Source organism: Punica granatum, chromosome 8, assembly GCF_007655135.1.
Source record: "Punica granatum isolate Tunisia-2019 chromosome 8, ASM765513v2, whole genome shotgun sequence".
Taxonomy (NCBI): Eukaryota; Viridiplantae; Streptophyta; class Magnoliopsida; order Myrtales; family Lythraceae; genus Punica; species Punica granatum.
Window position 1 is genome coordinate 9,824,735 of NC_045134.1, and position 139,129 is coordinate 9,963,863.

Genomic DNA, 139,129 nt, shown 5'->3' on the forward strand with positions numbered 1-139,129 from the left:
CAGTAGTTACCATCGTCATGCAGCCAACGGCCCTTTCCCTCTATCTCAGTTCTTAAACTCTTTTACCTTTTTTTCTAAAAAAAATTAATTTTGAATTTATGTTTATCTAAAAAGTTTCAAAAATATTAAACTATCGGGCATATAGGCTATTTTCCTTATTTATTCCAATTCCAAGTCATGGAATAAATCAAACATTTTATTAGGATATTGAATATTTATAGGATTTACATCCAACCCTATTCATATCCCCTAGTCCGATGATCAAACATAACCTTGAGCTTACCACACAAAGGCTCAAATTATTTAGTAAATTCTTTTAATTCGTTCTTGAATCTAAGTTGTTAAGGTGGAACTTTTAGTGTAAAATATATAGACTAGGACAATGCTCGCGGCAACGCCACGGGTCATTGTTTGGCAAATAGAAATGACATGTTTGATCCAATTTTTAGAAATCTATTACAATATCCAAGATCCAATGTGATTAACTCATGAATTTCAAGCAATTATTAAATTAATGAATTTTAATTAAAAGCATGATCTATAATGATAGAGATCTAATACAATTAGCATATATTTATATATTTATAAATAGTTTATTTCTAAAACCGTGGTACATATTAAAACTTGTATAACATTAGAGTACACCAAAATTGCTGGATTAGTCGGAACTCATTAGACCTTTGGATATCGTGCTCCAAAACCCAAAAAGAAATAGAAAATGTAAATGACATATAATACTATTTAATACATAAAAGTAAAAAAAAAATTGAGGTAAATTCAAGTTTGTGTGTAAAGAAAATTAACGATTGAGAGAGTTTTGCCATTTAGTAGGTCTAATACGGGTTGGATTACTCAAAACTCATTGGACTTCCATAAATTATGCAAATAGACAAATAATACTATCTTAATAGATAAAAGCAACAAAAAAAAAATGCAAATTCGAGTCTTGTGTGCGAAAAAAATTAATTAGCAATTGGGAGAGTTTTTGCACTTAGTAGGCCTAGCACGACTGGATTACTCGAAATTCATTAGATTTTTGTACAAATCTGAAAAATATAGAACACGTAAATAAAAAAAATAATATTTTAATATGCAAAATACCAAAAAAAGAAAAAAAGAAACAAAATATAGTACTCGCTCTATAGGGGATGGACCTGTTTTAATTGTTTTATAAATAAATAAATATTACATTAAATTCGTTTCCTATGTAGATTTATATGTTTTTAATAGTAGATTATGGAAATTCTATTTGCACACTTGCACCTTTTTCTTTAGATTTCACCGAGAGAGGCGGGGAAGGGAAATTTACTTTCCATTATTTAAATAAAACTAATTAGAGAGCGGAAGAAAGCGAAATAATATTTTATTTAAATCAATTGATTCACAATTATTGTAAATTAAAAGAAGATAAAATATTATTTTCAAAATTTTAATTTGTTCTTTTTCTTTCAAATCCCCCCATCTGGATATATGTATCTAAAAATATATATAACTCCAAAAGAAAAATTAAAGGATTTTAATTTCCATTTTCCTGCCCATCTAAATTTTGCAAAATCAACCAAAGAATTTGGGAGCCCTCTTCAGTTCTATCCTTCCCTCCATTTCATCTCAGTCAAATGAAGCATTAATGACGAAGTTTATGTCAAAAAACAACATTTAACGAATGCAATTGAACTTCTGTTTTCCCATTAAATAGTATCAATTCGAAAAATATATATATATATATATATTATGCATAATTGATATGTTAATTTTTTATTTTTGCCAATATAATTTCTTTTGTATAACGGTCTAATAAAAATACTTTACACTTGTTAGAAACCTAAAATTATAAAAGGTTGCAATTTGAGAGGAACTTGCATATTAGTCTCAAAGTGATTTTAAGTTATATAATACCTGTAAAAGAATTTTGATGTAATTGAAGTAGAAAGTGATAAAAATGTTAGGGTTAATAACCAAAAAAAGCACAAAATTTTCACATTTTAAAAAATTTAGCACGAACTATTTTTTTTAGCCTAAAAATTCATAAACTTTCAATTTGATAATAATTTTAGAAAGGCATTAAATTTTTTCATAAATTTAGATGAAAATTGCTGAAGTGTAGGTCGATATGGGACCTACCATTTTTTAAAAGGGAAAATGACACCGTGCATCATAATTTGAAAACAATTTTCACAATGTATCATATTTCGAAAAATTAACATGGTACATTAAGAAAATTTTGAAATTTTCCATCGTGCATCATATCGTTACTCTTCCGTCAAAAATTGGATTGAATGGTGATGTTACTACATTTTCAGGAACATGATTGCATAAAAGAAAACTTGAGAGATTTAAACGAAATAAAATGAAAAATGTAAAAAAGAAGAAGGTAAAACGAGGGGCTGATCGAGGAGCCTCGTCGGCCACCCGACACCCCCCTGATAATCGACCCCCCGATTAGGGTGGCCGGCCTGGTCTGAGTCGACTGGCGACCCCAATCGGGGGGTCGACTCCCAACGAGGGCGCCCCCGACCCCCCAATTTGGGGGATCCCAGCCGCGACCCCAATCGGGGGGTCAATTACTGGTGAGGCTCCCCTATCAGCCCCTCATTTTCCCCTCTTTTTTTTTCTACATTTTTCATTTTATTTCATTTAAATTCCTCAAATTTTCTTTTGTGCAATCATGTCCCTGAAAATGTAGTAACATCACCATTCAATCCAATTTTGGACGGAAGAGTAATGATATGATGCATGGAGAAAATTTTCAAAATTTTCTTGATGCACTGTGAAAATTATTTTTAAATTGTGATTTGTGTTGGCATTTTTCTCTCTTTTAATAATAAAATTATTTCATAAAAAAAATATAAAAATAATTTTTTTAAAAAAAGCAAAATCGGGGAGGAGGGGCCATGGCCGACGGTAGGGGCCTTGTTGTAGGCCACCACCCCCCCTCTTGGGGTTGCCGCGCTCATCTTCCTTGCTTGGGTGAGGATAGACTAACACGAGCCGCTTTTTGGTTGCCCTCGGACATACTGGGCTTGACGTGGTGTTGGCGCTGATACTCGTAACCTGGATTCTGATATCATATTGAATTTCTATGGGCTTATAAGGACATGAGCTCATATCCACTTAAAAATTATAGCTGATAAGTGACAGTACCCAACCCTCATATAAACCAATGAATATTCATTAATCTTTTTCATGTTTTCTCACACGAAAAAATTGAGAAAGAAACCATAAACTTATCTAAGACTTGGGTCCAACAACCTATCAGCTTGGATTACAGATGGCTCAAGTCCTTGTATGTCTCAGTGAGAATTTTACATGGCATCAGAGCGGATTATGTTTTAGCGCGCATGGGCCCACACCACACCAGATTCGGTTTCGAGGCAGCCAAGAATGTGCCTTATGTTACTCAAGCGCAAGAGTGGCCCGGTCCAATTCTGAGGTAGCTAAAAGGTGCACCTCTAGGTAGGCCCGAGTGTGAAGCTCGAGGCTAGTTTGGTGTTTGTCCCTTCTCGCTTGAGGACGGAAGAGAATGCCCGGCTCATGATCAGTTATTGATGGCGGGTGTTTAAAGGCACGTGGCACATTCTGGACTACTTGATACCACGTGAGGGTAGATGTTGAGATATGTTGTCTTACAAGGAAAAATTAAGAAAGAAATTACAAGCTTTTATATAAGGTTTGTGTCTAGCAATCTACCAGTTTAAGTTTTCGATTTCAAATAGACTTAAATCTGTATAGGTCCAATTGAAAATTTTACAATTTTATTAAGATTTTAAAATTGATTTTCTATTTTCCGGTATAAATGGGATAACTTGTATTATAATGGTTTTTATCTAGAAACCAAGCACAGGAGACAAATCGATAATACCGAAGCTGATTAAATAAAATATCTAAAGAATTAGTGTTGTCGGAATATAAAACGGACTATATATGTGTGTGTGTGTGGACTTTGAGAAATGAAGACTGTTTTCTTAACGCGTTTTCATAGGGAGTTCATGACTTCAATACCTTCTTCCAATAACATGATAATAAGTAGAACGTCCTAATTGATTTAGGTAAAAGAATGAATCGTTGAAAGGAAAAATTTTCAGTACGGTATCAACGGCCTCTCAGGTCTTGCCCCATGGAGAGGGAAGATATCGATACCTTGGCAAGGGTTGACGAAGGATAAGTCACCCCGGACTTACTGTGAAAATGAACTTTTCTTTTTTTTCATCATATCACCAATATTGCTCATGGTCGATCCTGACTAGTGATATTTCTATGGAGGATATATTTTCTTTTTTATGGTCGGAAATGATGTCACTACACTAACATGAAGATATATACCACGCCAGTGGAAAAAAACTACAAAGGGGTTATCGGATTTTATTTCGAAATGAAAGCAAAAAAATCTAAAAAATTCATCCGGTCTATCGACTGAAGTGCAAGACCAATTTATCAAATCAGTGCCATAAAATTAGCATCAAACATGTTCCATCTATTTTTTTAAAAAAATTGAGCAGGGACTTACGCAAGATTTAGATTGAGAAGGGGTGAGTTCCTTGGAGGGACAATAGGAACATAAATTTTTTAACTTAGAGATGATAAATAGTAATAATTTCATGAAAATTTAAGGACGATATATAAAATTTTCTAGAAAATCAGAATTTTGAGGGCAACTCAACACCCTTTGTCCATTTCTGTTTTGGAAAATATACATAGGATGTGCAGATAATAAGATCTTCTTGCAAATTAAAAATTGTTAAGGCTTGAGAAAAAAGATATAATGTAATAGTGCATACTTAACAGGATCTTACATGTTCGATTCTCGTGATAACATTATCCGTAATTCTTTATAAATTATTAAAATTTTTGATTATATTTAACTTATGAGTCTTCTTCGTAAAATAAAAATAAAAATAAAAATAAAAATAAAAATTGTGAAGGCTCAGTCGTGCTGAGGGAGCACTCTGTTGGGTGCAGTCAAGGGCACTCAGGGCCAGCGATTGGGACGTACGGTTGTCGAATTCCACTCACACAAAGCCTACGGTCCTAAAAACTTCAAAGAGCAACCCATCATCAATCGAGACTTTGCTTTATAGCAATTAGAAACGTGTGAAAGGTGACAATCCGAACCTCATACGTAAAATGGACAATTTATCTTCGGAAACCCCACAGTTCGAATGGCACCCCGTATGTTCAACAAGGGTGGCCCATCCTTGAAACCAATAGCTCTCGCGGCGGAAGGCTTTCTTTAGAAATTGCAGAATTTTCCGCATCATTTTTGGAAGTGCATTTTTTTTATGATAAATGAATTTTCAGCACTCTGATATTCGAAAATTCTACGCATTCGATTAATTCACTTCGATTTCAATCAACCAATTAAGAGGTGAAGCTCTGACATTATGTTATCTACCTATAATACTTATACTGGAGAGAACCTCAGTAGTGTAACATTCACTTACTAGAATTGTCCACGACAAAATAAAACTGTAAAATAAGGGCTACTAAATAGAATGGTCAATTAATCAATTTACTTAATTTTTGTAACTGTCAACGACATTTTTCCTACTTTTTCTCCATTTTTTCTTTCTTCTCTCCTATCTTTTTTTTCCTTTAATTACAAGACACTTCAATGGGCCTAATATAATAAAATAAAAATACTAAATATTTAATAAAAGAGTATAAATAAATTCATCTAGATATCAAACTTAAAACCTTTTAATTATCAGGTGAGAGCGTGCGCTTCAACGCTATACCCTTTTTAATTCTCTCTTTTCTTTTTTGCTAGCCGAAACTCTCTCTCCACCACCTTTTCTCTTCCATATCAATTAATTTTCTTTTTTAATAATTTAGTGAATATTACTCTTAATTATTATTATAAAAAATCATATATTACCAAATCATGAAAATATAGTTATACGTTTTAGCGATTTTAAATAAACAATAAAGAAAGTTACATCAAACTGTGCAGAGAACATGTAATGTCTGGTAAGACTTAAATCCGAAATTTTATTGAAAAAAAACAAGTATTACACTGCTAGCTATAATCAATCTATGGTGATAGTTCTCGATAATTTAGTTATGACTCTTTCATGACCGCCAACTGTCATGGAATGAAATGCCCCTCACGCCATTCTTTGGTAGAATGTATTTTCATTTTTATTTCTCCCTCTCTCTCGCTGGAAAGAATATTCTTTTTCTGTCAAACGAGTAATATATATGATTTGGTCGTCCATGGAATCCAATCGGCCGTCCATATAGCAACGCAATTAGGAATTTGTTTTTTAGAAGAATTATTTCCCATTATAAGAGAAATTTATCGGTGCAGTATAATAATAAAAAAGTCATGCTAAAAAGGCATGAAAAATTTTATTGATAAGGATTAAATATCGAGGAAATATTCAATGATTATTACCCATCCACTTTGAATGAGTAAGAACCAATCAATATTTGCTCTCGAATATCCTGGACTTTTTTTACTTTGAGTGTATGACTTGTGCTGCCGCATTAAACCTCTTCCTCTACGTGCTAGGAATTTTACTTAATTGAAAGTATTGGTCGTGTGCTTTTATAAATGACATATATATATATTTATTTATTTTTTCGAATAATTTTAATAACCTATTTATTTTTAGGAAACAACATATGTATAGCCCCAGCAATAGACTAAATGTAACGTCATGTTATCTCAACGAACGCAGTTGGGTCTTGTGAGCATCGATAATCTAGTATGAACTTGGCAATATATTTCCTCGTTAAGATTTTGGTTGGACATTTGATATGCTAGAATAATGTTTGTCCTTGGAATATCAATCATCGGACGTTCGATTAAAAATATCCTCTACTAGCTAGAAAATGCCACCAAAAGCTTTTTCTTTTGGAAATTCCTCAGCTTATGGGATGAAAAAAAAAATCGCATGAAGGGAGACTACTATCTCTCAATACCCCTCTTCACGGGGCAATATGTGAGTTAAAATTTTTTTACACGTGTCATGTGAATTTCAAAAACCACCCTAAAAAATTGATTACCAGCCATGCTTCCACTTCTGTGCTCAATGGCTTCCTCTTCCACAATGGGATAGTGGATAATTGACTACGGATGAGTTTATTCTGACTCTCGAAACTTTGGCTGTCCTCAACAGATAGACATTAGACATGATAGTGTAGTGTGGTCCTACATGAGCATGTGATTTGCTTTAATATTATGTAAAATTTCAGTTAAATTTACAAGTGATTGGACATATGTCAATCTTAAAAGTATAAGTTGATAGGATACTGATGAACAAAAACATCTTATATACCGAAATTTTATTTATATTTTTTTAAGGTGGGACAATAACTCCAAATAAGAGTATTCTCATTTTTAATTAACATAAACTTCCGCCCGTGACAAATCATAAATAGTTTACTGTAATTAGTTTGCCAGCCAATGATCATCATGATTGCATGCATTATAGCTAATTATTACGAGCCAATTGATTACTTAGCCAAAAAATTATTAATCCAATCCTGATCGAATATCTTTCAATGAAGAATTCGAATATTTGTAATTTAATTTAAAAAATCAATTAAATGGAGTGTTGAGAAATTATTTGTCCACCGCCAGTTTGGAACCCACGCCACGGACACATGCAAACCCTGAAAATCCACACCAATTTTCAGAATATTCCACCAGAGTCTTCTTTCATCAAACTGACGAAATGATATGGGGACACTTGGGTCCAATGACTTATTTTATATATATCAAGGGAAAAAATTATAACTTAACACATAAATGACAAATATTTTAGATACGACCACCCAATGTAATAGTTTTAAATACTTAAAATAATTTATCTGTTGGCCTGTAAAAATTAAAATAAGTCAAGTGGCGTGATTAATCAAATGTCAACATCTTCATCCACGTCTACTTTATCAATTATAATAATCGGTTCATTATTCCCGATCCACGAAAGACAATGTATATTAATTACTTGCATGTGCATTTCAAGCCAAACCCAATTTAATATCATGCGACAAACTTGTTTTTCCATGACATTTTTTTTTTCATAAATAAAGAAAGAAAAAGAAAAAGAAAAAGAAAAATCTGTATATGATGGGAGGCTCTGGGGGATCTTCTCTGGCAATTGGTCAAGAAAAATGCTAACCAGTTGTTTTGGAGGTTCCACTCGTAAAATTCACGGGACTATAAGCGATTGAGCCCATCTCCAACCCAAAAACTCGAGCCGATAGATTGTAGTACCCAATCTCTTATAAACCCATTAGATTTTTCTTAATTTTTTTCATGTGAAATTTTTTACACTCAACACCCGCTCTCACGTGACAAAGTTTGGCTTTGACATTCACCTACACGTGCCACGTGGACTAGAACAACCCGCCCTCAAGAACTAATTACGAGCCGGGACTAGACTTCCATGCTCGGGAGGAGGGGGAACGACAATTGACAATAAGACCACGCTTGGGCCGGATTAAGATATGGCGGATTTTTCTCCGCACTCAGATTTCAAAGAGAGCACGAGCTCCACACTCGGGCTAAACATAGGTGCACTTCGGCTGCCCATCGACAAAAAGACATTTCAAATGGCCAGATGTGAACCCACACACATGCGCGCGGAAGTATTGCCTGCTCTGATACCATGTAAAATTCTACTGGGCCTATAAGCGATTGGGCTCATCTCCAACTCAAAAGCTCGAGCCGATAGATTGTAGTACCCAATCTCTTGTAAACCCATTATATTTTTCTTAGTTTTTTTTTGTGTGGAATTTTTTACGCTCAAGACCACCGGTCCTATCAATATCTAGCTAAGACAAAAAAAAAATTAAATAAATAAATAAGATAAGAAATGAAAACGAAAGTGAAATAAAATAAATACGGACTATGACCCAATTGATCTCCACAAACGATGCAAGTTACCATAGAAACTGGGAGAATTTGATTTCGATTTTCAGTGAAAACACTAAATGATACTTAAAAAAAAGAAAAGAAAAAAAGATAGGTAATCAGTATAACAGCCAGCATTTCCCGAGTGATCTCCTATCCTTCATGTGCCTGAAAACACAAATGGAAGTCAAATCAGTGATTGAAGACCGGTTCGCCCCTCCGATAGTTATAACATCGCCAGCCTCGACTAAACAGTTAAAAATTGATGAAAGTTATCAGAGGGATGAAGGCCGTACATCTACTTGGACGACATCAATGTTGCCAGTCCTTCTATGCTTATGTGATCTAAAGGCCCATACAAGCGGATGGTTTGTGCCGTTATGAATAGTCTAGCTAATCCTTTGAATTATTAGGCAAATGATCTTTTTTACTATTCGAGGTATATTTCTTTATCAGGACATCTTATGAATTTTATCTACATCATATCCGCAATGTCCACATTCGATCTATCGTCTTAAATATCAGTGACCCTGATGACATGTCTCGTCGTCTCGACATGACGAGAGAATGAGAACGATTTTCAACAGAAGATAGTCTTGGCTAAATTTGGCATATATCCCTGCAAGTAATTGACCATTAATGCTTTCAATTGTGTGAAAATTGTACTTCAAGTAGGGATACCTTGGCTTGTAATAATTAGCTAGCTTGCTAGTAATTAGAACTATCAACCTTTCTGCGTCAAAAAATGGTCCAGAGCGAAACTCAGGCTCTGTTCTCCTACTAATTATTAGGCTCTATTCCGTTTGGGACAAACGATTTTGACATCCCCATGATGTTTACAATAAGAGCAGGTAGGTAAATTTGAGCCCAAAAAAAAAAAATAGTACAGGTAAAACTTCAATATAGATGGATATATCTTTTATCAACTATATATTTTCTATAAATTATGTAACTTTTTGAATAGTTCATAATTTATTTTTCGAAAATGACTAGACAGACGGATGGGGCCGGGGGCCTATGGGGAGCAACCGCACATCCTAAAATCTTGATTTTCAACGTAAATTTATATATTATTTTTCAATTCTCGATTAAATTACATACACTTGCTCCTAATTCGGAAACTTTGTACTCTTATTTATGCCTTAAGGATGACCCCATCCCCTTGATTCAAAATCCTGCAATGCAACCGTATTCACCAAAATAATAATAATAAAATCCTGCATCCATCCCTGACCAGACCTGTAGAATAGTAGCCAAGAAGCAGCTCCTGATGGTGGCGGCACTGCTTGAGGGACAATCATAATGTAAGTCCATTGCTTAAAATGCACCTAGAAGGCCACAAAGAATAACCATCCTCGATCTTTCTGTATATTGTTCGTTAGACATGGATGGAAAGGAGTAGAATAAATACCCACCTATCAACTATGAATTAGATGTATGGCGCGTAATGCACCAGAACATGGCTCATGATGCTTTCTACCCTTTTGGAATGAGAGGTATAGAACAGAAGCAAAAAGGAGTACGTTAAATCGCATATATATATATACGGCGCAAAGATTGGAAAATTGATGAGAAAAATCACGAGAATATACAAATACACATAATTATATATATATATATATGTGTGTGTGTGAAATTTCTCTCTGAAAAATCCGAACTTTCTCTCGGTCCTTCTCTGCAATTTGCAGAGAATATATGGCGTAAGCTACAATTGTCTGCCATGGATAGGAATTTGTATCGTGTATATATATATATATATATGTATGTATGGGATTGAGACAATCACACATGCAGTAGCCCATCCGCTCTCTCCGTTAGTTGGTCGAGAGGGGAGAACATGTGCACCTGGCTTCCCCTTTGCAGGACCTCATCACTGCGACAACATAAAGACAATTTTTGTGACAGCCCTGCCTTCTCAAAGCCTCACGTACGCATACATGCAGTTTAATAATTACTGCCTTCCCATTGATTCTCGAGACATAACATCAACAGAACAACAATTTCTTGATATGAGTCGTAACGGTGAACATCGTCGTGTCACTAGATAATGAGAGGGGACACGTTTTGCTTTAATAACCTGTGTACTATAGGGCAATTGTTCAAATTTAGTTAAGATAATTATTGATCATCACCTTCATGATTTATATTATACTCGATCGTATACTACATAGACAATGAAGCAATAACGAGGCAGGATGTTTGGAGTTGTTTGCACAAGTCGTTTTATTTATTGACATGTCTTTGCCAAGTGGGCCTCCATGTTTCCCACATAGTTAGAGAGTGCTAGAGATAGAGACAGGGTTGGGGAGCAAAGCTAGACATAGCTGGTTTAATTTCATTTTGCATGGGATATTGGAACTTAATTAGTTGTTTTAATAATGTAGCTAGTGCAGCTTAATGATCACAGTCTAATGTCGAAATATCCTATAAACCACTGATCAAGGAGTAGAACGCAGCTCGATGATACTACAGTTAATGTTTCGCGTCGTTCAGAAGAAGAATTCAAATCGTAGTTCATAATAAGTTCAAAGCATTTTGGATTAGCAAATAATGATTTTAGGCTAGGTAGAAGGGTGTGCCACATGGCCTCTATATGGTGAGGTTGCGCGTATATGCCTGGCCTCTAATAGGGGATGTCAGAAGGAAGTAAATGAAGGGACAGAGGAAGTTTTATTAATGATTATGTATAATTAATTTTGGAACCTTTTAGTTTCAGGTTGAGAGTATCTATTCTTATAGTAATTCAACATCCATTTCTCTAACTGCGATTTCTACTCCAAAACCCTAGACATAAATGAAAGGTTTAAATTCACATGCTTCATCTTCCATTCCATCTCCATCCCCTTCCCAAATCCAGTCCAATCATACTACTATTGCCTAAGATCATGGCCCTAGTGTTATAGTTTGGCTTCGCTTCGACCACAAACATGTATAATACCTTGTCTCGAGATGGACTATTAATAAATGTGAAAATTAGATAAAAATTGATCGGATGCGATTATTTCAGCCGACACGAAAAGAGGGAATTTGAAGGGTGGCCCATCAAGGGTTCACCTCTTTTCATCTGCTCCACTAGGATATCAAAGTCGGGAGAAGATAAAATTGAGTGGATTGCCATCAATAAAGCAGGTCTCCATCTCCATCTCTTTGTTTCACTGTGGAATACATTTATATAGGGCTTCTTTTGCATCTACCATAGCCTAGAAAGGGCATGAAACAAAATAAGGGTAGGTATGGAATCCTTTTCTTCAACTTCAAGATCACAATTTCTAGCTTTTGCTATACACATTGACCTTGATTAATACATAATTCATCTTAGCTTAGTTAATTTCGGTTCCCGCTTTTATGGATAGAGTGCATTTTAATAAATGGTGAAGATTACAAAGAAAGTCGCTCGTCCATTAATCACGTAACCGATGCTGATTTAAAATAGACCAAATGACAAAATAACGATAGGTATTACATCCAATCAAATCAAAAGACAACCCATGATGAGTTAGTCTTGGAGATAATCGAGGGTATGGTCTTATTAATGTTAATCTTATGAATAATATCGTACGCCAGAGTCCAGCATAATTTGATATTTTTCTATTTCTTTCACCTTTCTGAGTTGGATGGAAATGTACTCAGGACATCTTGGAAGAGCAAATATTTCTAAGCTCTTCTATATGCGCTTCGAATTGCTTGACTATAACCTTTAATAATCACGAGCGTATTTCATGTGGATCATTTTTTACATCTCAAATTGGTTGGTTCCTTTTTATCATGACAAGTCCCTGTTGATTGAGTTGTCTCAAACAAAGCCAAAATCTCATATATTTTCGTTTGTGGATTGGCATAGGCTTTCAAGATAAATCCAAACCAACATTTAATGCAATATGGCTTTGCCCTCGACGCGTTTTTGTTTTCCCTTCGAACCCCACAAAGGCCAATCTCACTCAATTCATTTGCAATTAGCCAATTACACATCAAATACCAAATTTCCCATCTTGACAAGACTCACAATTTGCCCCCCACCTAATTATTTGCTAATTCCAATGCCTCCTCTCTTTTGATTAACTCCGATCATCAGGTCTTTCTAAGTAACCAAGTCGCTCATCTAAGTATTGTGCAAAGTGCAAACAACACATTTGGATGCGTTTAAGCACGAGTTTTGGTGCTCCGGAGTGTTCATGATTGGGTCGTATCGATACTTTCGACCCCAGCCTTTGTTGGGAATGCAAGAGAATTTACCTCACCAATATAATCACATGACATGTATATGATAAGTAAAATTTGACCCATAATTTTCTTTTCCCATTTCATGATAAATCACAATCTCAGATAGTTATGATCCCAACCCTTATCTCATATTATCATTTAATTGGCCCTTTTGTCGTATTGAATGCTCAGAAAAGCGGGCAGGATCCCATGTGGAATGTTCATGTCGGGTCATCATCTCAAGGTTTCAATGCAAATTAATTTTCCATGTTGTGCTAGGGTATGCAAGATCAGCTAGCAATGAGATCAATGATGGGAAATGATATGCATTGGCATGTGTTAGATGACATTTGATTCCCTTTTTTTTTTGTGAAAAGAATTGTTCATATTATATACTATTATATATCCAGGATTTATATGATTCCTCTCCGAATTCCACTTTTCCACTTTTTGCAATTACGGGATTATCAATATCGTTTGGGACCAAGATTTTCTGTGAGGGCGACTGCTGTTTGGTCTCAGTGCTTTCATAGAATATAAGGAATCACGAAAAAGTCAATTGATTAATAATAACAAATTATAATAATCATAATTAAGAACAAATTAACTTAGAAGAGGATTGGAATGAGAAAACAAAAAAAACAATCCTTACTTTCCAGCACATATGTCATAACATAACATTATTACTTAAGTAATAGTTAAGTATGGCCCTGCCTTGGTATCTGAAGAGTTTATATAGTAACCAAGTCGGGTTTAAAAGCAGTGGATTCGTTCTGAAATGATGTTGTCCCATTTTTATGATAGAATGCTGTCGAAAACAAGTGACTATCGTGGAGGTGCGCTGACTGGGAAAGAGCAAAGCACTCGAGATAATTTAGTGAAAGCATCGGATGAATTCCTTATCTAGCTTCTATTATGACAATTATGTGTCTATTCGAAAAGAAAGCACGACCGACGATAGATTATGCTTCTATAGTAAGGTAAGATGAGCTTCGCTTTATGGGCCGAGCAGAAAGATGTAGGAATTATTTACTCGTTCTTCCACCATATCTTTTTGTCGACTTTCTATCATATAATTCGCGATGAAGGAAAATAAAGTTATAGGTATATACAAACATATAGGTCCCGACATATTCTCAACAAAGAGGACATTTAATTTTTTTTCTTTTGACATGCATCGCTTGAAAAAAAAAATATGAATGGATCCCAATTAATTAAGATTCAAATCGAATCTTCTGAACATAAATTTTCTTTATCAATAAAATTTAAATTCAAAACTTTTAATAAAACCAATAAATGTCGAACCGAGTAAATCAAATTCACTTCCGTAAGAAGCAATGTATTTTCATCCTACCATCTTAGGGAATGATTGATGTAGAGCCGCAGCAGCATTTGGTTGGTGCACGTCACCATGGAGATAGGCCAGGCAGCATTAATTGCACTACAAAACACAATCCTCCAATAATACGCTTGCACCATAAAATGACAATTTTGTCCTTTGCTCTTGAGACCAATTACTGACCTTGGGCCTTCAGCTTCATCAATTAAATCTTGGAATGGAATGGATTGGATTGCATGGGGGATAAATAAAATCTCATTCTCCATCCTCAGGACTCAGGAGGCTCATAAATGGTCCAGCCATACACCATGGCTCACATGAATTAAATGCGGGTTCTTGTCGGCCACTTAAAATTATCATTGGCATGTCTGCATCTTCAGTGGTCACAAATATAAGCACGGGACAAGGCGGAATCCATAAACTGCCCTACCGATGGCGGCTTTAATTGAAATCTACAGGTTAACAACTCATCTGAAAGTATTTTGTGGTCAGGACAAGTCAATATGGAAACATGTATAAATGAACCATATATAACAAAAATGAAGAAAAAGGAATTCGTGCCCATCAAGGATAATAATATGATAACTTCATATATGAGTATGATATGAGCTTTCGCAAGTTTTGGCTCTAGTGATGGATCTCGGAATGGTCAAGATGAGTACACATCCTTTGATTTTCAGCATGATCTTGGGAATCAAATTGCCACAAAAGGCGTCCTCATGAGTTTTTCTTATAGTTGAAAAAGAAAATAAGAAATGGTTTAAGCGATTGAGTTCACGGCCCAATGTCTAGAGTGAGGAAATGACGTGAGAGGCTTATAGATCAAATCAGTACCCTTTATTTCATTTCCCACTTCCCTTTATTAGGTACATGATTGCCCTTATAATCGAAAACAAAAGTCTTTTTTTTTTCTGATGCAACACAAATGCAACCCAAACAGCCATTTTCCTTCTTCTCCAACATCCAAAAAGGGGTTTGCTAGACTTCATCATTGGCCCAGCCCTTTTTTTTTTTTTGTTGCTAATCCGGGATATTTAGGGCGCGTTTGATTTCTTAATTTGATTTTAGAATCATGATTTTGATTTTAACTCTACCCACTACACAACAAAAACATACGTTTCTTAAGTCGAATTTATAATATCATCTCATTTGTCATTTTCCACAATCAAAATCAAAATTACTTTAACTCTAAAACCAAACGCACTCTTAAGTTTCGTCTGACTAATCCCTAGGGTTTCGTGAAGCCCCGGCGACGCACGGAACGGGTAATCACACCAAAGATGCTCCGATGGCCTTAAGAAGTTTCGAACTCGGGATTGGGTGGATACATCAGCTTTTCCTTAATCACTAGGCCAAATCCCTTGAAGTTATTGGCCCAGTCCAATAGACAAATCAAAATGGGCCTAAGTGGGGGCATATTAGTGGGCTCTCTGGCCCTGTTCCATCTTCCGAGGCTGCTATGATGTTTACTCCAAAATGATCTCCGTTCTGAATATGACCTCAAGAGGTATTTCATGAATTAGTTATATTAGCATACCTTTTCCCCAGAGAATAAAAGCCGTACCAGATCCGAATAGATTGGGGACATTTTATGTTCCAAGAGTAGGAGGCTCGGAATCCTCGGTTTTATCCAACATGGTCATTTAGTGGTTGGTGCAAAGAAATTTGAGAAAATCCTGTGGCCTCCCAGTGAAATTTCTTGCATTTGCTTCTCCAAAGATGAGTTGAACAGTCAAATTGTGATTGCAAAAGAAGGAAAACGAAGAACTTAAAACAACAAATCCCCCAAAACGTCAGATTGCTCTCGATGAATAGATCAGTCGAGTTCAATCACACTAATAATGACAAACTTTGTGCTGCTGGTTCGTGAATGCCCAGAATGCTGTTTCTTCGAGCCAGGACTCTGGGATGAATGAATGTGCTCATATACAGCACCGGTATGTGTTGTATGTTTTGGCAGTTTCGCTCTCCCTTGTGATCTGCACAACTTGTCCCCGCCTCAGCCCGTAATACCTTGCAACTGGATCAGTTACTAGAATTCGAGGCAGCTGTCATTCAAGCCAGAGAACAGTCAGCAGCAATAGAGAACTCTGAAATCATTCGAAAATGGAAGACCACGAAGGACTATACTCCACAGTAATCTGGTTGCAGATGGTGCCAAAAATAAATAAATAAAGAACCAACAAGAACTGCTGAACGAATCGTATCAGCATGGCAAGCATAACCCAGAAAAAGAAAAGGAAAAACATCCCAAAAGATCAATTAACATGTAAATATAGGAGCGAGTTCAACAAACCTGAGTCTCCTTTACTGTATACTTTGCAAGCAATGCCTTCTTCTCCTCATCAGAAAGCACTTTATGCTGAGGAACAAAGGCGTGTTCTGTAATGTTGACCAATAACTCTGCCTCCTGTACCCATCAATAGTAGATGCAAGTTTAGCCACTACCCATCTTTTAATGAAACAACGTCATTTTTCCCTAACTCATATCAATCAAAAGAGACATGATCTGAATATGAAATAAATTTTATTCGTTAATTTAGTTCTCCATGATGTAAGGAGCTTATATAGAAAGTAGCATATCGTCGCATGTGAATGCTCAGTGAGGGGATACTTAACAGGGTCGTGGGATTGCAATGGCCAACAAATCAGAAAAGGAAAGTCTGAAGAGGTTAATAGCTCATAATTTGTAGGAAGATCAGCACTAGTACTAGCATCGGAAAGGGCAGGATTATGACCTTCGTAACGACTTCAAAGATCATGCTGCACTCATGCATTGCAATGAGTTCACATGAGCTCGTCATCTTTTCCGAACTATGCGTGCTTTTGCGTGAGTTTGCTAATAGTTTTACCGGGAAAAGAGCAGATAATCATTGCAAGTTTTTCAACATAGTATCATAAAGTGTGATGTTTTACCTCGAAAACATCCATACGGAAGAGTCTACCGTATTCAGACACAGCCTCTTTGCCAGCCGGAGTCAGGCCCTTTTGAAGAACTAAGATTGCACTCCACACCTTGTCCGCTTTCATACGAGTGATATAAGACTTTACCACGGACACACCAGATTTTTCTCCCTCCGGGAAGAACACGTAAATCTGATCAAACAAGAACCGGAGTTAAGAACAGGCTGGAAGAATTCTACAGGGCAACCTCAAGTCCTATACATGATCGACCGGAAAAACCAACAATGACGATATTAAGAAAGCGGAATTTAACTAACGGAGTGCTCAGATATCGATAAGATATACCCGATCGGAGGGATTATCTGCTTTGTCTTTGAGGACAAGAAGATCCTCCCTTTTCAAGTTGCTTCCAAACTTGTCAATGAAATCTCTTCTCGTCATCTCTAGCTCCGATTTCTCGACGGCGTAGCCCCTGTCCTGGAGCATTTGCAGGACTGTTCTCCGAGCTCTAAACAGCCTGGTGATCTCTTCTTCCGGTAGAGACATTGTTTCCCCGCTACAAAAATAATAATTCCCCCAAATAAAAAAAAACAAGATTTCATCTTAATGGACATTCAGATTGATTTAATGATCAAAATAGCAGAAAAAATTGGTGGTTCCCTGCAGCTGAGAAATGATCATGTACGAGATTTACATACATCAAATACGTGCATTATTTACAATTCATTGAGAATGTCCATCTCCAGATGGGATTCTAATCGAACAAAATGAACATCGATCCGATGAAGGAGATCGCTTACGGTACTCACCTTCAAAAAATTTTGATTTTGATTTTGATTTTTTTTTTTTTGGGGTGGCGGGGGGTAGGAACAGAGTTTTTCGTGTAGACAGAAGGCGTCGGTCGGTCGGTTCAAAGCACAGACAAAGCGACGAAGGTTTAGGGTTTTAGCAGCGAAGACGAAGGGGGGAGGGAGGGTTTGACTTTGGTCAGAGAGAGAGTGGGGCCCGAATTGCATGGGATGGGCCACCCGCTCCGTCGTCTTCTTTCCTTCTTCTATGTAATTACCGGAAACCCCCCGGGGCATGGGGGGCTCGAGCAATCTTGTCTAGCCCTGAAATTGTGCACATCATTCAATTATCCATCGACAGTCGACATGGTACATGCTACCACCTTGTCTAGTGATGACAATGCGGAGAAAAAAAAAAAAACCGTATCTGTGAATAACTGCATGACTTTTTGCATGATATAACCGCTTCAAATGGATATGGTGTGCATATGATTTTCAACTTTAAAAATCATTTGAGTGTAGTGTAGATTCTAATGAAAAACATCGTGAATGAAAATTGCCCTGCCACCTTTGTATCGACATACTTATTGTTCAGGCTCGTTATTCTGTCTCATTGTTCCAGCCCATTTTAATTTCAGGTCCCCTTGATTTCTTATCTCATTCAATAAAAACTAATAAAATTGGGGAAATATAATCATAATTAAAAATAAATTTTATTGATAGATTTCTACTCAATTATTAATTTAATCTATCATATTTTTATATGTTTTATTTAATTTAACTTCGCAATGCAATGCGGTGGGATAAATACGATTTTTTAGTGGTACACAGGTTATCACTTTCCATAATCGTTGACAATATAATGCGATCATGATTCTCGCAATGAATATACCATATCCGCACTATTGTCATCCCTAGCCATATCTCTGGTCTTCAATGGCCCCGATATTGGTGGTCATATTCTAGAAGATATGTGGTATTTTTCGGACCAAGTGTGATTTCAATGAGGTCTCTTAAGATTATTTAATCAAATTTAGGGGGCTCAAACCTATTTTCGATAGGACTAGTAACTCAATAAATCATGAAATCCAGTCACTTTTTAATTATAGCGCGAACTCTTTTTTTTCAATATAAATTCATGAATTATCATTTTTTTACTATATCTTACATCCATTAATATTTCCGTCAATCTTACTAACGTGGCTTAATAAATTTCAAGGGGCGACTGAGTGATAACCCATCACAAAGAAATTACAAAATAAACAAAAAAGGTAAAGGCTTGTTTGGTTTCAAAGTAGGATTTTAAAATCCTACTTTAACTTAATTCTACTTACAACAAAACAAAATAACTTATACAAAGTTAAAGGGTGGACTCCATTTATACCATTTTTTTTTCACAACAAAACAAAATAACTCATACAAAATCAAAGGGTGAACCTCATTTATACTACTCTTTTTTTAAATCAAAATCTGATTTTGAAATCATACTTTGAAACCAAACGCAGCATAAATGACCCAAATAATTCTGAAATTTGCACATTTTTTTCATATTTAATTTTAACTACATTTTCATATTTAACATTAACAATATTTTGACAAAAAAATTCATGAACTATCATTTTTCGCCACATCTAATCAGAAATTGAAATTTCAATCCTAAGGTGAGGGCTAGCCGGCAACTACCATCCCTACCACTTAGGATGAGGTTGTTATCACCTCTTCATGATTGCAACAAACTCACCCAGGATGGTGACCACAGGCAAGGCCTCCACCCCCGAGATCAAGCCCGTGTGAAGCGCATAATTGAAATTCACTTTCGAGGTTCAACTTGGGGGTTGAAGGTCTCGTTGTTGGCCACCATCTTTTGAGATGACATTGTTAGCAACATCAAGAAGGAGCAACGAGACTTCTCCCCCGGGGGTGATGACCGTGGGAAAGCTTTCCGGATAAATCAATTTGAAATTGAAGGGCAAGGCCTTCAGCACCAAGATCGAGCCCAAGATTAAAGGGCAAGACCCCATAACATGGTCGAACATACAATTATAAATCAATTTCGAGCTCCGGTGATTGGGCCCCTCATTCGCCGCCACTGCTCCCAAGATGAGGTGGGCCAGTAAGACCCCCATATTCGAGGTTGATTGGAGTTCAATTTTGGACTCGATCTTAGTGACATGGGTCTCATCGATGGTCACAATTCCTTGGAATGAGGTCGTTGAGAGATAATAACAACCTCATCAAAGATAAAGTGCCAATGACCTCACTCTAAAGGTGGTGGCTGCCGACGAGGTCCACACCCTTGAGATCGACTCCAAAATTAAACTCCAATTACATGATCAATCTTGGGCGCAGGGGGTATGCAAGGCGATTAGCATCCACGGGGATGAGGTCGGCATAACCTCAAGAGGCACCCACGACCTCATTGTGGGAGCCGGGAGGTGGTGGTTGCGGGTGAAGGCACCATTACCAAGATCGAGCCTGAAAATTAAAGCGAGGGTCCCATCCTCGGAGCCTAAAACTGAATTCTAACTTGAGTCAAGTATGGTTTTGGTCCTGAAAGATACCAGCGCCAAGGGTTTGGTCTCTCAAAAATTTTTGCCTCGGTTTTAGTCCCTCAATCACCATTCCGTAGAATGTTTTAGTCCTACCGTCTTCTTGCGCGTGCTAACCGTGACGGAAATCTCACGTGGCGGCTAAGCTGGACCTAACTCCGTTAATGACCCCCCAAATTGCCAAAAACGACGTCGTTACCTAACTCCGTTAATGACTAAAACTGAGGCAAGCACACAAAGATAAAACCCCATCGCTCCCTTCTTCTTCCAAGAGTGGGAATTGATCGAGATATGAGAGTCCCCGTCATGACCTCTCAACAACAGCAGAACAATGATTCCTCGAGCTTGGGGGAGAGGTCTACAACAATTGGGGTTTTGCCTTTGTTTTCCTCGAGGAGCTTATTCAAGTCGCGGACTGCGTCGACTCAGGCGAGTTACAGCCCGCTCAGGTGATATTGGCGCGGCTCAATCATCGTCTCCGCTCCCCCGTCGGGAAGCCACTCCACCGAGCTGGTTTCTTCTTCAAGGAGGCTCTCCAGTCCCTCCTCGTCTCAGGCTCGAACTGTTCTCCCCCTCAGCTCTCGACGTGGCCGGACATCGTCCAGAAACTTGGTGACGGTGTCCGACGACCGCCGCGGTGGAGGCCATGTCTGTAATGCTATGCTGAATCTCGAGATTCAAACTGTCAGGCTCTTGCTGAGGATTCTTGCATACATACAGTATGAGGGATTTCGAGTAACAAGCCTTGAAGGAGGGCTTTGAAGTATCGTTTTTGTTGTTGAGTATGAGGGAGAACGACGTCGTTTAGGGCGAGCAGGCATCAAGGAAGGCAACGACGTTGTTTTTGGTAATTTGGGGGTCATTAACGGAGTTAAGTCCAGCTCAGCCGCGAAGTGAGATTTCCGTCACGGTTGGCACGCGCAAGAAAACGGCAGGACTAAAACATCCGACGGAATGGTGATTGAGGGTCTAAAACCGAGGCAAAAATTTTTGAGGGACTAAACCCTTGGCGCTGGTATCTTTCAGGGACCAAAATCATACCTGACTCTTCTAATTTTGCATTCAATTTCAGAAGTGGGACCTTGATCACCTGTCAATTTTGGGGCTCGATCTAGGGTGAATGCTTTTCGCCTTTCAATTTATTAGGCTAAATCTCGGGGGTGGAGGGCGCCTTGCCTGCAGTCATCATTCCCTGGATGCGGTTGCTACCTTTCTTGATATCGTCGATTTGAGGGATGATGGCAACTGAGCATGGCCCCACACCACGAATAAGGTCGTCTGTCATCTCTCATCCGGATCAGATGTAGCCTCAATCAGGAGATTGAGTTTCAATTTCAAGTTAGATGTGGTAAAATATATATATATATATATAGTACCGAGACGGAATCAGTCCAGAATAACACAGTCGAATGAAAATATAACATAGTCGAATATGTTTATTTTGTAGTCGACTATGTTATCTTGAATATGTTCCGCCTCTAGACCGGATAAGCTTCCAAAAAAATTGATAATTCCTAAATTCATTTGTAATAAAAAGGACAAAAATCGTTACTTGTGTTATCTATCATTTTCTTTATTATCTTTAAAGTTTTTAATATATATATATATATATATTTAATGATGTGTTAGGCAGCATAAAACCTAGTTCCGGCGTTAAGCGAGTTAGATTATGAATCTTTTTGGCATGACAACCATTGACACAACCTGAGGGTGTTTCTAAAATTCCCCCTTCTTTTCATCTTTTTTTTTTTGACTGAAAATTGGAGAGAAGGGAGATCATTGTACCTCAGTGGAAGTTTAATGATAGTTTACGGTGCTCTCACGCGATGCTGCAGGTCAAAAATTCTTTCATCAATCTCTTGATTTATCATATTAGTTCACGTGACAATCAACATAAAACTAATAATAAAATCACTATTGTGTATAAGTTATGAATTCTTGACCGATAGTAAATGATTCAAATTTTCTAAAAAATTATACTAATTAATACATAATATGCTATTAAACTTATATTTTACGTGCCGATATTATTTTAAATTTTCAAACTTTATAATTAGAAAAACGTTATTATAATATAATAGGCTTTAAGTGCCCGTTAATAAAGTAATGAACTTTACTTGAAGTATAGAGTTCGAAATTTGTTAAAAACATCAGATGTTCTCATACAAATCATAGGCTATTACTATATTTCTTGTGTTTCACTGAAAAAAAAGGACATTTCCAATTATTAAAATTTGTGTTAAAATGAAACATATTAATATTTTTATTCTAAATGGCGGCAGACGCTAATCACAATATAATAGATTTTAAATGGTCAGCTACTGTGATGTAACGAATTTTACTTGAAGTGTTAATTTGAAATTCATTACAAGTATCACATAGTCAAAGCACAAATTTTACTTGAAATATAGGTTCGAAATTCATTAAAAGCACCACATAATTCCGGCAAAATCATAGACTAATATTGTATCTTGCGTTTAACCAGGAACAAATTTAAGACATTTCACTCAAAATATTTTTAAAAAATTTTAATATAATTTTGTTTTTGAATTTTTTTTGAGAAAATGTTGAAGGCTGAGGGTGGGAAAAATCGACCCACTCGCCCCCATAACATAAGACCACGGACCTGTAATCACTGTCTAGAGATGTTGCCCCGTTTGGATTCAGAGTTCGTTAATTTTAATTTTAACTTTAACTTTAACTCAACACACTACACAACAAAAATACACATTTCCCAATTCAAAAAATTTAACTTTAACTTTAACTCAACACACTACACAACAAAAATACACGTTTCCCAAGTCAAATTTATAATCACATCTCATTTGTCATTTTCCACAATCAAAATTAAAATCAAAATTAAAGTAACTTTAATTCTGAATCCAAACGGCCCCTCGAAGATTGTTACAAAATAAACTGGATGATTAATCAAATGGTCTAAAATGCCAATCTCCTACGCTTATGCTACTCCAAAAAGCCAAATCCGCACCAAGACCTATATTCCTTAAGTTCGGAGTATTTCTTGCCCAGCCTTAAAGTTAAGAAGGCAACCAAGACAACATTAATCTTTTACAAAATGGGTTTAGAACAAAAAATTTGCAGATCAGCATAATCATAGCTGATGACTATTGTGAATCCAGTTATCACCTCTCCCAAACTTTGGAAAGTCCCGGGCAACCCTCAAGTACAAATCAAGGTGTTGCAGCATTGGATGCTAGCCGAAGCAAACCATTTGAGTTCAGATCAGCAGCATTTTCAAGGTGTTCAAAGCCATCGTGCTTCTTTGTAGTCTAGCTGGGCTTAACTGATGGCACTTTGCAGCAAGCATCTTTTGTTAACAGACATGTAATATGTCATAAAACCCCTCATTGGAGCTTCAGGTCCTTCTCTGACTTACTCGGCTTTACAAGCCTACCTTGAGAGAAGACTGATCGTTAGACAGAGAGATCAGTCTCCACTACCGAATTGCTCTCGTATGTCCTTGAAGGATATGGTGGCAGATCCTCTTCTTTTGGCCTTTGGCTGTGAAGCATGTTCCTTCCACCCCGTCATATATATTACCTATAGAAGAGTGAAACCAAGTGTCATAAATTTATTCGTGAAACAGAAGATAAATGACCCCTTCTGTTGCAAGCAAGACCAGAACTAGTTCAATGGATTTCACAAATCCTAGGAACCTTTTTCTGCAATCTTCTGCTGGTATCCTCATGTAGCTATTTAAGAGGACCGTTTTCAAATTTTGTCCCAATTTCTTAAGAAGTAGAATAGAATCAAAAGGCTAAATTATGCTTTTTTACCTGGAAAGTGGCGGGAATGGTGCCGTCCTCTGCTGCAAACATTGACTCATATATTGCTGCAGTTGCTAGAGCTGTCTCTCTTTTCAGGATCTGATTTCATAGATGAATATGAAGAAGTTTAGATAACATCACTCGGAGTGGACGAGGTATATTGCCTTTTATATAAGTATTCTAATCCTCTCTCTTTTCAGGATCTGATTTCATAGATGAATATGGTGAAGTTTAGATAACATCACTCGGAGTGGACAAGGTATATTGCCTTTTATATGAGTATTCTAATTATCTATCTATTCTTATAGAAAGAAAAACTGGTGTCTCCAAGCAGTTATTCCCTACTCATATCCAAATTAAACCTATCATCTCTAACTATGGTAAATGATGATAATCTTTAACTATGGTAAACGATGATAAAGTAACACCTTAGGGGGCTGCAAAACTGTTCTCCACCAAGATAACTCCCATAATCTGTCCTCCCCAACTCTCCTCGAGTCCCAATTTTTACTCCCTTCCTTCCCTCTCTTTGGCAGTTTCAGATGCCCAATTCTTCTCCCTTCCCATTTTTCAACCATATAAATTTCATTTTTTTTTTCAATTTATTCCAATTATTCAAGAAAAAACTAAATGGTACATGCGGGTCTTGCGTCCAGTGATAACATAGTGCAACCAGAAATGTTCTCGATATCTTACCGCACTCCTTTGTAGAAGAGCATTTGTTTCTCCCATTGCACGGAGATGTTCTATCAGCTCAAAAGCTGCATAACAAAGCAGAAAGGAAACGAAAAATCAGAATATAAACAACACCCTCGAGTTTGAGATCAGAAGACTTGAGTCAAGATGCAATGAACATGAGGATTAAGGACAAGGCAGGATAATCCAATTCAAATAGAAACAGTTTTCTAGAAGCAGAAAGAGTGACAAACTTGAGTTTAATAAATTTCTCTTTCAAGTCCCGCCATCTTTAAGCAGAAGTATACTTCCACAATTGTCACAATTAAAGTCGTCATTTTTTCTGACTCAAATGGAATAATTTGATATTATTTTGCTGAAATTAGAAATATAAGCCCAAGCTTGAACATATATATTTTTAAGTCGAAGCCTGATCCTTAAATTCTTCACTATATCTTGCTATTTGCCTCTCTTCTCTCTGAGGTTCCCCCCTTTTTTCTGTTCAACCTCTCTGTTTTAGCTATATGGTGAGCCCACTCTATAACTTCAGAATCTCCATTAAATCGAACTTTAGGCCTCATAATTATATAGCAGAGAGCTATTTAGAATTCAGCAGGGTCAAGAAAAGAGTCAATCAGCAAGAAGCGTACTTCTAGATGTCATTGCTTACCACTCTTATATCTAACAGTGTATTCATCAACATCAACACCTGGGAGGGAAAATCCTGCCCTGGTCAAGAGATTACCAGCATCTCGAACCTTCAACCAAACAGAAAAATGATTAAGTATTAATGTATTCTGACTGCATTAATCCACAACAGAGAGCAAATTAACACTTTTGATCCACTTCAGAAAATCAGCCCAGAAGGTAAAATCTTATAAGGCTGCAAAAGTGGTCAACTTATCAACGAGTCATGAGAAAAGTCTTCCAGGTAAGCCTTATTAATACTGAAGGTCATCCATATTAAGCAAGCAAACCAAACCCTGCTAATCAACTTTATCATCCTCAGGCAAAAACTTCCTCTTCTTAAGTCTTCATCCTCTAAAATAGTAATTTAATAGGAAAACTATCTCAAAATAATGGGGAGTAGAATAAGTACTTGTGCTAAAGGTGATACTCGTGGACTAATCCCTCCTTCACGCTCCATTTGTGCTATAGTGCATGCTATTCTGAGTTCCCTATACATACAAAATACAGTATAGAGAAATTTGTCAGGCATATTACTCCTCAAAATAACATCTATCTCACAGAGGCAAGTGGGCATAAACAACTTTAATGTTTCTCCACCCAAAATAGCGGCTAGGAAAAGGCCATCAGGCTTCAAACCCAGTTTACACTGCCACAGAACCAGACAAGAAAGTTGTGATCAATCACATAGATATTTCTTAGTATTACTATGCTCATGATAACTGTCAACCTTATTAATCTGGAAGAGAACTTGCGAGTTACTTAGTTCTGATAAATATTAAGGCACTTATCAATGTCATGCAGATGACTAATTTATCAGTCCTTCAATTACTTAGGCAGAAATTGTAGGTCAGGGCATGCACTTTTTCTTGGATGCATTGTATTGATATATATTGCTTGAAGGCCAACCCTGGGGAATCAAAACATCGGTGCTGATGAAACTTTTTATGTGATTTGATACTTAAAAAGTTTTCTGAATTCATAATACAAATTTATCCTTCAGGAAGATGATAAAGAAAAATAATTGCAATTAATCATGTATATTAACCCTGCCACGTCCCAACTCCCAATGAAACATAAGTGCCACTACCATTAAACGCACTGCAGCACTAGTCAAGAAGTATTAGCTTGATCCCAAAAGTCTATATCCCTTGGTCTCCTTATGTTCCATTCTTCACCAATTTATGGCCAATATGACAAAACAGGAATATCCCAACACAAAAAAGTAAAGCCTGAAGCGTCATGCATGACATACTTACTTGTATCATTGCTCCAGGAAGATCATTTGTCCAATGTAGGCCCAGACAACTAATTACCAGATCTAGAGAGCTTCAAACCCACAAACACAACCTCTTAGAAGAATTTCACAATCATTCTCATTTATTTAGGAAAACAGACAAAACCTTTATTAAGGTCGAACCTTTCCTGGATAGGCAGAAACTCTTCATCAGCCACCACAAAGGATGTCTCGATGTTCTCATTGCCCATCTTCGGCTCAGACTCTTTACACAGTTTTATCATGTCATATGATGTATCCATCATAATGAGCTTTTCAATTGCACCTTGAATCAGAAAAAAGAAAACCGTAATCTCATATCAACAATCACTGAAGCTATCCTGGTCCCCACTGCAACATCAAAAAAATAAATAACAGAATATCCCACAGAAATGCATAAAGATGGGCAGAATTTGGCAAAGAAACCAACTATTTGCTATCTGTCAAGCTCATTTATAGGCCATCTGTAAAAGGTGCCGAATCTAAAATTAAGATACTAAACCAGTACAACACTAAAATAAAGGGCACCAGATGACTGCTAACACCCGAATTCCGATTATACCATGACCCAATTAATAAATTTTCAAAAACACGGTAAAAGATCAAACTTTTATAGAACTTCTACAACGAGCTCTCACCGCGGCCGCGAAGCAAACGCCTGACCGCTGCCAAGGAGCCGCCCAGACACAATGCCGTTGGAAATGTTTTCTTGCAGTCCTAAAAGAGGTAACAGCACGATTAAAATAGTGAAATTAAACCACAAAATAGAGAAGAAACACAGCGTCCGCGATCGAACCATCACTGAAAGCTCGCTACCAGTCTTACCTCCAAGCGGTCCAGGAGATTTTCAGCAACCGTGTCAGTGAGGGAATCCTGGGGACGCATCAACCACGCCGCTCGATCGCGCTGCCAACAATTGAGCGAAGCTCAGCAGCTTAGTAACAGATGTAACGACAGAATTGACGACAAGGAGAGGCAAATTTCAGTTCGTGTGGGCTTTACGTGCTTGCGCTTGAGGTCGCGGTCGAAGATCTTCACCCGCGAGCTTCCCTCGCTGTCGGTGGAGAAGCAGAACCGATCTTTTGGTAGTGTAGTGCCTGAGCTCCGCAGTAAGCGAGAAGAGGCAGAAGCAGAGCCATTGATCCTCCGGAGACGGAAGAGGAAGCCTCTCATTGTTGGTAGATCACCCAATAACTTCTCCAAGTTGAGAAGTTTGAGAATGGAAAGACGAATGTGAGCGGCCGCAGGCACAGAGAGAGAGAGAGAGAGAGAGAGAGAGATGGGCCAGTCGGGCCATTACCAGCCTACTGGGCCAAGGATGATGATATTCGGGGTATAATCGGGTATCCGAAAATCTAACGGGTTCCGAGTAATTCAATTCGAGTCCAATCGGCTCACTAAGTAAGTAAAGCTCTTATAGCATGAATTTTTTTTTCTTTCACAAGGTGTCGAACTCGAGACTTGAGAAATAAACGCCGAATCACTTGAACCAATTAATATTCGTAAAATACATAGATTTTCATTTTTGAGCAATTTCGACTTCTTCCCTCACTTTGAGTTCGAATCTGAATATGCTTCAGCAAAGAAAGGAGAAACCACCGAAAAAAAGAAAACCAAAGAAAATAAAAAAAAAATCATTACAAATATTTAAGAAAATTTTCGCTTGTAACTTTTTTTTTTCCTTTTTGTTTCACCTTACTATGCACTCTCGTTTATCCAATTTGATCCTAATACTGATAGAACCGTCAGCCAAAAACATATACTAGTTATCTCTAAATTCAATCATTTCACAAGGTGAAAAATGATATATGCAAACTCCATATTTTCTTCTAAGATTTAACCAATCCATGAAAAGGGGAAGAAAGAAAAAATATTTCAAGTGGTGGTGCAAATTCTACTTATAAGTTTATCCGTAATAGCCTCTTATTATAGCAAAGACTGTGAAAAATGAGATATAATGCAATGGTAGACATTTTTACCTGAAGGCATTCTTGTCTAAAATCAATAAGGTTTAAATTTGATCCTTGTTGAATGATATTTCTTGTGCTTTCTTATTTGGTTTTTATTTTTTCATTTTATTGTATTAAATTCATATACCTCCTTTATAATCGGAAAAATTTGCCGAGGGTTTAGTGATGCTTAGGAGAATCAGATAGAGCCATGGCCAGAATATAATCCACATACCCTTAAAAAAAATCCTTAAAAAAGGGGGAAAAAGGGGGGCATTGAGGTATTTTTAGGCTTTAGCAGTTACTCAATGTAATACCCCTAATACTGGCCTGTGTCAGCATACTGTACCGACATTTTATGAATGCATTTGCAAGCTTTATCACTTGATAAAATATACGGCCTCTTCAGATCAGAAAATTCTTCTTTTTTTTTTTTTGTCGGTTACAAGCGAAGCTCGTGAGCTTAGTATAATGAAATAAAAATTTTAATAGCTAATAAAAGGGCACGAATAGTTTTACTGAATATAGAATCTCAAATTTAATTATCAAACGAGAGCACGTGTCACTGCGTTATATTCTCTTTTTAATAAGATCAGAAAATTCTGGATCCTGTTTAATTTAATTTGAGAAAAGTTTCTAACTTTTGGATAATTTTCATAAAAAATGAAACGTCATAAGATATATATTTATAAAATTTAAAGAGATTTAGAAATAAAGAAGAAGAGATTTTTCTGACTCTCCAAAATCAAAGCAATATAGATTTCAGAGAAGTATTTTTAATAGTTTTCAATTGTCTTCTCTTAATTGGAATGTTTTATTATCGATTATGTTTTTCTTTTTAAATCATTTCAATTCTCCCCCTTTAATTGGAAAGATTCCGATAGGTAGGCACTGAATATAAGTTTGAAAATCCTCGGTTTTGACTTTTGTAAACATGAATTTAAGCTGGCGCCGGGCAGTAATATAAAAAGATTGGGAAAGACCATGGGGGTTGACAAACCAGTGCTGTTGGGGAAGCTTCTCATCGAACTTTCTATTTTTCTTTGGAGAAATAATTTAGAAAATAAGAAGAAAAAAAAGTTGAAAATGAAAATAAAGAAGATTTTTTTAAACAAAAAGAAGCAAACAGGCCCTGATTTCTACTTTCTTGATCAGGAATTGATTCCCATATTTCTTAACTATTGCATCAAGTTCGTATAGTGTATATGCGACCAAAAAAAAATTATAAAAGGAAAATCACTCGCCGGTCTGTGTCTGTCAGTTTCATCCCTTAGACAGATCTCTAATAAGAAGGCAATGCGATCAGGAAATTCTCAACTACTGCAATCGACGGAATTGACATCGCAATTCCATCACATGGCATGGACGCGTTAATTTGTCAATTACACCTCCCAAACAATTAAAAAGAATCGTAACATTTTTAAAAAAATAACGTTGACTTAGAGCCTTCGACTGCACGAAGAAAACATTCAAGTTGATCACTACAACTCTGGCATAATTTTATCCATTAAAAGAAAAAATCGTGTTTAAAAATGAAATTCTAGAATGGAGCCCTTTTTTAAAAACAAATCCTACGGTGGATATGACCGAGGTGATAGCCCAATGGAACGGGTTGTCTCTTCCAAATGAGAGGTCAATGGATCAAATATCGACTTGAATACGAACGGTGCGTTTGGTTTCAGAGTTAAAAGTAACTTTGATTTTGATTGTAGAGAATGACAAATGATTTTGTAGTGTATTGAGTTAAAGTTAAAGTTAAAATTTTTGACTTGAGAAATACGTATTTTTATCGTGTAGTGTATTTTTTTTTATTGTGGAGTGTGTTGAGTTAAAATTAAAGTTAAAATTTTTTGTGATTTTAACTGCGAAACCAAACGGAGCAGAAAGCGCTTGCGTTAGTAAACCATTATCATCTATTATATAGGAGCTGTTCTGATTCATTATGCGCTCTGGTGGGATTATGATTACTTAAGTGGGGGTGATGTCCCACCGAACCTTTTACTCAATCGGACGAATGAAATATTTCATGACGACTGTGGAGTTTGATCTTTCCATAAGGGATTATGCTGGTCTCCCCTCCCGGCCTTTCATCCAGCAAAAAGTAAAAATAAAAATCCTATGATGGATTTGGTAGATCTTTATGAAGAGATCTAATTGGTCACGGCCCCCATTGATGGAACATTTCAAAACGCAATGTCCGCAATGTGAATGCACACGAGATCTCAACGATGGAGGCACCGAGTGTGAACGGAACCGAGCGGATTCGTTCTTTTATTCCCGTGAGATCATAAAAGATTCATTCAGTTTATGATAATCCTTGTTCTTACGAGTGTCAGCCCACCACCTTCCCAACTGAACCGCCAGCTCCAAAATGACCGCCGAACTCCCGCCAGAAATCCTGACCGAAATCCTCGCACGGCTGCCGGCGAAATCCCTCCTCCGCTTCCGGTCGGTGTCGAGGTCGTGGAACTCCCTCATCAGGTCCCCGCCGTTCATCGCCCTCCACCTGAGCCGCTCAATCGCTACCGGCGACTCCTCCTCCTCTATCCTCCTTAGGCACTACTCCCTCAACCGCCGGCGGGAGCTCAACACCGTCTTCCACGACGGCCCGGGCTCGCTCGTCGTAGAGCAGGAGCTAGACTTCCCGATCAGGACCCACGACAGTTACTACTACGTCGGCGCCTGTAACGGTCTCCTCTGTCTCTCCGATTACCTCATCAATTACCTCGGGATTGTCCTGTGGAACCCCTCCATCAGGACCTGCTTTCAGGTGCCCGTCCCGAGGTTTGTCGACACCGACGCGACGCACACCGATGTTGTCGGGTTCGGTTTCGACTGCCGAACCAACCAGTACAAGGTCCTGAGGCTGATCTACGTCATTGGCAGGAACCATCAGCGCGAGATCCCGCCTGAAGTGGAGGTCTTCGTGCTTGGGACGGAGAGGTGGAGGAGGATCGATGCGGATGTTCCCTATGTGGTACCGGAGTCTTCCTCTCAAGCCATCCTTCACGGTGCCATCCATTGGATGGGATACAGGCCAAAGGTCTCGGTGGTCCTTGTTGTCGTATTCGATTTGCACGAGGAGGTGTTTCGAGAAATCGAAATCCCAAGCAGCATAAATTATCCGAGCGTGAATCGCTTGTCAGTGGCCGTCTATGGAGAGTCACTCTGTCTCTTTGAGCATGATCCATGGGTAAACAATAAGAAACAATCAGATGCATTTTGCGTTTGGGTTATGAAGCGGTATGGTGTGAAGGAATCTTGGACTAAGCAGTTCAGCGTCGATATGCGGGACAGGGGAGGGCTCAAGAGGGTGTTGGGGTTCAGAAAGCACGGCGAGATCTTGGTCGTGAATGGCAGTGACGAGCTGGTCTCCTATGACCCCGAGAGTCGGAGCATCGAGCAGCTCGGGCTACATGGAATAGTCAGATCTTTTGAAGCCACACCTCACATGGAATGTCTGGTTTTACTGAAAGAGCAGATGGATCCAGCTGGAAAGGCGAGCTCTTCCCGTTTGATGGTATAGCTAGTTAGTCGAACGCTAGTCATCGGATGGATTCATTTTATTCGTGCGCTTCTGTGTTTCAGGTGTACTTTTCCGGGCCTCGTAGATTATTCGAGTTGTTCATTACTTGTTAGTTAAGAAATTAAAAATTGGAACTTTACTTGATATCTCTTCTTATCAAAATTGACAGTATGATGAGCAGCTCAGCTATACGAACCTTATAAAACAAGAATCATCTGCCTGGTCTCTGTCCTCTTTACAAGAAAAAAGAAAAAGAAAAAGCTTCGATCACTAAAATTTTACTCGGGAAGACATTATCTGAACTCGAAAAGCTTTGTGTGCAGTCTTGCTAAAACAATCAACAGCACAATGAGAGAAGCCAAACCCCAAGGGAACCCGCTCTTCGATTGGCCACCACTGCACCGCCTCGGATTCGAATGGTCTCGCTTCGATGATAGCCATTGGATGGTGATCACGAGAGCTATTGGAATTGCAGAAATAACCCAACCCATCTTTCTTCTTGCCATATCAAAGAAAAAGGTCCAAGAGCAGTTCCTCGGAATGGCGATGTGGAATGACAGCAGCACAATCATTAGAAGAACTGGGTACGGTGAAGGCTTCTCCGTGAGCATCTCGAAGAAGGACATATTTCTTCTACCGTGACTTTTGTCTCGGAAATTCATAGACAGCAATTACGATATATCTTCCCCAACCATATGGTAAGTTCATTATCTTAGGATCTCGCATTCATGTTCTTCATCTTGTATTTGCTGTTTCTTGTACAATTTACTAATTTGTCAATGACTGAGGTTGTTAATGGTAGAGATTGATTTGTTATCATCGATCTTTCTACGATTCTATCGGATTCTAGTTTGTTTCTTTTTACTATTATTGGGATCTAGTCCAACTGATCCCCTGAAATTCAGCCTGCAGGAAGTTGTTTACTATAAATCTTCGTAGCTGTTCATGAAAGTTATGTACAGTCGACCGAATCCGAACGAGCAATACTCCGATCCTGTTTAAGTCATTTATAGTAAATGAAGAAAAAGGAAAGAAGCTCTGGAATCTCGTCCTCTATTGAAATTCTATTTGAGAAAATGCTTTTTCATCAAAGATATATTTTTGATGGAATTCCCTTTGAACTTTGGTCTCGACCCTGAGCCAGGCAATTTGCAGTCGAATGGGTCGGAACTTGTGGATATTATTCTGCAGCAGCTCCTGGATGGACTCTTCGTTTTTTGCCGCTTGCATCATATCCAGTTTCTCGATGAGAGTTGAAGTGTTTCTACGGCTACTTTAGAGTGGTTAGTTTCAGTAAGATGAAGCTAGATTTCAGCTGATGGATCTGGTACGAGGAGATCTAATTGGCCTCTCTGATGGAATAATTCCGGGATAAACGTTTGTGCACACAAGATTTCTCCATTGGAAACGAACGCAGAAGTTCGGTCCACAAATAATGAAGAGAAGGAAACAGAATAAAATCGACGACATATGCGGTTTGAGACGACCGGCGTGCCATTCGGGCGTTCACGAAACAAAAGAAAAGGCGCTCGCCTGTCTTCATCACCAATAAGCAACAATCAGATTGTGTAACATTTTAGAAACAAAAGGCGTAACACCTATACAAGTTCTCTCGCCCTTCGTTATCTCTCTCACACAAAATACATACACAAAATAACAAGGAGGATCGGAATCGGATTTAAATACATCAAGTCGGTCCAAGCCATTCACTTTACCCACAAGTTTCACAGAAAAAATACACGAAATCGTATTTTTTAGTACATTTGATTAGGTCGGACTTTTCGGTCGAATCGAAAACATAAAAGTTCAACCGCAGCGGCAGTCATGGTGTGAGCAACGAAGGAGGCAGTTCCTCCTCATCAGAAAGGTCCCATTCTCATCAGTATCAGCACAATTCCGATTCCCCACTCAAACCGACCCGACAGTTAAAAAAAACCGATCCGGCAGCTTCAAAATGCTCCCGCCAGAAATGCTGACCGAAATCCTCGCAAGGCTGCGGGCGAAATCCCTCCTCCGCTTCCGGTCGGTGTCGAGGTCGTGGGACTCCCTCCTCACATCCCCGCTGTTCATCGCCCTCCACCTGAGCCGCTCGATCGCTACCCGCAGCTCCTCCTTCATCCTCCTGAGGCACTACTGCCTCAACCGCCGGCGGGACATCAAACACTGTCTACCGCGACGGCCACGGATGTCTCGCCAAGAGCAGGATCTAGACTTCCCGATCAGAACCTACGACTTTTACTACTACATCAGCGCCTGTAATGGTCTCCTCTGTCTCACCGACTACCGCATCAAGCACCCCAAGATTGTCCTGTGGAACCCGTCGGACCAGAACCTGCTTTCAGGTGCCCATCTCAGCTCCGAGGACGCCCACCGACGTTTACGCGTTTGGGTTTGATTGCCGAACCAGTGAGTACAGGGTCCTGAGGCAGGCTGATCTACACCATCGGTAGGAACGATCAAAGACCAGATCCCACCCCGTAGTTGAAGTATTCGTGCTGGGAACGGACCGGTGGAGGGAAGTCGATATAGATGTCCCATACGTGGTGCCGGAAACATCTCTGGCCGTCATTCACGGCACTATCCATTGGATCGGATACAGGCTTGACAACAACTCAGTGATCATCACCGTATTCGATGTGCACGAAGAGGTGTTTCGAGAAATCAAAATACCAAGCAGCATAATATACCCGAGCATGGATTGACTATCCGTGGCTGTCTGTGGAGAGTCCATCTGTCTGTTGGAGCATGATCCATGGATAGACGATTAGCAAAACCTGGGGTTGTTTATCATTTGGATCATGAAGCGGTATGATGTGGAGGAGTATTGAACTAAGCAGATCACAGTCAATATGCAGGACCGGGTAGGGCTCAAGAGGGTGTTGGGCTTCAGAAAGCACCGTGAGATCTTGGTCATGAATGGCAATGACGAGTTGGTCTCCTACTAACCAAAGAGTGGGAGCATCGATCAGCTCGGGCTGCAGGAATAGATGTATCTTTTGAAGCCATTCCACACATAGATAGTCTGGTTTTATTGAAGAGAGCAGATCGGTTCGCGGGATAGATGGGTTCTTTCCGTTCGATGAGTTTATCAGGATCTATCAGCAAAGAGAACCAGTGGGAGTAAAATAAGTCGAGTGCTAGTGGTCATATGGGATTGTTCTATTCAGTGTTCTCGTGTGTATAAAGGGGTATTTTTGGGGGCTTTGTAGATTATTCGGTTAGAAAGACTACTGCTTGTTGCAGCTGCTGCACTTTTCGTGTTAGTTAAGAAATCGTTCGAACTTCGCTTTAATCTCTTCTGATCCAAATTGACAGTATGCATGGATAGCTGAGCCATACGAATCTTATAAAAGATGAATCGTCTGCTCGGTTTCTGTTCACTTGACCTGATCCAATGAAGCTGACAATCGATAAAATTTACTCACAACCACATTATCTGAACTCGAAAAGTTCTTGTTGGCCGTCATGCTAGGATGACCAACAGCACGATAAGAGAAGCCAAACCCCTCTGGAACCCGCTCTTGGACTGGCCACCCCTATACTGCCTCGGATTCGAATGATCTCGCTTCGGTGATGGCCAATGGATGGTGATCAGGAGCGCCATTGGTATCGCAGAAAGAACTCAACGCATCTTTCTTCTCGTCATATCTAAGAGCGCAAGAGAAGTGCATCGAAATGGCTATGTGGAATGATAGCAGCACGATTATTAGAAGAACTGGGTATGCTAAAGGCCTTTCCGCAAGCATCTCGAAGAAAGATAGGTTTCTCCCGCTGCGACTTTCATCTTAAAACCCATTGACAGCAATTATGATATCGATATTTTCACCAATCATATGGTAAGTTCATTATCTTAGGATCTCGCATTCACGTTACTCATCTCATATTTGCTGTTTCTTGTAAAATTTACTAATTTGTCGATGAATGAGGTTGTTAATAGTAAAGATTGATTTGTTAACATCAATCTTTTTACGATCCAATGGATTCTGGTTTTTTTTGTTCTTTTTACTATCATTTGGGGTCTAATCCAAATGATTCCTCTTTCTAATTAATTTGGATGTCTATGGAATGCCCAGTTCAGTCTCTGGTCTGTTTCCCAAACATTATACCTTTTTCTTTGGTGGATCCAGTGCAGGTCGCATGTGCACTAGACGGCGTGATTGATTCAGCACGTCATCGTTGATGTGTGCACTGACGTTACGAACACTTATCCTACGTTTGATTTCAAAGTAAGATTTTAAAATCATATTTTGATTTTGAAAAAGAGTGGTATAAATGAAACTCACTATTTGACTTTCTATGAATTATTTTGTTTTGTTATGGAAAAAGAGTGGTATATATAGGGCTCACCTTTTGACTTTGTATAAGTTATTTTGTTTTGTTGTGGGTAAAATTAAGTTAAAGTAGGATTTTAATGTTGCGTTTGGTTTCAAAGTATGATTTTAAAATTAGATTTTGAAAAAGAGTGGTATAAATGAAATCCACCATTTGACTTTGAATGAATTATTTTGTTTTGTTGTGAAAAAAGAGTGGTATAAATGGGATCCACCCTTTGACTTTGAATAAGTTATTTTATTTTGTTGTGGATAGAATTAAAGTTAAAGTAGAATTTTAAAATCCTATTATGAAACCAAACAAGCCATTAAAATTCTACTTTGAAACCAAATAAGCCATTATATCCTTCGGCATTCACTAGTCCACATTGACAAAATCGCGGATGCAGCCCTCGTTTGCAGCCAGATTGAGTGCATCTGATATGAGAGTCAACAGATGAGCGTATGGGATTCTTGAGTTATCATCGATGAACGAGTCTGTGACCGGATTCCCTAACACGTACCCCTGAAATCACCGAATCTTTATTATGAAGTAAAGAAGAGTAATTTTGTAAATTGCGTTGGCTAAAGATAAAAGGATTAAGCTGTGAAGACAGAAACAGATCACGGTGGGTTCAGTTCCGTTCTGGTTTCCTGCAGCACCGGGAAGCTATACTTTGAAGGTAGATTAACAGACTAGTTTTATTACCTTCTACTATAGTTAGAATGATCAATGGAACCGGAATTCCCGAGTAGGAGTCGCACCCGACATAGAGCTGGCTCTCCAAGAATCGAGAGTATCAGTTAACCACTAATAATAGAGTAGGAGGCCCAATATGTCCAACTGAAGAGAGTCGAACTTAAGACCTATTAATAGTTACAAATTGAGGACTTGGTTTCAATATGTAGTGCAAAAGATACTGTTGAAATGTAACATGTTGAGTTTACTTCTTGATTATAGCCATGGGACCGATGGATCTTGACGAAATACAAAAGGGACTTAACCCGCTGTTGGACCTAATGGAATATAAATAGGTGCGTTATCGACCACTAACCAGTCAAGATATAAATAGAGCATTGATCGTTGCTTCCATCAATTGGGTTTAATTGCAGTAAGTTATTCGATTATCGGTCGATGTCCAGAGTTTCAACAAAGTTACACATTTTGTTACAATAATCATCATAATGATATTCACCTCCGTGATGGAATTTAGGCTTTCCTTGCTGCATCAACCAAGTTTTAGGTGATTGTGAGCCTTCAACGATCTCGAGTTTGTTTGAAAAATGTGACATACTGATAGATAGGGCAAAACTTGGCTTTTCCAACAAGAGCAGAGATAGTCTTACACGTCGAAATCCAAAAACTTCTGACCAAAATTGCGGAGGCACAGAACATCATGAACACAACTTTCAAATATTACCTCCCTCCCCAGTAACTACCTCTAGATGATAAGAATAAACAAAAACAAGTTCAGAAGACGCGGTACGGCTTCCCCATGGTGCTTTTCAAGTGGAGACACTTGACCTGATACAACAATCAGAGAATTCTTTCAGCAAGTTAACGAGAAGAGCAATTTATTTTGAGCATGAAAGACGGTAGATGATATTCAAGGTCGAAAAAGGAAGATCAACTAAAAGAAGGGTCTGTATGGAATAGGACCAACTTACGTTTTGCCAGTTCTTCTTCAGCAAAGAGACCAAGAAGTTCACGCTCATCTGAAAGTTCTGGAAGATTTGCTTCTCTTCCATGCTGACATTGCCGACAGCAACGCCCATGCATAGCACCTTCTTCAACTGGAACTTGACCATGGCCTTCGTCTCGTTCACTTTGGCCTCGAGGGATTCCTGGTGAGTAACAAGAGTGGGGAACTTGCCTGCAGTATCAATGTCAGGATTAGGAAGAGATGGCACAGAAATTGCAGAATTTCTATAACAAATTAGCCACAGAGCATGTACAAAAGTTGAGTGGAACACACGCATCCTCTTTCATTTTGGCGTAATTCAACCATTGGCTAGCCACAATGATCAGAGAGAACCACTTGCCTGCCTTATTCAAACCAGGGCCAAGGAGACGAGGGATCTGCTTAATCACAGCTTCTGAAGCCAAAAAGGCGTGGTACTTTTTAGCAAGCTTCTTAACCAACTTCTTGTTCTTGTTCAGCTTCTTCAGCCCTTCGACATCCATATAGTCGAGCCCAATCTTCTCAGCCTGAGAGATAATAAGACAATACAACCACGTAGATGAAACGAATGATTGAATTACATCTGATACAACAAGTGCGCTCATTGAGTTGAAATCGTAGACTTGTGGAGATCAAAACAAAGGCCATAAATTACAAGCAAGGCCATTCCACGCATCGCACCTCTTCAACGTGTTGAGCATCACCGAGCATGCAGACCTTCATCTTAGGGCGAGGGATGTGTGGTAACTTAACGGAACCGCTGAAACGCTTGTCCTTTTGGGGATCGTAGTTCTTCAACCCGATTTGAAGCTCAATGGTTTCAACAAACTTTCTCTTCTTTTCATTGGAGTCATTCTTGATCCCAGAGATAGCTTCTCTAAGCGCATCGCTCTGAAGCTTACTGGATTATAACAAGACAAGTATTAATTCATGAGTCAGGGAAAGCGTATTACAAACAATCTCACACCCCGACACCTGCATATAATAAGTATTATGTACTATGGTCCTTAAAATGCCACGCAACATAAAGTCAGTTCGAACTAGCAGCGATTAAGTTGTTTCATTCCTATTGATAGCATGCAGGACCTCATTCGTTTATCAACTTCAAGACCAAGCTGCTTTGATAGGTTAGCATCTAACCTTCATCCCACCACTAATCACAAACCCGATAACCCACTAGACGTCCATAGCTAATCAGTTTAGTCGCATCTTATTAATTACCAAGCAAGCCCTACTACTCACACTTAAAAAGCTGCAATCTCTATCATACTAATCAGCTCAAAATGAAATATGCAAAGCATAATTGGGTCGACAGCAAACATATCGCCGAGAAAGAATATCGGATCAAATAATACAGCTAGAAGAAGGCTCCCGTACCTCATTTTGAACCTCTCAGAGAGCTTCTAAATCCCTGAGATTCAAAAGAAACAAAAAATCTTTAATCAGTTTGATTTGCGAGCAATGAAATCAACACCACCTCCTCGAGCGAGCTCAAAGTTCCATTTTTCTTATCTCGTTGTTTACAATTCTCGGTCTACTACAAGTAGCTAAACGAGAATCTAAGGTGAACCAATGCAGTAAAAGAAGACCGTTCACGCCGAGAAGGATGGGATTCATGCTGGATTAGGGTGGAGAACAGTACCTGAGACGACGACGAGAGGACCGCGGAGGGTTGTCGGCTGCTGATTCTTGTGTTGGAAGATAAAAATCTAGCATAAAACCGTACGTGGGGCGCGGCCTTCTTGTTTCCAGGCCTCGTCCCATTATATTCACTTAATGGGCTTTTGTGGCCTCCAGCTTACGCGTGCAGGTGAAGTGCCAAAACACCCGTTGCTACATTATGGCAAGTAATGAGAGATATTATTTCACCTAGAAAAATTCGAGAGTAAACTTAAAGAGATTGGATAACACAGTCCAAAAATGATCTCAATAACTAATAAGTCTAGTACAAATTTTACAAGAATCGACAATGTCTCAGGACTACATTGCCTAACAAAAGCTACACTTGTCACAGGGAGGTATGGCCGTGGATCTCGGCGAGATATGGTGGAAGAGATCCGAATGCGAAGGGCATCAGGCTACTGATCGCAGAGGAGGGGCGGACTAGTCGAAGAAAGAGAAGCCGCCATTGAGGGGGGAGAAGGACGAGACACTGCCAGAGAGAGGGACGAGCGAGCACGATTACTCGTTAAAAGCTACCGACACGGCGGTGGAGGGAAAAGGGCACTCACAAGTAAGTAGGACAACGAGAGCCTCTCATTGAGAGCAACAACAGGCGACTGATGATATTTGTCTATAGTCCTATATCATTTTGATGTTTGCCTTTCTAACCCTTCTATTCTTAATATTTTCTTCATACATTCCCTTTGAAACCTATATTATTTTGACGTTTACCGTTCTAATCCTATTTAATACATTGTGGGTAGTTTAACTCCAAAGGTCATCTATTGGTTCCAAATTTACTCCCTTGTGCAGTTTGGTAACTCCCATGATCCAAGTTCAAATCATTGCTATGCATTTGTGTCAAAAGCATTTGTTAGAAGTGTGTTCTTTAGTTTGGCCTTGTGAGACACCAGTTTTTCTGCGAACTACACTAGGTCTTTAGTGTTGTTACACTAACATAGCCAAAGCCTGAGTTATAGGTTGTATGATATTTTCGCGTTTGAACACAAAAGTCCTAACATTGTATATCATGGAAATGACAATATTGTCATTACTGTTGCTTACCTTTTTATCCAACCAAAAAATAAAAAATAAAAAACATTGTAGACAATTTCATACATACATATATATATATATATATGTATATGTATATATATGGATTTTTACAGTTTGAGCAAAATCGTTTGTTTCATTATCGTTTGAAGGACGCGACCTTGCATCTCTTCTTCATCACTTTCATCTCAAGCTCTGACCCAATTTGAATAAACTTATCGAGTCAACCTAATCGAAAACTAATTTAAAATATTTGACTAGCTCATTGTAAGACCTAATTTATTCCATTCCACTTCTCTCTTGAATAGTCAAATTCTTTTTCTTAATTTCACTTCTAGCCTGGTTGTCAATTTACTATTCTGCAATTAAAGAAAATCTATACTAAAAAAATTGTTCAATTTCAGCTCTTATGATTCTTGGTTTTTTGTCTTAATAATTCGATTTGCAATTTTTTTTCTAGGGATTATATATATTCAAGTCCGTTTTTGAAAAATTTTCAACTTTTTATTATAACTTATTTCTCTAGAATTATTTCGATACTGAGATTGATTCAAGTCTCTAGATGCTATGCATAAATTAATTGTTCGAGTAAATTGCAATGAAATAAGTAAGGATAAATACTACTATATATCCCAACCTTCACACTTTTTTTTTCAGTTTTATCCCAACATCAATTTTTTTCTTGAAAATTGGAGGTTGGGATAAAATTAAGAAAATGATAGAACGTTTGAATATATAGTACTATTTTTCCCAATAAGTATAATAGGAAGGAGGAGAAAGGGTTTAGCAAAGGAGCAAAAGAATTTGCTTGGGAGACCCAGCTACAAAAGAAATGAGGATTTGTCTCTTGGAGTTGGCTGATATATATATATATATATATATACTCGATTACAAGAGATGCTTATGGATCTAGTATGAAGAAATAAAAATTTTAATACTAATATAGAAGCACGGATAATTTCATAATGAATATCAAACATAAACCTCTTGATTATCAATCAAATACGTGCTCTACTGCGCTTTATCTTCTTTGATAGTTTGATGATATATTCACCCCCTACCCGTTGATTCACATTAGCAATTTCAGTTAATAAAAAGGTTGATGTGTAGGCCTGCATGTTAGCAGATAGAGGGGGACTGAATTTCCTATTTTTAAATGTGGAGTGCATGCAGCTTTATACTAAAGGCGAAATTTACCTTGTAAAAATTTCTTCCACATGTTAATGATCCATCCTTGAAATTGCGAGAGCAATATCTCGTACATTTTTTTACTTATCCAAAAATTTTCTTGCACATGAAGTAGTTTTTCAGATAGTGAAAAATCTCTCAATGATAAGTTGAAGGTTCATCAATTTTTCATATTTGGTCAAGTCAGTTCACCCCCACACTATATCTTGCCATTATATATATATGTATAGACTAGTTGACAACTCGTGTAGTAGTTTTTCAGATAGCGAAAAATCTCTCAATGATGAGTTGAAGGTTCATTGATTTTTCATATTTGGTCAACTCAGTTCATCCCTACACTACATCTTGCCATTATATATATATATATATATATACTAGTTGATAACTCGTATATGCACTGAGTAAATTTATTAAATATTATGGAAGTGAATTGAGTAAATTTATTAAATATTATGGAAGTGAATTGAACAAATTTATGTTGACATTAGGGAAAATAACACAAAAATCTTTTATAGAAATAACACTTCGGTATTTGGTCAAAAAGTATTATGGAAACTAAAATGTTAACAATTTTATGCATAACTTTTCAATTTTCATACAATATTGGACAAACTATTATTTCTGAGTTAACGTTGTCAAATTTTGATGTGACTCCTGTGTGACTGTTGATATGCCAAGTTTTGAGAATGTGACTTCTACCAAGCGATGGTGGTTGGCATGGGCCCCACTCTCTTCTCCGATCACCCTATTCTCTCCCTTTTAATTCCTTTTTTTTATTTTTTATTTTTCATTTGAATATTTGAATAATTTTTAATTTCTAATATATTAATATATTATATTTTTAATATTTTATTTAAACTTATTTTATTTTATATTAAATTTTGAAATAATTTTTATATTTTATTTTATTTATGTAATTCTTCTATTTAATATTAGGATAAAATACACAAACCTCCATTGAGGTTTGTCATATAGTTACCCCATTTTTCAATCAAAATAACACTTAGCCCCTTTGACTGGGTTGATTAACCAAAAAAAAAAGAAAAAGAAAATATAGGATATTCTAACAAAATATTCATTCCATGTAATTTTGATAATGTCTATTAAACGAAAAAAAATCTAAAATTAAAGTTAAAAATAGAGAGAAGTGGGAGAAAGAAGACTGTGAAGGTGGAGGGGCCTTGCCGCCAAGCTTGAGGTTGATTCCCCCCTCGAGTGGACTGGGGGCAATGCCTCGCCATCACTATGTTAGATATTTTCAGTCCGAAACCATAACTGAAAGTGAATGCCGTTAAATCGGTCCACGTGACACCTCTTGATAGGCTGATTAAAGTTTTTATTTATTTAAATTTTTAAAAATCTAAAAAAAAAGGGAGGTGGGGGAGGTCCCGCCGAAGGGGGCTCCCCCATAGGCAACTTTATTATTGGGCCTGAAGTTGGGCCTTCATCATGGAGGCCGAGGCTAGGAAGCGAGAAGGCCGCGCATTCTGCTAGGTTTTTATCTTCCAACACGTTATAAAGGTTTTTCGGCCGCCGACAACCGGAGCTGTCCACTCCTCTCATCGTCTCAGGTACTATTCGTCACCATAGTCCATCATCAATCCCATCCTTCTCTGCATGAATTGTGCATTGCTTCACCTTAGATCCGCGTTTAGCTACTCGTAGATCGAGAATTGTAAGCAACGAGATACGAAGAATTGGAGCTTTGAGCTCGCTCGAGAAGATGGTCTTCATTTCATTGCTCGCAAATCAAACTGATTTTTTTTTTTTTGAATCTCAGGGATTTAGAAGCTCTCTGAGAGGTTCAAAATGAGGTACGTGAGCCTTCTTCTGCCTGTTCAGAACAGAACTGCTGTTGCTGTTTTGCTTTTGCTAATCGGAATTCGTGCTGTATGATATGATCTGATATTCTTTCTCGGCGATCTGTTTGCTGTCGACTCAATTACGCTTTGCATATTTTATTTCGAGCTGATTAGTATGATAGAGATTGCAGCTTTTTAAGTGTGAGTAGTAGGGCTTGCTTGGTAATTACTAAGACGCGGCTTAACTGATTAGCTATGGACGTCTAGTGGGTTATCGGGTTTGTGATCAGTGGTGGGATGAAGGTTAGATGCTAACCTATCAAAGCAGCTTGGTCTTGAAGTTGATTTACGAACGAGGTCCTGCATGCTATCAATAGGAATGAAACAACTCAATCGCTGCTAGTTCGAACTGACTTTATGTTGCATGGCATTTTAAGGACCATAGTACGTAATCCTTATTATATGCAGGTGTCGGGGTGTTAGATTGTTTGTAATACGACTTTCCCTGACTCGTGAATTAATACTTTTGTGTTGTTATAATCCAGTAAGCTTCAGAGCGATGCGCTTAGAGAAGCTATCTCTGGGATCAAGAATGACTCCAATGAAAAGAAGAGAAAGTTTGTTGAAACCATCGAGCTTCAAATCGGGTTGAAGAACTACGATCCCCAGAAGGACAAGCGTTTCAGCGGTTCTGTTAAGTTACCACACATCCCTCGCCCTAAGATGAAGGTCTGCATGCTCGGTGATGCTCAACACGTTGAAGAGGTGCGATGTGTGGAATGGCCTTGCTTGTAATTTATGGCCTTTGTTTTGATCTTCACAAGTCTATGATTTCAACTCAATGAGCGCACCTGTTGTATCAGATGTGATTCAATCATTGGTTTCATCTACGTGGTTGTATTGTCTTATTATCTCTCAGGCTGAGAAGATTGGGCTCGACTATATGGATGTCGAAGGGCTGAAGAAGCTGAACAAGAACAAGAAGTTGGTTAAGAAGCTTGCTAAAAAGTACCATGCCTTTTTGGCTTCAGAAGCTGTGATTAAGCAGATCCCTCGTCTCCTTGGCCCTGGTTTGAATAAGGCAGGCAAGTGGTTCTCTCTGATCATTGTGGCTAGCCGATGGTTGAATTACGCCAAAATGAAAGAGGATGCGTGTGTTCCACTCAACTTTTGTACATGCTCTGTGGCTAATTTGTTATAGAAATTCTGCAATTTCTGTGCCATCTCTGCCTATTCCTGACATTGATACTGCAGGGAAGTTCCCCACTCTTGTTACTCACCAGGAATCCCTCGAGGCCAAAGTGAACGAGACGAAGGCCATGGTCAAGTTCCAGCTGAAGAAGGTGCTCTGCATGGGCGTTGCTGTCGGTAACGTCAGCATGGAAGAGAAGCAGATCTTCCAGAACGTTCAGATGAGCGTGAACTTCTTGGTCTCTTTGCTGAAAAAGAACTGGCAAAACGTAAGTTGGTCCTATTCCATACGGACCCTTCTTTTAGTTGATCTTACTTTTTCGACCTCGAATATCATCTACCGTCTTTCGTGCTCAAAATAAATTGCTCTTCTAGTTAACTTGCTGAAAGAATTCTCTGATTGTTGTATCAGGTCAAGTGCCTCCACTTGAAAAGCACCATGGGGAAGCCGTACCGCGTCTTCTGAGCTTGTTTTTGTTTATTCTTATCATCTAGAGGTAGTATACTTGAAAAGTTGAGTTCATGAATTTCAATATCTCTGCCATTTTGGTCAGGAGCTTTTGGATTCGACCGGACTATGTAGTGTAAGACTATCTATCTCTGTTCTTGTTGGAAAGGCCACGTTTTACCCTAATTGTCAGCATGTCTGATTTTTTGAACAAACTCGAGATTAATGAAGGCTTACGATCACTTAAAAGGCTAAAACTTGGTCGGTGCAGCAAGCAAAGCCTGACTTCTCTCATGGAGGGGTAACATCGTTATGGTGATGATTATTGAAACAAAATGTGTAATTATGTTGAAACTTTGAACATGGACAATTTTTTTTATTCATCATAATCGAATTACTTGCTACAATCCATCGATCATTGATTCCTGCAAGACCCAAATGGTGGAAGCTATGATCAATTCTCTATTTTATATTTTGCCGGGTCTTCAGTCGATCAGGCTCCTATTTATGTTGTCTTTGTTTAATGGCATATTAAGCTCTGACGGCATATTTGGCTCTTGTTGTTCTTCGTCCCGTTCCAACAATCCCATGGTTATAATCAACAAGCAATATCAACACTGCTTTTTTTTTTTTGCCTGAATATGCTCTATTTCAGCCGTAGCTTTTACCCGTGACATAAGAAATTTTTTTTACATTACGTGTCAAAACCAAATCCTCAATTTCTAACCTATCACAACATCCGCCTCAAGTTCATCCATATATTATGAGGGAAAAGAGCACCCTTAGCATAGAATTATGCCATTTTCACCTTCAACTGGCATGGCGAAGCACAAATTACCATTAGCAAGTCAAATTTAGTACACCGTTTAAATTTCATTAAAAAGACTAATGGTGAACTGAGTTGGCCTTCAAGATGGACCTCCCTGAACACATGGACATGGAAAATGAAAAATATAACATTAAAAAAATTTAAAAAGAACAAAAGAAAAAGAAGAGGGAGTGATTAGGGGTTGCTGATTGGAGGAGAGGGCCATTCTTCACCGCTGCTGATACGAGGGTTCTGAGGCTATCTTGCGGTCCCACTATAACTCTGCTTTATAATAATTTAATATTAATATTTATATGATTAGATATTGATTTTTGCTCTTAAACAAAAATTCAAGATTATTAAGTATTAAATAGATAATAAAAATTTGCATTAAATTATCGAAAGAAACGAACTCTATACTTTCTTCTTCTTCTTCTTCTTCTTCTTCTTTTTTAATTTTTAGCATGATCTTTTTTTCGTTTACAAGGAGATGTACCGACAATCAAAATTTAGTAATATATTTCGCATGCCGTTATGTTTTCCGTTGATTTTATCCGAATATGCTGAGGTGGCACTTAACGTTGCCATGTTGCACATGAAGATTGACCGAATGGGCTCTTCAAAATTTTTTGTTAAAAATTGTTCTAAAAAATTTAAAAACTTAAATGAAAAGAAAAAAAATAAAAATCATGAAGGAGGAATGCGGGGAAGGAGACTGAGATTGGGGGTATCGCCGAGGGCCACCACCCCCTGGTCAAGGCCCCACCACTAGGCGCCTTTCCTCCTCTTCTTCCTTAAGGTTTCGGGCAGGGTTTCTTTTTTTGCATTTTGTTTTTGTTAAATTTCAAAATATTTTTGTCAAAAGCCCGAGTTACACTCGATCAATCTCCATGAGCCACGTGGGACCATCAGTGTCACCTCAGCGTATTCGATTAAAATTGACAAGATAGAGGATGAAACTCTAGCGAAGTTGTACCGACCTTGGCTATCACGCCCAAGCAAGATCATGGTGAATGCCAACTCATGCTCATACTGCCCTTCTCTTATCCTTTCCCACCGTTATTGTTTATGTTTTTTTTTAATTATAGTTTTTTTATCTCATTTTATAAGTTTTCTAAAAATAATTAAAAAATTATAGAAATATGGACGGAAAAATGAAAACTTAATGAAGAAAACAAAAACCATAATGGAAAACATACATTTGTTATTAAAAAATAATTTCAAAAGAACATACTTAAATTTTTAACAACTTTCGTAATTAATTATTCTAGGGAATAGCTTGTGCGATGCCGTGGAGATAGAAAATTTTAGTTGTTAGATATGTATAAAATTAATGTAAATTGCATAACTATTTTATATCATCTTTAAATAAAAATTAGTCGTTATAAATTAAATATCTTATATTTTCTATTTTTCAAATTAATATGCATTTCTAAATACTTTTTATGGACTTGAAAATATTCCACATATTAGTTTTATATCAAATTTAAAGTTATGATTAACAATGAACAATAAATAAAAATATTAGTATATATAACTTAGTGGGTTGGTTCAAGTGGTTTAATACTTGTTTCCCTTAATCAAGGTCTTGGAGATCGAGTCTTGTGAATTGAGAAAATCCATGTTATAATAGCTTTATGTCTTAGTGGATTGACTCAGCTAGAATTGGATTAGTTGAGCCCAATTGAAATTCTGGATATTAGGGTTCACATCGAAAAAAATATTAGTTATATATAATAATTATGAAATGATGGAATATATTCTTAAGAGGAAGGTTCTTATAAGTAGAAGGAAAGGATTTTGCATATATAACAGTAGACAAACTCACATATTAGAAATATGCAAAAATTTTCTCTCTTATTTAATTATATTTGGGATGTTAAAATAAGAAATGGAAAGAAGAAAATTGAGTGATACAGATTAAATTTTTTTTATTTGTGTAATGTATATAATTAATTGCAATTTCTAATTTAATGGTCTTTCTACATTGTACTCATATGAAATATCGATTTGTTAAGACATGTTCCAATATTTCGTTTTGGGACAATCTCGACCAATGACTATGCATCGAGAGGAACCTTAAGCATCAGCTTATTAGCAATTAAGGAAAAGATAAAAAGAGAAATTATTAAAACTCGAAAAGAAACGACTCAATCTTCGATTTGACTATTTTCTCTATTATTTTAATAAATTATAAGGAATTTTAGGATTATTTAAATTAAATTTAGACTCATCAATAAAGTCATCTATTACAATTTGCATTTGAATTTGAGAACAATAGTTACATGACTATCGGTCTATAGATTATGAAAAATATATCATAACTAATAAATAAGGTTGAGACTTGGCATCTGAATATTGAAAATTTTAATTTTAAAGAATTGCTTCTATACAAGATCAATTTATAATATGAATCTAAATTTGGAGAAAATGGTAAAATTTCTGGGGATAATTGTTTGGGTCATAAAGATCAGGCCGCTTGAGCGAAGGAGAATTGGATTATCGCTGCATTGTCCCTGTTGGTTTAAAAACAGGCAACAAAAGGAAGAAATTATTTTTTAAAAGATGGAAATTAAAAATAATTACTAAAGGGGAATCCCTGAGAGTGGGGAAATTTTCCCACTCTTCCCATGGTCCAAATAGGGACGGCAAATCACATCTTTATATAATAAAATTTGGTAAAGAGGGTAATAATTTTTTAAAAAAAGTAACCAAGAAGATAAATAAGGTCGCATTTGGTAATGACATAATGTTTAACTTTACTTCGCTCCAAATATTTATATATATATATATATATTTAAGTGGGATAATAATAATGATTAAAAAAATATGGAATAATTTATTATTAAATTAAAAAAAAGATAAAAATTAATGATTGTTTTGTTGAATTGTAGGGAAAGTAATAAATAATTCAGAAAATTTAGTATTAAAAAATCAATTGTTATAGTAATTAAGAAAAAGTACGTGAGAAAATTTATTATTATATTAAATAAAACAATAAAAATATATGATTGTATTGTTGAATTTAAAAAATAAAAATAAAATGAAGTTAAAGCGAAATAAATTATACTCCATAAACAAACTTAGCTATGGAAGGTAGCCTATTTTTTTCCTTGTCTGCCTTGGAATCTTCCCTGTAACTTTCAGAATGGCCAACCACACCCAATCTCTTCAGAAATCCCTAACAATTATTTCTCTAATTGTTAAAAACGGAGCATTCAATTACGTATTTACTTCTGGTAAAAAAAAAAAGAATTTAGTTCACTAAATTCCCATAATTGTCCTCAGATCATCCTAGTTATTCATAACGTACAACATGAAATGTAATTTTATCAAGATTCAAGAGTTTATTAATGTATGCGAGTATTATGCTGATTATTAGATGCACTTTTCTAGGAGATTAAGAATGTGTTTAGTATTAAAGTTGAGTTGAGTTGAGTTTTGGTTTTAATTGATTTGTAATGATTGTGTTGTTAAATTATAAGAAAAAATATGAAAAAGTAATGAATAGTTAAGATAAGTAATGATTGTATTGTTAAATTGTGAAAAAAAGTAATGAATAGTTGAAATAAAGTAATAATTGTGTTGAATTGTGGAAATTTAGTATTAAAAATTAAATTGAATGGTTAAATTTTTTTTTAAAAAAAGTAATAATTATATTTTAAAAATAAATAAAATTGAATTGAGTTAAAAAAAATTTTAAATACAAACACACCAAAATATTTGCTCTTCTTTTCATCGTTTTCCTTTCGCAAAGTCAACGGGAAGGAGAGTTGCTTGTTGTGAAAGGAACATGGAGGGAAAGAGAAGAGATAGCCAGATAGGGAGAATCAAGAATCAGAGATCACAAAGAAGAGAATTAAAGAGGAGAATTAAAAACTGACTGAGAATTCTTCATTTCTTAAATTATTATCGCTCAAGTTCTATCGATCCTTTTAGTTGATCAATTCCGATCTTCTGTAATCATCAGATTAATTTCTGTGACGACGTTCTATTGGAAAGTGTTAATATGTTGGAAGAGCTTTTTCTGTTCCATAGGGTATGTTCATCAATTTCAACAGAAAAGAACATCCATCTCTATATAAGATAGAAGACATTTTTCTCTACCTGATCAACACATAATGCATGGGATCATTATAATTAATGTTTGCCACATCGCAAAGTATCTTCCATTGTTCAATTATTGCTCCAATAATGCCAGCCTTCCCCTGACATCTCAAATGGACAAATCTCATTTGACTTTTATATTTGCAATAAATATCCCATTGGAAATATCTATTATTTTTCTCTTCCTTGGTGGCCCTTATAAATTCACGGATGGATTTAACGAGGCTCCTTTCGACTCGGAAAAAAAAAATATAAAACCTTATTAGATTTTATCGAATTCATCATTTTTCAGTGAAATTATCATATTGTGTTCTCCTTAACTTTACGGTATAAAGTTTCTTTAACTTCTTCCCTTGAATAAAATTTCTAAATCCGTCTCTACATATATTATATAATCCAATCACATCTGTTATATGCATTTTATATGCATGTGTTTGTCTGTGTGAATTATATATATAAATATTCTTTTTTCTGGAAATACAAGGTAATGTTCCTCATCTTGATTCTTGATCCACCTGATTGCAAGGAAGTTCGACTGAATTTAAAAAATTGCATTTAAAAAAAAATGGGTAAATGCCTGCTCACATATCCCACGATTTATCTAATTAACTAATTCCATCAGGTGATCAGTCTTGTCATACTGTTGCTTCTTTGGGGGCTTACCCTTTTTTAAAATTGTAAAATACCATTAAAATAATTGCTTTTTTTTAAAAAAGGTAAATGCTTGCTCACATGTCCCACGATTTATCTAATTAACTAATTCCATGTTATTACTCTTGTCATCCTTTTGCTTCTTTGGGGGTTACCCTTTTTTTTTAAAAAAAAATTGTAAAATACCTACAGGATCTATAAGCGATTAGACTCATCTTCAACGAAAAAATTCAACCTGATAGATTGTGCGCGAAAGCATTACCTGTTCTGATACCATGTAAAATATCCACTTGCCCTATAAGCGATTGAGCCCATCTCAAATCTAAAAGGTCGAGCTGATAAATTGTAATACTCAATCTTTTATAAATCTATTAAATTCTACATAGTTTTTCCGTGGGGTTTTGTACGCTCATCTAAATTATAATGCCAGTTTCATTGGAGGCAGTTCATTTATGGATGATAATTAATCATAGACTATTATTGCATTTCACCTTCATTATATATGAGCAAAATTTTCTCTTTCCAACAGATAAGATTGATCCTTCGCTATACTGCTCTGAGTTTGGAATGAAATTGGTAGTGTCGGGCCAAAATGATTTGTTTCTGAACCATATCCATAAACTAATTATAATAACGAGTGTAAATACCATTTGCCATACTTCGCGACTTGAACAACGATGTTCTTCTATTATATTTGCATGCACAACGAACTTAATCAACATCAAGACATGGTTGGTCTGGGAGATTCAGGGGATCGACAAGAGAGATGGGGAGCACCATGAACCTTGTTTCTTTGGAAAAAAAGATTGAGGGTGAAACTGAAAATATGAAGAAAGATTGAGGACTAAATAAAGATACTTACTTTCTTTTACAGCGACGTTGGGCGTCCGACAGGGACATATAGGTAGGGGTTTAAATGAGACCAGATTATTTGCAAAATGTTCAGGCTCGGCTCGATGAAAGCTCGAGTTCGGCTCGGACTCGAGCTTGTCAATTAAATGAGCCAAGTGGAGTTTAATAGTATTCGGTTCGCGATGCTCGCGAACCTAAACAACCTTTTATCATCATCATCATCAAATGTAGAATTTCAATTAAACTCCATGTGATTCGAATTTAAGTACTATAAAGTTGTAATTGGTATTTTTTAATTATACTTTTCATGATATTGTTATTTTATAATTTAGTTTAGTCTTCTACTTCTTCTTCTTCTTCTTCTTCTTCTTCTTTCCGAGCCTAAATGAGTCCGAACTCAAGCCTAAACCCGAACCGAGCCCGACTTTTCTACTGAACTTGGCCCATTGGCCGAGCTGCACATAAGCCAAGCTCAAACCTTTGATTTGTATGACGAGCCGAGTTCAAGCTTAGACTTTTAGGCTCGATCAAGCTCAAGCCAAAGCTTGAGTCAAGGAAAAGTTCTAAACATATTATAAGTTCATCTACTTCACTCTTAGCATTTCTTATATTATGTTTCTGAGAAGATTATGTTTCATATTTGCATATTTAAATAATATTGAAAGAATAAAATGATTGATGATGATAACTTATATGCCCCGGCCCAATCGTCTAGTTATATTATAAAAAACATGATTTTGGATCCCTTTTTGGGATCAGCTAGCTAGTTCACTCGCGATTTTTTTTTAATTTCAAATTTTAAATTTATTAATATTTTTAAATTCAACCCAATAAAGTGATAGTGTAATTCGATCGATCTATCGGGACAGACGGTCTCATCGTTATGGTCCGATTAGTGCCTCACGATTGCTTCATTTTTCTATGATTCCCATTTTTTATTTTCACATTTTTTACCCGTATTTTTACTATTTTAAATCCGATCCAAACAAGGTGGTAGATTATTTGGTCGACCTATCAGGATAAACGATCTAATCGTTATGATTAGATGAATTACTTCCAAAAAAAATATTTTTCACTCAACTTTTGTTTAGAAAAATTAGAAAACTTTCGTATTGAAAAACTAGAAATATAAATTAATATATATGCACCCTTTTTGTTTTTTCCAAAATTTAGGTTGTCAATGGGAAACCTTTTCCTAATCTTGGAAGTTTATTCTTCACGAACCCATGAATACTTCAAACGCATTATATTAAGATCTTATCATCCTTATCGTCTTTAATAAATAAGAGGGTATAAGAGATGATAATTTCTTGATAGTACGTATATCTAATATATCATTTGAGGCGATTTTTGAACCCACAACGAAGCCTTGACATAATGCCTAGTTTTAGATAAATGCTAAAGAGAATTTTTTTAAAAAAAATTTACTCAATTAATAAAAGTTACCCAATCGAATAGTACTCATTTTGGGAACGTTCAATATCGAAGTCACTACAGACATTTTTTCCATACGTCAACCTGAAACTCCTCAGTGAATCGATGGCCATAATATCGTGTGGCTAGCTGTCATATGAAACAAGGTGAGCATCGCCCCTAGATGCCAGTTGATGGGTGAGCTGGCCCTGGCCTAGGGTTAGTCGATCGTAGCCTCATTAATTCTCGGACTTTTTCATGGTAAGGAAAAAAATGAATAAATAAACAAAATATTGTCGAGCACCAAATGAAAAACAAAATTTTCAAATCATTGAAGTTTCATTTTTTAAATAAATACTTGGGCGTCAATTAAGTTCAACCAATAGAAAAGATGAAAAAATAATCCTAATAAAATTGTAGAATTATTTAAAAAAAATATTCACTACTCTTGCAATGTAGGTTTCTCTCCTCTTTATATCAAGGATATATTCGGTTAATGTTATTCATCCACTCTGAATGAGTAACAATCAATCAAAATATTTATAACTCTATAACTGTATAAATGAGTATTTGTATGAATACTTTAATTTTAATTTATCACTTACATGTATTTTTATTGGATGTTATTCAACCAAGTGACTGAGTAATACTCATGAATATTTGGTCATTTATTCCTCCACCAATCAATTGACAAGCAAAACAAATTTAGGGTTGGCCAACCATTCCCTCCATGGACCGCACAAGGATAGCATGCACGCCATGAAGATTTCTCCTACCCTAGGTTCCCATTTTTCATTCTTTTTTTCTAATTTTTTTTTTAAAATTTTGAAGGATTGAATGGCATTGAACCCTATCCGGCCAAGCCTGCATTCCTTCATAAATTCTGGTCAATTTTTAGGATTGGTTATTGTGTAACCGGCCAAATGTCAGGTTCATCGGATGATCTAATTACCTTTTTTTCATAAATTGAATGGAATTGTTAATAGACAGTCTTAGATCTTTGCTCTTTACTTAAGTTATTAGAAACTTATATTTCAAATTAAGGTTTTCTTAATTACTATTTCTAGATCTTCCCCGGCTCTACTAAAACTTCCGCATTAGTGGTTCTCTTTGAAGATGGGAAAATTTGCATTGCCCTCGGGTTAATACAGGTTAGATCGCCTTAGGAAAAAGAAAGCGAGAGAGAACGATCAATAATCTAACATGCCAAGGCAGATCTACAATGTATGGTGCGGCCGACACCCCCGAATGTCTATCAAGCGTTCCAAAAACCATATGAACCGTAGAAATGTCACACACAATCTTGCAATCTAGAACTCTGCCTCGATGAAAGCTACAGCAGGAACTCGCCCCAATGAAGCCTGCTCTACCCTTAGTCTTAGACATTGGCCATTCTCAAGGCCGATCCGCTCACATGCGGTGGCCAAATGGGATAAAGAAGGTCGATGCATCGCTTAAGCCAGTTACTGAAATCTATAGGGTACTCGCCCTGCTCGGCATCAACCTATTCTACAAAGCCAAAGTTTCTTTACTGATTATACACACTTTTGGTTTCGAGCTTTCGGTCGAACTTTGATTTAGCCCCAACAGGTGCATCTTGATTTTCTCCCAAGTCAAAAGGTGCTGTCGGGGAATATAGTCACCCTTTATGGGCTAGAGGGGTCATTTTGAAAGTATAGGACATGATATGTCAAAAAGTAAAAGTTGAGGGCGTAAAAATGATATATCCGTATATTATATAATATCCCACAAATTCCTCGCTTGGTCCGTTGCCAATAACTGCTCTTTACTTTCTCTCCTCCTCACTCACTGTCGCTGTCTCTCTCTAAGCCCAAATGAAATACCAGCAGAATTCAGGAGCCCCATCGCCGTCGTCGCCGGCGGCGGAGTTCATCTCCGGCAACGCCGACCTCCTGGAGGAGATCCTCCTCCGTCTGCCGCCGAAATCTTTGATAAAGTTCAAATGCGTCTCCAAGCTCTGGCTCTTCACCGTCTCCAGCCCCCAATTCTGCCACCGTCACGCCCGCCTCCACTCCTCCCGTCGCCGGCCGTCCGGCGTCCTCCTCCGCACCAATCCCAATTCCATCCATTCCCAGTATCAATTCCTCCCCCTGGACACTGATTCCCCTTCTGGGTCGAGCCTCAATTACGTCCCCCACCCTGCGGGCATCAAGGTCTTGCAGTCTTGCAATGGGCTCCTCCTCTGCTGCGGCGTCAAAGAAATCGGGCATTCTCGTAATTACTACGTCTTCAACCCAACAACGAACCAGCATACTCTGATTCCTCAATTGGGTAATGTATCACGGTCCATTACTGTGTTTGGGGCAGGTTTAGCTTTTGATCCTTCTAGGTCCCCCCATTACAAGGTTGTGTGCGTCAGAAGCACTGAAACATCGGTTTACCATTACCAAATCGAGTTATATTCTTCGGAAGATCGGACTTGGAGGCTCTCTGGGCATCCATTTGTGGCCCCTTTCGATATGGTCTTCGATAACGGAGTGTTCTGGAATCGGGCGGTTCATTGGATCAGCCCGTCAAGGTCCTCCCTTTACTTTGATGTCGACAAGGAACAACTCAGGGCGATGCCAAGAATTCCCATTTCACGGAATTGTGGAACCAGGAGGTTCAGGTACTTTGGACAGTCTAACGGGAACCTGCACTTCTTCGAAATCTATGGCTCCCAGACGACCCGATTTAAGGTGTTCGAGATGGAAAGGGATTACTCCCAGTGGTTTATGAAGTACGAGGTCGAGCTTGACTCTATTGTAAAAGAATTCCCTGAGATTGTTCAGCATTACGTTGATCCGGGGGAGATGAAATACTATTACGCCTTTGTCATGCTTCTTCTTGTGAGGGAAGGAGACGATAAGGACTCTTCAATGTTGATTCACGTTCCTGGTAAGATCTTATCTCATAATGTTGCCGATAAGAGCTTTAAGAAGCTCTATGAGATTCCAACGAACCACAACAAAGGTCACGGATCTTTACAGTATGGATGGCTCGATGCGTATGAGTTCATCGAGAGCTTGGCACCCATTTGATGACATATATACATATATAAATCTGGTCTTTCTGTTTATATCTATGGCAGGGACTAATGGCTTCAAGCATGTATGTTGTGCATCTTGGTTTTTACCTTCTTGTATGTTATCGGTTGTGTGCGTTGTCGAGTTTGGTGGTGAGTCGTTTTTGTGAATCTGCCACTGTAAATCGATGCGATATCCATCCCCTTATATTTGTGAGGATGGGTATCTGTATTTCCGAGATCGGGTATGGGATGATGATCTCGATGTTCCTATGTTATTATGGAACATTTATGGCTTCGAATATAATATATGATGCTCATATTTGATAATCCTGTTGATGGTCCCTCTTGTACTTATAAATTGCATTCATAACTTCGTTCCTAACTACTGGTCCGGTTCTTTGTCGAATCGCGGTATCATCCAAAGTGGAAAGCAGAGCTGATTTATCGAATCAGTAAGTTATCCGCAATGGCATTTGTGTAGACTACAAACTCTGTCCATTCATCAAAGGGACATGTCTGTGTTTCCTGCAGATCTGTGGCGGGACCTGGTAAGCTTCGACGCTGCAAGTGGAACATTTTCTACGTCTTTGCTGATTAGCTCTGGATATTTCGTTTTTTATTCTGTCCTTTTCTAGTAGAACCTGCTCGGGGAAGATGGTTCCGAAGGACCTTCCCAGGAGCCCATCGAGTGTTTTGATACTTCTTTCGTGAGACGAGTCAAATGCCATCCATAGCTCTGGTTTTCCGTGTCTAGCTAATCAAGTCTTGCCGATTGAAACAGAGACCAACATGGAAGCAGAATCTGTAGCATCATATTCTGCAGATATATACGTATATATGTCTACATCAGTTTGTTCCAATGTGAAATTGCTGACCGACAATGTCCGTCACTGAAGCTGTCAAATGCTTTTCATGCACTCTTCCATGTTCTTTTAAATAAACCGAGCAGACTGGTAGGAATCTTTTCTTCTTTCTTTTTTTGTCCTCATGGGCTGGTAGGAATCCAAATAATAAATATATACATATATTATCATGTCAGCTTCTCAAGTCTCCATCGGTGATTTAATGAATTTTATAATTTGAAAATAGGTAACTTTAATGATTAACAATCATACATGTGACCCCTATTTATTATATATGTGGAAGCCTCGTGTATGGATTGGTTGGCGCCTATATTAGACGAAAGTCTTCAGTGCAACGATGATAGTTTTTATCGATAAAAGTTTGATTTTTGATGCCTGTGGCCCAATTACACTGATAGCATCAATCGAGCAAATCGTAGAGATCGTTCCTTTTTTATTCCGCTGGAGAGAAGCATACATTTTTGCAGAGGGACATGGCGCACTCGTTATCTTTCAGAATAATCGGTGTTCCTTAACGATTGAAACTTTAGATGGTTCCGATATCTAGAGGTCGTGGTAGTGGATCCATCGACGAAACATTGCTGAGCACTCCATCACCTTGTATTCTGCCGCGAACTGACCTGCTCCCCATGTGAATGTACACATAATTTCACCATTGAGAGAAAAGATGAAGGGTGAGTGGGAGGTCTTGTCTTGCCTTCACTGTTGCAAATGTCAAGCTGAACTTATCTTGGATGTACCTCTGTGTGCATCCGCACCAAGGAATTTTAAAAAAAAAAAGGAATAAATATAAATAAAAGAAGTGATTCCATAATTATTTTTCATAAAAATAGAAATTGATTGCAGCAAAATTTAAATTATTTGGGTTGGGGGGAGTTGAGAAGGAAGAAAACAAAGGCCCACCCAGCAGTTTGGTTATCGACAGACCCCAAGGTCTCCATTTCTCATCCACTGTCGTGTTTACCAAATCTATCCGTCTCTGGTGTGTGCCCATGTGAGGAATGGACATGTCGTTCCCCACTGCATAATTAGCAAGCAAATGATGAGAACCAAAAATAGATTTCGGTTATTTATGGTCTTAAAACACGAAGTATATAAGGTTCCAATTGATGTCACGCGTTAGGGTGAGAATCACGTCTTTTCTGTATAGTCAGTCTTCAAACCGGAGTAAGCCTTCCGATCGGATTTATTTGCCGGACCAGTGGACGGGACTCGGAAAAACCAAAGGCAAGGGGAGAAGCCGTCGAACCGGACGGTCCTAGTGAGAACTGGTTGGTTGATGCCAGTTTTCTAGTGAAGAAAGAAGTTGTATTTGTAGGATCTCTTATTTTCATCTAACTCTAATCCAAGACCACCAGGTTGAACTCTCTTCCGGTACATTATCCAGTCCGCTCCCAAAATTGTACCTTCTCTTTGGTCGGTAAACTGCAGGTTCCATATGCATTAATTAATTAGAGCCTGCAATGGGATAGGCTCGTATCGAATATGGAATACCTATAGATGAGAGATCTTAGGTCTGTCTTAGTAAGATTCGTATGGTAAGCTACGACACGAGACATCCTCTGTATAAGCTAATGAACTGTTGCAATACTGCTACACTCCCTTTGTATCCTGCCACAGCATTCAAAGACAGTTCCTGTAAACATATCGAGGATGTTTTGCATAGATCGCTGATCGAAGACAAGGACACACGTACCTCTCTCACTTGAAGCGCAGCTCGAACATCCTTGCGGTTTGCTAAGTTAGTGCACAGCATGTGATTGTAATTCGGTTTCAGGAAATTATAAGATCGCATCATCGACATCTTCTGTTCTCGTTCTTAAGCGAATGATTCGTGGAATTTCAGATTGTCAACAACCAGCCCAGCATGGCCGTTCAAATTTTTTTACAGTGGAAGTTTGGATTAAAATATATAATCAAGATTGGGATTATTATGTTGCTTAGGGGGAAAAAAGTCACTTTTAGTCCTTAACCTTTTATAAAGCGATAAATTTTGATCGTGTCTGATATTAATAGCAAACATATGCAGAGGAGATCTAATACCGTACCTGACACCAGAGCGCCGGACCTTTGGCACGGGATCTAATCGATGCTTTGAACTTCTACTGTCCAAGTGATCTCCGAGCAGAAACAGAATCTCCAGAGCCAGGCATTGCCATCGCGCTCTTGCAATTCGGTTCCAGAACGTGCACCGAGGGGATTTGCTGAGTGAGCTGCGAGATCACATAAGTTACTGACCGTTACATCATATTTGTGAAGAGGAATGTATAATAGAATGTCCACAGGCGGAAAACCGACTGTATCTGCAGATATTACCTCGTCGGTAGCATCAATGTCTGCGACACAGGCAGTATTGGTGGAGTCCACATTGACAAAGTCGCGGCTGCAGCTCTTTTTTGCCGCCTCATAGAGTGCATCTGATACGAGAGTTAACCGATCAGCAAAAGGGATTCTGGAGTTATCATCAGTGAACGTGTCCGTGACTAGGTTCCCCAGCACTTATCCCTGAATTCACGGAGTCATTTATTTACCGAAGTTATAATGCTTAGCAATTGCGTCCGCTAATGACGAAAGGATTAAGCTGTGAAAGACAGATCATGAGCCTTCACTTTCAGGGAGGGCTCGTTGCCGTTTCGGTTTCCAGCAGCACCGGGAACCAATTCAGGATGCTATTTCGGGGACCTCGAAACTGGGAAAGTGTACTTCAGCAGTACAACTAATTTGTTAGTTGTTTCTTAGATGTTACCTTCAAGCCAAAATAAGAGGTCGGATTCCGAAACCGAACAGGTATAGTTACTTTCATTTGAAGTGGAAATGTGTCATCTGTTATATATATATATATAGAGAGAGAGAGAGAGAGAGTAAATATGATAAGATTTGTACTTCTTATGGAACGATGTTCTAGCTCCTTGGCCAATTCTTCTAAGAGAGAGGACTATTCAGAGAGGTTATCATGAGAACACAATAAATTGGATGCCATTTTTCTCTCATGTACTTTGGTTGTTTTCTTAAAGAGTATGATATATAATATTGATTTTTGTATGTAATATATCTAATTTAAATTCTTGAATACTATGTAAATTGAGATTATAATAACTTAAAATATTATCTAACTAAATGAAAAAAATAAGTTGAAAAGTGTGAAAAATAAGCACAACTGTGTATATCTATTATTAAAAGAAAAAGAAATACAAAGTCATTGCACAAATGTATTTCTAAAAACAAATAATTGGCACTGAAACAAACAAAAGTCAAAATTAATTTAATCTTTTAAAAATTTATACATCTTTTTATTAATTTAGGTTATATTGTTTCTATTTTCTCATGAAATCATTTCGTTTGGATGAGATTTGGTTCTTTTTTTACTTTTCTTGCATCCGAGATCTGTAAATGAGAACAGTAAGCAAATGAAATTTGGGTTTCTAGAGTAAGATGAAGGGCATCTTTTACTTTTGAAAAATAAATTATCCATTTTCATCTCTTTGCTTATTTTCTAAATTTATTTCTCCATAAAAATATAGAAATATTATTTACTCATATTATGTTTGAAATTTTACTGCTGTTAGAAAAATTGAGAAATATTCTTAACAAGTAATAATTTATATTTGATAAATTTTTTAATTTAAATAATGTATATGATAATTTCAATTTTATCATTTGAAATAAAGCATCATACATGTATAATAAGCTGCTCTTATAGTTATTAATACATGAGTTCTTATTTGCAACAACAAATCAATGAAATATTTAGACGAGTTTGACGATGATGATAAACTAATAAAAAATAAAGTATATGAGAACCATACATATAAAAAAAAGGCTAGGGAAAGAAGACTAAAAATTTTCGACAACTTAAGAGTAAAATATATGAGATAATCATCATTAAAAGAAATTTTAAATTCAATCTATAAATAAAGAAAAGTCATAAATTATAGGATAAATTACACTGGTGGTACAAACTTTATTGGAAATGTAATACTCTAGTGCAAAATTTAAAAATTGTAACAATCAAGAGCAATTTTTTTTTTTTCATTTTGTAACAATATTGTGCGGTTCGTCAACTTGAGGTTAATAATGTCAATAGTTGTTGATGTGGCTTCATGCGTGATTGTTGACTTGTCAAACATCGTTTATGTGGCTCAAGAATGGCATTGACATAAATAAAATAAAGCCTAGATGAAACCAAAATATAAATATGGAAAACTAAAAAATATATTAAAATAAAGAAAAAATATAAACAAATTTTTAAAATTTATAATAAATAAATAAAATTAGAATATCAAAATAGAAAATTTAAAACTAAAACTGAATTTAAAATATAATACAACTGAATAAAAATAAAGAAATTAAAAAGTGAGATTAATATTAAAATTAAAATCAAAGAAAATTTTGTATCTTTCTTATCCAAATTTTTTTTTTAAAAAGCCCAAATTAAAAAGAGAGAGATAAAAAATTTCTTTTATAAAGTGAAACTAGCAGCAACAACAGTAGCAGTAGTAGTGACATCAGAACAACAGGAGTAGCAACAACAGTAGTTACAGCAGTAGTAGCAAAAGCAGTAGTAGAAACAGTAGAAGTAGTAGTAGCAGCAATAACAGTAGTAGTACCAGTAATATTATTTTTTTACTTTAAAAAATGATAATATTTATTTCGATGTGAACCATCTGATACGGAAACCTTATTCCTAACTAATTATATTCGAGTTGGTCGATCCACAAAAGAGTGAAAAACACTTATAATTGTGAAGATTCATAAAACTCAAATTCGAAAAGATTGCTTTCTTTTAAAAAAATGATAATTGATAATTTTTAGATAACAAAATTAATAGAAAACAACTTGCACCGTGTTGTAACTATACAACAAGGTTAGTCAATTTACAGCGTAGAAATGTGTTATATCTGAATACTTTTGAATGTACACATTAATGCTTTGGTGAAATCATGAGTAATAATAAATTATGGTGGTAAATCGTTATCACGCATAAGTAAGGTTATTCCCATTTACGACCCAAATATGGAGATCATATTGCATGCAACAACTTGCACCGCGTCGTAACTATATGAAATTACCTCACAAATTCTAGGTATATACCAGGGAATAGATTGTACACGTGAGAATGTACAAATATAAGCTCGGATTTTTTATATTGTGACCTTTTCCGCTGTCGAATATACTAACTTTTTGTTGTAATTGTAATACTTCACTTTGGAATGTTACATACTAAACGTACTTTGTTAATGAATGAAATAAAACCTTAACGAGTTCCGACAGGACGTGAGTTATCTCGGTTGTCGATTCTGTGCATTCGTTGTTCGTGACTAAGATATCTACTTAGTACCATTGACACTTTGCTAATATTACAATCTATATAGCAGCTATAATGTCAAATAATACATTACCACTGAAACTATATACCGCTAATTTAAAGGACATATCGCAAGTCCCCTAGAGCACATCTTTAACCTTCAACCTTACACATTCGCGGAATAATGATTATTTTTATTAATCCTTTCCCGTACTGAGGAAGGATTATCAAAGAATTTCTGAATTTCTGAATGTTAAATACTTTCATGAATCATATTAGGGGGTAAAAAAAAAAAAGGCAGTGGGAAAGCAGTGGGGTGCCGATCCATTACCATGAAAAAGGAACTTATCATATCATCGATGCATGCCACCACAAAAAGGGCACTATCAGACACTCCCCTATGGATAACAGTACTTCAACAAGGAAGCTAACAAGTCGATTTCCGGATTCATCCATTCACGCTTCTCCCGGGAGAACACCAAAGCTCTCCAAGTCTGTTCGTTTACCATCTAGCAAACAGACCCTACTTGACACCGCCGCTGCATCTCTCTTGATGCTTCATAGTTGATAGTAATGTTTAGGTAAACAAAAATGATCAGCACAATGACGTAACATCATCCAAAACTGGGAAATCACTTCGCGGTGATTTTCACCACTTCAAAGAAACCGAGAGCAAGTTGTAAAAGCAATGACTCATTTTCAATGTAGAAAATAACATATGAGGTCAGCATACCGTTGGAAGGTTTCGATTCTCAGGAAACCCTGGATAGAGCTACAAACAATAACATATTGAAAAAATAGGCATCTCTAATCAGAGGGTCATAGACCAGTCCCTTCTTCCTACCGAGTAAATGTATGAGCAAGCAACCGCCCTGCATCTCTACCAATAAAAGGGCTGTAGATGAGATGGGTCAACGAGGAGGCGGCATCAGGATACAAGGGTCCCAATCTCAACTACCCAATAATGATGATCTGTTAGGGAAAGCTAATCTCCGCTGACATACTTCTTCTCAGCATAATATTTCTTCTCACTTTTGGTCTTCTTGGCATTGCGTTTCTACAAGACAGGTAGAAACAAAGACCCATGAACACCATAATAGAATATGCAGTGGCAGAAACCAAAACGACAACCGATATCTTTCCCACAAAATTATATATGGTCTTACGATAAACTTTTCAATCAGTATTATAATAGATCAGTAAGGCAATTAAAGAAACAAAAATAGCCCATACCGTGTAGGCCTCATGATTGGCTACGATCCTTTGAGCTATTGACGTGGTGGTTATATCTTTCGGGCTCTCAAGTAATCGGAAGATTCCCATGCTCTTAGGTACTGCATACGGATCAGCTCCAACCTACATAATGAATAACAGAAACTAAAAAAGGGTTAATAAATGACATAATTATATTAACAAGAATAAAAGAGGCTGGTAGTATTGTATTCTATAATTCAAAATAAATATACTTATTCAATTACTTATGTATGTGAGGGAAGATCATTTATAATAATACTGAAAAAAAGGGGTAAAGAGACTCTTTAATTATCTACACGGAGCAAATCTCACCAATCCTATCCGAGAGTAGGGGGATTACCCCAACCGTGTCTGAGCATTATGGACAATTGCTTCTATCAGAAATGCATGAAATAGATGAAGTCGTCATGACTTAGGTGTAACTCTGTGATTCAATAATCTATGAATTGCTTCGTCTCAATGCAATCATGTTTTTCTTTACTTAATTCAAACAATGGAAATGGACAGGACACGAAGATCCCAGACATTATAATAGATGCGGTCCATGTGAGCATGTGACACTTGCATTTTAGCTATCAAGTGGTAATGGTATTGCTGCATTGGTACTATCTTTCCTGTCATTCATTACAACCATTTTCGAGATCCAGATGACTCCAAATTATTGCTCTGCCTAAAAAGGGTAAAGACAAGGGAACATCAATTTACAATTAGGTTCCAACGAAAGTAATGACTACAGATGACTTACCATCGCTGAAGCATTGCTCTCCGCAACGGTGCCATGCACGACCAGCGATATGTTAAATGTTATTATCTGCTCAAAGATAAGCAACGGATACAACTATTAGACAAAAGCCCAAGAGGACACTGATTTCATAGTCACAAGACAACCAATGCATGACCAGGTAATTCTAGTACAACAAAGCAATACTCATTAAGATTCCTTGGCCATGGGCATTTATATCCAGAACACAATTAATAATTCAAATCCTCCTATTTTTAGCATCCATCTATTTCAGCAATATATAGCAAATGCCTGTAATATTATATCTGAAAAAAAGTAATAATTCAGTTCGAAAAAGTGACTTTATCTAAACAACGAGATGAATTAGTGCGAAGTGACAAATATGAAAGGGTAATCTACAGACCATGTCTTTTGTGATCTCCGAAGGTGCACCAATGATCACTTCATCAACATATCGACAAGCCAACACACTAAGGCTGCGTTCATGTAGATGCATGATAGGGTGGTTATTTCCTCTGCATTCTCTGCAACCAAGAAAGATCTCTTTGGCTTAATTCCAGATCACTCTACAAAACCTTAACTCACATTTATAAATAGAACTTTCAGAAAAATCAATAGAAGTTGCAAAAGAAACTGCTCAGAGTTCGACAGCAAACAACTTTACCTTACAGTATGGTCAGGGTAGATGCCAACTAACAGAAAATCTCCCAGTTGTCTTGCACTTTTCAGAATCTAAGCAAAGTAAGAAATACAAAACCCAGTTAATAATTGCATCATAGTCTGCCAAAACTGTTACAGCTGTAGCAGAGAAGAAAAAAATTAAGAGGAATCTCTCAGGAAGACCTAGATAACTGACAAGCATAAAAGCAGGATCAAGACCATAAACAAGATATTCAAGAAAAGCTATTTAATTTGTCAAGTCAAAAGAAGTTGGAGAGCATATTCTTATGTAAGAAATGAAAAGGTCAGTTTTACCTCAACATGTCCAGCATGAAAGAGATCAAATGCCCCATCGATGTAAACAACTCGAGCATTTGGACCAGGACCCTGAAATTCAAAAATCAAAATTTGATGAAATCATAAAGGTTGATCCATATAAACTTTATAAATTTCATCTTGGATACTTTAGATGATGAGATATGCAACAGACTTGCTTTATTTAGATTAATAAGCTTTTTAGCCATCTGTCTCATTTCTTAATTGCATGCTCTAGAGAGAAAGAAGAAAATGCTGGCAGGAAGGAAAGCAGAACATCATCTGCGTGTCTAGGTTACTGACAACCTCTTTCCAAATGACTTACATATCTACAAACAGGAAAAATAATAAAAAATAAAATTAGAAAGATTCTGCACAAGAAATTAATTTCAATTTCTGTGTGAGGTAGCCACGTCATTGTGCAAGGACAACTCTGACAGATTTAAGTAGTATGACCAGTGCAGAGTCGCAAAGCTATACTTGATATTGCTGACATGCTAAAATATGGTAAACAGAACAAAAGCATATGAAAAATTATACCTTTCCATTGGAAAATTGTACGATCCGTCGAGATGTAGGCAGAAATTGAGAAATATGGGATCCCTCACATTGCTTATGATTAAGAGATGATTCATCACCTTTTTCGCTGACTAGTGTATGCTCAGCAGAGGAAAGTATCCTTCCTATAGTGACATAATTAACAAGATACAATAAAATACAAATGAGAGCCAGCAGTTAGACGGGTCTCACAGTAGTGCATTAGTTCAGATGTAGATTTATGCACAGGAGAAACATTGCACGTGCCGCAGCACGAGGGTCTCAAAAAGTACCTAATAGGAACTCAATCGTTTTTCTGCTTCTTCTTTTTTTTTCATTTGCAAAAACAAGTCTCAAGAAGTCTTTTACAGAACATCCCTACTCTGGTTCAAACTGCATTATTATCTTGATCCATTTATTACTTGACATTAACATGCTTTTTTCCGTAAAGATCAATCATTTATGACAATAGAAATTTCTTGAAGTAGATCAAGATTATAAGAATGTACAACCTACAATATCTGTGCTGGAGACACCTTCAGTACGCTTGATTTGCTTGTAGCGACCGGCTTTTTTGGCTAGAGCATAAGCATCTGTTCCATCCGGAAGCAGGCAAGGATCATCCCCGTGTATAATGTAATCAATCTTATGCTCATTAAAGAGACTCCTCATGAATTGCTCATTAATCGCATATGGAGCATTCGGTATCACTTCATCGACCCACTTCAACCCACTGACAAGTGCCAGCCTAAAAAGAACTCCAAATTAGGCTGCAAGAAGCAATATATTTACTGGTAACAGGCAACAGCTTAAAATGTGGAGAAATTAGAACCTTGTGAACATTATGCAAAGGAGCTCCCAAAATTCATAGAACCAGAGAAGTTGGTGGAGAGTGACAATTAAAGACTAAAAATGTACGCCTTTTGACTGAGTCAGTTAGCACATAACTATTACTATTGCTTCTAGAGAACTTCAATATGCTTTCTGCTCAAACAAACCATCAGTTTTTTGACATTTCACCACATAAAATATACTCCTTCCTCTTCCCCCACAATAGTCAGTTGGACAAAAAGACAAATTTTTGAACTTCTTCAGAAAACATTCAGATGACCTGAACAAAACAATCGGCATTCTTTCTTTTTTTATTCCTCCCCCTAACAAAACAATCGGCATTATCTGACTAGCAGGCTTCTAAAGTTTGTACCTAACATGGTCGAGGACCTCAACGATATGGAGGAGAAAGTCCAATATGGAAGGACCAAAGAATCCATGATGAAACATCTCATACAAAGGAGAAGTAACAAAAAATTATCCAGTATAAAGGAACCGAGTCTTACCTTTCCTCCATGGACAAAACTGGGGGGCCCTTATTGGCTACAATCTCCTCATCACTCACAACCCCCACAACCAATTCATCTCCCAACGCCTTGGCCTGCCTCAAGGCATTGGCATGGCCATAGTGCATGAGATCGAAGCAACCATCCATGTAAACGCGGATCCGCTTCTTCTCTCTCGTCTTCTTGTGAAAGAGGCCCTGACTGTACCAAGAATAGGGCAGTGACGGGACCGCAATGCCCGCAAAGTAGCTCGTGGACAAGCCCAGCAATGCAGCAGTAAGCATTAGGCCACCGAATAGATGCGGGTGGTAGTAAACTCCATCCCATATCCAGCTGTTAATGCTCTCATGCTCCATTTCTATCGTAATTTCAACAAATTAACCCCCTTTTTTTTCTTTATATATATATATATATATATATATACCTTCTTTTTTTTTTCCCTAGATCAGAGGAGACACAAACCCTGCAATGAAACAGAATCAACACAAGCAAATCAAACATCCGAGACGGTAATTCGCAACTAAAGTTGACAAGCCCGTTAAAACACAAAACTCAGACACCGAGAGGATCATAGTTTTATCGGGTCCAAGTCGTCCGATTTGATTACTACTTGTTTCGAGCACTCATTCACATCGACATAGACCCAACGAAAGGACCTATCCTTGGATTCCTAAATGATTTTTCAGAAATAACAATAAAAGCTGAGACATTTACTGCTCCGGCTGAATGCAATAGTACGAACAACACCGAAACCGTGTGTGGTCAAAGGCATGCAGATAGGAATAGGAGGATGAGCTGAAACTTAAGAGCGGATCGACAACGGCAACTTCCACCCAACAACCGAAATCAAGAATCCGAAGAAATAAGGAGCAGGGCACAGATCGGTTCGCGACAATTCACCTCGAGCATGGATCTAGGGGCACGAGGAACGGCATCAAGCCCGATCAGAACAACTTAATCTTCAGGGATGAGAAGGAAATGCAAGAGACGAGGGGAAGTTGGGTGAGGAAAGATGAAATTCGTGAGCAGGGTGTTGACATTAAAGGCTCGGGGGATCGGGATCCGCGCAGAAATCGGATGTTGCTTTCGTTCGGTTTGAGGTGAATCTTTAACTTTTTTACCTTTGAAATGGTTCTTTCTCTCTTCCACCACCGCCAACGGGCCCGGTGTCTCGTCCTGCGGTGGAGCTCGGTTTGCGTCTGTGCCTCCTCCTCCTCTCTCTCTTCTCTCTGGGCCTTGTTTCTTCAGCCGTCACGCGGAAGGAACCACAACAGAAGGGAGGTAGGAAGGGAGGGAGGGAGGGAGGAGGAAGGAGGAGGTCCTCGAAGGGAAGAAGAAGACAACAAGGGGAGAATTTTTTTATGTTTTTTTCCCCCTCGTTGGGCTTGGGGAGATGATGATGACGTCAGCCGTTGGAGTCGTACCGGTAAAAGGAAATTTGTTCGTTGCAGTGTCACCTCTCGCAAGATTTTTCTCCTTTTGTTTTCTTCCGTGCGTAATTGGATATCATGAAATTCAATTGGTCCCGATCTATTCAAATTTCAATTGAACATTGAGGGCAAATTCTCTCAAATGTAATTTTTTTTTATTTATAAAACTCGAATTCGAAAAATCTTACCCGAGAAATAACATGCATCGAATCACGTGAATTAATCTGTAAGCGGTGTTTTTATGGGGACCCGTGACCCACGTTGGTAGGGAGATATTCTTCTCATAGTCCGTTGAAGTGGGTGCCGTAATGGACATTAGGGGAAATGAGAAAGGTGCCCACTATCTTTGACTTATTCACTAATAAGCCCCATATATTGCCGAATTATTCGGTGGCTCTACCATTACTCGTTTTCTTTACATTATATATCAAATAAATGAATACGGGTAATTTCAGCTCTAATATTACTTAAATATAAATATAAATGTATGAAAGGAAAACTCTACCATTTATCAGGGGAACCGCCTTTTAGAGCATGTCCAATGCTTGGCACTCGAATGGGTGCCGATGTGGCCCCATTGCTTGCTACATCAAACGATATGCCAATGACATCCAATTTTAAAAATCTCCTCCAATGATTAGCACTCTATTTGGATGCCAATGGGAAACCTACACACTATTTAAATTATACATATATATATATGTATAAATAATTATGTATTTGTATAATATAATTATTAATTAGTTAAATTAAGCGATTAATTAAACTTTACAAACTAATTATGTTTATTATTAAATTATTATTCATTATTTTTTACATAATTATCTATTTTTCTATTTTTAAAGAAATTTTAAAAAATAAAACTGATCAAAGAGCCTAACTGTTAAAAAAATAAAAAAAAGGACAGGCGGTGGGCTCGAGTAGGCCACGCGGCCTGCCCCTATCGGCTCAGTAATCCCAAGGGCTTGGGAGTGCCGCCACACCGACCCATGTCCAGCGGGAATGCAGGGTGGCACCAATACCCATTTTGTCTCCCGCTAGACATGCTCTTAGAACCTCAAGATAGGTCGATAGACATAGAGCTTCCCACTAAATTCTTCGTTAACTTGGACGAAATCAAGGCTACAGAATGCATCGGCAATCCCAATCGGGGGGTGATTTGCAAGGTTGTGGCTCCACTCGCCGAAATCGGAAGGATCCCCAATTTGAGGGTTCTCTCGATTCCATGGGGAGAAAGCCTCGATCCTGGCCACCACAACCTTCCTCCCCCCCTCCCCCAACCTCCCCTATGATTGGGGTTATCGGCGCCTTCTAAGGTCTCGATTCTGTTCATATTAACGAAAAATTTGACGTCGTACTATAATTATTATGAAATCGAAAGTTTGTACATTTTTAGGTTACGGAAAATAGTTCGTACTAGAATTGTTCAAATATGAAAGGTTTGTGTTTTTTTTGTTATTAACCCATTTTTCGTTTAATCTTATATATATTCAATTAAATAAGTTTTAATCTTGTAATTGGGAAGTACTTAAACACATGGTAACACGCGATTGGTGAAACCCACATGGCGCCACATAGCGAAAGCTAAAGAGGCAAAATATTACACATAGTGGAATCTGGTTAACTGTTACAAATATTATATATTATATATTGTTTGGTATCGAGCTTAAGAAGGTAATAAGAATTTCTTGGGAAATGGAGGAAGAATTTTGAGGGAGAGTGAGGAAGAGGATTTGGAGAGAGAGTGCTCTTCTTTGTTGAAGAGAGTTGCTTTAAACTACTTAATAGAGGGGGAGGGAGAGGAAAAGAAGAGGGAGACATGACATTGACTATATCAGAAGGATTTTTTGATGTAAACTATATATCAATAGAATTGCAAGGTGGTTCCAAGTTGGTATTCACTGAATGAATAGTGTCTATGAAATTGAAGTTAGAAAAACATCTATATATATAATTATAAATTATTTACATGTTTTTTTACGTAATCACCTTCCAAAGATGAAACGCAAAAAAGTCACGTCATCATTCACAGACTCTCTTATGGTACCACATCGTCGTTTTAATCATTTGAATATTATATATATAGTGGAATATTTGATATACAATAAAATATTTAATGAAATCTATGTATTGATAGTTGAGGATAACATGCAAAATTACATTATAAAAATACACATACAAATTACAGAAATATATATATGTTTTGATATAATGGATTATATAGCGTTTTCTTTTTTTTGTGTAATTTTTATCTTGGCATATATATGAATATATATATATATATATATATATTAGAACGGTTGCTTGTGCAAATGCACAGGCTCTTAAGCCCGCAATTCAACTACTTAACCAATTGTATAATCATAATCATGTTACTGATTTATTTATTTATTTATGTATATTAATTACAAAATGATCTTTGTTTCGTCCTCTTCTTCCACCATGCTCCGTCCACTCTGTTTATTAATTACTGAACAATTATTTATTTATACTTATAATAAGAACAATCACTTTTTGTCATTAACTCTCTCATCCTCTCATGAAGTTCCAATCACACAAAATAATGAGCCTATAATCCAACCGATACTCGTTTTGATGTTGCTTGCCTTTTGATTGTAATCCCCCACTCTAACCGAGGTTTTTTCCGATCCTCATTTTTTTTGTCTACTTTTTCTCTTTTATGTTACCATGTTATTAAGTGTTGTCACATTTTGTATCATCTTTCTTAAAAAAAAAATGTTGGGATCCAAAAAGTTGGGTCTTGACCACGAGTATTCCACATGCGTATTGTTGATGATGTATCCACAATTCAAGAACTACGAACACCTCAAACCACCACCAAAATGGGAGATCAGAGGTGGTATCCTGTTTTCCCTCTCCGACGCTCAAGTCGGTTTGTCTTATGTGCGAGGGAAAAATAATGTGAGATGTCGATTGACCCCTAACCCTAGTACGGGTATTATGTTGATTGGGAGTTTAGGGATATATTATGTTACCACCTTTACAGATATTGCCTGATTTATACGATCACCGTGTCTTGATAAAATATGGAAGATATTCGAGATTACTTGACTGATAAATAATCCACTCAATTTAGTCATTGGGCTTCATATGATAGACCTAAGCTCGCGTCGTTTTTCCTTGCAATAAGCTTCATTGGGATTGGCCCTACACTGCTAGGTTTCGCTAATAGGCTTCGATGAGCCCATGTTGCCTAATGGACTCCAGCCTGTGTTGCATCTAGCTAGTCGGGATCTGCTAGCCTTTACAGAGCTTCACCAGGCTTTATCAAGATTAGTGGACCATCGTTGGATCTCTTAGGCCTAATCGGGTCAGGCCGAAAATCCGGTCCCCAACAAAAAAAAAGTCCGCCTTCAAAAAATACATGTGTTTTTATACCTATGTGTTTGTGCTTACTCTATCTTTTTTTGCTTGGCATACTTGAGATAAAATATATCTCTATTAACCAAAAGAAGAAAAGGTCCAACTTGCTACCACTTTTTGTGGATGATCTCCATGAATATCTATGATTGGTTTTGAAATTTGTCCTTCTTCCATGAAAAAAATGCATGCATGAAATTTCTATTGGATTATTATATATTTTCGGCGTGGTCACTGATCAATACTGCCATGATTATAAGATCCATCAAGAAGTTTTTAACCATCAATTCACTTTGTCTAATGTTTTCCTTTTTTATGAAACATACATTTATTTTTCTTATTTTAAATTGTTTAATGAAATGCAATAAGCAATCACAAAATTCTTTTTCTTTTTCATAAAAAAGTAAAGAAAATATGTAATATAATAATATATAATATAATATAATAAATTAAACTATTACTAAGAAAATAAAAATATTACAATTATAATTAATTTCATTTGTTATATTTAAATTTTCTAACAAAGCAGATTTTTCATTCATTAAAAGTTTAATAAGAAAGTAATATAATATATTTCATTGTTAAATGTAAGCAAAATTAAAAAAGAAATTGTTAAATTGCCTAATAAGACAAACTTGTTTTCGCTTTTCTTTTTTCTTATTCTATTTGTTGTAAATTGAATAAAATATGTAATGTAATAGAATAAAATATTAAAATGAAGTAAAAATCGAAAAATTATGCAAGAGTGTGAAATGCTATCTCACTACATCTTTAGAGTATTTAGATTTAGATTTAGATTTAGATATTGGTAGCTCTACATATAAGCATACATTATAGGAATATATATATATATATATATATGTCGTTTGCATCAGAATTTGTGTCATTATATTTCTATTTGCAAAGACGTGAGTGTTTTCCAACACTTCATATATATATATATATATATATACATATATACATATATACATACATTATGCTGCGTGTTTATCTAACACAAACACCGATCTTATGTCACTTCGGCCGTTTCAAGAAGGTTTTATCAAATTTTGCTTCGTGAATTTATTATTTTCTTTTTATTGATATATTTGCTCTATATTTTCATTCAAATCTTTTTCTCTTATTTTTGCGTCATAGAATTTGAGGTACTACATTGATTTAGTATATGTTATTAATAAATAATTTTAATTATTTTACTTTTCTACAATCTTAATATTAAATTATGCGATTCCGGATTAAAGTATGAAAATCCTATTTAGAATAACAAAAATTCACATTTTTCAATGAAAGGTCTATTAAAAAATTAATAATAATTCCCGTATAACGCGCGAGTCTTCACTTAGTATCTCTTAATTTGGAGATAACATTCTCTATTATAGTGTGATTTGTATTTTCTCACGTCACGCATCGAGGTAGGATAATTAGTATACTGAATATTACTGAACTGATATCTTGCAAGACATTTATGCCTTGAAATTTTGATCCCCAGTTTTTTGACATGATATTATAGTGAGTTATGATAAAATTGAAAAACCCGACATTCATTCCGATCATGTATTTGAAGCATGTTAAAGTTAATAACGGGGATACTGAGCGGAATGGCCACTATACTGCTAAAAAATTTATTGTAAATTTACGAAAACAAAGGTAACTCTTAATAATGAAAAAAAGAAGAAGGTTAGAATCGGAAAACAATAGGAGAACAACGAAGAGGGGGTTGTGGGGGCCAATATTAGCCACCAGGGCCCCGACGACATCTTGGAGGCCTCAATTAGCTTCGATTTAGTGTTTTTTCTTTTAAAACCAAGATGTCTAAATTTCGTCCGATTAATCCTCATGCTTCATGAACCCCAGTGATACACAGAACAAATAATCACTCCAAAAGCGCTCCGATCACTAGTAATTTAGTGACAAATAATTTATACATAACTTTTTCAATATATAGAAGCTCATGAATATAATAAAAAAATTACAAATGGGAAAATGAAAATGATACAAAATATTTAGATTAAAATATATTGGGAACACAGAATACAAGACACCTTATACCGAACACGAGATACCATGCTGCGGAGATGCAACACATTGTTGTTATTAATCAGTTTGGCGGGAGACTCTTTTGTTGCACGAAACCATCCGTCCAAAACGGTTAAAGTGACAATTGTCCGCCACAAATGTTCGTTCATGGTTCAGTCAATTGCCGCAATATTTGTAATTTCCTGTCCAAAAAGAAGGCAAAGAGCCAATCTCTCGCAAAAGTGTGTTCTGACCAGAATGGAAGTTCTTTCTTGACAATTACTCCAGAATCATAATCAATTAACAAGACAAGATCCACCGAAGCATCTGCCGGGAAATAGACACACGGAATTTGCGCAGCAGCCGCGTTCAGAACTTTGAATAATATCTAAACCCCCAGAAACCCTTTGTGCAAAAAGGAACTTTCCACTTCTCGCACCCGAAACTACATCAGCTAAACCTACAACAAAAAAATTGAAGCGTACCACACTGTGGGAAGCAAGGGCCTCGGCGTGCGTAGGTTCGTCCCAGCACGAGATCTATAGCCCACGATTAATACTTTACTACTCAGGGTCTAACTAGCGGAACCATACAATGGGAGAAGAAGTAGTGGTGGGAGGAAATTGAGGAGTCATGCAGTGTTGCCACTGGGGTAAGCTCGACGCATCACCTCCTCTCATCTCCCCGTATGGGCTGGGTAACTCTTCGACAGGTGCAGCTGTGCTACTGTCTTCGATCTCCATTGTGGCTTCACCCATTTCTTCTGCCTCCATTTCTTCTGCGGCCTCGACTTGAGGCTCTGGTATGGGTGTAAACTGAGCAGGATACCACGGCACGACCGCCATGCATTTGTTGCTACTCTTATCTGCAGCTTTTGCATCATCCTCAGATGATTTTGCATTTCCGGAAAGGCTTGCCCAGAGTTTGCGATCTGTAATGCATCAGCAACATGAGTCTATCAGTGAGTCACTCAATCCTAACGACACAAAAGGTTCTCATCCCGAGTTTGACAGAAAGAAGTCGAAACGTCGTAGAATGGTATCACAATCTTAAAATGGTATCATTCAATACAACCGCAGCAGCTTCTTTTGCTTCACGAAAAACTTCATCATAAGGAAAGATAGAATTTAGAAATGCAACAGGTTTAACAGAAAAGGGGGAAAAAGGACAACTAAACTGAAAGACAGCTGAATTCAGCAACTGTCAAAACAAAATCATCAGCTAAGGTATTTCTTCCATTGCTGATGCTAACTGGTTTTGTAGCGAAGGAAGCATCAATATCATTTCGAGGGCTTTCTAGTCATCCTACAGCAGCAAAGAAGTCAGTCAGACTGAATTAATAAGTCGAGTTATAAACTCGTTTTGCATCGACTGCTCGACCTGCCTAAAGGACATGCCCAAACATCCATGAAACGCACGGCCACAAACCTATCTAATGTCATTTGGGTAACCGAACTGGACTGCCCACATGCCAAAACGGGTAAACACTGAAGATAGAGAACCTCCTATCCCGTACCACCCGAGTTCATCTTATACTAAGAACTGTAACGGGGAAGTGATAGTAACGAACAACGAGAACTAAGATCCACCGCATTTGATTTCTCACCGTTCTAGCTGCTTCAGATTATCACCACCTCATATGCGCCAAACTATAATCGCCTCTACGCCACGACGACAATCGAGCATTACCAGCAACAATCCAAACTATTGAGCACATAAGGAAGTACGGAGAGGAGTACAGCAGAATGCAGGTTGAGTCACTTACTCTTGAATTCAGAGATCAAATCAGGATCCACGGAAACGGACAGAGTGGAAGAGGACTGGTGCTGGAGTATGGGGCTGTTCACGGGCTTGAACAGCACAATAGCCCTCTCTTCGTTAACCGGAGCCGAGGAAGGCGGCAGTTCCTCAATTATCGGACTCGCGCGAGCTCCCTGAAGCGTGGGACTTGGCTGCTCGAAGGACATAAAATTCCCAGGCTCCTCGTCTTCCATTATGGGAGGCAGCTCTGCGTCCTAACAAATGCAGAATGCACACAATCAGCACCCAATCAGCCACACGCAGAGCCTCCATGGAATCAAAACCGAGACAGAAATATTCAGACGGAGAGGGGCAAAGAGAGAGAGGATACCAGGCGGCGGATCTTGCGGGCGGGAGAGGAGAGGGAGAAGTCGGAGAAGTCGTCGCTGACCTGATCGAGGTCTTTCCTCTTCATCTTCTTCTTCGTCGCCTTCACGAAGCTTTCCATGCCGTCTTCCTACCGGCTAAAACCTCCCAATCAAGCACCACAATCTCTCTCTCTATAGCTTCTGACAACTCCACCGTATCGCAATCGGAGCTACTCTGATCGCCGGAAATCCAAAGAATAGCGAAGGACGATCGGAGCTCAGTCAATGGTAATGTATTTGTAATTACGCCGGGAGATGATATGAGTGAGGGGAACTGATGAAAGTGGAGGGAGAGGGAAGGAGAGAGCTCCGGACTTCTCCAGAAGACAGGAGAAAATGGATTCCCCCATGGGGCCCACTCGCCCCCCCGCAGCGTTTTATCCAATGATTTTGCGCCACGTTTCAGAGTTGTTTTCCATTAGTATCAAGCGTAGGCCCAGTCAGATCAGCCCATTTGCGGGTCGGGGGTCGCTTTCGTTCAGCGTGGGAAATGGGTCGGGTTTCGACCGATTATGACATAGATATGTATAATGGGTTAATATCGATTTGCCCCCTGTAGTTTTCAGACTGTCTCAAATTGCCCTCCCCAGCGCGCAAAACCGTTGTTATGCCATCCATTGCCTGAGTGGCCGAAACTGAATCACCGACACCACCACATAACATCGGAACTATATATGATAATATAAATATATATATATATATATATATATATTTCTCGTGTTAATCTTTTGATTTTGATATATATACACGTGCATGGTACCTCTGCCGCGAGGCGAACGTCACTATCAAAATCACGTGGGCAGATGAAACTATTAAATCAGCAGAACCTGTAATTAATCTGTAAAGTTTGGTGGTGTTCATGGAAAACGCCTTTCAGCAGAGTGAATTCAGCAATTTTCGGTATATTTGGAGACTCAAAATCATTCGGTTAACGGAAGAATACTTTTTTTTTTTGGTTAAAAAAAAAACAGAGAAATACTCTCGGTAGAATTATAATGAACAAATTTAAGGAAAATGCATCTCTCTCAAAATTTTCGGAATTTATGATTTTTTCTCAATAGAGCAACCCCTCTCTCTCCTCCTCCATGTCACCCCCTCTCTAAACGAGAATGAAAGAATGCCTATGGGGTCAAGGGACTGACAGGCGAGCCCAAGCAGCAGACATGTTGCCTTCTCTGAACTTGTGAATAACATGACCTCTCATTTCTTGGCAAGAAGAGCACGGATGAACAACACGGAAGCTGAAATAGTCGGAGCCAGAGCCACGATAATTTGATAAAAAATAAGACAGGCAAGTAATCTCCGAATCGACCTCCAAAATGACCCTCTTGTAGGGTCAGGCTAGCTCGAGGCCCGATTTGACCTGGCCCCCGAAAGTTCTGAACTGAACATAACCGTGAATTTGCCAATGCTCAGAGCAAAACTAACGAGCCAGCATCCATCTTCTCCCCAAACTAAACCTCTCTGGGCTGGATTGTGTCAAGAAGATCCACCAGTGTTAAGCTTCCCAGTCACATGGGGTTGAAGTCATCGAACCGACTTCCATTCTCTTGGTGACGAGGAAGCAGGTCCATATAGACAGCCTGATACCATCAGCCATTGTGCTAATGGCCGAATGTTCACCACAAGGCGAGAAAAGTTCGACTTGACGAGACCCTTGTTTCTCCTTTACCACAATAACCAGCAACCCACGGCAATGATGACTGACCGGGCAAAGCCTCTCTGTTTTTTGTTACAATGTTTTTTTCTAACTATTTTAAAGCTTGAGAGATTCTCTCCCACATTTCCAATCATCCAAATAGAAATACTTTCCATAATGTCATCCCAAATGCTTGAAAATAAATTATTTTTCCGGTAAATGGTTTTCCCCTGAAGAATTATATGCCCCAAACAAACAGTTTAATATTGAATTGGTCCATTGAATATAAAATTGTCCAAGGTTCTGGACCGGTCGATTTCATTTCAGTCAATTTCATTTCCAACTCGCTATACCTACTGAAGCTAAAGTCATTTGGATCTCAAAGCTAATTCTTTTGGCTTCCACAAGCTATTAACATACTATACCCGAAATTCCACACTGGAATGCTTAAATTTTACAATGAGATGCTTTCGTGCAAGTGCTACATATGACAATGTACAGTATATATACACCGGATACAATCTCCACAAAACATGTGCCCCACTAATACATACGATGCAGATATAATAGCAGTAGAAACTTATAATTGAGACAGGGAAACTCCCTAGTCATACTGCTACCTCATGCTTCTACTCGTGATCAAAGCTGCAGAAACATTTCCCTCCATCAAATTTTAAACCGACTTTGCTTGAGTGGAACGCATTCATTGACTTCCAAGCTATGCACCATTTTCAGGAGAAAGCAAGAGGATAATGGAGGAGTAGCTGAGCATCGGGTAAAGATTGGCATTGAGAAAGTGACTGTATTGAGTGACCGCAATATCTCTCCCTGGATGTTCAGCTGGGATGAAGTCGAATGGGGTGGGCTTGCCTGTGTCCACTAAGGGTTCCCATCTGTACCCTGGCCGCTCAGGAAGTGTAATGGTGACAGGCAGGTGGCTGGCGTTAAAAGCAACATAGATCTCCCCTTTAACCGAATCAATCTGCATTAGTCATTTGAACATAGAATCAAATACCAAGAAACTGACAAGAACACAATTAACCAATGAAGAAAGCTGATAACCTCGAGCTAGAAGAGTTATTGGGCGGCGTATCTATAAGCACTATGACATACGTGTGAGGATCATTGAGAAATAGTGAAAGCAAGAGATATTCTTGCAAGCTGACTAATAGAGAAGAACCCAAAAGAGAAACCGAGACATGAGGAGCCTAAAGTGCCAAACAATTGACCTTACGCTACTACTGTGCAACGCGGAGGGTACTGTGTGCTGGACTGGCTATCTTAGACATAGTTATCAGCATCAAAAACATCAGACAATGAACAGGTCGTGACTCGTGGCATGGATTCATGGTTTAATTGGGGATTTGAGAGCTCGGCTGTATAATAATTTCTTAAGATATCTTTAGAAGGTACATTCAAAACTATATGAAATATACAATATTTGCTATTGCTGGTCCAGAGGGTCAGCTGTCTAATTAAGTCTCGGTCCTAACAATTCTTGTGCATGGAGGTAAGCAAATTATTGGGCGACATTGATGGTTGCAAGAGATAGGCTTAAGAAAAAAAATGAGAACTTGTTAGAGCAGCATACCAATGTAAAGGCAACAAAACGGCTGCTCTCAGACCAATCAGGTACCCCAGAAACATGGCCGTGCCACTGCAATCTTTCGGCTGTTGGGAAGTTGTTTAATCCAAGTGATTCACATTCACTGCAAGAGTATCAAAAGAAGGGGGGAAAAGAAAAAAAAGAAGAAGAAGAGGGGCATTAACAGTCAGATCGGCCAATATGAAGGAAAACCACCAGAAGAAGATTTGTATGCAATACTGGCGAAAGTTCGTCATAAGGCGACAAAACCGATAGAAATCTGATGAAGACTCTTCTTTCTTATCCCACCTGAAGTAATTAATCTGCAGAAAGTAGATCCAGTTAGCAGGTAGATAGTAAATGGAGGTCACCTGCTGGAGAAACAGAATTAATTAAATTGGCAGAGGCTAGATGATCACATAGTTATCATGGCAGTACGAGTTGTTATTCCCTCCTTTCGTGTGACCATATTCATCTCCCATGTATATCATTGGGACGCCCTGCATAGATTTGGATCAGTGAGCATAAAAATGGAAAATGAAGAATCCCAAGAAGTTCTGGACATTTGAGCAACTAGTGTAACAATTCCAAATTAAAAACTTAAGTATGTTTGCCAATAACCCACTACAGAGCAACCCATACTAATTGGGCAGAAAAAAAGAAAAGATAATCCTTACTTGAGAAACCATTAGGCAGAGGAAGAAATTCCGCATCTGTCGCTTCCTCAATCTTTGCACAGAAATACTCGCACACTCTCCCTCCTATACATTTGCACAGCTAAATTACTCTACAATCATACCTTGGTTACTGAAAGAATTAATTGGCAAGTACATAAATATTGATCCTAAAATATTGAGAAAAAAAGAAATATTGAGGCTCATAATTTTGATTAAATTAAGTTCTCTAAATAACTGTCACATATAAATAAGGAAGAAAAAGGAGAGTCATTTAACCACTTCTGTCTCATTAAATAAGGTAAACTATATGTTAATGAAAAAGATATATACAAGAGATTTAGAAAGTACAAAATTATGAGACAGCTTATAGACTGAGCGTATCAATTTTCACGCATACCTGTCCACAATTCCAGCTATTATTATGACTCTCTCCGTCATTGTTGTCTTCGCCATTAGCCAAATTATGCTTCTTGTTGTACATAACCAGATCAGCCAAAGTAAAACCATCATGTGCGCAAACAAAATTGATACTATTCCATGGTTTTCTTCCTCCTTCCTGATCCATAAATCAGGTCAAAGATGCTAAGCATGAGTACGTTGAACATATCGAGAACTAAATGAAATTAAATGTGAGAACATTTAAGTGCATTACTTAAGATATGACGGAAAATTTATACCTGGTACAAGTTTGGGCTCCCACACAAGCATTCAGCGAAGGCCCCAGAGAAGCCATCTGTTCCTTTGATAAATTGTCGCACTATATCGCGGTACTAAAATTGACAAAGTCCACCATCAATTCACAGGATCACCTAGAGGTTGTTACTTGGGGTGGTAGATGGGTGATTAAAGAGACCAAACATGCAAATGACAATGATAGAGAACATTGAAGAGTTTCGAAGTGTGCTTGATTTACATTGTAGTGCATGATCCTTCAAGATTAAGTTTATAAAAACGGTAAGAACTTAATGGCATCATAGCTCAAGTTCAGGTTGTGAGTTACGGGAGCCCTCTCTGTCTATTTGGTGTTACAGGCTTAGACATTGAACAGGTAAATGTTTTGAACACAGTTATATAAATTAAAACCATTAAGAAACCCAATCACAAGTCCCTCACTCCATTTAACCTAAAAGAAAGAATCTATATAGCTAAAGAGAAGGCAATAGCACTCAAGCTCTGCTTTCTGAATTCGAATTAGACTCTTAAAGGCGGTCTTGCGCCAGAACATTACAGTAGAAAAGGTATTGCAGTAATGCAGCACATCCCAGAGATCAGAAACAAGTAATAAACTCCCAATAACTAAGGGTGCGTTTGGATTCAGAGTTAAAAGTAACTTCAATTTTGATTTTGATTTTGATTGTGGAAAATGACAAATGAGATGTGATTATAAATTTGACTTGGGAAACGTATGTTTTTGTTGTGTAGTGTGTTGAGTTAAAGTTAAAATTTTTGACTTGAGAAATGTGTGTTTTTGTTGTGTAGTGTGTTGAGTTAAAGTTAAAGTTAAAGTTAAAGTTAAAATTTGGTGTTTGGGAATCCAAATAGAAACTTTAACTCTTCTTTGGATTTTCCATCAGCAAGAGAAGAAACTCTATATTTGGGTCAAAGACTGCAGAAATAGAGAAGAAACTGCAACAATAGTTTTAACAATTAACTCCTGGACTGACCTTCCCATTCCATTCTGACCAAATACCCCAATGAGGAAAAGTCCCAACTTGATACAAGCCTCCAGTATCCCATGCTTCTGCTATGAGCTTCAAAAAGATAAAAGTTCCTCAAAGGTTGATAATGACAGTAAAATCATCCGTACAACTTTCAAAGCAAGATTACTTCTGGTATCATGCAATCCATTTTTCAGGTTTTTTTTTTTTTTTTAAAAAGAGCACTTTAGTAAGGAGAAGGTTCTGTCAAAATAACTCAACTCTTACACCCTGTCCAAATTAAAGGGCAGAGACAATACTGCCCTTCAACAGAATCTTGTCAAATGCTCAAAGCAATTATCCATTGAGGAATCTGAGTGGCAAATCCTGCTCCCATCATTCAACCTTCACCCTCAATCTTATCTTAATCATAAATTATAAAAAATTGAAAGAGATGGAAGCTTAAGTTCATGCATTCCACATTTGGTACTGCTGTCCTTATCTTCACGAATGTTAATTCTGACATTATTTTGACTACTTAACATTGAAGAACTGTTCATAGTTAAGAAAATGAAGAAAAATGATATCCAGAAGAACTTATTAAGATATCAAAAGAGAATACCTTCACTCCTCGAAGCACTGGATCATTACTTATCATGTCTATCAATGGAGGGCTATTGAGAGGGGTGCCAGTTGTCAGCAGGTCTCCATCAATCGGATTTCCATGCACATTAATTGCATCCCATAGGCTGGAATAAATGATTAAAACAGGATTGTGAAATGAAAGTCGACCTCTTACATAATCAGTACAAAAGAGAAATATTCCTTTTTCAAAACGTTTACGAGGAACCTGCTACTCCTGGTCATGATTGAAGCAAGATCAAAGCGAAAGCCATCCACATGCATCTCTGTAACCCAATATCTGTTACACCAAAGAAAAAATAAAGACAATCATCAGCTCAGTACACAGCATCAAACCACCAACCAGTTGGATCCACCCAAAAATGAAAGTGGAGACTTCTGAACATTGCAGTCTAAAGCACAATCAATCATATATCTGACCACTGATACATTAATGGATCTGGTATGCTACTCTTAGGTCACTAATTGCAACAGGCGCCCACAGATCCATTGGCCCCTACCTTCTTGTGCTGCCCATTTCATTTATAGGTTCTGGAGCTCAATTTTATGAAAAGTATTCAGTGTCTAATACAAAATAGTTAGATCTACCTTAAGCTGTCCACTATGAATTGTCGAACCACTGGATGATTGCAATTAAATGTGTTCCCACAACCAGAATAGTTATAAAACTCTCCCTGAGATAGCAATGATAGAATTAACACCCTTTTTAGTGGAAACAGTTAGCTAACAGTAATGAAATATGCAAAAGCTTAATTAAACTTAGGACTAAACTAAGCTGAAAGAAAACTTCAGGGAGATATAAATCGACAAGGTGGCATGATAACAATAATATGCTGGGCAATACCTTGGGAGCAAGCATGTAATAAACACTGTTATCAATGCCTCTAAAAGAAAAAATGGGACCATCTTCATTTCCTTCAGCTGTATGGTTGAAAACAACATCCATGATTACCTGGTTCAAGCATAGGATGTGAGGAAAACATATTGGCCATATGAGCTATACCATGATTAGCCGAGAAATAATACCTCAATCCCTCGTTTATGCGCCTCTCTGACAAGAAGTTTAACTTCATTTATTGCGCTGCTGCCATCATTGCGTGTGCCAGTATATGAATACCTTATCATTGGAGAGAAGTAATTGATAGTTGAATATCCCCAAAAGTTCATCCTGCAACATGTATTGCGACAGATCATCCATTTGAAACTACAAAGCACTGATATAGCTATAGAAATATCATGCAATATATGGAATGCTACAGAAGGCCTGTGATAAAACAGTTTCTATGTTGATCTAACATATAAACACGTGTTTGGACATAAAATATTGTATTTGGCAACATCGTTCTTAGCACTATTTGTGAGCTGCCTTCAGCGAATGAAGAAACTGCCATACTCTCAATTTAGCATGATTAATTTTCAATGAAGATACTCCTCATAGTGAACTGCTAGAGTTAATGGCTTTTCAGCCCAGATATATGTCAATGCCGCTTTTGTGACTGGGGTTACTCAATGAAAGATGATGTAGAGCATGTGCTCGATCTATTATTTTATGTATAAGCCTCTTTCCTAAAGAACTTTTAATTCATGAGAACTGCCCTAAGACAAAGAACATGAATTTGAAACAAAACAAAATATAAAGTCCCCCACTATAGAACCAAGACTTCCTAATTTTCCATCGAGACTTGAGAAGACATGCTTCACGTGAGGGAGGCTATTGTCTTGGGCAGACAGATTAGAATCAGGAGCTAGTACAGCTTCATGTCTACATGAAGAAGTATAAAAAGTGATACTTCACAAGAGAAGAGAGAACTATACTTATAGTCACCCATGACGGAGTTGTAGCTGAAGTATTCCAGCTCATTAAATTCATGGCATGGCATTAATTCTATGCAGTTAATGCCCAGCTCCTGCAAATGGAATCATGGATAATGAGAAATGGATTTAAGAAGTACGAACTATGAAGCACAAGAAACATGTAATGTCTCTGGAGAATCTCTAGCAACTCTGAAGTATGTAGACTAACTGCATAACATTCAGTTAGATTTGAAGTGAAGGATCTTCACTATCAAAACATGACGAAGTAAATTATAGATGAGTATTGGCAATCTCAATACCAAAATTAGCAAACCATAGAGCAGACAAGCATTTATTGTATAACTATAGTTAAAAAAAAAATCAATTTCAACAGTTTATAATCATTTGCTAACTATAATTTCTCATTCCTGAAGGAGATCACATGTAGTCTCTTGGCCGACAACAACTTTTCCAACTTCCAAGAGATAGGTCATCTCAAAATTAGACAGCTTCTATTCTTCAACTTGTAGGTAGCAATAGTAAAATTTGTCTATAGATACAGTAATAAAATGTATATCAATAAAAAGCTCATACTATTTTAATAATTGGTAAGATCTTTTTTTTTGGATAAGTTTCATAAAAAAAGGCTAGACGTGCAATTGGGGGATTCAAACCCACAACCTCATGGACTATCCACGAATCGTACCCAGATCCTATCCATGTACAATATCCCTTGGGAAGAATATTGATGCACATCTATATCAAAATTCGGTTTTGTCTGACCAAATAAAATGCTGCAAACAACATGATCTTGTGTGAGAGGGGGAAGTCGTTCCACCTTCAAGTGGTCAAGCTTTTCCACCACACCGAGGTAAGTACCAGGAAATTTAGTATTGCTGCTTTCGTGCTTTGTAAAACCCCTTATGTGCATCTCATACATGAAGAGGTCATTGTTTTGTATCTTCAGCGGTAAATCTCCTTCCCAGTCAAACTGACAACAACCAAGTACATTTTAAAGGAGTACGAGACATCATTTAGTAACAGCCAGATAACATGGAATCGATGAGTGATTTGGCAAGCAGGTTAGTTCAAGTCACTACACTTTTCCAGCATGTTACAAAACCTTTGACTACTTATCTCAGGAAGAACCTCAGGATTAAATGCTCTCATGATAAGCTCACCTTACTGGTACCGTCTCATAATTAGAAGCGTCCAGATCTCCTAAATACCAACTTGAAGAGCAAAAGGGCATTTCAGATAATAGTCTTCACTACTATATTATGGTAATTGTCAACAAAAAAGGGCTAGCTGCAGCATAGGTAGCTCAACTTTCAGGAGTACCTCATCATTGTTGGAAGGTACCATGCAAGTCATTTGGGGCCAACAGTTATCCTCAGGTCCCAAAACACCGTATTCCCCTCTGCTTATCACTGCCTAGACAAACAAACAGAACATGAGCATATTTAACTCGACATCAGAATAGAACAGACCTGCAAAACTGCTTGATTTATTGCATAATCAAAGACAACCAGTCAATAGCTTACAGACCAAACTCTAAGCGCACAAAAAGGTTTCTACCCAAAAAAAGAATATGATGCGAAAAAGGAAAGGTTTATTGAAACTGACTTTTGCATATGGATCCAAGAGTATCTTAGTAGCATCATAACGGTGCCCTTCTTCTGGAGAGAACTTCCCTTCGAACTTGTAACCGTACAACATGTCGGTGAAATCCCCCTTCAGAAATATATGCCACACATCGCCTGTACGGTTGATTGAAGGATCGAGAGGGATCTGCTCAGTAACTGTGCTCTGCATCAGATTATTATAGTGGAAAAATTAGTTAATCAGATGCTCCACAGTTGATCAAGAGAAGCTACAAAGACCAGAATTCGAGGAAATTCCGCAGGAAAGGCTTGAAATTCTGAGCATCAAATTCCACTCCGATCATTCATAATCCGTAATCACACGCATCGTCATCGGCCGGCTCTCTCCCAACAATGAGAGGTCAACTAAATGAACAAAGAAAAAGCTCTTCCATGTTTAAAGTGGAAGAACAGCAACAATGGCGCGACTGCAAACTCACCTCGCGGAGGTCAGACAGACTAAGCAGACAGAGAGTAGCAGACACCGCATTGCTCGAAAAGACGGCAAAATTGACGCCGCCATCAACGGGAGTAGCGCCAAACGGAACTGGTAGCCCCTGGGAGACTTCGAACCTGCTCAGCTTCGGTTTGTCCACCACCGCGGTCTCCGGCTGCGCTCCACCACCATCGCTTCTCGCTCTCGCCAATACAGCCCGTTCCATCCTCCGTAGCTCGCCCGAACGGGTGGAGACTGCTCGCTTCGGCCGTCGGAGAGTCATGAGAGAGAGGCATTGGATGATCGAGCCGCGGCTGAGGTTGGCGGCGGGGAAGTACGGCGAGGAGCAGGTGCTGCGGGGCTTCAGCTCCATCGGAGGATCAGAGAACTGACATGGAATGGAAGAGGAGAGTGTCAGCTCTGAGCTCAGTGAATAGAAAGAGTGATCTGATCAGAGAATTATGAGAGTGTGGATTTGGCATTTAGGAATGAGAGCCCCAGAAGAGTGCGCCAGCCAAAGCTCGTATCGTAATTTGATACTTGTCCGTACCTTATTTATTTATCATCATTATTATTTTGAATTCCTTATTGATTGATTGATTGAATAAAGAGGAGGTGACTCCGTATTATATTTAGTAACATATAATGTTATGATTCTTATGAAGAATAAATACATTATTATTATTAATATTATTATAATATAGTAACATATAATGTCCGTACCTTATTTATTTATTTATCTATTATTATTATTATTTTGAATTCCTTTTTGATTGATTGAATAAAAAGGACCCGTGCCGATACGAATCGCTAAGGCGCTTTTGTTAATTAAATATATAATTATATTTAGTAACATATAATGTTATGAAGAATAAACACATTATTTTAAAATATTATTTACGTGAATATTGAATTAATTATCTACATATGTATGGATTTGTATTGTATGTTCTTCTCCAATTTAATATCAATTATTGTTACTTTGGTTGTAAATCTTTTCTTCTAAAAAAATTGATTTTGTTAAAATTAATGATTTATAAGGTGGCGTTTGGCAATACAGTGGAGTTTTCTAAATATTAATATATATATTTAAGTGAGGTTGTAATGATAGTTAAGAAAAAATATGTTGTGAGAATTTATTATTAAATAAGAGGAAAAATAAGTAATAATTATATTGTTGAATTGATAAAAAAATGGAGCGGTGTGGATCAATTTATTATTAAAAAATTGATAGTAATAATAGTTATGAAAAAATATGTGTGAAAATTTTTATTAAATAAGAGAAAAAAAATAGTAATGATTATATTATTAAATTTAAAAAAAATTTGGAGTGAAGTGGAGTTGTAATGGAGTTAAACTACATTGTCATAAATCATGTATGAGACTAATTACTTTCATACTTAATTATCTGACTCTCATCTTATTTCCTTCAACTCTGTTAATATCATTCTATTTACTAGTATGATTGATTGTATGACTGGATTTGTTTCTAGTTTCTACTTATTGTTTGCATATCATCAAACTCAAACTTGTGTCGGTTGATAGGTAATTATTCTTCTTTCAACTCAGTTATTGACATTGTAAATAAGAACAATATTTTTACCTCATCATTTTCTGGGTAGTACTTTGTTGAGGCTATAATTATTTTGAAATTTTTGACGGTGTATAAATCTTCTTACTCAATCAGGTTTAATGAAAAGAAGAAATCATAGTTACTTTTGAAAATTGTTTTGTTATAATGTCGATGCTTTCTGAGAAACCAGAGCCTGGATAATGATTGTTTCATCGCTCTTTCTGCAAGCATTGTAGGTGGAGGTGCAAGATTTGAGCTCCATGCTGCAATGATATCTTCTTCTATTTTCCATGCTCCAATGAGATCTTCTTCTATTTTCCATGCTGCAATGAGATCTTCTATAAACTGATATTGTCCCCGGTCCCGTTTCTGATTTAGTCCAATATCATGATTTTATTAGTTCCTGCTGAATTGTAAAACATGCCATGTAAAAGCATAGACACAGTTGGGATGAATCAGTATTTCTCCATGTGCTCATTGTGTGTTTCCCAGATCAATTTCCTTTGATGTCTTCCCGTTCTTGTGGCATTCAGAACAAACATCCGATGCAAATTATTATGGAACATTTTTATGATGTTTGCTTTCCCGTTTATTTGATTGATCCAGAGCATGTTGAGCGACATTTACAATCGGCATGAGCTCGACCGACCGAGACCACGGCCACGCTAAGCCTTGCCCCTTGACAGCTCATCCGCGAATTCTTTCCTCATTTAATCTTAAACTTCATCGATTTTGGTTCAATATGGAAGTTGTCCTAATATTAATTTGAGTTTTCGATTGATTTTTGTAGGCACAGTTTTAGTTCGACCTTTTTTGCATTCCTCATATTACACTCCTCCTTTTACTTTTGTTTCTTCAAATAATTATCGAAGAATTCAGATGGCACACTCTTTCCTTCAGGTGAGCAAGCAGCAGATGCAGGACTTACATAACAATGGACAAATCATTGATAGCGCGGCCGGAGACCAAAAGAGCAGCGGAGACAAGCTTCGGGCAAAGAAAGAAGGAGAATGATATAAGGTCTGAGATTTATCTTCAACCTCTTTATTGTTAAATATATAGATACTGAACTTGTAATATTGTTGAATTAAATTGTTTCCATGCTTTCAATAATTATAACTAATTATAATTTTGTTTCCTGCTGTTGAAGATTATATAAAAAATTTTAGGGCGATTCAATGAAACTGGCAGGCCACAAGAGGGAACTAAGTTTAAGATAGATTTGAAGATCACTGTCACCTTTCAATTTTGAATATGCTTCTACTGTTGTCCTTGAATAATTTTTGCGACCATATAAACCTAAATGTTGGCCTTTCCTCTACCATTTCTACCATTCCGTCTACCACTTTTGATGGAAATATGATGTAGCATGCCTGCATGGACTTGACAGTGTCAAAAATAATATTTTTTAATCAAAACGCCACACTGCCAAAGCCCTTGGCCGCGACACTCCATGACTGATGACATCCTCCACATCTTTTCCAAGTTCGAGGACAGCTTCTCCCGTGACAAATTCTCCTCCTCCTCCGACAACCCCAATCCCTCCTCCGCTGATGACGGAGATTGCCCTGATGTCCCCTCGACTACAGCTTCAAGAGCCTCGACAGCATCGTCAAGACCAAATGCAAGTCGGTCGAGGCCAACAACTACAGGAGCAGCCACATGATCGCTGATGAGGAGAGCCAGATGGAGTTCAACATGGGGCTCTCCGTCGGGCTGGTTCGCAATAACAACGTGCATGGCTAAATCTCAAGTTATTGTAAATGGACAAGAAATATATGCAACAAATATTTTTATATTAAAATATATGGGTAGAATATCTAATTGGAAATTTGCAAATGAAAATACAAGTAAATAGAAATCCTATGATTCTCCTTCACTTGTGGGATGTCAAACGAGGGCTTTGTAGCTTGTCCTCGTCAAATGATGATTATTTACACCGAGCCTTTGGGCTTGAATCCGATGTGAGATCTCGAGCAAGGGCTGCGTAGCTTGTTCTCGTCGAGGGATGTTCATCGTAGAATCACCGGGGCCTTTGGGCTTGACCCGATATAAGAACTCAAGTGAGAGCTGGTGCAGCTTGGTTTCGTCGAGGGAGCTTCATGGAATCACCGGGGCCTTTGAGCTGGAATCCGATGCGTCCTACTTGGGGTCATTCCGAGTCTTAGGATTCTGGCAGTCGATCTTCGTAAAGCTTCTTCAAGTCCTTGTGCCTCGTTCTCCTCTCCCATTTCTGAAGAGGAGGCCTCTATTTATAGAGGAGAAGAGAGACTAGCAATTCATGTGCTCTCACCGGATCGGTCGATGGACGATAATCATCTAATTTTTAATATAGATAATAATCGATTGAAGAGATATTTCTATAACCCCCCCCCCCCCCCCCCCCCCCCCCCTGATTTGTCGGTTACAAATTATCTGCAAAAGATAATTATCTGAAATTATATTTAATTGTTCAGACAGTATCCATTTAATTTGGCTAATCGATAATGTAATTTGTTTTCGGATGACACATGCGTGATGCGTCCAGACATTTGGAACGTGGCAATTAATTTGTCTGCTGCCGAGTCCCAAATATTAGTACTGCATTAAATCAGGTACTAATATATCTAAAATAATGAGGTGGTAATTTGTCATTGGCTTGAAAATTTTCAAGGTCAACAAACAGCAACCGGTCCAAGAAATGCACTCGAGCGTTCATCTTCAACGGGGCGAAGTCGAAGCTGCAGAGGTTCCAGGAGGGAGAGGAGAGGAAATGGAAGGAGAAAAGCATCTTTGTTTGAGAGATTTAGGAAGGGAGAGGAGAGAAAATGAGAGGAAATAAAATAATTACATGTTGACGGACAATTATGTCCTTATTAATTTCAAATTACAATATTTACTCTAATTTAATAGCATTGAAAGATCTCTTTGCATTCAAATAGTTATTCGCAACTCTATTGCCTTCATAATCTATTTTCGTAATTATATTTAAAAAATAAATATATATCTCTATTATATTTTAAAATAAAAAATAAAAAATTCCTATTAAAAAGACAAAGATAAGAACATGAACTATATGTATCGAACGCTTCTTGCTAGGCGTGGATAAATATCGGTGATAATCTAGTCAAATTAATGTTACTGAAATTATCACCGAAAAGAACATTAAATTAAATAGGGTGTTGCCTGTTGTCACCGACAAATATACAAGAAAATGTGGTAGTGTTTTTGTAAAAGAATTATATTTTAACAAATTACTCATTTTTATGATTTTTATGGCCCACGTTGAAAACAATCTCCACTAATCGTGGAAAAAAAAAAGAATAGCTCTAATTTTTAGCAAAAACAGTGGCTTTATCTTAAGTCAATATTTCTGTCTTAAGTCAAAGATACTATTGTTGCATCTCTCATACTATGACACCAATCAATACCATGTGTTTGTTGCCTGAAATAAGTGCTTTCTTCTTCTTCTTCTTCTTTTTTGAATTAAGGACTAGGTCGGGTTATTAACTCGCTGTGACTGTTCTAACTAAGAGAATCTAACCGTCACAGAATATTCCTTTCGCCATAACTCGCTGAGACTTTAGCCCAACTTGGTCACTGCAGCCCCACCAACACACTAGTAAATTAAGTCAAAGATCCACTGGATCAAGCATTATAAGTCAATCACCGCCATCCCATAATACACTCATATAGTGATGAGCTCTACGTCCTCAGTGAGATCGAACTCGTGATTTGAAGTGAAACTTGATGATTAATCACTAGACTACCGTGCTGATTGTGAAATAAGTGCTTTCTTCATGATCTCTGTATCTGCATGCTCGCTTAGTTATATACTCCAAATCATTTTATGATCTATCTTTTCGATCATGGAAAGATTTTTTTTTTTGGGGAAATAGATCTCGTGAGCAATTTTTGAGAATAATATCGAGACAACGTAACCGGGTTTTTAAAATAAAATAAAATCGTCCTTATGAACTCCGTAAATTTATTCAACGAATTGTTGTTTTCTTCCTACAAGTGACTATTGAGTCGTCTTTGATGCCGGAAGTGGAAAATGAATCTGGGGCTGATGAACTGGTGAAGGCCGAAGAGAACATCAAGAATCGGCCTGCTCGTCGATACCCATACCTCCTAAGTCATGTATTTCTTGAGCCCTGGCCGGGATTCTATTACTCTACTGGTAGAAGATAAATAACAGGTTCAGCTTTTAGCGTAACTGATCACTTGACGTGATAAAGTCGGCTTAAACTTAGCGCGAGGTCACTTCAATTCACATGTATTAGCTTTGCCGAAAACATCCCCCGATTTGTCGCGCTAAAATGATTTCCTAGTAAAAAAAGAGCGTAGCACGTGCTCGTCTGTTGATCCAGAAATTGCAGATTCCATATTTAATGAGATTACCCGTGTCTCTTTGTTAGTTATTTAAGATTTCTCTTTCGTTGTACTAGGTCTTGAACTTTCATTATAATCGGAAAAAAAAAAAAAGATTTCCTATGGAAGGCTTGAAATCTAGTTAACAAGCTCCCCTTCGTTGTTTGGATTCTTTCGTTCCTTTTTTTTTTTAAACAATGGATTCATCCATTGATTTATCAGTCCACCAAGTTATGATGATGAGGCCTCCCCATTCGGTTTCTCGAATTCTTTGTTTTCTGAAGTTTCCACTTCTTTGCCTTCTGTGGCAGTAGTATTTTCTGACCATAAGTAAACGAGAGCCGAGTCTTCTCACTCCGTTTCCGATGATTTTGTATCGAACTGGTATGCCACCAATAGAGTATTTGATTTTGGCTTCGTTCATTTGGTGTACTTGATTTTCCCTGTTCGAATAAGCACATCATCTATCTATAGGACGTTTCAGGGGAAATCTGTCTTTATTTTTTGCTAACCCAGGGTGTCTGGGCTTTATCCGACTAATTCCTAAGGTTCCGTGAACCTCCGCCGGCTCACGAAACATGTAATCACGCCAAAAACGCTCCGCTAGCTCCAAAGGGTTTCGAATCCGAGATCGGTAAATACTAAAGCTGTTCTTTACCACTAAACCAAATTCCTTGAAAATCTGTCACCATGGCAAAGGCAGCATAACATGCAAAAAAGAAAAAGAAAAAGGATAATATGGGGCGTTTGCAAATATATTTTTCCCTGGTAAATTAATAGATGGATACAAGCCCTCAAGCGCGCGTGATTGCTCTCGGGTTAACAGTGCAAAACGTCGAAGTATACACTCTCACAATTATCCATCTGTTTAAACGGAAATGCATAAATAAATTCCTAAGCACCACGACGGCCTACGCGAGCTTTACAATTCTTTAAAGAAATTGATAAAGAAATTGCTAATGCAATGTCTCACCTTGCATATTGTTCGAATGTCTATAGTTCGTGTTTATTTATTGTGATCATAGTTTTACTTATGTGGCTGCTCTCTTTTTTTAAAATATTTTTATCTATATTTATTCATAAGTCAGCGTTGCACAGAGATCAATTAATTTCCTTAATAGTTTAATCAATTAATATAAATTAATAAAAAATACGTAAAAATGTTTTACTTCTTAGAAAGTTTAAAGAGAAATAAAAAAAGATAATACAGACGGTCATGCATCTTGTTTATATTTATTCGAGATTTTTCTTTTTTTTTTGTAGAATAAAAGGTTGGGAGGAGGAGACTGGCGTAATAATTCCGCTCTAGTGACTAAAGGAGCTCTATAGCCGCTATGAGATGTTTCATTTGCTCAAAGGGATAAAGGCTCGGCGAGACATTCATTCACCTAAATCACAATGACTTTACCAAAGCGCATAATGGACCAGAACAATTCCTATGAAGTTGAGAATATGAGTCTACTAACGTAAACACTTTCGTGTTCAAGTCGAATTTCGACTCCTTAACCTCTCATTTGGAAGACAAAACCCATTCCACTGAACTGCCGCCTTGTATATTTATTTGAGTTATATATATATGATGATTTATTGTATTTTTGTTGATACAAAAATTGACAAAAAGTCCTATCACATAGGATGGGGACAGCGGTTCGAATCCCAAATCTAGGAAACCATGGATATACAACGCACCTCCCCCAGCTCACCTCACCCCGCAAAGGATGAGATTGGACAAGAACAGGGCCAAAACTGAACATCATGCGTTGTACGGATAGAGATGCGTAATCAATTCCACTGCCATAAAAAGCTGATCCCACTCATCCACCGGGAAATCGCCATTACACCCAACTCTCATTTCCCTTCAGCGTCACTCCACGGCTCCCTCTCCCCGCGACAATATCAATCCCATCCTCATCTTCTCCGTTCCAATCCTCTCTCGGCATCCTTGGCCATGGCGGATTCAACCTGGCCTCATGAAGCAGAGGTTTGTCCCCGCTCTCTTTTCCTCGTTCCCTTACCGATGCATTCCCTCCGGTGATCCCCAATGCCGCGATGCTAGTTACTCCTACCTACCGTTGCTTCTTTGCTGCTGATTTTGTGCGCATTCATTCGCAGCTGTGTCGCATAAGGAGTATAGTTTCGAAAATGTCCGGCAGGGATGCTGATGAGGTCCGGGTTGTAGTATCTCCATATAGGATTTGTCCCCTCGGAGCCCACATTGATCATCAGGTTCGTTACTTTGCCGGTATTGTGTGGATTCTTGCAGGAGATAAGGTTCGGAGGTCAAAATCGATGCGTGCTGTATTCATTGATGATGGGGAGGTGCTCTGTTTTTGCAGGGAGGAATTGTTTCTGCAATGACTATTAACAAAGGAATACTTCTCGGGTTTGTTCCGTCTGCTGATGGCGAGGTAAAGATTGAGGTGTTCTTTGCCTTACTTGTTCATAATTGAGGAGCTGTTTTTCGGTTCTATATTGAGGAATTGAGATCCATGTTGCATTAATTGATAATTAAGCGTCGAGCAGTCTTGTCTTGTATAAGTACTGAGCAGATCTGAATGTAAGGATTTGGAACTAGAACAGAAAATACTGTTTCGCATTTGAATTTCGAAATTCAAATGCGAAACAGTATTTGGTGCTTTAGTTTTTTCTCCTGTGGGATAGATATGTTAAACGGATCAACCTTTTCCAAATCTGAAAGGAAGCGAGGGTCATGCTGATTAAATCACGAAACGAGTTTTCACGTGGATCAGCTTTGTTGATCAAAACCTGGGAATTGTCTTTTAGGTTTATCTCCGTTCGGAACAGTTCAAAGGAGAAGTTAAATTCAGGTATTGACAGTTTGCTTTTTCCTCTACCTTTTTTTCTCCCCAAAAAATTACTGGTTGCACAATAGTGTAATATATACTGACATACTTGTGTTTAGGGTCGATGAAATTCGGCGCCCAAAAAATTCCAGAGAAGCAAGCAGAAAGAACCACGTGAATTATTCTTCCACAGCAAAAGAAGAATGGTGTTGGGGAAATTATGCTAGGGGAGCCCAATATGCGCTGCAAAGTAGGGGAAATGTCCTTTCTCAGGTTAGGCTTATTCGTATATTAGTGATCTTTTTGTCATTATTATACATTAGGTCCTTACCATAATTTTTCCGATTCTAGTTGGGTTACGAGCTGCACTTTTTTCCTTTTGGATGCGCAACAGCTTTTTGTATAACTGGCATGAATGGTATAATACAAATCAATTTAATGTTGATTTACCTGGAAAGATTGAATCTGGGAGAGCCTCTATTGGCATGGTGAATTTTTGGTGAGTTTCCTGTGTGACCATCCTAATGCTGGTAGCTATCCATTCTAGGAATAAAATACACCTACCCTTATTTCTCTCAAAGGATGAGAAAGAAAGTTATCAGTTCATTAATTACACCTGCAGCTACTTTAGAGAGAATAACATTACAAAGGAGGGGGAGAATAGAAAATCGGAGCTGATAGGAAAAGAAAATGAAAGAAGAGAACCGGATGGTGAACAAATGCAACAGCAGAAAAGCAAGGTTTCCGCCTATTAACAGTTCCCTATGAGTCTATTGACTCTCTTAAAATTCTGAATGACCTTTGTGTGCATGATGTTAAGATATACCTCCGCTCATCTTTTTATATTCTGAGTACGACATCCATTATTTTACAGACATTGGATAAGTTTCATCTGCATCTGAATCATGTTGAATATCGTCTGTTGTGGATCATTACAGGGTATAATAGGATATATATGTGGTTCTGAGGGACTTGATAGTTCAGGCCTGAGCTCTTCTGCTGCTGTAAGTAAATATTTCCTACTTGGGTTCTCCAGTTCCCTTCGACCAATTCGATTTATGAACATGGTTGAATTCCTGCTTGGTCTTCTCTGTGTGACGAGGAACTTTATATTCCATTGTCCAGCATGCATCAGACTATTAGTCTGTGTGCCTGACCTTTTTTGTACGAAGTGATATTTTCCAGGCTTACTTTGCATGCGATATGACTGTACTAAGAGAAATATTCTCCTTTTCCATTATCTACTGATGTTCATTGCAGTATGTTTGACAGGTTGGAATTGCCTATCTGCTGGCTTTTGAAAGTGCAAATAACTTGTCCATTTCTCCCACAGAAAACATTGAGTATGACAGGTAGCATCCATAACATATGTAGATATATATTCAAAATTACCGGGATGCTGGTACTAGTTATAACTTCAGGTCTTCAAATTAGGACACGACCACGAATTTATTATTGTTCTTGAGATGTGCATTGAAATAATTAGTTTGGATTCTATGAATCATCTGGAAGTCAGAACAGGTGTGGCTCTACTCGGTCAAATATTTTCCGTTGGAAGTAACAAAGTGTAGATGCTAAAGGAAGTTTAATATTTAATCAAATTCACACTGCTAAAGAATCAAGAATTTGTAACTACTGGCAATCTTAGTTCAACTCTTTCTGAAAAGCTTCAATTCATTGCCTATTTTTAGCTTTGTACCAGTCATGAACTTAAGAATTGCCTTTCTTTCTGGTAGCTTATTTGATTATTAGTAGCCTGAATGATTCAAATAAAGCTCAACACCTTTTTCAATTACTTCAAGTTGACGGAGCCCTGAGGTTAGTCAGCAATTTTATTCGTTCATTGCTTCAACGCATCTAATCTGTCCCTTCACGTGTCTGTGTAGGTACTCCTTATCAGCCTTATTAGGTTCCTATAAGCCTGTAACAAATAAAACTTATAAAGCATCTTGTCGGACCAATTTCCGTTTCCTGGGGTAATATGAGGCTGGATAGTAATGCCATGAAATTTCAAATGGTAAATTATCGGGTTAGGGGACGGGCAGAACTACTTCCTGCTTTACAGCTTGTGCCATCAATAATGCAACCACCAGCCTGCAGTAATTCATGATATATCCAAATGCCATGGAGTAGACTCTTTATGAATATACAAAATACTGTGCAAAGATGGAATCTGCGAATATAGATATTCTTAATTCTAAGTTGACTTTTGTTAATGTGACCAAGTGTCAACACAAGCACACTGGTTCCTGAGTCTTCTAAATCTTTCTTGCATATGCGTCACAGGCTTATTGAGAATGAGTATCTGGGTCTCAGAAATGGTATACTTGATCAGTCTGCCATATTGCTTTCAAGCCATGGTTGTCTCACTTATATGAATTGCAAGGTAATGTGCGGATGCTTGACACCTAGTTCTTCAACTTTAAGGAAACTAACAAATTATCTCTATCTGGTTTTAAGATTAATTTATTAAACATGCCATCGGCTTTTGAAGCTGGCTACATGGAGCATGTGGACTCTACCTACTTTTTTTTTTCCCCCTCATTTTTATGAAGTAGATGACTATTATTTCAAAAATGAATGCCTGGATGTGCCGTGTTTAGGATCACCAGATATTTGCTAGTGAGGTAATCTTGTGCTTCTTAGTTTTCCCCTTGACCTCCTACGTACTCAGTAATGGTATTATGTAAGCAGAATCATTCTGGATGTGTACTGGCAGGGCATAATTTTCATTTTCTCAAATTTTTTAGTGGATAGTTTTCTGCTTTCTAGAATTTACTTACAAGAAGACAAAAGGTTCAAATATTCTTGTTGAAACTTGAACATGATGTGTCTCAGATTGTTTCTTGTTGGAGCTACTTCTGATGAATAAAGTACTTGGTTGATCTTCATAAGATAAAAGCCAAAGGAAAAAAATATCTGCCAAACAATTTTTCAGTAACATTTAGCATTGTTGACTGACTTCAAACCTGATTGCATTCTGCAATACTCTTATCAAAAGGAAGCCTCTCTGAAGAAGCTTTTCTAGGTGGTCTGTCAAGTGGAACTAGTTGGATTTACGTCTTTATGCATTAGACCAGCTAGAGCAGGATGAGATTCTGGAATAGATATCCATTCATCACGTGTTTTGATAGCATGTTAATCTCTCTTTGGGGTTCATCATGTAACCATTTGAGTTAATCGTTACTACTAAATAATATTTCCAGCATTTTGGATTCTAATCTTTGATTTTTTTCCCCCCTCTTTCAATCTCATTTATTTGGAGTTAGTGCCTCCCATTGGTTTTGTTTCATTTATCCTTTTGACTTTTATATTTTTTTTCCCTGGCCGATTGACTTTTAAATTATCTAACCAGCATTTCATTTCACGATTATTCAGTTTATCCACATTGTATCTAATAAGTGCAAATTTTACTATATAGACAAAAGAGCATTGGCTTATTAAACCTCCAAACGATGGAGCAGAGTTCCAGAAGAACTTCAGAATATTATTGGCTTTCTCAGGCTTGAAGCAAGCCTTAACTACTAACCCTGGATATAATCGCCGTGTTGAAGAATGCAGAGAGGCTGCAAGACTTCTTCTGCTGTATGGTTTTGTCTTCCAGTTTGCTTTTTCAATTTGTTTTCTATTTAACCCTGTGTATATTGCTTCTACTTTTTCCCTCGTAAATGATCAATATTGGGTAAGCCGAACTAGCATATGGGGTAATAAATCAATGTAGAGTTTAATATCCATAGAATAAATTATATGTCTGAAGAAAATCTTTTATTAATTTTGCGAACTAGTGATACTTATAAATCTAGATTAAATTAATTATTAGCTATTAGTGTGCTCATTAAAATTAGGTGATCACTTGCCGTCCAAGGTCGTGACCAATTTATTTATTTATCATCACCTCATAACAATAGGAAACAATTTGAGCTATATATATCTCAACCCATTGTAGATTCAGATAGTAAATCTGTCGATATAAATAATAATGCCTTGTCTTTTGCTCCACAGTGCTTCTGGTAATAGCAAAGAAGAACCTATCCTCTCTAACGGTAAGTATCTGACCCTTCTGCCAGAGTGCAGAGGTTCTTCCATTTTAGTAAGAAAATTGAATCTCTTATTCGTTTCTTCTTTTTCCCCCAAACAGTTGATCCAGAAGTTTATGAAGCTCACAAGGTATGCATGCTAGTTGAATATCAATAATTACGGAGCTACAAAATAATCTAAGCAGATATTTTACATGTTTTCTTTTTCCTGCCATGAGTGAATCTGGATTTTTATGTTGGAAGTTAGTCTTGCTGTCTACATTGTGCTTGTTTGAATTTTCATATATAGACAAGCACTTCCATAAAGAGAATCAAAATCATCAAGATGATAGCGGATTATCTTGAATACAATAAAGTATTTCTTGTGTATCAGCCTCTTTAAGAAATTCTGAAGCTGGATTCTGAAAATAACAATATTTTGAAGTCAATTGGTTTTGTATGTGCTATTGATAATAATGTTGTTTGTGCAGAAAATTTTAAAACCTGACCTTGCTAAAAGAGCTGAGCACTACTTCTCGGAAAATATGCGAGTTAAGAAGGGTATATATATTTCCAGTTGTGCAGATTCCCTGCAAAAGATACTCTTTGTATCATGCCAGTTTGGCTTATTTATTACACTCTTAACTATGAAGTTACAACTGGATGGTACACTGATGGCAGGACTTGAAGCTTGGGCTTCGGGTGATTTGAACGAATTTGGAGCGCTCATCTCAGCTTCGGGTCTGAGTTCCATTCAGAACTACGAATGTGGTAAATTCTCTGGCTCAACCTTCTTACTTATATGTTCATCGCTTTGTCGGAGCTGCTTGTCCTGCTGGTACCAAACAACTGAAACTTTATCTCAACTCTAAGAATGATTTCAGCAGCACTTCACGAGTTAAGTACTATAATATTATCTGAGTTCAATTCAGTACAGCTGTGTTTTGTTTCCGGTGCAATGCAAACTGATCTCATAGATGATTGTTCGTGCTACAACGGATATATATATATATATTAAAAAAAGGGGAAAAACAATCTGACAACTACATTTTGCATTTCGGAGGTGCCGAGCCACTGATACAGCTGTATGAGATTCTCGTGAAAGCTCCGGGCATACATGGAGCTCGGTTTAGCGGGGCCGGATTCAGAGGGTGCTGCCTCGCATTTGTAGAATCCGAGAGAGCAGTTGAAGCTGTGTCATTCATAAAGAAGGAGTATTCCAAGTGCCAGCCCGATTTGTCTGGCCATCTGAACCCAGACACTGCAGTACTAATTTGTGAAGCCGGTGATTGTGCTCGGGTAATCTGACCGGCACTTTCCCATAGCTATTTAGATTCATCCATTCTTCATTAGATTTTGATCCACCATTGAATTTGTATGTTATCTCAAGTGTACACGTAATACCGACTGTTCAAGTTCCTAGAATCATCAGCTGAACATAACCTCTCCTATGCCTTCTGCTTTGAACTTGTTCACTTCGATTTTACGAATCCGTTTATGTACAAAATAAAATTGTAAGCTGAACCCCCAATCGAGATCCATAAAGTTCGAGCCGAATTCTTACGTCACCACATCATCAAAAATATAAAACGGAGCTATCTTGCATTTCCACGTCACCATCATTTATACTTAAAAAAATTTTATATTCTTTTATTAAGAAAATAGTCTTATATAGATTGTCCTTTATATTCATAGAGAAAAAAAGAAAACGAAAAGGAGTATAGAGAGAGTCTTGGTGTGCATCGTGCATGAGAAAAGTCTTTATTTATCCCAAATTTTATTTCTTTTTCGGGTAATATAAACTAGTCACTCCACCATCATGTTGTGTGAAATTGTTACTCATAAAAAAAAATATTTATTTATATATTAGATGTTTAATATATTAATTATTTTATAATTTTTAAAGTTTTCAATAATTTTTAAATTAATGATTAATGAAATGCATAAAATTATTTTAATCAGAATTAAGTACTTTATTCATTCAAAAAGATAATTAATCCATTTAATTAATAACATTAACATAATCAAATAAAAAATATATTTTAATCAATTCAAGTAATTAGTTAAAATTACAATATAAATTTATCCTATGCTTGTGTGGTTTACTTGATATTTCTATTTTTGCATTTCGTTTTGAAATTTGTGTTATATTGTTACTTGCAAATTCTTCTACAACATTTCTTTTTATTTTTTTACCACATTAATGTGGGTTTTTTGGTAAAAAAAACTTATGAATTATGTACGCAATTTAATTATTTAACGCAATTTTACACGCAATTTATGGCTAGTGAAACATTTAAATAATTTTATCTAACAACAAAGATAGTAAAATGCTAAAAAAGAGTGGACTAATAAGAAGGGTGTAGATTTCAAAGTTAGAGGGAATGTTTTAGGAATTCTACGGTGATATTCAGGTGGTATTTGGTAATGGAGTAAAGTATAATTGTACTTAATTTCACGAGATGAAAACAAAAGTAGATGAGAAAATTTATTATTAAAAGATTAATTTAATATTTGTTTAAAAAATATGTGAAGAAATTTAGTATTAAATTGAAGGAAAAGATAAAAAAAAATGATGATTATGTTATGCAACTGATGAAAAAAAATAAAGTGTAGTTAAATAGAGTACAATAACACTCCATAAACAAATAAATTAAATGGAGCAATACACATTCATCCTTTCCATTTCTTCTCGGTATTATATATTATACATAGATTGGAATACAATCAACTTTTTTCAATTGCAAGAGAGGCTCATGTGCCTAATACAATGAAATATAAATCCTAATAGCTAATGAAGATGTATGAGTATTCCATAATATCGAACCTGAAATTTCTTATGTGAGACATTATTCTCGCAATTTCGATAGACCGAACATTAAATATTATCTTTCTTATTGATAATTGTGCTTTCGAAATCCGAATTTATGTTCTTCTCTTTAAAGAATCGAAACTGTTTATGGTTTAATTAACACTTTCTAAATGGATGCTGTTACGTTTTTTAGATTACATTATGACGGAAAATAGTATTAGTCCGTGAACTTGCAGGGCCGGGTGGAATGATCAAGGGAGAAAAATAATTCATAAAGTGAGCGGAAAGTCGAGCGTCATGATGAAATTAATCTATAAATATATTAGTAGTGGTCACGAAATATAATAACAATAATAATAGTCTTTTTAGAGTCAGATTACCTCTCAAAAGGCAAATATGAGATAGAGAGATTCCGGCCGGTCCCCGACATCCCCTTCCCACTAAAACATTTGTCAACCAATATATATTTTTCAGTCATTATATATAAGAAAAAGAAAAATGAATTTAAAATATTAATCAGAATAAAATAAAATCCAATACCTGAAAAATAACGTATACCTATCGACACATGATGAACATTTTATATAACTTTGTACAACATGGCCTGCTCAAATTTAAGTTGGTCAACCAGCTCATCAAGTAGTCCTCCGTCAAGTGGTGTCTCCGCAGTAGTGTAACGGAACTCTTCCTTTGATGGGCGACCAACCCCCACCACAACCATGATGTGTTTTAATAAATCACTAGAGGTGAACCCGCGCGATGCCCCATGTTGGAAAACTTTTTTCAATTTTTGATTCATCGTAATAGTTTGTGTAATAATAAATATAGAGCATAACTAAAATTAATAATAAAACTATTTATTTGTAAAAAGTATAAACTCCCCATTAATGGTAAATAATCTACCTTTTTTTCAAAAGATGATATAATTTCATCATATATGATATCATTTTATTTTTATTTTATGGAGTATGTTTGAATGTTTGAATGTTTGAATGCGTTGATTCTGAATGTATTTATAGCTTTGCTCTTAAAAGAAATGGGTATGGATAAAATTTGAAAATAATATTAAGTAAAGGAAGACTTGATGAACTTTAAAAATATGAATTTGCTTGTAATTTATTAATATACGAAAATAAATTAACAATAAAATTAATTTTCATTGCCGAGTCTTCTTATATGGATAAATGGAGAAAAAGTATTACTTGTAATTCAAAAAGTACGCATTTAATTAGCATAATTTCTTAAGAAAGATACAATATAGAGGAAGAAATTATCTGTCGATGAATGAATATTTAAAAAAAAGAAAAATTAAGCATATGATATTTGTATAACTTTTCAGAAAAAAGGGTAAAATAGATAGAGAGAATAGAGTAAAATATGGGATAACTGGTCAACCATAATGATAGAATCATTTGACTCAGTTGATCAATTACGTTACACAATCATCTTGTCGGACCAAGATTAAAAATATTGGACGAAAGAAGGAAAATAAAAGAAAAGGAAAGGGAAAAGGTTTCACATTCACACAATAAAATTTGAAAAAGAATATTACATATATTTGCTCATTTTTATATTAATATGCGTAAGTATATTTTCTCTATTCTACATATGTATTATTCCGAATAATAATATTTTCTACATTCAATATATATATGGAGGATATTAAGAAATTTTCTTGATTACTGAATAAAACCCCTCGAGATATGCGAAATTTATCAAGTTCAATGTTTCAAACATCTTGTAAATAGAAGAATTGAAAATTCATTTTGCCCATCATCTTTTGATTCAAAATAGTTTTTCCAACACCCTAATCCTTACGTGATATCTACTACTTTTCGCATATATATAAATATATACACTACATGATTATTATCTCTTTATGTATATGTTATTCGTGTTTTTATAATAGAGTAAATATTAGTTTTCTCTTCTTCGCTCTCGATCACAATGTATAATGTCTATAATGTATATTTAGTAGAATATATGTAGCTTTTGTTTTGTCTTTTTATAATCAAAAGTAGTCTTTATTATATCTTTTCTATCAAAATATCTATATTAGTATTTTTCATTATAACTTTTTTGTAGATCATACTTTTGTTAGGTGATTAATTTATATTGACGTTTTTTCAAATTTCAAATATAAAGAGATGATCTACTTGATATTAATTATTAATATTCTGGTCTTTGTTTATTAGGATTATATATATATATATATATATATATATATCCTACTAATTGAAAAGACATTTTTTTAGATATATACTAAAATATATTATTAAGACTTTTAATTTTTTTTCTATCCTACGAATCGTGCGGGTTATCATCTATATATATATATATATATGTATTACAGATATATATGCCCATGTTAAAGCTTAATTAAAATCTTACTTTTTTGCTCAACTGTGTTTATTTTAAATATTACCACATGATTAATAATAAGGGAAAAAAAAGGATTGGTATAGTCTTATTCATCCTTGAAAAAACACTGGCGTCTCTGCCTCACATCGCGATATCTCAAGATGGTCGATGGGATAATAGACGATTTCTAGACTATTCAATCTCGAATACATGAACTGCCGAGTTCTTATTAGTAGAGTGTTCGATCTGCAATTAAAAGAACAATTGACTTGAAAGAATTAATTCTACGTACCACCTGCAAACTTTACTACAAACTTTTTAAAATTTAAAAACGACCCAAATTTTTAAGACCTTTTCAATTTTGCCCCACCCCCTCTCTCTCCTCCAGTTCACTATTCATCGCCATCCTCCTCCCACTCCCACTGTTCATAGTCCTCAGATCCGCCCTCTCCTTTCGCCCTCGCCATGGTAACGTTCCCGCCATTCCCGGGCAGAAATTTGTCCATTGAGGTAGCCTGTGTCGATAAACACAGAAGGCTCGAGAGCCAGGTTTGTCTCAGGGTGGACCCACTCCAATGCTTCCCACCATTCGTAAGGATCTGCAACTACCCTCTCGAGAAAAGGGGGAAGCTAATGTGGGAACTCATCGAGCATTGGAATCCTCTTCAGTTTCGGACAGCAGAATATTCCAAGAACCTGGATGAAATCGCAAATGGGAGTCCAGCGGCATATGCTATCCATTTCCTGCAGATCATATAATGTGGGAAACTTGGCCAGTCTCGCCATGGTGACGTTCCCGCCATTCCCGGACAGAAATTTCGCTCATCCAGTAGCCTGTGCCGATAACCACAGAAGGCTCGAGAGCGAGCTTTGCCTCAGGGTGGACCCACTCCAATGCTTCCCACCATTCGTAAGGATATGCCACTACCCTCTCGAGAGAAGGGGGAAGATAATGTGGGAACTCATCGAGCATTGGAATCCTCTTCAGTTTCGGACAGCAGAATATTACAAGAACCTGGATGAAATCGCGAATGGGAGTCCAGCGGCATATGCTATCCAGTTCCTGCAGATCATATAGATTTAACCTTAGGAGCCTTCTCGATGTGGAGGGAGGCCTGTATATGTCTCTGCTAGAGCTTGCGGTCGGTCCATCCTCTGATTCTTGGCCGCCAATCACCTCCTTCATCTGTTGACATATTTCAACGCTGATTTCTTGGAGGTTGGGGAGGAGCATGAATAACTCTAGAGTTAGCACCTTCTTCATCTTATGACATTGCCAGACAGATATTTTCGTAAGGAGAGGAAGCTGCAAGGTGGACGTGGCTACTGGAAGAGGTGGTGCTGGTGGTGGGGAAACGGATGGCATTGCTATTATCTCCTCCATATTGGAGGCGCAATCAATACTAATACTCTGGAGGTTATGGAGAAGAGGAAGCCATTCAAGCCCCACCACATTCTTCATCTCTGAACACTGTCTGATGTAAATCGAACGGAGCTGGGAGAAAGCATCAGGTGGCAGTGGTGATGTTGATGACAGTGCTTCTGCTGCTGCTTCTGCTCCGATTATACTCTCCAGCTCCCGACATTCCAATATCCTGAGCTCTTCTAATTTCTTAAGGTGCAGACCACAGTTACGTTCGGGCACCAATAGATGCTTTAGTTTTGGACAGTCCTGAACCACCAGCTTCTTGGGATCGAAGCAATGACCTCCTGGTGGCGAAGAAAGGAAGTTCAAGTTCCTGATCTTGTTGTCCCCCACTCCCACTCCCGCTCCCGCTTGCAGCGCCGACAGCTTATCAAGCTTCTGCATGCATATGTGTAGCTCCTCCAGAACCTCAGATCTTGTAGAACTGGAAATATCCCGCGCCCCACTGTCACCCTCAATCCACAGTCTTTTAACGTCTATTGGGATATCGAAAGTTTTTCCTGCGTAATGTCCTTCACCCAAAATAATTACTTTCATATTCCATATCCAAGTCAAATTATACCCATGGAAATTCAACATCTTTGCAGTTCTATTATTCCAATAAAAACCCTCCGTACGAGCTCCTATGAGGAGAATGTATGACTTTAATATCGTCACGTGTTGTGCCTGTGTGTACTTGTTCAACTCATTCGCATTTCGAAAACGGCATTGGAGTACTTCCAACTTCTTCAATTTCCCAACTTCTTCCCCCTTCACTTCAATCCAACCCATTAGAAGGACCTGTAGCTTCAGCAATTTGCCTATCACTCCATCTTGTATCCTCTCAATCCCCGTCCCTGTTATGTCAAGGTACATAAGATATGCCAACATCTCCAACCCATCTGGTACTACTTTAATACCTCTGCACCCTCGGAGATCCAACTTCCTCAGCGATGTCAACTTCGCCAAAGAAGGAAGTAGAGATAATTGATCGCATTGTCTGAGTATTAGTGCGTTCAACTTTTCTAACTCCGTGATAGATCTTGGAACTTCTCTGATGCTGCAACTACTCAAGTTAATAACCTTCAATCCTTGTAGCCGCTCGAAGAAACATCCTGAGATTTCACACAGGCTGCTGCAATTGCTTATCAGCAGAGTTGAAAGTTGAGGACAGTATGGTGATATGGATGGAATTACTGCTATTTCGTTCTTCATCAATGAGACCTTGTGAAGATTAGGTATCCATTCATCCTCATCCGGCACGTCTTTGAGAGACAAGCCAGCTCTCACCATACATGGGCCATTTGCATGCATGATGTACAATGCCATATCCCGAAGCACATCATGCATCCTCACCATCGTCCCTCTAGAACCTGGAACATTACGTGATTCAAGGAGACTAGCTTTGTCAAGTTCATCTAATATTCGGTGGCCTTCATTGTACATCTTCCACCGGCTATCCCCACAAATCACCCCCTCATCAATATAAAATTCTATCAGTTCTTCTCTAAGGACTGCAGCATCTTCAGGATATAGAGCAAACCGTAAAAGAAATTGTTGCTTCTTTGCATCTAAGTGGTTATAACTGTGCTGTAGAATCGGGAAAACTCCTGCTGCCATGTCTTCTTGCAAGGTTTCTGGTTGTTTTAGTTTTTCCAGTGCATCTTCCCATCCATGATCACTATCCACTCCCCTCATGCTTCCCGCCATAACGACAATAGCAAGAGGTAAACCTCCACACTCCTTCACGATATTCTTTGCGATAGGTTCCTGTCTAGGAGATACAACATCAGAGCCAAGCGTCCTTGCAAACAAAGTCCATGCCTCTTCATCAGATAGAGGTCGAACTCCAATATTTGGTTGACACAGCATCTTTTGGCAAACATCAAGATATCGTGTTGTTAGGACCAGCTGAACACCATCTCTTTTCACTGGAATCCCAATGTCCACAAGCTCAAAATGCTGCCAAACATCATCTAAAATAAGTAGAATTTTCCTTTTCTTGCTCAAATAGTTGAACAACAATGTCGGCCTCATCACTTCATCAACGTCCTTGAAATGGTCCAGAACCTTAAGTGCTTTGGCGATCTTGTTTTGCAGCTCATGAATACTGCAATCTCTTGACGCGGTGACCCAAAATACATCCTCAAATGCAGCACTAGCACACACTTTATTATAGAGGTGCTTTACAATTGTGGTTTTCCCCACTCCCCCCATCCCATAGATGCCAATGCGTAAGACATCATCCTTCCTAACATAGTCCCAGATCTCATTGACTCTTCTCTTAAACTCTTGACCCACTAGCTCCGTTACTAGGATTGCATCTCCTCCTGAATCTCCCCTATCGTGAGGCAATTCAGTAGAAGGCTGAGGGAACACTGCACACATACCTTGATCCCTCTCGCTGCGGGGATTTTGATCAACTTGCATTGCATCAGTGTGGTGGCATTCCTCTGGCAGGTCAAGGCTATTTGGCAGCAAACCAGATTGTACTCTTGAGTTCTCTCCATCGATGTTGACCCCTAGCTCGCAGATTGTGGCCGAAGCTGACATGTCTTGCTGCTCCAGGGCTTGCCCAGGACTGACTTGAAAACTTGAAGGCACATATTGGCCATTGTTCTGTTGCAGGACAGTGTTAGCTGGATCAACATGTAGCTGAGAATCTATCGCAGCGGCAAATTCTTTCATGGTAGCCTCGAGCGTAGACAAGTCCCATATTGACGGATCAGATTCTGGGGAATATACTGGAAGATCCATTTCTGCTTCGATAGACATTACAGGTCCCTGAATTCCACTGGGACTTGCTTGCAGTGGAGTACTTTGGCTGTCTTGATTAAAGATGAATCCACTGCTTGAAAAACCTGCGGCTTCTGCGTTCTCTGTAGCCGAGCTTGTTCCATTCTCGGGCACCTGACTCATCTGTCCTTCCTTGACTTTCTGGCAAACTTCGATTCCTTGGCCCGTCGCTAAACCCAAGTGCACCTTGATCCTTGAAGCCCCTCCCGCATAGTCTTTGTTGCAATAATTACATTGCCACCTCCTTTTATGTGGATTACCAGGATTGGGTATCGACGTTACATAATCCCAGCACGAATGCTTCGGTTTACCCATGTCAGTTGCAGCAGGGTTCTGCAAATACAGATCTAGACTTACTCAATGATCTAATGTCAACATACATGCGCATGAAGCGCATAGAAATTAGAAACTAATCATCAGCAGAATATATGCTATAAAAGTTTACTCCAATACCTGCAAGTCTTCAAAAAGGGGGGGAAAATGCTTACGGGAAAGAAGATTGTCATTGATCTAGAATTACCTGTATCCTTTGCGGATGGTCAGTCGGTTGGCGATGATCTTAGTATTCAATACCAAAGGTCCGGTTTTTTGCGACTCTTGTTGTGTGTGTCAACTTTAACCACAAAACAGCAGAAGTGTTTGAACAAAGTGGACTGGCACCCTGCACATAGAAAGCCTACTAGATCAGTAATTATTATACTAATCGGTAAAAGTAAGTATAAAATGAACACTGGTGGGAGTCCGATGAAAACAGACTGCAGACAATGATAAAAATGAACTTAATGGCTCAGATGGCATAGTACGGTCGAATCCCTTAAAATGGTCAAAAAGACGATATACCGGCAGGAAACCATAATTAACACTCTTAACCTCCGCTGTTCTCTCCCACTTCCCATGAGAGGTAGAACAGTGAGTGGTCGGAGCAAATAGTTCTGGGCGCTTAAAGGCTATGTACGATAGGAAGAAATGTAAATGTCATGAAAAATACACAGATCTCATTCCACTCTTTGCTTCACTCTTTTTTGGATCAAACTCGGCATTAAATATTCTAAGTTTCGCTAAGCACATTTTTCATGTTTGCCCTGAAAAGATAATTCTATTCTATGCCGCTGGGGCAAGTTTGATCTTCCATCGTGGGACGGTCTTGATAATACCCTTTCACCAGCTGATCAGGTTCTAATCAGATGTAGATCGATAGAACTGGCCTTCCTCATCCATCCCCACAGAAACAATTTGTCTCATTAACCCAACATCAAAATAAACAAACAAGTTTCCACTCAAGTTCCCAATTATGAGCCGAGTGCTTACAAGTTTCAGTGAAGCAAGAGCGATTCAGGTCTGAGAGATTCTTCGGAAGCAATTTGTCTCAATTATTCGCTGCTGCTGGATGGATGGATGGATGAAGCTGTTTGCTTCTAGTGTATGGAAATCGGGAAAGAGGAAATTAATTTGCAGGTTTCTTGGTATGGCATAGCACAAAAGCATGCGTGAGAAAACAAACAGAAGCTAGAATACAAGAAACTGCAAGGGTCAATAGGAGTCAGTCTATTTCGGCTTCGTTTGGTTTTAAAATCGAGAGATTCCGGCCGGCACCCGACATCCTCTTCCCACCAAAACATTTGTCAACCAATATGAATTTTTCAGTCATTATATGTAAGAAAAAGAAAATGAATTTAAACGATTAATCAGAATAAAATAAAATCCAGTACAGGAAAAATAATGTATACCTATCAATACATGATGAACATTTCATATAACTTTCTACAACATGACCCGCTCAAATTTAAGTCGGTCAATCGGCTCATCAAGTGGTCCTCCGTGAAGTGGTGCCTCCGCAGTAGTGTAATAGAGCTCTCCCTTTGACGTAAAAAGATAAAATAGATAGAGAGAACAAAGTAAAATGATAAGATAACTAGTTAATTATAATAATGGGATCATTTGACTCAGTTGGTTAATTACATTACACCACTACCTTGTCGAGCCAAAATTAAAAATATTGGACAAAAGAAGGAAAATAAAAGAAAAGGAAAGGGGAAAGGTTTCACATTCACAAGATAAAATTTGAAAAAGATTATTACATATGTCGTAATTAGTATATCTAGCACTTCTAGTATGAAATGTCTTTTAATTTTTCTAAATAAAAGTTGGGGTAAATGTATTTTTGGGGAATAGTCCAATTATAATGATCGAATCATTTAACATAATGCGTTGACCATATTATATCGTACCTTACTTAAATTAGATTTGTAAACGCCGAATAGGTATTTTCGACCGAACGAACGGATAATTTGGTGTAATGCATTGATCGAATTACGTGAAATTTTATGGCGGTCAGATCTGAAAATGTTGAAAAGGTGTAAAGCATTGACCTTATGATCGTATCTTTTGACATAATGCGTGAATTATTCGGATTAGATTTAAAAATGCTGAAAAGGGGGAAAAGTAAAATTACAAAAATTAAAATTAAAAAATAAAAAGGATTACGATTGGTTAATTTGGCGTAACATGTTGACTTGATTACGCGATACTTTATCCGAGTTAGATTCATAAGCACTAAAAATGGATAAAGTTTTAATCTAAACGATCGAAACATTTGGCATAACATGTTGACCAAATTACATGGACACTTATTGGGATCGAATTTGAATTACTAAAAAAATGTAATGTGTCGACCTTACGATCGAATCGTTTGGTATAATGCATCGATCGAATTACGTGGTACCCAATGGTGAGGTCTAATGTGCCCGTCGAATTAACATTTGCTGATCAAATTTAAAATCAAAGAAAAAAGGAAAATTACAAAAAAGAAAAAAAAGAATGGTGGGGGCTACGGGTGGGAAAACCCCACCCACTCGCCCCACAAAGAGACGGACCCAAAATTATTTCTCTGTATAATAATAATATAAAATAAAATGCGATAATGAAACGGAAAGAATCACCGGGCCCGGCTTCCCGCCTCGAGTCATAGGATTAGAGCTCAAAAAAAAAAAAGGGTTACATAAATGAAAATGCGTCCATGCCCGTCAATAGTTAGTACGATGGGGGATAAACGAGGACCGTATCGGTGCAGGACCGTACAACTAATCAACCGTAGAAGTTCGTACCCCACCACCCACCTCATTCCCTCCAACAGCGACTCTTGGATTCCCCCCTCGCCTTCTCACTTCCTTTTTTTTTTTTTATCTTTTTCCTTTCTCTTTTTTATTTTTTTATTCTTTTTCATAAATTGTCTATTTATGATATATTACCATATTTATCTATCTCTACCAGTCATTTCTGACTTTTTCCTCTGTGGGGCCCGCACCGCACTATGTTCCTCATGCGGGCCCACCGGCATGCCTCCTTCCGCGTTCTGGCCTCAGCGGCGCATTTGCGCGGCCCCCACCGGGAGAATCTACCGTCTGGATCGTGCCTTTTGTACCCGTACACGATACGTATGGTATTTTCTTTCAGTAGGAATTGGAAGTTGATATATCTAGTCCTTCTATTTTCACTTCCTTCCCAAATTGTCCCTCTATGTCGCTTCGAGTAATTTGAACGTCTGCCTTCATTACCGTAATAGTAGCATTTCGGGATCACGTAACTCGTTCAAGTGACGAGTTGACTCCGAAGATAGATCGTTGTGGGGGAAGGCAAAAATGAGCCGACTCCTTAAATCTCATGCACATCATAAAAAATTCATTTTTATTATTAACTTTATTCATAAAATTCTATAACAGCACCTTTAAAATCTCTCCCTTTCAAATCCCTTTATTCTGTGCATGCATTTCTGCCTAACATATTATCAGTATCAAAGCCGACCAATACATGTACAAAAGTGAAACATATTGCTTCATTAAGATCCGATTCTTTAAGTATTCTGTTAAACCATGACAATTTGCAAAATACATGGATCGATCACGGTATCCCACAACCATTGTTAATTAATAGTTTGTATTCATTTATGGAGCTTGGCCGAAATTAATTAAAGAGATACTTTTGACTTTTTTTTTATTTATTTTGTTGAAAGTATCATGACAATAACAAATTTCTGTGTGTTAACATAGAAAAACCACTTAATCCATTGTAGATTCAGATAGTAAATCTGTCGATATAAATAATAATGCCTTGTCTTTTGCTCTACAGTGCTTCTAGTAATAGCGAAGAAGAACCTGTCCTCTCTAACGGTAAGTATCTGACCCTTCTGCCAGAGTGCAGAGATTCATCCATTTTAATAAGAAAATTGAATCACTTATTCCTTTCTTCTTTTTCCCCCAGACAGTTGATCCAGAGGTAGTTTATGAAGCTCACAAGGTATGCATGCTAGTTGAATATCAATAATTACGGAGCTACAAAATAATCTAAGTAGATATTTTACATGTTATCTTTTTCCTGCCATGAGTGAAAATCTGGATTTTTATGTTGGAAATTGGTCTCGCTGTCTACATTGTGCTTGTTTGAATTTTCATATATAGCCAAGCACCTCCGAAAAGAGAATCAAAATCATCAAGGTGATGACGGATTATCTTGGATACAATAAAGTATTTTCTTGTGTATCAGCCTCTTTAAGAAATTCTGAAGCTGGATTCTGAAAATAACAATATTTTGAAGTTAATTGGTTTTGTACGTGCTATTGATAATAATGTTGTTTGTGCAGCAAATTTTAAAACCTGACCTTTCCAGTTGTGTAGATTCCCTGCAAAAGATACTCTTTGTATCGTGCCAGTCTGGCTTATATATTAAACTCTTAACTAATGAAGTTACAACCGGATGGTACACTGATGGCAGGACTTAAGGCTTGGGCTTCGGGTGATTTGAACGAATTTGGAGCGCTCATCTCAGCTTCGGGTCTGAGTTCCATTCAGAACTACGAATGTGGTAAAATCTCTGGCTCAACCTCCTTACTTATATGTTCATCGCTTTGTTGGAGCTGCTTGTCCTGCTGGTACTAAACAACTGAAACTTTATCTCAACTCTAAGAATGATTTCAGCAGCACATCACGAGTTAAGTACTATATATAATATTGTCTGAGTTCAATTCAGTACTGTTGTTGTATTTTGTTTCCGGTGCAATGCAAACTGTTCTTATCGATGATTGTTCGTGCTACAACTGATATATATATTTAAAAAAAAAAAAAAAGGGAAGGGAAAACAATCTGACAACTACATTTTGCATTTTGGAGGTGCCGAGCCACTGATACAGCTGTACGAGATTCTTTTGAAAGCTCCGGGCATACATGGGGCTCGGTTCAGCAGGGCCGGATTCAGAGGGTGCTGCCTCGCATTTGTAGAATCCGAGAGAGCAGTTGAAGCTGTGTCATTCATAAAGAAGGAGTATTCCAAGTGCCAGCCCAATTTGTCAGGCCATCTGAACCCAGACACTACAGTACTAATTTGTGAAGCTGGTGATTGTGCTCGGGTAATCTGACCGGCACTTTCCCATAGCTATTTAGATTCATCCATTCTTTCATTAGATTTTGATCCACCATTGAATTTGTTTGTTATCTAAAGTGTACACGTAATACCTACTGTTCAAGTTCCTCGAATCATCAACTGAATAAAACCTCTCCTATGCCTCCTGCTTTGAACTACTGTTCACTTTGATTCTACGAATCCGTTTATGTACAAAATAAAATTGTAAGCTGAATCCCCAATCGAGATCCATAAAGTTCGAGCTGAATTCTTATATCATCACATCATCAAAAATATTCATCATCATCCGGCACGTCTTGGAGAGACAAGCCAGCTCTCACCATGCATGGGCCGTTTGCATTCATGATGTACAATGCCATATCCCGAAGCACATCATGCATCCTCACCATCGTCTCTCTATAACCTGGAACATTATGTGATTCAAGGAGACTAGCCTTTCCAAGTTCATCTAATATTCTAAGTGATTCTAAGTGACGAGTTGATTTTGAAGAAACATAGTTGTGTGGATTCTTGCAGGAGATAAGGTTCGGAGATCAAAATCGATGCGTGCTGTATTCATTGATGATGGGGAGGTGCTCTGTTTTTGCAGGGAGGAATTGTTTCTGCAATGACTATTAACAAAGGAATACTTCTCGGGTTTGTTCCATCTGCTGATGGCGAGGTAAAGATTGAGGTGTTCTTTGCCATACCTGTTCATAATTGAGGAGCTGTTTTTCGGTTCTATGTTAAGGAATGGACATCTATGTAAAACAGCTTGCATTAATTGATAATTGAGCGTCAAGCAGTCCTGTCTCGTATAAGTACTGAGCAGATCTGAATGTAAGGATTTGGAACTGGGAGAGCAAATACTGTTTCGCATTTGAATTTGCGAGGGTCATGCTGATTAAATCATGAAACGAGTTTCCACGTGGATCAGCTTTGTTGATCAAAACCCGGGAATTGTCTTTTAGGTTTATCTCCGTTTGGAACAGTTCAAAGGAGAAGTTAAGTTCAGGTATTGAAAGTTTGCTTTTTCTTCTTCCTTTATTTTCCCTACAAATTACTGGTTGCACAATAATGTAATATATACTGACATACTTGTGTTTAGGGTCGATGAAATTCGGCGCCCAAAAAATTCCAGAGAAGCAAGCAGAAAGAACCGCTTGAATTGTTCGTCCACAGCAAAAGAAGAATGGTGTTGGGGAAATTATGCTAGGGGAGCCCAATATGCGCTGCAAAGTAGGGGAAATGTCCTTTCTCGGGTTAGTGTTCTTTATTCGTATATTAGTGTTCTTTTTTGTCATTTATTTGAAAGTGGAAATCCCTTTATTATACTCTAGGTCCTTACCATAATTTTTCCGATTCTAGTCGGGGTACAAGCTGCACTTTTTCCTTTGTATGGGCAACAGCTTTTTGTATAACGGGCATGAATGGCATAATACAGATCATTTTAATGTTGATTCACCTGGAAAGGTTGAATCTGGGAGAGCCTCTATTGGCATGGTGACTTTTTGGTGAGTTTCCTGTGTGATCATCCTAATGCTGGTAGCTATCCATTCTAGGAATAAAATACACCTACCCTTATTTCTCTCGAAGGATAATAAAGAAAGTTATCAGTTCATTAATTACACCTGCAGCTACTATAGAGAGAATAACATTACAAAGGAGGGGAAAGAAAAGAAAATCGGAGCTGATAGGAAAAGAAAATGAAAGAAGAGAACCGGATCGTGAACAAATGCAACAGCAGAAAAGCAAACTTTCTGCCTATTAATAGTTCCCTATGAGTTATTGACTCTCTCAAAATTCTGAATGACCTTATGTTGAGATATACCTTTGCTCATCTTTTTATATTCTGACTACGACATCCAGCATTTTGCAGACATTGGATAAGTTTCAACTGCATCTGAATCATGTTGAATATCGTCCGTTGTGGATCATTACAGGGTATAATAGGATATATATGTGGTTCTGCTGCAGTAAGTAAATATTTCCTACTTGGGTTCTCCAGTTCCCTTCGACCTATTCGATTTATGAACATGGTTGAATTCCTGCTTGGTCTTCTCTGTGTGGTGAGGAGCTTTATATTTCATCGTCCAGCTTGCATCAGACTATTAGTCTGTGTGCCTGACCTTTGTGTACGAAGTGATATGTTCCAGGCTTACTTTGTATGCGATATGACTGTACAAAGAGTAATATTCTCTTTTTCTATTATCTACTGATGTTCATTGCAGTATGTTTGACAGGTTGGAATCGCCTATCTGCTGGCTTTTGAGAGTGCAAATAACTTGTCCATTTCTCCCACAGAAAACATTGAGTATGACAGGTAGCATCCATAACATATGTAGATATATATTCAAAATCACTAGGATGCTGGTACTAATTATAATTTCAAGTCTTTAAATTAGGACACGACCACGAATTTTAGAGGTTTGAGGAAATATTTATTGATAAAAAGGTGTTTTTTATTGTTCTTGAGATGTGTTTTAACATTAAAATAATTAGTTTGGATTCTATGAATTATCTGGAAGTCAGAACAGGTGTGGCTTTACTTGACCAAATATTTTCTGTTGGATGTAACAAGGTGTGGATGCTAAAGGAAGTAAACTATTAAACAAATACATACTGCTAAAGAATCAAGAATTTGTAACTACTGGTAATCTTAGTTCAACTCTTTCTGAAAAGCTTCAATTCATTGCCTGTTTTCAACTTTGTACCAGCCATGAACTTAAGAATTGCCCTTTCTTTCTGGTAGCTTATTTGATTATTAGTAGCCTGAATGATTCAAATAAAGCTCAACACCTTATTCAATTACTTCAAGTTGAAGGAGCCCTGAGGATGGTTAGAAATTTTATTCGTTCATCGCTTCAACACATCTAATCTGTCCCTTCACGTGTCTGTGTAGGTTCTTCTTATCAGCCTTATTAGGTTCCTATAAGCCTGCAACAAATACAAAATTAAAAAGCATCTTGTCGAACCAATTTCCGTTTCCCGTGGTCTTATGAGGCTGGATAGTAATGCCATGAAATTTCAAATGGTAAATTATCAGGTTAGAGGACTGGCAGAACTACTTCCTGCTTTACAGCTCGTGCCATCAATAATGCAACCACCAGCCTACAGTAATTCATGACATATCCAAATGGCATGGAGCAAACTCTTTATGAATATACAAAATACCGTGCAATGAGGAATCTGCGAATATATATATTCTCAATTCTAAGCTGACTTTTGTTAATGAGACCAAGTGTCAATACAAGCACGCTGTTTCCTAAGTCTTCTAAATCTTTTTCACATATGCATCGCAGGCTTATTGAGAATGAGTATTTGGGTCTCAGAAATGGTATACTCGATCAGTCTGCCATATTGCTTTCAAGCCATGGTTGTCTCACTTATATGAATTGCAAGGTAATGTGCGGAAGCTTGACTCCGAGTTCTTCAACTTTAAGGAAACTAACTAATTATCTCTTATCTGGTTTTAAGATGAATTTATTAAACATGCCATCAGCTTTTGAAGCTGGCTACAAGGAGCATGTGGACTCTCCCTACATTTTTTCCCCTCATTTTTATGAAGTAGAAGACTATAATTTTAAAAATTGAATGCCTGGATATGCCGTGCTTAGGATCACCAGATATTTGCTAGTGAGGTAATTTTTCCCATTGACCTCCAACATACTCGTTAATGGTATTATGTAAGCAGAATCATTCTGGATGTGTACTGGCAGGCCATAATTTCATTTTCTCAGATTTTTGAGTGGATAATTTTCTGCTTTCCAAAAAGCTGGATACAAGAAGACAAAAGGTTCAAATATTTGTTGAAACTTGAACGTGATTTACGTCTTTATGCATTAGACCAGCTAGAGCAGGATGAGATTCTGGAATAGATATCCATCCATCACGTGTTTTGATAGCATGTTAATCTCTCTTTGGGGTTCATCATGTAACCATTTGAGTTAATCGTTGTGTTTATTTTTTGTTTCAAAATATTATTGGCTTTCTCAGGCTTGAAGCAAAGCCTTAACTACTAACCCTGGATATAATCGCCGTGTTGAAGAATGCAGAGAGGCTGCAAGACTTCTTCTGCTGTATGGTTTCTCTTCCATTTTGCTTTTTTCAATTTGTTTTGTATTTAACCCTGTGTATATTGCGTCTACTTTGTCCCTCGTAAATGATTAATATTGGGTAAACCAAACTAGCATATGCGGTAATAAATCAATGTACAGTTTAATATCCATGAAATAAATTATATGTCTGAAGAAAATCTTTTAGTAATTATAAGAACTAGTGATACTTATAAATCTAGATTAAGTTAATTATTAGCCATTAGTGTGCTCATTAAAATTAAGTAATATCATGGTTGAGGTGATCACTTGCCGTACGAGGTCATCACCAATTTATTTAATTATCATCACCTCATAACAATAGGAAACAATTTGAGCTATATTTATCTTAATCCATTGAAGATTCAGATCCGGAAGAATTATCCGGTTTATATGCGGAATACGGGTGCCCAGCATGGTCCGGATTGGGATTTCCGGATCCGGAAATGGACGTGAAAGGACAAAAACACCCTCGTCTTCTTTCAATAATTACAATCACATGCCATCCCATAAATTCTGCAGAAACCCCCAGCAGAGCTCGAGATTTTCCTTTCGGAAGAACAGCCGAAACCCTAGCAGAGCTCCAGCGGCATTTTGTCATCAATTTCTCTCATTTTTTCTGTCGATTGGTGTTGCGGTGTTGATCTCCGCCACTCCACTGCCGGTAGGATTGAGTCGGAGGAGAGACGGAAGCTTGCGGATCTCCCTTGAGCCGAAGCAGGTAGGCTTGAAATCTCCTTTAATTCCGCCCATTCTTGGTCCACTGATTGATTGCTCGTTGATTAATTCCACCCATCTGAGTGATTGGCGATGTTTGTCTTTGCAGAAGAAGCCTCCGTCTGTGTCTCCGTCTCTGTCTCCGGACCTACAGTAATCATGGCGGACGAAACATTGAAGGATGTGAAGGATGAGGTACCAGAGGTAAGACTTCGTTTTCTGGTGCACTACTTATGGGTGATGCTGCTATTATCTAATGTCACTGGAAGCTCGATTCGTTAGTGCCATGGCTCGCATTTTCTACCATTTGGAAAATAGGGACCTTGCGTTTGGTTAGTAGAACTTTGTTTGAGGAGAGGCCATAGGCTCTCTGCCTGCATCTGTTGGCTGAGCTCCTTTCCTGGTGTTGCACTATGCGATTAACTGATATATATTCATGCACTGTAGCTTGCACCATTTGATCCGACTAAGAAGAAGAAGAAGAAGAAGAACGTCCTGCCAGACCTTGCTGATGATTCTGTGGACAAGCTTGCTGAGAAAACAGAGTCTCTTTCAGGTTGGAGCAATTTTTTTTTTCCTCTTAATTTCTCAGAATTCCTTTCTCTATGTGAATGTGCACCCTATCCGTACATTAACCATTTGTCCTTGCAGTCACTGATGGACTGGATAGTACTTTTGCTGGTTTGAAGAAGAAGAAAAAGAAACCAGTAAGTTTTAGTTTGGGAAGTTCTATCTCTCTCTCTCTCTCTCTCTCTCTCTCTTTTTCCATCTCTTTTTTAGATATGGAAGAGTTTATGGAAAGAAATTTAGTGTAAAATAATGGTGTTACGTTGTGCTTGCAGGTGGAGGCTAGTGCACTGAATGATGAGAATGAGGATCCAAGGGATGATTTGGATGGTAAAAAATTTTAGTGTGTATTTCTACAAATAATGAGCTATATGATAGCTGATTTGCATTTGCCCTTCTAGATCATGCTGGCGAAGACGAAGACACGGATGGAGCTGTTCCACAACAAATTTATCCTTGGGAAGGGAGTGACCGTGACTACAAGTATGAGGAGGTATCTGCATATTTCATTAAGTTAAGTAATATTGTGTTCGTAAATCCCAATGCTACATAAAAAATACCCAAATTCTCAGTTTGTGGTATGACTGTCACGTACTATCCTGTGGTTATTTTTGTGGTATTTCTTATCTTTTAAATTGTATCTCCAAGACACGAATTGTTGGTCTGTGCAGCTTCTTGGAAGGGTGTTCAACATTCTTCGTGAGAACAACCCAGAGCTTGCAGGCGATAGGCGTAGGACAGTTATGAGGCCCCCACAGGTACTCCGGGAGGGCACCAAGAAAACTGTCTTCGTAAATTTCATGGATCTTTGCAAGACGTGAGTGAGCCCTACTTCTACAAACTTTTATTTCTTTTTGGCTCCAATGTCAAACCCTCTTTTATTTTTATTTTTTAATTTACTATTATTATTATTATTTTGTGTGTTTCTGTTACTGGTGGTTAAGGCTTTTAATATGCATATGATTTTGAATGTCCTTATACTTGACATCAATTTTAGGATGCACCGGCAGCCTGACCATGTCCAGGCTTTCTTGCTGGCAGAGTTGGGAACCAGTGGATCACTTGATGGTCAGCAACGTTTGGTGGTTAAAGGGAGGTTTGCTCCAAAGAACTTCGAAGGAATTCTGCGGCGATATATCAGTAAGTAACTTTGCTGTAAGCTGGTTTCAATATTATTACTTTTGTGGGCGAGTGATAATTGGGCAATTCCAATTCAATGGAAATGTAGCACTGTCTGTGATGCAATGTCAATCTTTGCCAAACGGTAAGGTCATGGACCCAGAACCCCTAGCTTAGATGGGAGAGCTGAGTAGTGGAGTTTGATATATTTATAAACAAATTTACACTAGTTTGGCAATGAAAGTAGAAATTGAACTGATTGTTATCACTTTTATTTTAAGAACAGCATGGTTTCATGCATAGCTATTCCTGCCTTTAGTGCTTGCTCAGAGTAAATTCTTACTGAGTTTGAATTTATTGTAGGCATAATCTATACTATTATAAAGGGAGACCCCACTTTAGTCCCTCTGTCTTTCCCAAATAGCCCTTATTAGATGTACAAAAATAAATAAGAGCCATTTATATTGGGTTGAAATAATTTTTTTTTCAAAAAACTACCCACCAACCTTTTTTCCCATGTGCTGTCACGTGCCTCTGTTGTTTTCATTCTTTTCCCTCTCCTATGGTTTGACCATCGATTGCTTTCCCCAGAAGGAGCAACTTATCAGGTTTTTATTCTTAATATTAAGTCAATTTATTCTCTTATACTGTATAATTAACATTATAAATTACTTACCTAATATAGAATGTCTATTATATATTTTGAACTGAGCTCGAAGCCTCGAATATCAATTTTATGTATTGTGAAAATGAATTTAACAAAAAAAAAAAAAAATATATATATATATATATATTTATTTTGTTTCATGATCGTACACAGTGCAGGCATACCTCTAGCATTACTTTATCTTAACCGTGTACTCTTTTATCTTTTGAACAACCAGATGAATATGTTATCTGTCTTGGCTGCAAAAGTCCGGACACTATACTCTCCAAGGAGAATCGTCTCTTCTTCCTCAGATGTGAGAAGGTGAGATCTAAATCCACTATACCCTCACTATACTGTTTCTTCCGTGTTAATTTCATGGTTTTGGATGGTAGTATTATCTAAGTAGTTATGATTTCTGAATGGCATCTTTTTCCCATTTTGCAGTGTGGTTCTGGACGATCGGTTGCTCCAATCAAAGCAGGGTTCGTTGCTCGTGTGGGACGTAGGAACGCAGGGACATGATGTGTCCCGTTACTCTGCCTACAATGTTCTGAGTTACATGAGTCTTCATGTGTTGGCTCTACTACCTACTCTTTGCTGTCAAAAGTTATGTTTTGTGGGTACTTTTAGAAGTCCTGGTATGAGGCTTGAATGTTTTCCATGAATGATAATATTGAACATCCTTAGTTTTTGACATTTTACATGCAGAGAAGAATGATAATGTTTTGATCAATGAGTCCTTATTGGATTTTGCAAAATTATGTTTACGGCGGCATAACTGGGTGTTTCAAACTTAAGATTTTTGAATCGATGTTTAGAAGAGGACAATTTAGATTTTGATTTGACACGAATAGGGGCGAGACTCTTTATGGTACGTATGATAGGGATTCTTGTCGTGTTTGGTGGTGGATAGGACGGGACAGGAAATCGAAGGGGACAGGTAATTTGCTGACAATCATAAATGATAAAGAGCAGGGCAAGATTGCGTGCCTACCTTTGCGTACACAAGATCTGGCATTGGTTTCTGCTCAAGGGTCCCCTGGAAGGGTTGAATACGTCGGGAGTCCATCTCAAAGACCATCTGAAGGCAACCCTGTTGGGCGGTGGTTCTAATTCTCAATGCATTTTCCCCCGCGTGTCGTGTAGAAGATGAGTGATGCTCTTTGCGAAATGCTCTCATCGAAAGGAGGTTTCGAAATTGTTTTACGGATTTTCATTCTAAAAAGTACAAAGGCAAACTTCAAACTGGCTGCAGCGATCCTGGTTTTCAAACATTTTATCTATAATCTGTACACACACTGTCACATTATTTAGAGCAACACATATTAACTGAGCCCGATATCGTAATCCCCTTGCATTATCTGTTGGGCCTCCTATATATAATAATAGCAGAATGAGAACCAGTGAATACATGAGTTAAGATTCAGTAACCTCTTAAGCATTCGTTGTCCTCGGCAAGTGTACGATCTGAAGGGAGTCCAATCATGCTCGACATTCCAGCTGCAGGACAAGATCATTTAACGGGGGAATATTTTGGTTAGTTGAGTTAGCAAATCATGCAGGACATTCAGGTCAGAGAAACCAAGATTCAGTTATTCTCTTTTATAGTTGGCTCTTAAATATTATTATTTACAGTGTTAAGAGACTTGTCAAGAATTTTTTATTTTATTTTTTTAAAAAGAACGGTGCTAGAATTTGATTAGCACCAGCAAAGTTCAGGTTTCTGAATTAACCCATAAACGCTCCAGAATGCTTTTGTTTCTGAAAGGGCATCCTCTTGAGAAACCTTTTCTTTATCAAAAGAAAAGTCATTCCTTAGTTCCGTGAAGAATATTCGCCTCAAACTCATTGGTACCTGTCTGTCTGAAAGCAACTTTTATTACGATCCTCCATTCATTAAGCCCCAGACTAACCCTCTTCCCCTGTCTAGACGATAGTGGAATAGCTAAGCATTTGACCTCCAAATATTAATTGTCTAGGGAGGCGCTAGGATGAAGCCAGATGATGAATGGCCCCTCCCTCCATCAAGGAACATATATATATATATATATATATAGTTGTCAGACCCAACCAATTTGGCTAGGATCAGGAATAGAACAGTTAGACCAGTAATTGGCAGATCACCAGTCTGGTTCTTGGAAACAAATGTAGACACACAAAACAAATGTGAACGGGAATGAACAAGCCAATTCTTTCAATGAACTTGGATCTGAACTGGAAAATCTTATTGCTGATATAAATTTTTAACGCCTTTCTGTATAAAACTTGTAATTGGACCCACCTCAATCCAAGCGCTGACCAATATGAATATCATTCAAAGTTCTGGTAGAACATCTTAACCCTTTACCTGCAGACGACCATGGCTTCTCGAGAAGAATCTTGTAGTAGGAATTGTCGAAAACATTTGGATTGCCAAAGCCTTTATCACCAAGCGTATGATGCGCTCCAGACAACGCAACGCAACGAGTTCCTGAGTCCTGAGAGCAAAGGACAAAACCAAGTTTAGAGTGATTAATATAAAATAAATGTCTGGAAACATTAATATGAAAGTCAATTAGGACCGATACCCAGATTTACGACTCAAGGACCATTAGGAACTACAGGCTTCATAATAGTGAATACATTTACAGAAAATAAAACCTCGTTGTACAATGAATGAGAAAATGGAGGAGCAGAAACATGGGGAGAATGAACAAGCATCACGTCTGAAAGTAATTTCGAACATGAACTTACGATATGCCCTTCATCTGAAAGCACTGCTTTAAAGCGGAGGCATCCAGAGATTCTTGAGGGAGTCTTCCAGGAGAATCAGGGTCCCTGTAGAGAGAGAAAAAAACAGCGACAGAAAAAAGAGAAAAAAAGAAAGATAGTATTATTACTTCCTGGGCGTTGTTGTATCGTACGGATGGCAAACTAGTAATTACACACTGCTTTGAGATTCTGAAAGTTTTATCATACCCAAATTAACCTCTCACAGAGAATCAAGCCGGCCTAGTGTAACAGGGATAGTAGGACCACCACAAATTGAAATTGCTTCAGCTCCAGCGACAGCAATCATGTCCGCCCAGGAAACTGGTAGCCGATCACATAGTCAGTCAGTAAGCCATTAGAAATTCTTTCGTCTACAAGATAATCTAAGTTTTTATTACCTTGTTGTTTTGCATCCACTTCAGTCTTAGCTTTCTCCAGAACCGTTGTAAAGGAATTTGAATTCAGGAATGTAACTATGGGGAAAAAGCTAAAGAAAGCAATAGTACGAGAGATTTCTTTAGTCCAGCATTTTCAGGCCTGTGAAGTTCATAAACTATTGACCCATTCATGCCACCTGAGATTTCAGAGCATATGAAGAATTTAGCAGACGGTACTTCGATAACAGAATATGCATGAACCTATAGTAAAAAAAAAAAAAAAATTTAAAAAATTAAATGCCACTTTAGCCAAGTAAACAAAGAAACAATGGCTAAAAGATGAAGTGCAACAGGAATTAATATAAGATCCCTCTGATTACGTTTTTCAAAGGGTGCTGCTCATCAGGATGATTCCTTCTGTAGTTATTTAGTCAATGTCCCCCCCTTGTTCATTGATAAACAAAGAACCCCACCAAAACAAAGACAATACCGAGCAAAATCCCATCTTTCCCTCCATCGCAGTAGGCCAGGCGTGCACAATGCAGCTCGATTCGCAGTGGATCGTGGGCCGAGTCATTCAACACCGCATCCGAGTCAACGACCGACAGGAATACATCGTAACAGATAGGTAGGGGGGGGGGAACGAAACTTGAGCTCAAATCAGAGACAGTTAGAGGCTAAAGGAGATCAATAAAAGCACCATGGAACAATCAATTCAAACAGGAGCTCAGAGGAAAACACGCGGATATAACGGAAGCGGCGGTCAAATTGACATATTGAGGAGTCAACCGGATCGATTTGGGGGGATGGGGGGTCGGAGGGACAAGTGAGAGATATTCTTGGGGTTGAATGAAGGAAGGCGGCGGGCGAATCAAATCCAAAACGGATCCATCGTCGTCGTCGTCGTCGTTGTCGTCGTTGTCGTCATCTCTCTCTCTCTTTTTTCCTGGTATTATTATTTAGGATTTTGCTTCCCATTTTAGGCTAACAATGTTTGGTCGATCAAATGTGAAAAAGAACAAGGGCTTCTAAAGTCGTATCTAGGTAAGTGAAACATGCCACCCATACAAAAAGGACAAGGTTGCTCATGTAGTCCCCTGCACTATATCAGCTAGGCAAACCCTGCTCTATATAAGAGCAGCCCACCACAAAAAGGAAAGGCGTCCGTCAAAAGCCAGGTAGTCGCCCGCACTATAAAACCTAGGCAAACCCTGTTCTATGAGAGCGACCACGGTGACTACAAATGCCCGGCAAACCCTGCTCTAAAAGAGCAGCCACGCACCTATAAAAGCCGGGCATCCCCACAAATTCAAAGGGATGGTGTCCCTCAAAAGCCGAGTAGTCCCTCGCACTATTAGAAAGTCGAGCAACCCTTGCACTTACAAAGCCGGGCATTTCCCCACACATTTTTTATTCTTAGACAAAATTTTTCGTCTAAGAAAAGAATAGGGGACGAGTACAAGAATAAGTAATAAATAATGGAAAATTCGCCAACCTAACCCCGAACCAAGTGGGACCCACCTCAGCCACCCTACCCACCATCAAACTGCGTAGGCCCTACCAAACCAAGTTGGCAGCCAACAAATCAGCCGACTTCCCCCTTTGTTGCCGATTTTTTCAAGATTCAAGCCACCAATTTGCACTTTGCTTCAATCTTCTTCAAAGCCAACTTGATTTGTACAATTTTTGACTAATTCCTCTCCCTAATTGGCTGATCAAAACCGGCATTGAGCTTCAACTTGCCTAATAGCACTTAATTTTTGCAAAATGGTCCCTTAAGCACTTCTATAAATACCCAAGAGCAACTCCATTCATTCACAACTTCTCTTGCATATATTCCACACCAAAATAATCTCAAGGTAATCCATAAAATAGCTCTGGTTGAGTAGCCCACAGAAAGCACCGAAATCACCAAGAAATTGCCGGAAAACAAACCGTTTTCCAGCGACCACCCATCCGATCCATTCGGAGCCTTGAACTAAATACATATCCGCATGTTTTCGACCTCCCGAGTCCATTTCCGGGGTTAGTTTCAGTGTTTGAAGCCTCCAGCTGCCAGATCCAGCCCACCACAGAACCGGGTCCTTTACCCGTTCTCGGGTGACAGTTGATTTGGGCACCGTGCCGAATCTTCAACCGGACCATTTTTGGAAATCTAACTAGTTCATATCCTCATACACTTCCTAAGGGTCATCTTAGTGGAAGGATACATCAAACAAACCACTAAAACCCACTTAAATGCAAGCTTTTCCAAACCGTATTTGAAAAAAAGACAGTCTTTGCATTTACCGGGTTTTCTTGCCATTTCGGGTTAGCGCAGGTTCCCGCACATCCCGAGCCACCCGTAGTCACCTCCAGCACCCTCTTGGGAAGTGTCGCAGGCCGAGCCAGCTTGTGCAACCATCCCGAGCCACCGGTGCAAGTTAGCCAAAACCGGGTGCCTTCTCGGGTAAACAATACCACTCATGCATCCGAATTCCAGCAAGCATTTTCCAGCCACTTTTTTCGACCCTCGGGACTAGGTATAACCGTCTTAGGACTTAGAGAAGCTAGGACTCATAGATCTTTAAGTTTGTGGGGTGATAAGGCGGTATTTATTCGTTTGGTGCATGCTTTCGTTTATCTCGTTTTATTTCGGTTGTTTCAACTTGTAATGATGTAAGTGTATGGATGAATGCATGTAATATGTCGTGCATGATGGGAAAAGATTAGGCTCGAGGTTAAGGAGACCATCCCGACTCAAGGAAACCGAGGAATCTCGCGGGCATACCTTTTAAGGGGCTGGGATTCTCTAGATTCTCTTGACTCTTGGTGGCCTCCTTTGCCTCGATCTTGGTCGTTTCCCATGTTCCTTTTACGCTTTGTTGATGCATGAGTCGGTGCCGTTTATCGATACCGCCTAATATTGTGTTTGCATATAATTTCCCGAGATCATGACGGCACCGACTTCGTTGTTATTAATCGTTATCTAATATGGCACGCAAAGCACAAGAAAAACGATTAAAACCGAGGTAAAGAGACCATTCCCGACTTAAGGTAACCAAGAAATCCCGCGGGCATACCTTTTAAGGGGCCGGGATCCTCCCTGATTTAATTAAGTCAGAAACGACATCTTTTCTTCAGTTTGAATTTGATTCTCGGGTTGCTTGCAATTACATATCCAAAATTTGCTAAAACTGGACAAGCTAACTGATCCATAAAACTCGTGCACGTGAAGCACAAGTCATAATTGATAAAAAAATGTCACACACTGGAAATGGGACGTGTAACTTGGCTAAAGCAAATCGCTCGACATAAAGCAAAAATGCACGAACTGGTAAACAACCAGTAATCACGTCGATGAATTAAGAACGGGTGTCGTTGTCCTTGTCCAAATCCAAATTTCACAAATTAGTGAGACACATGGTCCGATGTAACATGAGCATCCAAGGGAAACTCGCGTATCCTGACTAGAGAACATGCCTAATTCTAGGCTGCTCGGGTCGTGATGCGGGAGTTTTCTTTGGACCACTCTCGGGCAGACTGACCGTTCTTTTGGCTCTTACAGGTTTCAACCATAACCCTGAAAGATCCAGGGGATCGGTTGACATCGGTTACAGGCCAAGGTGGCCCACATCATGTAATCTCACCGCTTTCCCAAATTGTTTTAAAATGCAAGGGCAAAGTCAACAGTTCTTAATTTAACGACACCCCTAGGATTAGCATAACTGAAACACTGTTTATTGGAAGTAGTTAGGTAGCCTGTGTAGGCGCAGGCTCATCTGCATTGCCCGTTTCATCCAACTGAAGTGTTTTTGTTATCCTAGCATAGCTTCGGGCACTTAAGGAAATAAGGCAAAGGTGCGAGGGGGGGTAACCAGCCTTGGTGCATTCACAACATTTTGTGCCTCTGTTTCCTTAAGTTTGTGCATAGAACGGGTTCTTCTGTCATAAAACGTGCAAAACGACTAATTGTGCACTTGGCATAATCAAACACGGGCAATTATGCAAAATGGGTTAGATTTTGGATTTTCTAGGCAAGAACACTCATTTTTGGCATAATCAGTGAAGCTGCAATGCCATTAAACTGAATAACTTTAAAATAGATCCACCCACATTTAGTTAGGCTAGCACCCTCTGCATGCATAAATTTTGTTCTGCCTAGCTTAGGAAATTGTTTGCTAAGCAATCATGGGGCATAACTGATTAATCACGTAAACTTGGCCTAAATACACCATTTGTCTGTATTCACATGTTTTTGTTTGCTTTTATCGGTTTTTATATGTTTTCCTCCAGTTTTCATCTGTTTCATCTATCGCTTGCTGTTTGATCGCGGTTTAAGCTCGAATTCGTAGGAAACGCTTTACACGGGGTCCAACGCCCCAAAACCACCGGTCACGGGTCTAAAGCCCCATACACACTGAGTGCGCGCAATCTGAGTGCGGAATCGGGTCTTACCTTGACTCACTGCTTCACTCTCAATAGTGTTTATGTGAAAGACCACTCATATCGAATAATTGAGTCGTGGTCTAGGACTATCCGATCGGACTCTTGGGACAGTTCTTGCAATCCAAGTAAATGCGTGATAATTAATCCCTCCCCAAGTCTTGGGCCTCTTCCTCAGATCGGATGATGGCTAGGGTGGCTGAGGTGGGTCCCACATGGTTCGGAGTTAGGTTGGCGAAGTTCGGGTAGTCTTAGACCACGACTCACTTATCCGATCGAGCGCATGTTTTCCTCTTGTTTCCAGTTCTTGTCCGACTATTTAATTAAAACAAAGCATTGTGATGGCCCCTGCGGATGCTCACGCAATAGATATATGCCCAGTGCTCTGAATGTCAAAGTGAAGAAATTCAACCAAGCGCGGGTAAACGGCGGGAGCAACTATGACTCTCTTAAGGTAGCTAAATGCTTCGTCATCTAATTAGTGACGCGCATGAATGGATTAACAAGATTCCCACTTTCCCTGTCTACTATCCAGTAAAACTACAGCCAAGGGACCATGCTTGGCAGAATTAGCGGGGAAAGAAGACCCTGTTGAGCTTGACTCTAGTTCGACTTTGTGAAATGACTTGAAAAATGTAGAATAAGTGGACGACTCACTGCGAAAGTGAAATACCACTACTTTTGACGTTATTTTCCTTATTTTGTGAATCGGAGGCGAGGCAATGCCCCTTCTTTTAGTCCTAAGGTCCGCCTCGGCAGGTCGATCCAGGCGGAAGACATTGTTAGGTGGGGAGTTTGGTTGGGGCGGCACATCTGTTAAAAGATAACGCAGGTGTCCTAAGATGAGCTCAACGAGAATAGAAATCTCGTGTGGAACAAAAGGGTAAATCTCGTTTGATTCTAATTTCCAGTACGAATACGAACTGTGAAAGTGTGGCCTATCGATCCTTAGACCTTCGGAATTTGAAACTAGAGGTGACGGAAAAGTTACCACATAGATAACTGGCTTGTGGCAGCCAAGCGTTTATAGCGATGTTGCTTTTTGATCCTTCGATGTCGACTCTTCCTATCATTATGAAGCAGAATTCACCAAGTGTTGGATTGTTCACCCACCAATAGGGAACGTGAGCTGGGTTTAGATTGTCATGAGACAGGTTAGTTTTACCATACTGATGACCGTGTCGAAATAGTAATTCAACATAGTACGAAAGGAACCATTGATTCGCACATTTGGTCATCGCACTTGGTTGAAAAGCCAGTGGCGCGAAGCTACCGCATGCTGGATTATGACTGACGCCTCTAAGTCAGAATCCGGGCTAGCACTGACATACGAGCCCGCCGCCCGATTCTCGTCCTGCAGTAGGGGCCCCTCGCCCCCAAGGGCACGTGTCATTAGTGAAGCCCGTCCGGCGGACGAGCCGTGCGGACCGCCTTGAAGAACAATTCATACTGAGCGGCGAGTAGAATCCTCTGCATACGACTTGAATACGCGACGGGGGATTGTAAGTGGCAAAGTGGCCTTGCTGCCATTATCCACTGAGATTCCGCCCTTTGTCGCTTCGATTTGTCTTTCCCCCCTCCTAGATTCATCCCTGATGTACCGACCCTCCCTAAGGCTGGCCCTCCCCTTCCACCCCCCCCCCCCAAGCACTTGGGCATTGTGCCGACACTTAGTTATGCGCAAATAGTGACCCTCGGAGTTCTTTTCTCTCTAGCAATCATGTAATATATGTAACATTCTAACCATTAAAACCAAATAATTCTGCTGTAGAAAACGAAACAATCTCTCTCAATACCCACCGAGAATAAATCAAGAACAAGACATCCCCCACAAGACAGTTTACCGAGAATTTACGTAGTATAAGTAGTTGCCGGGATGAAATCGAAACTATCAACCAACAATTCTAAATTAGTATCGCCTAATAATTATCGCTATGAGCCACGAATTAGAAAACCCTAGCATAAGAGAGAGAAACAGTGAAAAGAAGAAACATCTATAAGTCAAGAGACGCCTGGAAACGAAAACGAGCACCTTGGATATTAATCAACCCACTCGCTAATTAGAGCCATGCCAAATATGTTTAATAGAATGATTGACGAAACCCTAATAAACAAGAGGGTCGCAGCTCACCTGTTTCGCTTCAACTGCGCGACGACAGAAGAAGAGACGTAGTGGTACTTGCAGATCAAGGAGACGCCGGCAACGAGAAGAAGAGAGGGGGAAAGGAAAGAAACACCACAACGCGTAACGTAAGCTATGAATGAAGAAGTAGTAGAAGAAGGAGAGGAGCGGGGGAATAGGATGGTCTCAGCTTCAATTCACCGCACGACACAATGTAAAGAATCAGCAAGCAGTCGAGGCAATACAGAGGGAAGAGCTGCTGAGGGTTCAGGATGGCGGGAGACGTATATGGGCTGAGCTGGGCCCTTGGGTGAACTAGGCCCATGAAAAATGCTTCATGGTTTTTGAAATGGGACTGCTTTAGTTTTCCACGATACCGTCACACCACCTGAGGGCATGGACTTATCCACTCAGTCGGGGATAGACCACGACTCACTTATCTGATCTGAGTGGTCTTCCACATAGACACTATTGAGAGCGAAGTAGTGAGTCGAGGTAAGACTCGACTCCGCACTGGGGTTGCGTGTACTCGATGTGTATGGGGCTTTGGACTCGTGACCGGTGGTTTTGGGGCGTTGGACCCCGTGCAAAGCTTTTCCTAAAAATTCGAGCTTGAACTGCGATCAAACAACAAGTGACAGATAAAACAAACGAAAACTGGAGGAAAACAGATAAAAACTGATAAAAGTAGACAAAAACATGTGAATGCAAACAAATGATGTATTTAGGTCAAGTTTGCGTGATTAATCAGTTATGCCCCAAGATTGCTTTGCAAACAAATTCCTAAGCTAGGCGGAACAAAATTTATGCATGCAGAGGGTGCTAGGTTGACTAAATGTGGGTGGATCTGTTTTAAAGTTACCCTCATTGGGGGCGGTACTGGTGATGGTCACGGGGCACGATCACGATCACTATAGGGCACTGGACACGGTCACTAGTACCCTGGGCACGGTACTGGGCACGGTCACTGTCACGGTCACGGTCACTTGGCACGGTCACCTGGCACTTGGCACAACGACGAGGCACTGGACACGGTGGGTAGTATCCTTTGTAGACCACATAAATATGCGAAGGGGGTATTGTAAATAGCACAGTGGCCTTGCAGCCACAATCCACGGGGATTCAACCCTTTGTCGCTTCGATTCGTCCCTCCTCCATCCCTAATGCACTGACCCTCCTCGAGGCTCGAGCCCCCCGGCACTCAGGGATGGTGACCCCCCCCATGCCGGGAGGACTCTCGGGGCACCTTCTAGCACTTGGGCATTGTGCCGACACTTAGCATGCGCGCTGGGTGCGGGAATCCTAACCGGTTGGTCCCTGGCTGAGCCACGCGAGACAATGACTTTTGTTGCACTCGGCCTGCGACCACGAGTTGTGAAAATGGCCATCTCACGGACCCTATGAAATGCCTCGTTGGCCGAGCCTAGAGATACGCCCCGTTAACTTGTCAAACTTTAGTTCGTGGCACAATGCCAAGAAGCCAAGCCTTGGTCACCCTCGGCGACAACAAAATTGGTCCTGGTGGCCAATGACCCCGATGCCCATGTCCCCCGCGAATCATTGACTCCTATATAACTTGAACCAGGCAGCCGACTTCGTGCGAACTCAGGATGACGTCTATAACGTGGTTTCGTCCACAACCAAACCGTCCATGGCACGAGCACATGGTGCTAAATTCCTTGGGATTAACACGGGTGAGTACACGACCTTCAAATCCGGGATTCATTCGTGAATGTCCCAGGGCCGAGTTCATACGCCTGGGTGAGTCCACGACCGTGAATTTCGGATTCTGAACGTCTCGAGGCCACGTGGTGCTGAATTTCCCGATGTTAAAGCTCGGGTGAGTCCACAGCCGTGAAATCTGGATTTTTAACTTCCTCGTGCCACGTGGTGCCGAATTCCCGAGGCGTGACTCGGGCAAGTCCACGGAAACGCCCAAGTCGCAGTCACGGGCACTCCCAGGGAACGGTCCCCGGGCACTGGGCATGGTCACTAAGCAAGGTACAGGGCGCGCTCATCGGTCACTGGGCACGGTCACAAAGCACTGGGCACCGAGCACGGCCATTGGCCACGGTCACAGGGCACTGGCCATGGTCACCGGTCATTGGGCACGGTCATGGGATAGGAGCTCAGCCAACAGATAGAGGCAGAGAGCTTATGGCCTCTCCTCAAACAACGTTCTACTAACCAAACACAAGGTCCATATTTTCCAGATGGCAGAAAATGCGAGCCATGGCACTAATGAATCGAGCTTCCAATGACATTAGATAACAGTAACATCACCCATAAGTAGTGCACCATAAAACTAATATTTTTACCTCTGGTACCTCATCGTTCACATCTTTCAATGTTTCGTCCGCCATGATTACTGAAGAGAAATGACATAATTCAAATGAGAAACCTTATAAAACAATTAAAACTCGGAAAATTCAAGCGCAAATAGTGACCTTCATAGTTCTTTTCTCTTTAGCAATCATATAATATATGCAACATTCTAACCATCAAAACCAAATAATTCTGCCGTAGAAAACGAAACTATCTCTCTCAGTACCTACCGAGAATAAATCAAGAGCAAGACATCCCCCACAAGACAGTTTACCGAAAATTTATGTAGTACAAGCAGTTGACGGGACACAATTGAAACTATCAACCAACAATTCTAAATCAGTACCGCCCAATAATTATTGCTACGAGCCAAGAATTAGAAAACCTTAGCACAAGAGAGAGAAACAGTGAAAAGAAGAAACATTTATAGGTCAAGATACGCCTAGAAATGTAAACGAGCACCTTGGATATCAATCAACCCACTCGCTAATTAGAGCCATGCCAGATATGTTTAATAGAATGATTGACGAAACCCTGATAAACGAGAGTGTCGCGGCTCACCTGTTTCGCTTCAGCTGCGCGACGACAAAAGAAGAGACGGAGCAACACTTGCAGATCAAGGGGACGCTGGCTGCGAGAAGAAGAAAGGGGGAAAGGAATGAAATACCACAACGCGTAACGTAAGTTATGAATGAAGAAGTAGTAGAAGAAGGAGAGGAGCAGGGGAATGGGATGGTGTCAGCTTCAATTCACCGCACGACACAATGTAAAGAATCAGCAAGCAACCGAGGCAATGCAGAGCGAAGAGCTGCTGAGGGTACAGGAGGGCGAGAGACGTATATGAGCTGAGCAGGGCCCTTAAGTGAACCAGGCCCATGAAAAATGCTTCATGGGCTTTGAAATGTGGCTGCTTTAGTTTTTCACGATATTGTCACACCACCTAAGGGCATGGACTTATCCACTCAGTCGGGGATAGACCACGACTCACTTATCCGATCTGAGTGGTTTTCCACATAGACACTATTGAGAGCAAAGCAGTGAGTCGAGGTACGACCCGAATCCGCACTCGGTGTGTATGGGGCTTCGGACCCGTGACCGGTGGTTTTGAGGCTTTGGACCCCGTGCAAAGCTTTTCCTATGGATTCAGGCTTGAATCACGATTAAACAACAAGCGACGGATAAAACAGACGAAAACATATAAAAATTGATAAAAGCAGACAAAAACATGGGAATGCAGACAAATGGTGTATTTAGGCCAAGTTTACGTGATTAATTAGTTATGCCCCAGGATTGCTTAGCAAACAATTTCCTAAGCTATGCGGAACAAAATTTATGCATGCAGAGGGTGCTAGATTGACTAAATGCGGGTGGATCTGTTTTAAAGTTACCCTCATTGGGGGCGATACTGGTGACGGTCACAGGGCACAATCACTGGGCACGATCACGATTACCACAGGGTACTGGACACGGTCACTGAGGTACTGGGCGCGATACTGGGCACGGTCATTGTCACGGTCACTTGGCATGGTTACCAGGTACTTGGCACGGCGACGAGGCACTGGACACGGCGGCTATAATTCTTTGTAGACCACATAAATACGCGAAGGGGTATTATAAGGGGCACAGTGGTCTTGCTGCCACGATCCACGGGGATTCAGCCCTTTGTCGCTTCGATTCATTCCTCCCCCATCGCTGATGCACCGACCCTCCCCGAGGCTCGAGCCCCCCGGCACTCGGGGACGGTGACCCCCCCATGCCGGGCGGACTCTTAGGGCACCCCCTAGCACTTGGGCATTGTGCCGACACTTAGGCATGCGCGCGGGGTGCGTGACTCCTAACCGATTGGTCCCCAATCGAGCCACGCGAGACAGTGACTTTTGCTGCACTTGGCTTGCGACCATGAGTTGTGAAAATGGCCTTCTCACGGACCCTGTGAAATGCCTTGTTGGCCGGGCCTAGAGAGACGCCTCGTTAGCTTGTCAAACTTTAGTCCGTGGCATAATGCCAAGAAGCCAAGGCTTGGTCCCCCTCGGCGACGACAAAATTTGTCCCGGTGGCCAATGACCATGACGCCCATGACCCTCGCGAATCATCGACTCCTATATAACTTGAACCCGGTGGCCGACCCCGTGCGAACTCGAGACCATGCCAATAACATGGTCTCGTCCAGAAGCAATCCGTCTGTGGCACGAGCACATGGTGCTAAATTCCTTGGGATTAACACGGGCGAGTACACGGCCTTCAAATCCGGGATTCATTCGTGAACGTCCTCGGGTCGAGTTCGTATGCCCGGGTGAGTCCACGGCCGTGAAATTCAAATTCTGAACGTCCTTGGGCCACGTGGTGCTAAATTTCCTCGGTGTTAAAGATCGGGCGATTCCACGGCCGTGAAATCCGAATTTTTAACTTCCTCGTGTCACGTGGTGCCGAATTCCCGAGGCGTGGCTCGGGCAAGTCCATGAGAACGCCCAGGTCGTAGTCACGGGCACTCCTAGGGAACGGTCCTCGGGCACTGGGCAGGGTCACTAGGCAAGGTACTGGGCGCGCTCATCGATCACTGGGCACGGTCACTGGGCAAGGTACTGGGCGTGCTTATCGGTCACTGGGCACGGTCACGAAGCATTGGGCACCGGGCACGACCACTGGCCACGGTCACAGGGCATTGGCCACGGTCACTGGTCATTGGGCACAGTCACAGAAAAGGAGCTCAGCCAATACAAGGTCCTTATTTTCCAAATGGCAGAAAATGCGAGCCATGACACTAACGAATCGAGCTTCCAATGACATTAGATAACAGTAACATCACCCATAAGTAGTGCACCAAAAAACTGATAGTCTTACCTCTGGTACCTCATCCTTCACATCCTTCAATGTTTCGTCCGCCATGATTACCGAAGAGAAATTGAATAATTCAAATGAGAAACCTTATAAAACAATTAAAACCCCGGAAAATTCAAGCGCAAATAGTGACATTCAGAGTTTTTTTCTCTCTAGCAATCATATAATATATGCAACATTCTAACAATCAAAAACCAAATAATTCTGCCATAGAAAACGAAATAATCTCTCTCAGTACCCACCGAGAATAAATCAAGAACAAGACATCCCTCACAAGACAGTTTACCGAGAATTTACATAGTACAAGCAATTGTCGGGACGAAATCGAAACGATCAACCAACAATTCTAAATCAGTACCGCCCAATAATTATTGCTACGAGCCACGAATTAGAAAACCCTAGCACAAGAGAGAGAAATATTAAAAAGAATAAGCATCCATAGGTCAAGAGACGCTTGGAAACGAAAACGAGCACCTTGGATATCAATCAACCCACTCACTAATTAGAGCCATGCCAGATATGTTTAACAGAATGATTGACGAAACCTTGATAAACAAGAGGGTCGCGGCTCACCTGTTTCGCTTCAACCGCGCGACGACAGAAGAAGAGATGTAGCGGCACTTGTAGATCAAGGGGACGCCGGCAGCGAGAAAGAGAGAGGGGGAAATGAAAGAAATACTACAACGCGTAATGTAAGCTATGAATGAAGAAGTAGTAGAAGAAGGAGAGGAGCAGGGGAATGGGTTGGTGTTAGCTTCAATTCACCGCACGACACAATGTAAGGAATCAGCAAGCAGCCGAGGTGATACAGAGGGAAGAGTTGCTGAGGGTTTAGGAGGGTAGGAGACGTATATGGGCTGAGCTGGGCCCTTGGGTGAACCAGGCTCATGAAAAATGCTTCATGGGCTTTGAAATGGGATTGCTTTAGTTTTCCATGATACCGTCACACCACCTGAGGGCATGGACTTATCCATTCAGTCGGGGATAGACCACGACTCACTTATTTGATCTGAGTGGTCTTCCATATAGACACTACTGAGAACAAAGCAGTGAGTCAAGGTAAGACCTGATTCCGTACTCGGGTTGTGCGTACTCTATGTGTATGGGGCTTTAGACCCGTGACCAGTGGTTTTGGGGCGTTGGACCTCGTGCAAAGCGTTTCCTATGGATTCGGGCTTGAACCGTGATCAAACAACAAGCGACAGATAAAATAGATGAAAACTAGAGGAAAACAGATAAAAGCAGATAAAAACATGTGAATGCAGACAAATGGTGTATTTAGGCCAAGTTTACGTGATTAATCAGTTATGCCCCAAGATTGCTTAGCAAACAATTTCCTAAGTTAGGCGGAACAAAATTTATGCATGCAGAGAGTGCTAAGCTGATAAAATGTGAGTGGATCTGTTTTAAAGTTACCCTCATTGGGGGTAGTATTGGTCACGTTCACGGTGCACGATCACTGGGCACGATCACGATCACCACCGGGCACTGGACACGGTCACTGGGGTACTGGGTGCGGTACCATGAAAGGAGCTTAGCCAACAGATGCAGGCAGAGAGCCTATGGCCTCTCCTCAAACAAAGTTATACTAACCAAACACAAGGTCCCTATTTTCCAAATGGCAGAAAATGCGAGCCATGGCACTAACGAATCGAGCTTCCAATGGCATTAGATAATAGCAACATCACCCATAAAATAGTGCACTAGAAAACGGATAGTCTTACCTCTGGTACCTCATCCTTCACATCCTTCAATGTTTTGTCCGCCATGATTACTGAAGAAAATAAAATAATTCAAATGAGAAACCTTATAAAACAATTAAAACTCGAAAAATTCAAGCGCAAATAGTGACCCTCAGAGTTCTTTTCTCTCTAGCAATCATATAATATATGCAACATTCTAACCATCAAGACAGTTTACCGAGAATTTACTTTGACCCTATCTCCATCTGTACATAGTGTGTATAGAAACTAAACCAAAATTTCCATGAATTTGGTGTCAACTGCCTTGGAGCAACCTCATGAACCCTACACACCTAAACTACCTCCAGACACAATGGCCAACGTAGCCTCTATTTGGTTTACATGAACTATACTTTGTCCCGGCTGTATATTGATGGGAAGCTCCCTACAGGTCGAAAAACTAGGGTTTTCGGTGTCGAAAATACGCCCTAATTGCACGGCGTCCATGAACTCTACATCGTTCAACTTATTATAAGCAGAAAGAGCAAGATGAAGACGTCACTCACCTCGAGCAATGGAGCTTTGGGTAGTGGGGGCTTGACTCTGGCCCTTGTTAACCATTGTAAAAGCAAAGCCTGTGACGATGATTCCGTAAATCGTCGACGATCGCGAGAGAAGTGAAAGCAAATTTGGTCTAAATCTCGCCGCAAATGAACTTGGACCCCAAGATAGACTAAACGACACCGAGAACCTCCGGAAGATTGAGAGAGATTTAAAGATAAGAAATTGCAAGATTGGAGTGAAGTTAAACATAAAGGGAGAAGTTACAAATGACGTGGGAATGCTTAACGATGAGATTACCCCCTACAAAGCCGCTCCCAACTAAAGCGACACCTTGTTTCCTACAATGCAAAACCCTAAGGGCATGTTTGGTTCGCTGGAATAGAATTATCTATATGGAATTTCTCTGTTTTTGTTCTACAGGAACAAGCTCGGCTATAAAATTACCAATCGAGGGTTTCATTCATTTCCGATTGATTATGGTATCATAGTTCCTCATAGAATTCAAAACCTGAAGCTACAATATCCATATTTTCCTTCATAACTTGCTACATTATCGGTAAACGCCCCTTTACCAATCGGCTGATCGGGATGGAG

At 38.5% G+C, this 139,129-nt stretch overlaps 16 protein-coding genes across 29 annotated transcripts; 7 read left to right on the top strand and 9 right to left on the bottom strand.

The window, feature by feature from the left end:
• Window positions 1-16,060: 16,060 nt before the first annotated feature.
• Window positions 16,061-18,291, bottom strand: LOC116187078 (DNA-directed RNA polymerases II and IV subunit 5A-like). The gene is made up of 5 exons (XM_031515665.1): window positions 18,110-18,291; window positions 17,646-17,856; window positions 17,313-17,492; window positions 16,693-16,806; window positions 16,061-16,444 (listed from the first exon to the last, which is right to left on the bottom strand). Exons 2-5 carry the CDS (start codon window positions 17,844-17,846, stop codon window positions 16,319-16,321), a joined length of 621 nt encoding a protein of 206 aa, XP_031371525.1. The 5' UTR covers window positions 17,847-17,856; window positions 18,110-18,291; the 3' UTR covers window positions 16,061-16,318.
• Window positions 18,292-23,444: 5,153 nt separating this feature from the next.
• LOC116189216 (putative methyltransferase At1g22800, mitochondrial) lies at window positions 23,445-28,355 on the bottom strand. Of its 3 annotated transcripts, XM_031518780.1 has the most exons (11): window positions 28,066-28,355; window positions 27,889-27,969; window positions 27,702-27,780; window positions 27,208-27,349; window positions 27,047-27,116; window positions 26,372-26,436; window positions 26,200-26,278; window positions 25,771-25,858; window positions 25,122-25,186; window positions 24,435-24,524; window positions 23,445-24,198 (listed from the first exon to the last, which is right to left on the bottom strand). In XM_031518780.1, the coding sequence occupies exons 1-11, from the start codon at window positions 28,234-28,236 to the stop codon at window positions 24,085-24,087; spliced, it is 1,044 nt and encodes a 347-aa protein (XP_031374640.1). In that variant the 5' UTR covers window positions 28,237-28,355; the 3' UTR covers window positions 23,445-24,084. The 3 variants fall into 3 exon arrangements, with proteins under 3 accessions (XP_031374640.1, XP_031374639.1, XP_031374641.1); XM_031518779.1 differs by having other exon boundaries at window positions 26,200-26,436; XM_031518781.1 differs by lacking the exons at window positions 23,445-24,198; window positions 24,435-24,524 and adding an exon at window positions 24,578-24,628 and having other exon boundaries at window positions 26,200-26,436.
• Window positions 28,356-31,192: 2,837 nt separating this feature from the next.
• Window positions 31,193-33,592, top strand: LOC116189311 (F-box protein At3g07870-like). Of its 5 annotated transcripts, XR_004152376.1 has the most exons (3): window positions 31,195-32,532; window positions 32,862-33,236; window positions 33,444-33,592. XR_004152376.1 is itself a non-coding variant. In XM_031518924.1 (2 exons), exon 1 carries the CDS (start codon window positions 31,384-31,386, stop codon window positions 32,536-32,538), a length of 1,155 nt encoding a protein of 384 aa, XP_031374784.1. In that variant the 5' UTR covers window positions 31,193-31,383; the 3' UTR covers window positions 32,539-32,572; window positions 32,631-33,403. The 5 variants fall into 5 exon arrangements, 3 of the variants coding, with proteins under 3 accessions (XP_031374784.1, XP_031374783.1, XP_031374782.1); XM_031518924.1 differs by lacking the exon at window positions 33,444-33,592 and having other exon boundaries at window positions 31,193-32,572; window positions 32,631-33,403; XM_031518923.1 differs by lacking the exon at window positions 33,444-33,592 and having other exon boundaries at window positions 31,193-32,568; window positions 32,627-33,403.
• A 915-nt stretch (window positions 33,593-34,507) lies between these two features.
• On the top strand, window positions 34,508-35,240 carry LOC116188719 (F-box protein At4g19940-like). Its single transcript, XM_031518204.1, has 2 exons — window positions 34,508-34,927; window positions 34,989-35,240. Exons 1-2 carry the CDS (start codon window positions 34,508-34,510, stop codon window positions 35,238-35,240), a joined length of 672 nt encoding a protein of 223 aa, XP_031374064.1.
• Window positions 35,241-38,148: 2,908 nt separating this feature from the next.
• LOC116215920 (60S ribosomal protein L10a-like) lies at window positions 38,149-40,315 on the bottom strand. The gene is made up of 6 exons (XM_031551736.1): window positions 40,173-40,315; window positions 39,908-39,941; window positions 39,212-39,431; window positions 38,892-39,057; window positions 38,517-38,722; window positions 38,149-38,373 (listed from the first exon to the last, which is right to left on the bottom strand). The coding sequence occupies exons 2-6, from the start codon at window positions 39,910-39,912 to the stop codon at window positions 38,320-38,322; spliced, it is 651 nt and encodes a 216-aa protein (XP_031407596.1). The 5' UTR covers window positions 39,913-39,941; window positions 40,173-40,315; the 3' UTR covers window positions 38,149-38,319.
• Window positions 40,316-43,882: 3,567 nt separating this feature from the next.
• On the top strand, window positions 43,883-46,131 carry LOC116189528 (60S ribosomal protein L10a-like). Of its 2 annotated transcripts, none has more exons than XM_031519222.1 (6): window positions 43,883-44,004; window positions 44,214-44,247; window positions 44,781-45,000; window positions 45,155-45,320; window positions 45,490-45,695; window positions 45,839-46,131. In XM_031519222.1, exons 2-6 carry the CDS (start codon window positions 44,243-44,245, stop codon window positions 45,890-45,892), a joined length of 651 nt encoding a protein of 216 aa, XP_031375082.1. In that variant the 5' UTR covers window positions 43,883-44,004; window positions 44,214-44,242; the 3' UTR covers window positions 45,893-46,131. The 2 variants fall into 2 exon arrangements, with proteins under 2 accessions (XP_031375082.1, XP_031375083.1); XM_031519223.1 differs by lacking the exon at window positions 43,883-44,004 and adding an exon at window positions 44,012-44,108.
• A 9,334-nt stretch (window positions 46,132-55,465) lies between these two features.
• LOC116189575 (F-box protein At5g07610-like) lies at window positions 55,466-57,063 on the top strand. The gene has a single exon (XM_031519290.1). It carries the CDS (start codon window positions 55,541-55,543, stop codon window positions 56,744-56,746), a length of 1,206 nt encoding a protein of 401 aa, XP_031375150.1. The 5' UTR covers window positions 55,466-55,540; the 3' UTR covers window positions 56,747-57,063.
• Window positions 57,064-58,000: 937 nt separating this feature from the next.
• LOC116189003 lies at window positions 58,001-60,509 on the bottom strand. 2 transcript variants are annotated; one of them, XR_004152290.1, is made up of 4 exons: window positions 59,913-60,509; window positions 59,645-59,809; window positions 58,500-58,616; window positions 58,001-58,338 (listed from the first exon to the last, which is right to left on the bottom strand). XR_004152290.1 is itself a non-coding variant. In XM_031518485.1 (3 exons), the coding sequence occupies exons 1-3, from the start codon at window positions 60,011-60,013 to the stop codon at window positions 58,541-58,543; spliced, it is 342 nt and encodes a 113-aa protein (XP_031374345.1). In that variant the 5' UTR covers window positions 60,014-60,509; the 3' UTR covers window positions 58,357-58,540. The 2 variants fall into 2 exon arrangements, 1 of the variants encoding a protein (XP_031374345.1); XM_031518485.1 differs by lacking the exon at window positions 58,001-58,338 and having other exon boundaries at window positions 58,357-58,616.
• A 3,066-nt stretch (window positions 60,510-63,575) lies between these two features.
• On the bottom strand, window positions 63,576-69,084 carry LOC116188353 (ethanolamine-phosphate cytidylyltransferase-like). The gene is made up of 10 exons (XM_031517646.1): window positions 68,868-69,084; window positions 67,747-68,209; window positions 66,922-67,157; window positions 66,413-66,555; window positions 65,873-65,944; window positions 65,562-65,629; window positions 65,301-65,421; window positions 64,901-64,966; window positions 64,135-64,257; window positions 63,576-63,958 (listed from the first exon to the last, which is right to left on the bottom strand). Exons 2-10 carry the CDS (start codon window positions 68,100-68,102, stop codon window positions 63,887-63,889), a joined length of 1,257 nt encoding a protein of 418 aa, XP_031373506.1. The 5' UTR covers window positions 68,103-68,209; window positions 68,868-69,084; the 3' UTR covers window positions 63,576-63,886.
• Window positions 69,085-74,820: 5,736 nt separating this feature from the next.
• On the bottom strand, window positions 74,821-77,058 carry LOC116189383. Its single transcript, XM_031519041.1, has 3 exons — window positions 76,705-77,058; window positions 76,339-76,588; window positions 74,821-75,504 (listed from the first exon to the last, which is right to left on the bottom strand). The coding sequence occupies exons 1-3, from the start codon at window positions 76,819-76,821 to the stop codon at window positions 75,152-75,154; spliced, it is 720 nt and encodes a 239-aa protein (XP_031374901.1). The 5' UTR covers window positions 76,822-77,058; the 3' UTR covers window positions 74,821-75,151.
• A 1,693-nt stretch (window positions 77,059-78,751) lies between these two features.
• LOC116188251 (isoamylase 1, chloroplastic) lies at window positions 78,752-87,314 on the bottom strand. Of its 2 annotated transcripts, XM_031517480.1 has the most exons (18): window positions 86,799-87,314; window positions 86,342-86,524; window positions 86,057-86,149; window positions 85,554-85,706; window positions 84,737-84,828; window positions 83,948-84,089; window positions 83,766-83,873; window positions 83,510-83,595; window positions 83,130-83,201; window positions 82,902-83,028; window positions 82,307-82,393; window positions 81,320-81,412; window positions 81,040-81,198; window positions 80,643-80,726; window positions 80,385-80,465; window positions 80,206-80,288; window positions 79,972-80,089; window positions 78,752-79,362 (listed from the first exon to the last, which is right to left on the bottom strand). In XM_031517480.1, exons 1-18 carry the CDS (start codon window positions 87,165-87,167, stop codon window positions 79,099-79,101), a joined length of 2,394 nt encoding a protein of 797 aa, XP_031373340.1. In that variant the 5' UTR covers window positions 87,168-87,314; the 3' UTR covers window positions 78,752-79,098. The 2 variants fall into 2 exon arrangements, with proteins under 2 accessions (XP_031373340.1, XP_031373341.1); XM_031517481.1 differs by lacking the exon at window positions 85,554-85,706.
• Window positions 87,315-94,436: 7,122 nt separating this feature from the next.
• LOC116188979 (galacturonokinase) lies at window positions 94,437-101,015 on the top strand. Its single transcript, XM_031518440.1, has 14 exons — window positions 94,437-94,701; window positions 94,833-94,946; window positions 95,057-95,128; window positions 95,505-95,548; window positions 95,644-95,797; window positions 96,463-96,528; window positions 96,797-96,876; window positions 97,811-97,910; window positions 98,946-99,109; window positions 99,527-99,567; window positions 99,663-99,691; window positions 100,032-100,101; window positions 100,222-100,311; window positions 100,604-101,015. Exons 1-14 carry the CDS (start codon window positions 94,495-94,497, stop codon window positions 100,846-100,848), a joined length of 1,476 nt encoding a protein of 491 aa, XP_031374300.1. The 5' UTR covers window positions 94,437-94,494; the 3' UTR covers window positions 100,849-101,015.
• Window positions 101,016-104,920: 3,905 nt separating this feature from the next.
• On the bottom strand, window positions 104,921-110,497 carry LOC116188978 (disease resistance protein At4g27190-like). Of its 2 annotated transcripts, none has more exons than XM_031518438.1 (3): window positions 110,223-110,497; window positions 109,435-109,575; window positions 104,921-109,247 (listed from the first exon to the last, which is right to left on the bottom strand). In XM_031518438.1, exon 3 carries the CDS (start codon window positions 109,227-109,229, stop codon window positions 105,465-105,467), a length of 3,765 nt encoding a protein of 1,254 aa, XP_031374298.1. In that variant the 5' UTR covers window positions 109,230-109,247; window positions 109,435-109,575; window positions 110,223-110,497; the 3' UTR covers window positions 104,921-105,464. The 2 variants fall into 2 exon arrangements, with proteins under 2 accessions (XP_031374298.1, XP_031374299.1); XM_031518439.1 differs by having other exon boundaries at window positions 104,921-109,261.
• Window positions 110,498-113,150: 2,653 nt separating this feature from the next.
• Window positions 113,151-118,975, top strand: LOC116188981 (galacturonokinase-like). The gene is made up of 10 exons (XM_031518445.1): window positions 113,151-113,207; window positions 113,682-113,771; window positions 114,077-114,312; window positions 114,843-114,987; window positions 115,277-115,320; window positions 115,414-115,567; window positions 116,549-116,628; window positions 117,608-117,707; window positions 118,302-118,384; window positions 118,922-118,975. The coding sequence occupies exons 4-9, from the start codon at window positions 114,934-114,936 to the stop codon at window positions 118,305-118,307; spliced, it is 438 nt and encodes a 145-aa protein (XP_031374305.1). The 5' UTR covers window positions 113,151-113,207; window positions 113,682-113,771; window positions 114,077-114,312; window positions 114,843-114,933; the 3' UTR covers window positions 118,308-118,384; window positions 118,922-118,975.
• Window positions 118,948-122,184, top strand: LOC116188980 (eukaryotic translation initiation factor 2 subunit beta). 2 transcript variants are annotated; one of them, XM_031518441.1, is made up of 10 exons: window positions 118,948-119,120; window positions 119,226-119,320; window positions 119,564-119,672; window positions 119,768-119,823; window positions 119,959-120,013; window positions 120,085-120,197; window positions 120,355-120,500; window positions 120,681-120,823; window positions 121,687-121,772; window positions 121,896-122,184. In XM_031518441.1, exons 2-10 carry the CDS (start codon window positions 119,276-119,278, stop codon window positions 121,971-121,973), a joined length of 831 nt encoding a protein of 276 aa, XP_031374301.1. In that variant the 5' UTR covers window positions 118,948-119,120; window positions 119,226-119,275; the 3' UTR covers window positions 121,974-122,184. The 2 variants fall into 2 exon arrangements, with proteins under 2 accessions (XP_031374301.1, XP_031374302.1); XM_031518442.1 differs by having other exon boundaries at window positions 118,949-119,120; window positions 120,085-120,176.
• On the bottom strand, window positions 122,018-125,964 carry LOC116188982 (putative L-ascorbate peroxidase 6). 3 transcript variants are annotated; one of them, XR_004152289.1, is made up of 7 exons: window positions 124,960-125,964; window positions 124,601-124,776; window positions 124,427-124,523; window positions 124,185-124,268; window positions 123,799-123,928; window positions 122,883-122,951; window positions 122,018-122,669 (listed from the first exon to the last, which is right to left on the bottom strand). XR_004152289.1 is itself a non-coding variant. In XM_031518447.1 (6 exons), exons 3-6 carry the CDS (start codon window positions 124,507-124,509, stop codon window positions 122,934-122,936), a joined length of 315 nt encoding a protein of 104 aa, XP_031374307.1. In that variant the 5' UTR covers window positions 124,510-124,523; window positions 124,601-124,776; window positions 125,070-125,946; the 3' UTR covers window positions 122,791-122,933. The 3 variants fall into 3 exon arrangements, 2 of the variants coding, with proteins under 2 accessions (XP_031374307.1, XP_031374306.1); XM_031518447.1 differs by lacking the exon at window positions 122,018-122,669 and having other exon boundaries at window positions 122,791-122,951; window positions 125,070-125,946; XM_031518446.1 differs by lacking the exon at window positions 122,018-122,669 and having other exon boundaries at window positions 122,791-122,951; window positions 124,960-125,946.
• Between the last annotated feature and the right edge of the window lie 13,165 nt (window positions 125,965-139,129).

Excerpts from the sequence above, each read along its gene's own strand:
- LOC116189575 (XM_031519290.1), top strand. The coding sequence starts at position 55,541 with ATGAAATACCAGCAGAATTCAGGAGCCCCATCGCCGTCGTCGCCGGCG.
- LOC116188979 (XM_031518440.1), top strand. The coding sequence starts at position 94,495 with ATGCGTAATCAATTCCACTGCCATAAAAAGCTGATCCCACTCATCCAC. Across the intron at positions 99,568-99,662 it reads AGAACCTATCCTCTCTAACG|TTGATCCAGAAGTTTATGAA; the intron begins GTAAGTATCTGA and ends TCCCCCAAACAG. Across the intron at positions 100,102-100,221 it reads AAATATGCGAGTTAAGAAGG|GACTTGAAGCTTGGGCTTCG; the intron begins GTATATATATTT and ends CACTGATGGCAG.
- LOC116187078 (XM_031515665.1), bottom strand. The coding sequence starts at position 17,846 with ATGTCTCTACCGGAAGAAGAGATCACCAGGCTGTTTAGAGCTCGGAGA. Across the intron at positions 17,493-17,645 it reads CAGATAATCCCTCCGATCGG|ATTTACGTGTTCTTCCCGGA; the intron begins GTATATCTTATC and ends TTGTTTGATCAG. Across the intron at positions 16,807-17,312 it reads TCCGTATGGATGTTTTCGAG|GAGGCAGAGTTATTGGTCAA; the intron begins GTAAAACATCAC and ends TGATGGGTACAG.
- LOC116188980 (XM_031518441.1), top strand. The coding sequence starts at position 119,276 with ATGGCGGACGAAACATTGAAGGATGTGAAGGATGAGGTACCAGAG. Across the intron at positions 119,321-119,563 it reads TGAAGGATGAGGTACCAGAG|CTTGCACCATTTGATCCGAC; the intron begins GTAAGACTTCGT and ends CATGCACTGTAG. Across the intron at positions 119,824-119,958 it reads AGAAGAAGAAAAAGAAACCA|GTGGAGGCTAGTGCACTGAA; the intron begins GTAAGTTTTAGT and ends TTGTGCTTGCAG.
- LOC116189528 (XM_031519222.1), top strand. Across the intron at positions 45,001-45,154 it reads ATGCTCAACACGTTGAAGAG|GCTGAGAAGATTGGGCTCGA; the intron begins GTGCGATGTGTG and ends ATTATCTCTCAG. Across the intron at positions 45,696-45,838 it reads TGAAAAAGAACTGGCAAAAC|GTCAAGTGCCTCCACTTGAA; the intron begins GTAAGTTGGTCC and ends TTGTTGTATCAG.
- LOC116189311 (XM_031518922.1), top strand. The coding sequence starts at position 31,384 with ATGACCGCCGAACTCCCGCCAGAAATCCTGACCGAAATCCTCGCACGG.
- LOC116188353 (XM_031517646.1), bottom strand. The coding sequence starts at position 68,102 with ATGGAGCATGAGAGCATTAACAGCTGGATATGGGATGGAGTTTACTAC. Across the intron at positions 65,630-65,872 it reads TTCATGCTGGACATGTTGAG|ATTCTGAAAAGTGCAAGACA; the intron begins GTAAAACTGACC and ends TACTTTGCTTAG. Across the intron at positions 65,422-65,561 it reads TACCCTGACCATACTGTAAG|AGAATGCAGAGGAAATAACC; the intron begins GTAAAGTTGTTT and ends TCTTGGTTGCAG.
- LOC116189383 (XM_031519041.1), bottom strand. The coding sequence starts at position 76,821 with ATGGAAAGCTTCGTGAAGGCGACGAAGAAGAAGATGAAGAGGAAAGAC. Across the intron at positions 76,589-76,704 it reads CCCGCAAGATCCGCCGCCTG|GACGCAGAGCTGCCTCCCAT; the intron begins GTATCCTCTCTC and ends TGCATTTGTTAG. Across the intron at positions 75,505-76,338 it reads TTTGATCTCTGAATTCAAGA|ATCGCAAACTCTGGGCAAGC; the intron begins GTAAGTGACTCA and ends GATGCATTACAG.
- LOC116189003 (XM_031518485.1), bottom strand. The coding sequence starts at position 60,013 with ATGCACTCTATGAGGCGGCAAAAAAGAGCTGCAGCCGCGACTTTGTCA. Across the intron at positions 59,810-59,912 it reads ACATTGATGCTACCGACGAG|CTCACTCAGCAAATCCCCTC; the intron begins GTAATATCTGCA and ends GTGATCTCGCAG. Across the intron at positions 58,617-59,644 it reads GTCCGGCGCTCTGGTGTCAG|TGGGGAACGACATGTCCATT; the intron begins GTACGGTATTAG and ends CTAATTATGCAG.
- LOC116188719 (XM_031518204.1), top strand. The coding sequence starts at position 34,508 with ATGCTGACCGAAATCCTCGCAAGGCTGCGGGCGAAATCCCTCCTCCGC. Across the intron at positions 34,928-34,988 it reads ACCGACGTTTACGCGTTTGG|GAACGATCAAAGACCAGATC; the intron begins GTTTGATTGCCG and ends CACCATCGGTAG.
- LOC116188981 (XM_031518445.1), top strand. The coding sequence starts at position 114,934 with ATGACTATTAACAAAGGAATACTTCTCGGGTTTGTTCCATCTGCTGAT. Across the intron at positions 114,988-115,276 it reads TTCCATCTGCTGATGGCGAG|GTTTATCTCCGTTTGGAACA; the intron begins GTAAAGATTGAG and ends ATTGTCTTTTAG. Across the intron at positions 115,568-116,548 it reads GGGGAAATGTCCTTTCTCGG|GTTGGAATCGCCTATCTGCT; the intron begins GTTAGTGTTCTT and ends TATGTTTGACAG.
- LOC116188982 (XM_031518447.1), bottom strand. The coding sequence starts at position 124,509 with ATGATTGCTGTCGCTGGAGCTGAAGCAATTTCAATTTGTGGTGGTCCT. Across the intron at positions 124,269-124,426 it reads CTAGGCCGGCTTGATTCTCT|GGACCCTGATTCTCCTGGAA; the intron begins GTGAGAGGTTAA and ends CTCTCTCTACAG. Across the intron at positions 123,929-124,184 it reads TTTCAGATGAAGGGCATATC|GACTCAGGAACTCGTTGCGT; the intron begins GTAAGTTCATGT and ends CTTTGCTCTCAG.
- LOC116215920 (XM_031551736.1), bottom strand. Across the intron at positions 39,058-39,211 it reads ATGCTCAACACGTTGAAGAG|GCTGAGAAGATTGGGCTCGA; the intron begins GTGCGATGCGTG and ends ATTATCTCTCAG. Across the intron at positions 38,723-38,891 it reads CCCTGGTTTGAATAAGGCAG|GCAAGTTCCCCACTCTTGTT; the intron begins GCAAGTGGTTCT and ends TTGATACTGCAG.
- LOC116189216 (XM_031518779.1), bottom strand. The coding sequence starts at position 28,236 with ATGAGAGGCTTCCTCTTCCGTCTCCGGAGGATCAATGGCTCTGCTTCT. Across the intron at positions 25,187-25,770 it reads CACTGTTAGATATAAGAGTG|CTTTTGAGCTGATAGAACAT; the intron begins GTAAGCAATGAC and ends TTTGTTATGCAG. Across the intron at positions 24,525-25,121 it reads CTCTTCTACAAAGGAGTGCG|ATCCTGAAAAGAGAGACAGC; the intron begins GTAAGATATCGA and ends CTATGAAATCAG.
- LOC116188251 (XM_031517480.1), bottom strand. The coding sequence starts at position 87,167 with ATGGAGCTGAAGCCCCGCAGCACCTGCTCCTCGCCGTACTTCCCCGCC. Across the intron at positions 86,150-86,341 it reads TCTTGGATCCATATGCAAAA|GCAGTGATAAGCAGAGGGGA; the intron begins GTCAGTTTCAAT and ends TTGTTTGTCTAG. Across the intron at positions 83,874-83,947 it reads CGCATAAACGAGGGATTGAG|GTAATCATGGATGTTGTTTT; the intron begins GTATTATTTCTC and ends TGCTTGAACCAG.
- LOC116188978 (XM_031518438.1), bottom strand. The coding sequence starts at position 109,229 with ATGGGTAAACCGAAGCATTCGTGCTGGGATTATGTAACGTCGATACCC.